Here is a 144,179-nt window from a genome sequence, read left to right as displayed (position 1 = left end):
CCAAATCCCACAAGGCAACAGTGCCAACCAACAGGGCACCATGCCGCCCATTTTATTTTATTATTCATCCCGCCCAAACCCATGTGATCACCCGGGGAAAAAAAACCGAGTTGCCAATTGAGGAGAAAAAATCTGGAAAATTCCTCTCCGACCCATCCAGGCTATCGAAAACTGTTCCAGGAGATCACATGGCTGATCTAAACCTAGCCTCATGTCCACTTACCTGCTCGCTCACCGTATCCCCTAATGCCATTTTTATCCAGGAAAATGTCTATCTCTGTTTTGAATTTATTGAGTGTAGTAGCTTCCACAGCTCTCTGGGGCAGTAAATTCCACAGCTCCACTACCCTCTGAGTGAAGAAATTTCTCCGCATCTCAGTCCTGGAACGGCATCCCCTTATTTTAAGATTATGTCCCCTAGTCCTAGTTTCACCCATCATTGGGAACATTCTCCCCGCATCCACCCGATCAAGCCCCTTCACAATCTTATATGTTTCAATAAGATCGCCTCTCATTCTTCGAAACTCCAATGAGTAGAGTCCCAATCTACTCAACCTCTCATCATACATCAACCCACCCATCCCCGGAATTAACCTAGTGAACCTTCTCTGCCTCGAGAGCCAGTATGTCCTTTCTTAAATATGGACACCAGAACTGCACGCAATACTCCAGGTGTGGTCTCACCAATACCCGGTACAACTGCAATAAGACCTCCCTGTTCTTATACTCCATCCCCCTAGCAATAAAAGCCAGCATTCCATTGGCCTTCTTGACCACCTGCTGTACTTGCATACTAACTTTTTGTGTTTCCTGCACCAGGACCCCCAGATCCCTTTGCACAGAAGCACTTTCCAGTTTCTCTCCATTTAGATAATAACTTGCTCTATTATTTTTCCTGCCAAAGTGCAAGACCTCACACTTGTCAGTATTATATTTCATCTGCCAAATGTCTGCCCAATCACTCAGCCTATCTATGTCCCCCTGCAGGGTTTCAATGTCCTCCGCACTCATTACACTCCCTCCCATCTTTGTGTCATCAGCAAACTTCGATACATTGCACTTAGTCCCTTTCTCCAAATCATTAATATAGATTGTAAAGAGTTGGGGTCCCAACACCGACCCCTGCGGAACACCACTAGTCACCAACTGCCAGTCTGAGAATAAACTATTTATCCCAACTCTCTGTTTTCTGTTAGAAAGCCAATCCTCCACCCATGCCAGAATATTATCCCCAATCCCATGATTTTTTACTTTAAGTAATAATCTTTGGTGTGGCACCTTGTCAAATGCCTTTTGGAAGTCCAAATACACCACATCCACTGGTTCCCCTTTATCTACCCTATATGTTATGTCCTCAAAGAACTCCAACAAATTTGTCAAACATGACTTCCCTTTTGTAAAGCCATGCTGACTTTGTCCTATTAAGCTATGTTTATCCAAATGCCCTGTTACTGTTTCCTTAATTATCGATTCCAACATTTTGCCAACCACAGATGTTAGGCTAACTGGCCTATAATTCCCAGTCTTCTGTCTATTGCCCTTTTTAAATAAAGGAGTTACATTAGCATTTTTCCAATCTGCCGGGACCATTGCCGAGTCCAGCGAGTTTTGAAAAATTATCACTAATGCATCCACAATCCCGACCGCCACTTCCCTTAAGACCCTAGGATGCAAGCCATCCGGTCCAGGGGATTTATCCACCTTCAGTCCCATTAATTTATCAAGTACCATTTCCTTGGTGATTTGAATCGTAGTTAGCTTCTCTCCCCCTAGAGCCCCCTGTTTATCCAGTGTTGGGATATTTTGAGTGTCCTCTACTGTAAAAACTGATACAAAATATTTGTTCAGCGTTTCCGCCATCTCCATGTCCCCTACCATTAATTTCCCGGTCTCATCTTCTAGGGGACCAACATTTACTTTAGCCACCCTTTTTCTTTTTACGCAACTATAAAAACTCTTACTATCTGTTTTTATGTTTTTCGCCAATTTACTTTCATAATCTATCTTCCCCTTCTTAATCAATCTTTTTGTTATTTGCTGCTGATCTTTAAAAGCTTCTCGATCTTCAATCTTCCCACTAGATTTAGCTACCTTATATAACTTTCTTTTTAGTCGTATACTTTGCTTTATTTCTTTACTTAGCCACGGATAACTATTTTTTCTTTTACACCCTTTTTTCTTCAATGGAATATATTTTTCTTGATAGTTGTAAAATAACTCCTTAAATATACACCACTGATCAAGTACCGATCTACCCTTTAATCTATTTTCCCAATCCATCTTAAGCAATTCCGCTCTCATACCATCATAGTCTCCTTTATTTAAGCTCAGTACGCTTGTTTGGGATCCACCCCTCTCATCCTCTAATTGAATATGGAATTCGACCATGTTATGGTCACTCATTCCAAGGGGATCCTTTACTAGGACATTTTTTATTAGTCCTGTCTCATTACACAGGACCAGATCTAAGACTGCTTGCCCCCTTGTCGGCTCAGTAATGTATTGTTCAAGGAACCCATCCCGAATACACTCAATAAACTCTTCTTCAAGGCTGCCGTGTCCGACTTGATTAGTCCAGTCAATATGAAAGTTAAAATCCCCCATAATTATAGCTGTTCCCTGAATACAAGCCCCAACTATTTCCTGATTTATGCTCCGACCAACTGAGTTACAGCTGTTTGGAGGCCTATAGACTACTCCCACCACTGCTTTTTTCCCTTTACTATTTCTTATTTCTACCCAAATTGTTTTGTTATCCTGATCCTTTGAGCCAATATCATTTCGCTTTATTGCAGTGATTTCTTGCTTTATTAACATAGCCACCCCATCTCCTTTTCCTTCTTGCCTGTCTCTCCTAATTGTCGAATACCCTTGTATGTTTAATTCCCAGTCCTGGTCACCCTGCAGCCATGTTTCCGTAATTGCCACAATATCATAACCATACGTAATTATTTGTACCGTCAACTCATCAATTTTATTCCTAATACTATGTGCATTCAAATAAAGGACTTTCAAATATGTTTGACACTTATTTCCTACCTTTTCCTTTTGTACAACTTTACGCTTATCTCCGTACATTCTTTCCCTTCCTGACACACTCTGTCTTTTTATTCCTCCACTTTTACCTACATCCATTACCTTTTCCATTGTCTTTTTAATTATTTGCTCTCTAGAATCCTCCCCCCCCACTAGTTAGTTTAAAGACCTCTCTGCAGCCCTAGTTATATCATTCGCCAGGACACTAACCCCAGCCCGGTTCAGGTGAAGCCCGTCCCTCCGGAACAGTTCTCTCCTGTCCCAGTACTGGTGCCAGTGTCCCAAGAAGCAAAACCCACTTCTCCCACACCAGTCTTTGAGCCACGCGTTTAACTCCTTAATTTTATTTAACCTAGCCAAATTTGCTCATGGCTCAGGTAATAATCCAGAGATTATTACCCTTGAGGTTCTGTTTTTTAATTTGACCCCTAGCTGCTCATATTCCTGTAACAGAACCTTCTTCCTTGTCCTATCTATGTCATTAGTACCAACGTGTACTAAGACAACTGGATCCTCCCCCTCCCACTGCAAGTTTCTCTCCAGCCCAGAAGAGATGTCCTTAACCCTGGCACCAGGCAGGCAACATAGCCTTCGGGACTCTCGCTCTCGGTTGCAGAGAACCCTATCTATCCCCCTGACGATACTGTCCCCTATTACTACAACATTTCTATTGACTCCCCCCTCTGGAATGGCCCCCCACTCCACGGTGCTATGGGCAGGTTGCTCATCCTCCCCACAGTCCCCGCTCCTGCCCTCACAGGGAGTTAAAGCCTCGAATCTGTTGGACAAGAGCAAGGCCTGCATCTCCTCCAGCCCTACCTCCTGGATTCCCCTACTTGCCTCACTCATAGCCACACCATCCTGTGCTTGACTGCAATCTACATTAGTTAATCTATTAGGTGTGGCTATCTCCTGGTACACAGAGTCCAGGTAACTCTCCCCCTCCCTGATGTGTCGCAGTGTCTGAAGCTCGGACTGCAGCTCATCAATATGAAGCTGGAGTTCCTCGAGCAACAAACACTTGCTGCAAATGTAGTCGCCGTGTCCCTCAATGGGGTCTACCAGTTCCCACAACTCGCAGCAGTAACACATCACCTGCTCCATGCTATATAGTTAATTTAATGTACTAGTATTAGTTATGCATGAACCCTTTGCCCCAATACAGCTAACTATCACACAATTTAACAATACTTTTAAAGTTATAAGTGTAAAAGGAAGCAGGACTACTTACCAATACTTACCAAGCAACTAGCTGTGAGAGCTCTGCAGCTCCGGTCTTCCTCACCTCGCCTCGCCCGGTTCCGCCAAAGCCCTTAGGCCTCCACTCTACTCCCGGCTCACTCCACTGCCCGCAACGACGCTGCCCGCTGTATCGGGCTGTGTTCCTTTTAAATCTCCCGCACTTCACTGCCCGACGTCACACGCCTGCGCAGTCCCGCCTCTCTCAACTCCGATGAAAACCGGTAAAATTCAAAATGGCTTCCGCCTCACTCTTGCTCCGATTCGCAGAAGTCCTTCTCCGAAATAAACCCGAATCAGGATTTTCTGACCTTTTAAATCTCCCGCACTTCACTGCCCGACGTCACACGCCTGCGCAGTCCCAGAGAGAGGGAAGGAATTGTCGACGTTCAGGTTTTGGGTTGAACGCCTGCTTCTGCTGCAGACAAGATGAGTTCATAGAACAAATGAAAGGAAATAAGGGAGAAACCAGAGGAAAATGTCAGTGTGGGATTCGAATCTGGGGACAAGGGGAACAGTTGGACCTGCCAGTTGTGGAATGGAAAGAAAGTGTCGAAAGCATTAAAAAAAAGATTTCATTTAGAGTAACAATTATGCTTCTTGTTGGAGGGAAAGTGGAGGACTTGGTGGAACAAAGTGTTTATGGATAGGGTTTATAGTAGAATAAAGAAATTGCATTTGTAAGAAGATCGTGTTTGCATGAATGATTTTGGAAAGGTGAGTTGCATGGCAGGGGTTTTCCTCTTGCCTGAGATTCCTGCTGCTGGTGATCCAGGACTCAGATGCTTATGGGAGCGCATGTACTCTAGACCATAGGATCTGTGCCAGGTCTGTGGTCTTGATCTTTAAACACCCTTTTCCTCAATCACCCAATGGTTGTGCTGGGACATTGAAGTTTCATTGTTGTTTGCCTTTACTGAAAGGCAGCTCTCAAGTTGTGGGCAGTGGTCCATGTTTTACAGATCTTGTCATGAGTCTTGTTTGTCTGAGGTCAATGTAGTGCAGAAGTGATGGGTTGGCTGAGGTCTTTCGGCTTGAGGGCCCGTCTTCTCATATACTTCATTGAGAATGTAACCCAGTCTCTGAGATTGTGCAAAAACGAGCTTTATCTACAACTTGCATTTCTCTTACTGAGGACTGAGTAACCCTAGTGTTGTCTGGTAGTTGCTGTAGGTCGAACTGTTTCCCATCAACTCCAAGGTACAATGTTGGGAGAAGAAAGATTAAGAAATATAATGGGGAATGATGCAGGCATTTTAACCATGTTTTTCATTGGGATTGGCTGTGTTAAGATCAGTTATTTAGCAAATTTAAGCTGGAATCCGTTTTCTGGAGGGAGATGAATTGGAGGAGAATGTTCCGCAGTTGCTTTCAACTGCTGGAGTCATGTCGAGAAGGACTTGTGATGCTCCCTGTATTTTTCTTGGAGTTGAAGTGTGATGAAGATCATGTCCACTGAGCCTCTAGATGGGTGAGATCCACACTGCATGTTGCAAAGCAGCTGTCTGGCTATTGAATGGACGTTGTCCAGATAGATCCCGGTAATCACCTTCCTTGTGGCAGAGAACAGAGAGGGACCAATAATGTACTCCTCTCTCTTCTTGACAACAGTCATGGTTACGGCATCTCAAAGTTCTCCTGGTTTATCATCTCTACTCTGATGCGGATAGGAGATTGTGGATTTATGGCGAAAGCTCATCACAATTTCGGATTGCATGGGCACATTGTCTGTTTCCATGGCCTTTCCCATATAGTTTGAGTTTGCTTATCTCAACTTCTTGTTATCCAGGATTGTTGGCAAGTAGCAGAGAGAAGGGTTACTAGACTAACGGCAGGAATGGACAGGTCTGCCGAGGAAGCATCAGACAGGGTAGGATTGAAGTCCAGCGTTCGGAATAATGAGAGGGGCTATCAGTGAATAGTATAAGATCCTGAAGGGTCTTGATAGAGTAGATGTGAGGAAGACAGTTTCTTTTAAGGCGGAACTTAGAACCAGAACTCACTGAGAGACACCCATTTAAGAAATAAGAGATGTAGTTGAGTACTTAAGGCACAAGTGGCTCACTTCCAGAAACTATCTTTAAGATATATGTAGAGCAGGTTGGAGTGAATGTACTGGGAGAGACATTGTACAATGTGCAACATATTTTTTGAGATTTCTTTATGCAGAGTTCCTGCACAGGAGCATACTTACTTGTTGCAGTGTCGGGAGGCATTGATTGAAGTCCCCCTTTTGTTGCTTTCTTTGTCTTTGCTCCATTTGGAAAAAGGGGATCAAGTGTGTGCGGTTTTTCTGCTGTGTGCATTCCTTCAGGTTTTTCCACAATACAGTATGCTTGCCTGCTGTGGGCACTTGTCTCAGCTCTACTCAAATCTATATTTTCAGAGGGTGTTCAATTTCTAGCCCAGCAGTTCTAACAAGTAGATCTGGTGCTGGTATACCTCAGTTTGAACTAAATAGAACCTCAGAGGCTCCTGCACTGAAGGTAGTGTGTCTACCTGCTGGAAAAACCCAATAGTGAATATTGTTAAAACTGCCTCCAAAACCAGCACTGTTCTTCTTATTGTAAATATTTTTAAGAACTGCCTTTTGCCTTGGGCTGATAACTATCTTCAGTGAAGGAAAACTTTAAAAAAAATTAATTGAACAAAGCAAATGATGCAGCTTTTTCTTCAGGGCCACTATCAAGAGATAACAATGAACAGAAATATCCTGGAGGTTTACTGAAATAAAATCAACATCACTATGTTTGATGTACTCTTTCTATTTACTGTGCTTGACTTCTGAAAAATACATGATCTTCCAATTTTTTTTTGTAAAAAACAAAAAAAAATCAATCCAAATAAAATTTTGAAATTCAACATGAAAAAAAATGCCATGCTGGAATGTCTCACAGGAGAGTTTCCCCAAGGTCTAGCCTGAAGGTTAGCAGTAGCATGCAGCCTTGCACAGTCTTCACACTACATCAGACACAGGAGTTGTGTGTAAGGTGTGCAACCTTTTAATGGAGCTGTTGATATTGTTTCACTGAACCTTTTAATGATGTGCAGTGTTCCCAGTTACTCCTGCCATCTGGTTTTCAAGTCAGTTCTGGGGTTTTATAGCTCCTGAATTGTACTTTTCAGTCATGAATTGAACAGATTGTGTGGAGCACCGACACCAGCAATAATCAAATGAGGCAAAAGATCCATTTTAGTGCTGTAAATTCCACATGACTTTTCTGTATGAATATGAAGTATTATGCAATGCTTGGGTAATATTTATGCATTGTCCTCATTCGAATCCTTTAAGGGTTTGGAATAAATCTTTATTTTCTTCATTTAAATGGTAATCTAATGGAGTGGATTGTCCGGCTGATTTTCATTCCATTTAACTCTATAATGAGCATGCAATCTGCCTTGCCAGCCTGCTTATTGAAGACGAACGCTTCCCCCCCACCCCTTTCTACTTGTAGCTGTATCCACTCAACTCAGCTGTGTTATTTATTGTCATTATATTACATCCAAACTCACTACCTAAAGTATCAAGTACTCATTTAATACATATACTGGATATAATTCTCAAACTACACACTGTTTAGCAGAATTATGATTTGATAATACTCATAATTCTCTTGAATCCCTCATTCTATTTTAATTGATTCCATCTTTGGCATTTGGAGATGATATGGTATAGAAATTAAGTGGATTTCTTTAAATGAACTCATACTTATTAATAAGACATAATTAAACTAATGAAATCATGAAATGCTTTTGCTTAATCACTCAACCGACTACTGATTTAGAGCACCTTGGTCTGTCAGCGTAGAAATTATCCAAAGATAATTTCATTGTTATCACTTAGGTTAAAAATATGCAACAATTAGCAGAGAGGAACAAAACATGTAACTGGTTTAGCTATGTTAGTAGTTTAGTTACTCAGTGGCTCTATAGTGAAACTGTCTCTTTAATATGTTCCTTGCTAACTGATTTGGCACGACAAAATTCCATTTGTCATGTTAGCATTTTAAAATAAGGTGCATCTTGTGAGGATGGTGGATGAGTGCAATATTGCTCATTAGGAACGGTGAAGCACCACATTTATTTTGTGGAGGGTGAACTGATTCATGGGAGATGAACTTGTGAGCTTGTTATTGAAGCACTTTTCTCCTGAGTATTATAAACAGTTTTCCACATATCCCTATTTAGTCTTATTTTATGTCACCCATTTATCAGTTCAAAACTGCCACAGTAATTTGAAATATAATACCTATCTTTTGTTTTAAGACTTATTTACAGCTTTAAGGGCTCTGTAACAATTTTTATTAGACCGCATAAGTTATTTCTTTCGGAAATAAATTTGCACCACCTTGTTTGTGCAACAGAAACGCGGGAGAAAGTTAAAGGAATTGCATGATTCAGTCTTAAAGATGAGCATGATTTTAATTCCACTGCAGAACATAACAAAAACTATGGAGTAATGAAGCTGTAGGAAGCTTATACAAGCAGTTCAAACTTATGGCACTGAGTTGTGGGTCACGCACCAGCTGATCTGCAGAGAGGATTGAACAGTATTTTGTGGTTCATGCAATTTACACAGGGTCCGTGAAGCCACTCATTAACTTATAGACACTCAGTTTGAAGTTTTGTGCATCTGCAAATCATAGCCAGTCAGCTGGTGACCAGATAAAGGTGCATTATTCATCACTTTTTGAGTCCCAATATGGTCTTTGATTGTGCAAAAATTGATTCTACTTTCATCGAAAGAGGACTTACACCTTAATAGTCAAGTATGAGTTCAAAGCCTCAAGGAGAGAAAAATGCCACCAACAGTTTCATTTATAGGGGGTCGGTAACTCCATAGTCATTGTGCCTGGAGTTGGGGTGTATACAATTTTGTGGGAGTACAAATCTGCATGAGAAGGAATGTAAGGAAAGACAAGAAAACCTGCAGATGCTGGAAATCCAAAGAACTCAGCAGGTCAGGCAGCATCAATGGAAAAGGGTAAATAGTCGATGTTTCGGGCCAAGACCTTTCTTCAGGACTGAGAAAGAAGGGGGAAGATGCCAGAATAAAAAAGGCAGAGCTTCACCAATCACCTTCCAGCTAGCCTCTTTCCTCTATCTCCTTTTATTTCTGGCATCTTCCCCCTTCCTTCTCAGTCCTGAAGAAGGGTCTTGGCCCAAAATGTCGACTGTCTGCTCTTTTCCATAGATGCTGCCTGACCTGCTGAGTTCTGTTGCTAAGGAATATGAGCAATTAATAAGTGATAAAGTAAGAAGTTGCTGTATTGGAGGGGAGAAAATTTTTTTTTTTGTAATTTATTTTTTATTGAAGTTCATCATCAAACAAACATTTCCATAAGATGTATTTCAGACATTGTACATATATATCATATAATCACATATATCACAAATCTCCACAAAGTATCTATCTGAGATATACACTTATAGAAAACAGTGGAAAGAAAAAACAAGCAAAAGGAAAGAACTATGTACAAGTAGGGAGTGATCTTTTTTTACATCAGATTCATTGATTTGTGAGAATAAAATCAGGCCTATGAGGCATTATGTAGTTAAACCATTTTTCCCAGTATGAATCAAATTGTTCCAGCTTATGATTAACAGATACTGTTATCTTCTCCATTTTGTAAATGTCCATTGTAATTTCCATCCATGTATTTAAAGTTGGGCTCTCCTGTGATAACCATTTCCTAGTAAGAGTCTTTTTACCAGCCACCAACAGTATATTCATTAAATATTTATCTCTTTTCAACCATTCTTGAGGTATATATCCAAAATATATGGTCTTACTTTCTAAGGGTATTTCACATTTAAAGATGTCTTGTAGGGCATTGTGTATCCCCCTCCAATAGTTTTTAATAACAGGACAGTCCCAAAAAAATATGATAATGATTTGCAATTTGATTTCCACAATTTCTCCAGCAAACAGGGAGGTTACTATCATAATGGGATTTCTGAGAGGGTGTAATAAAATATCTTATCAAGTTTTTCCATCCAAACTCGAGGGGAGAAAATCTTACAGACTATGAAGTGCTTAAGGCAACTCACCCAATTAGTGCTGTTTGCCTGAGTTCAGAGGAAATCCCATAAGAAGTAATTGGCTTGCATGGGTGTGAAAGAGCTTTAATATGCAAGGTAGGTCTCTGCAAAGACTGAACTATTCATTGCTCTGAACTGGAGATTATATTGCATGAGATGGAAGGAAGATAACAATTCACCCTGAGCATCTGGAGCATGCCTGGATTAATGGTGACCAGCTGTGCTAATCCAATTTATTTTGAAAGAGACTAGAAAATTGGGTCCAATCTACTGTTGCTGGTGAATATGAAATATTCCACAGTATAGTTCAAAGAGGAGTGGGTCAGTTCTTCAAGAGTCCAAACCAATATTTGACAGGTAACCCACAACACTTGAACACATTGTCTGATCATCTATATTATCATGGAACACTGCTGTGGACAAACTGGCATCCTGTTTTGCAACATCAAATGATGAATGTCCTTCCAACGAAACTTAACTGGCAATGAAGCATCTTTGGGATATCCTGAGATTATGATAAATGTCTGAGTAAACCTAGGGTTTATTCTTGTGTTTCAAGAAGATACTTAGCTGGAGAAATGCTCATTTTAATGAGCTGAAAAGAAAACGGTCCAGGTATAATTGCAAAGGAAGGCTTTCAGAGGGATGGGGAAGTGGGTAAAGGGAACAATGGTTTGATTTGGCTGTCAGAGAATGGGAACTGTGGGACGGATAGGCAATCATTGGAGGCCATTGGGAGTCAGTGGTTGGTGGGTGGGATGAAGTTTGTTGTTCCCTGTTGGGGTATTCAGTAGAACCTGGTGATTGGGGGAATGGGAGAGTTGGGGTCAGCAGCATTAGTGGGGTAAAGGCCAAGAGATTCAATGTCAAAGTCAAACTTACTTTTGTATGTGTGCACAGGTACAATGAGAAACATACTTGCAGCAGCATCACAGGCACAGGGCATGTAAGTAACATTCACAAGAGAAATAATAATTAAACCGTCTTTACAGGAAAGAACACAATTAGGAAAAAATCAACAAATTTTATTTTAGTGAAAATGATCAAAGTAATCATAGTGTTGCTAAACTGTAGTGATTAGGGTTGTGCTGATCGGCTCAAAATTGAAAATGACAGAAGGGAAGTAACTGTTTTGAGCCTGTTGGTGTAAAACTTCAGGATTCTATCTCACCTGTGCCACCTTTTTGAAATTGTCCTGCTGTACCCCACGACCATCTTGTTAACCGAGAGGTTTTTTATAATGTTGTTTCCAAGTCAACAATAACCAGGCTGCATAAAGCAATTTACTTCAAACAGCAACTGTTTAAATGATTGATAATGAAGTATTACCCTGACTGCTGGACACACTCAAAGTGCTGGAGGAACCACCTCCAGCATGTTGGAGGGCACCACCGTAGCATAGGGGTTGGCGTTTCACTATTACAGCTCAAGGGTTCAGAGTTCAATCCCAGCATCCTCTGTTAGGAGTTTGCACATCCTCCCCGTTAAATGTGAGAGTTTTCTGCTGGTGCTCCAGTTTTCTCCCACAGTCCAAAGACGATTCATTGCAAATAGTCCTGTGAATAGGCTAGGGTTAAATCAGGAGTTGCTGGGTGGCAGGGCCCAAATTCCCACTAATCTTCCTCCTGCCACTTATCCTTGCAAGCAGAAGAAGTGATTTACCTGCCATTCACCTCCTCCCTCAGCTCCATTCAGGGCTCTAAACATGCCTTCCAGGTGAGGCAATACTTTATCTGTGAATTCTTTTGGGGTCATCTACTATATCTGGTGCTCCCATTGTGGCCTTCTTTACATTGGTGAGACCCAACGTAGACTGTGGGAGCACTTTGTCGATCATCTTTGCTCCATCTGCACAAAACAGGATTTCCTGGTGGCCTACTATTTTAATTCTAATTCCATTCCCATTCTGACATGTTGGTCCATGGCCACCTCTACTGCCAAGATGAGATTACTGTCAGGTTTGAGAAGCAACACCTTATATTGTACCTGGGTGGCCCCAATCTGATGGCATGAACGTCTATTTCTCCAACTTCCAGTAAGTTTTCCCCTTCCCATTTCTCTTCTTCAATTCCCCATTCTCGCCTCCCTCTTACCTCTACTCAACAGTCTATCACATCCCCTTGGTGCCCCTCATCCTTTCCTTTCTCCCATGGTCCACTCTCCTTTCTGATCAGATTCCTTCTTCTCCAGCCCTTTATCTTGTTCAATTATCACCTTACAGATTCTTACTTCTTCACCTACTCCCGCCCATCTTCTTGCTTGTACTCCTTCCTCTCTTCTCATCTTCTTATTCTGGCTTCTTCCCCCTTCCTTTCCAGTCCTGATGAAGGGCCTTGGCCCAAAAGCATCGACTGTTTATTCCTACTGCATTCCTCCAGCATTTTGTGTCTGTTGCTCTGGATTTCTACCTCGTGTGTTTATGGATTTCTTCTTATGCTCTGTTTTTAATCATGAAGGGTAACTCACATCACTCAAAGAGGCAAACACTTCCTGAAGGAGGTCTGCAATGGTGCAACATTCCTACAATAGTGCACCTCATTATCAGCCCACCGTACTATGTGGAGCTTTAAATTAAACCTACAGACTTAAAGTCAACACTACCAAATGAACCAAGCCAACACAACATTTAAAATTTCCCTCTAGTCTTCCCTTTTTCAAATCCATTTCCCATTTGATTCTCCTGGAAATTGTTTTCCTGAGATTTGTCATTTAAATGTTTGTGCATTTGGACTATTTTGGGGTTTAATCATTATTTCATTATCAAATCTGACTGTGCTATGATGACATTTCAAAACTAATAATCATTTCTGGCATATTAAATCTAACGTCTAACATCTGGTTCTGCTATCTGCTTCATGTATTGTACTTCACAATACAACCCTATTATCTCTTTAAAATTGCTTATGGATTCACCCCTCCCATTTGGTTGTCCCTGATCTGTTAGTTTGCCTCCAGGGAATTTAAATCTATGCTTATCATATTACAATCCCTTTATCATCTTTTACTTGTCTAAACAATTCACTATCTTTCATTTCACCTTGAACTTGTGTTATGATAACAGTTACTAATGACTTCTTTGTCGCCCTTATCATCACTAATTTTGACCCAAGTTACTTCCATCTTCCTTTCTGAGAAATACCCTTTTTTGCCAGTTGTTTTACTGTTCCTTCCCAATAATTCCTTTTATTAGTTTAAGAGGTCAGTCTTTGTAACAACTTCCGCATTGTGTTTGTGATCTGATACCAATCTCCAACTAATAACATGATTGTTTGATGCCTGTATTAACGACCTTTGCTGCTGTCTGATTACACGCCCGGTATTCCAATAGTTAATTCCCAGCGCTCTTTGAATTAGTACAAAGACAGTCGCTACAATCTTCACAAAAATTCTTAACCATTTTAAATCCTTCTTGGAATATCATGGTTGCCTCATTATAAGAAGGATGTAGAAGCTTTAGAGAGGTGGTGGTGGTGGTTGTCTGACGGTGACAGGAAGCCTGTGCGGTAAAGTTTTTGAAGTGGAAAAGCCGATGAATAGGGGCAGCTCCACTCTCTCGACCTCAGAAGTCCAGGTCCAGTGGTACGAACAAGCATCACAAGCTGGGGTCTTCCCTGATGCAGTGGATGACCATAACGTCTTCTGTGCCTCGTCATGCCCTTCGCTCTCTACGGAGCGTTGCAGTACCGCCTTCCTGGCCGTTGGATCTCACTGCAGGTCTCATCCGCCCAGTCCGCTGGAGCTGCCTTCGCATGCTGCGACAGGCATGTTCCTAATTCACCGGAATATGAGGCCACCGGCTCCCCTCACCTGGTTTAGCCTGTCGACGCGGTGTGGCCGCTGTCTAGCCACAGGTGAGAGCCGAGTGTCTGGCGGGGACCAAAGCTGAGTGAGCAGCCCAGAATGGACATGACAGGTCTCTTCACCAGAGGTTTTACCCTTCCCTGGACATCCCATACACTCCAGTAGAAAGGGTGAAAAGGAGACTTACCAGGATACTGCCTGGACTAGAGGGCATGCCTTATGAAGAAAGTGAATAAACTTTGGGATGAAGGAAGATGAGAAATGTACAAGACTATAGAAAGCACAGATTGAGTGGATAGACTGAGACTTCTTTTCCAGGGGTGAATATGGCTAATCCAATGAGGCATAATTTGGGCCACATGCCTAATGTAGGAGCACTTAAGAAACTGGTAGATAGGCACACCGATGATATAAAAGGCGGAAGGCTATATACCATAAGAAGGAAGGGTTAGATTAATCTTAGAGTAGGTTAAAAGGTCAGCATAACATTGTGGGCCGAAGGGCCTGTACTGCGCTGTAGTGTTCAATGTTCTATTAAACATGTGAAATACTCCATCATTTTCTGCATTCTACAGCTATTGCCATATTAATTCATTTGTATCATATTTTAGTTTTCCCATGTAATTCCATTTATTGGAGGGTAAAGGTGCTGAAGCTGGAAAGCAGTTATACTCAGGAGGAACCTGCGGTCAGTCGTCGGCCAAACTGTATCAAGCTGCCTCCTCCAAGTATAGACTGGTATGAGGCAAGGCTGTGTCACTGCACCAGTGCAGTGCTGCATCTCACATCAATCTTGCTTCTCCTTGTAATTTAGAAAGTAGAACATTACAGCACAGTACAGGCTCTATGGCTCATAATGATGTGTCGACCTTTTAACATACTCCGAGATCAATCTAACACTTTTCTCCCATGTACGCCTCCATTTTTTTCTCTCGTCCATGTACCTATATAAGAGTCTCTTAAATGTACCTGATATATCTGCCCCTAGCACCACTGCTGGCAGTGTGTTCCATACACTCACCACTCTGTGTAGAACGCCAACCTCTGATATGCCCTCCAGCCTTTCCTCCAATCACCTTAAAATTATGCTCTCTTGTTTTAGACATTTCCACCTTGGGGAAAAGTTGTTGCTATCCACTCCATCAATAACTCTTGCCATCTTATTCACCTCTCTCAAGACCTTTTCACGCTCTCTAAAGCTTCCCTATCCTTCCTATAATGAGGCGACCAGAACTGAACACAATATTCCCGCCTGATGGCATGAACATTGATTTCTCTAACTTCTAGTAATTTTTTTCCTTCCCCCTTCTCTCTTCTTCCATTCTCCTCTCTGGCACCCCTCTTATCTGTTCTCACCTTCTCCTGATTCCCTTCATTCTTTCCTTTTTCCCATGGTTCATTCTCTTCCCCTTCAGCCCTTTACCTTTTCCACTTATCACCTTCCAATTTCTCACTTTATCCTCTTTCCCCCACCCACTACCTCCCACCTCACCTGGTTTCACCTATCACCGTTTAGTATGTAGTCCTTCTCCCCACACCCCACCAACCCACCATCTTCTTCCTCTTTCCTTTCCAGCTGCAATGAAGGGTCTTGGCCTGAAACTTTGACTGTTTATTCACTTCCATTGAGCTGACCCGCTGAGTTCCTGTGTTGGTGCAATACTCCAAGGGTGGTCTGACTAAAGTTATTTAGAGCTGCAACATTACCTCCCAGCTCTTGAACTCAATCCTCTGACTAATGAAGACTAACACACCATATACCTTCTTAACAAATCTGTCAACTTGCACAGTAACTTTGTGGGCTTTATGGACATGGACCCTAAGACCCCTCTGTTCCTCCACACAGCTGAAAATCCTGCCTTTAATCCTGTGCTCTGCCTTCACGTTCAACCTCCTGAAGTGTATCGCTTCAAACTTTTCCAGATTGAACTCCATCAGCACAGCTCTGCATCCTATCAATGTCCTTTTCTAACCTGTGACAGCTTTTTACTCTATCCACAACTTCACCAACCATCGTGTCACCTGCAAACTTACCAACCCACCCTTCCATTTCCTCGCGCGAGTCATTTATAAAAATCACAAAGAGCGCAGTGGAGTTAACCTACAGGGCAAATGACAAACTGTTTGATTTACTCCTGAACCTGGTGTCAAAAACCTCAGTGATTAAGCCCGTGTATGCATATGTTTGGAGGTTGTATTCCAGGTCATCATTGACACTGTCACTGCAGCAAAGGAGAGAAGGAGTTGTAGACTTACAGGATAAAGGTTCTCTAGCTACGCTCAGTGGCCACTTTATTCAGTACCTCCCGTATTTAATAAATGGCCACTGAGTGTATGTTCATGTTCTTCTGCTGCTGCAGCCCATCCACTTCAAGGTTTGATATGTTGTGCATTCAGAGATGCTCGTCTGCACACCACTGGTGTAACACACGGTTATTTGAGTGTTGCCTTCCTGTCAGCTTAAACCAGTCTGTCTATTTTCACTCACAACAGATTCCCTCCTTCTCCAGCCCTGTAGGTCTTTCATCAACCAACTTCCCAGCTCTTTACTTCACCACTCCCCACCTCCTTCCTGGTTTCACCTATCACCTTGTGTTTCTTCCTCCCCTCTCCCACCTTCTAACTCTAACTCCTCATCTTTTGTTCTCCAGTCCTGATAAAGGGTCTTGACCCGAAATATCGACTATACACTTTTTCACAGATGCTGCCTGCCCTGCTGAGTTCCTCCAGCATTTTATGGGTGTCGCTTGGATTTCTAGCATCTGCAGATTTTCGCTTGTTTGTGACCATTTTTCTCTCACTTCTCTCATTTCGCCCACAGAGCTGCCACCCACTGGATTGTTTTGTTCTCTCTTACCATTCTCTAGAGACTGTTGTGAGTGAACATCCCAGGAGATCAGCAGTTTCTGAGATACTCAAACCACCCCGTCTGGCACCAACAATCATTCTATGTCTTCATGCTTTTATGCATTGTGTTTCTTCATGATTAGCTGATTAGATATATGCATTAATGAGCAGGAGTAGAGGTGTAACTAATAAAGTAGCCAATGAGTATATTTACCCCCACCTGTATAACTTTGCCCCTCAGCAATAAAGATCCATGAGGAAACTCCACTTCCTGTATATCACCTTCCACTTCTCAATGAAATTGGTGATGAATATCAGCAACACTTTTGGTGTGGTGGTACAACCTTTGTCCACCTGGAGGAAAGTATGTTTGAAGTTTAAGACACCAATTCCAGCATAAATCTTGTGGTTTACTGGGCAGCAGTGATCCACAGCTTTTCTATAAATTTCTGAGATGTGGATTTATCAAAGCAGGCTCCACAATACCCTGGAGGTGTACCGACAATATTAAATACAAAATATTCAGAGTTGGGTTTAGATTCATTTATTTATCACATGTACATCAAAATGTGCAGTGAAATGCGTCAGTTGTGTTAACAACCAGCACAGCCTAAGGATGTGCTGGAGGCAGCCCGCAACTATTGCCACATGTTCCGGCACGCCACATAACGTGCTCACAGTGCTCACAGAACACAACAAGCAACAAAACCTCAACAGCAAATCAAACCCCTTTCCTGGTGCCCACCCATCCACCCACTCAGATGACAGTTCTTCAACCCTAGGACAGGCCTCTAGTCTCCAGGCCTCAGGCTTTGATTTCCAAACTTCTGATCAACCTTTGGACTTCAACCTTTGGTATTGAGTCCTAGATTAGCTGATGACAGGACCCTGAACTCCAGATTCTTATACCCCCTCCGTGCATGGACATTCGAATTCCAGACAATTGACCTAGAATTGTCACCATCATGGATTCTGTTGTGGGGTTCGACCATCATGCTCGTGAGCTTGTAAGTTGTAACCAATTAGCAGTATTTAACATCCTTGCTCTTGACTTGACCAAAATCAGATCAACGTCCTGCTTACTGTTTTCCTGGCTCTGGGAAAGAAGATTACTGTTTGGGCTGACGCTGTTATTTATTTAGTATTAAGCTACTATTGCCAAGCCACAGTATTAAAAGCTATTAGTTTGAAAGTTCTAGTTAAAGGCCCTAGCATTTATTGTTTTCCCTTTATTCCTGCACAGTTCCCATTAAAAATCAGTGGATTATTGATTGACTTCAGTGTGTGTGTCTCTCTCTCTCTCTCGGCACTTGGGCCATAACCACACATTCTTGTCAGCAAGTCTCAACCAAAGAAAATGGATCCAGCAGAAAAAGAACAGCTGATTTTTGCGCTGAGCTTCATTAGCCAAATAGCAGAGAAGTTACAGTCAGTTGAAACAGCAATGGGAGAGGTGACTGTGGCGGTGCGATACATACTCTCTGAATGACAGGCCCAGTCCAGACCGAAGTTCGTGGAAGAGAAACTAAAATCAGTAGAAGCTGGACTGGCCAAAGTTTCTCATGCAGTGTGACAGGCACTTTCAGAGTGCTGAGCCCAGTCCCAGCTGGTAAAGCAGAAGTCAGCCCTTGCAGCGATGTTTTGGCAACTCACTGCAGACAGCTGGAATCAAGTGGCAGCGATTTCTGCTCTCATGGTTGTGGTTCAGCAGCTTTCTGCCGACAGCCAGAATCAGATGACAACCACTACTGTTCTTGCTGTCGCAATTCAGCAGCCTTTAGCCATATCAAGTGTCCCAGTGTCTCCCAGATCCTCCTGTTCAACATTCTCATCAACATGGGCTACTAATGCCCCAACTCCTGTAACCACCTCCCAACTGGAATCCCTCACCAGACAGATAGTCCAGTTCTTCCTGCAAGCACTTCCCCTCATTATGTATGGCATGCTCATCTACTGTCTGGATCCAGCTCGAGCCCCTGACAGCGAATCTCCTCCTGTGTCAACTGCAAGTGTAGACCTGTCTGGCATACCAGCTGACTATGCTGACCTTTTTGAGGTCTTCAGTTAAAAAAAAAAAGACCATCTCCCCACCTGAAAGCCAGCCATTGACCTCTTACCCAGTACTAGCCCTCCCTGGGGCTGGCACTTTTCCTCTGTCATCCCAAAATAGCGGCCATGGAACAGTACAACAAGGAGGCATTGGCCTTTGGGTTTATCCATCCATCAGCCTTCACTAGAAGGGACGGGCTTCTTTTTTGAGTGAGAAGGATAGCAAGCTCTGTTCCTGCAATGATTACTGGCCTCTCAACAACATCCCAGTGAAAAACCAATACCCACTTCCCATGCTTGCCTCTGTTTGAACATCTCCAGGCAGCAGCCATATTTACCAAGATACTGTGCCCAGGACAAGGTGTTATGCTAGCTAGCGCCTGTGGGTCTGCTATGTCCACTGCCTGTGGATCACCAGCTCTGGTCCCACCTCTCAGTGGATTTCATCACTGGCCTGCCTCCATCAAATGGACACACTGCCATGCTCTTGGTTGTGGACGGAATCTCCAAGGCTGTCCACTTTATTGCCCACCCTAAGTTCCAGTTGGCTCGTGAGGGTGCCACCCTCATAGTTCAACACATGTTCAGGCTTCATGGCTTCCCTCAAGACATGGTGTCTGAATGAGGACCTGAGTTTACTTTCTGCTCTCTCGCCTCGTTTCCATCCTCAATCTAATGGCCCGATTGAGAGAGTGAATCAGGAGTTGAAGACTACCCTGTGCTGCCTTGTTTCTTCCAACCTCACATCCTGGAGCTCCTAACTGGTTCAGACAGAGATTGCTCATAATAACCTCCAGTCATCCTCCGCTAGTATGTCTCCCCTTTCAGTACCAGAAGGGCTTACAGCCACTGCTCTTCCCTGACCACATACTACAAGCTTCTCTGTTGACCACTCGGAAACAACGTGCCCAACAGGCTGATTGGCTCCCCTAACAGGTGAGGCCTCTCAAGCCAGGGGAGAAAGCCTGGATGGCCTCTAAGGATCTTCTGGTGAAAGTTGAGAACCTCAAGTTGTGGAGAAGACTATCGACAAGGTCTCTTATAAAATGTGTCTACCATCATCAAATGAGATTCACCATGTGGTCTGCGTTTCCCATCTGAAATGGTGACTACCTCCCTCCTTGCTCCAGTTACCATTCCCCCCCCCCCCCCAGATTGGGATGGGATTTTGGTCTATTTGGTATGGCACCTCAAGGCATCTCACCAGGTGCCAGGCAAGGTCCAGATTTTGTAGATTGGGAGGGGTTATGGCCGTGAGGAACATTCTTGGGTTTCACATCCTTGTCAGGGATGGCCTGACATCTTTAGATGTCTTTCATCACATGCCAAGTCGCTGGATTTTAAGCATGGAATGGAGGGCTGGAATTTCGATGTCCTTCATCACCCATCTGCACCACTGGCCTTCAAATGTGGAATGTAGAGTGAAGCCTTAGACTCTTGCACAACCTCTAACATACCTCCTAATCTGACCTCTAACTCCCCCACATCATTGTCCCGAAATCTCTGAATCTATTAGTAGGATTAATAATCCAACATCAGCATGCTCTCCCAAGTTAACATCCTCTGCACCGAGCCCCTAATTTCACTCAGCCAGCCCTGATGTATACATCACAACATTGCATGCCTGACATTGTGGAACCAATACCCTATGCCAATCTCCTTCAAGGCAAGATCTTAACAGAAAATGATTCAGACGTTTTCTCAAAGCTTCATTGAAGAAGGATAGCTTTGCCCAATGACTCCTGGGAATCCTTTGCTAAAAACTACTCAGAACAGAGAAGCAGGGAGGCATTGAGAACCTTGCTCCCTTTGTTGGGAGCCCAGTACAAACAGCAGAAGGAGGGCACCACCTCATCAATTCTCCACCAGCTCCCCACCCCTGACAACCCCCTCCTGCCCTGCCTGTGGCTGAATCCATATAGGTGACCTCAGTCACCTGAGGACCCCATGGACTGAAATGGAGGCAACTCCTGCAGAAGGATGAAGCACATCCATTTTCTGAATTACATTGTTACTGCAATCCTAGTTTACCTCGCTTATATTAACATTGTACAGCAAACTCCTAATTATCTGATATTCATACATTCAGAATTCTCAGGCAACTGGCAATAATTTGTTTTTATGAAAATACACTCAGTGAATTTTATGTAAAGGAGTTTGGAAAAGACATTTTTAGTTTATTTACATTTACACGCAAGGGCAGTGCGGCTGTATGCTGATTAGCAGCAGCATCCTCTTTGAAGATTTGGCACTTTGTGTGATGGTGAGTACAGTTATTCATTTGATTTATGTTTGTTGCATTTCACATCAGTTCTCTTTGGCTTAAAATATAGAATTGCAGTGTAAAACATTGTTATTTGAAGGGGAAGATGATGACATTGTTCAGCAATTTATTTGAAGATCTTTGCATAGAGCACTAGAGTGCGAGGTACAGATTTTGTTTTAAACAACTCACATGCACCAGGCATATCCATGCAATCACCCTCCTTCCACCATTCCCTCTGGAGACCAGACAACTACAAGTATACTGCATATATTTAGAGTTAGAGTGAAGTTAGAAGATCAAGGTGCTTCAGGCTGGAGGAATGGCACTTGTTTTGCCGTTGTTACTTCATTGCTTGGTACGTTCTGTTTTGTTGCATTCTATGTTTTGCCGAACGTTGTGGGCCTGATGTGTTGACACTGGAACATGTGGTGACATTTGAGGGTTAGCCCCCCCCCCCCCCCCACCACCAGCACATCCTTGGTTTATGTTGGCTGTTAAGGCAAACATTGCATTTTGCTGAATGTTTCATGTGATTAATGAATCTGCATCTGAATCTGAAATTGGAAAACTGTTAAACTCAGAAAGAACCTGTGTTATACAGTTAGCCATAGTGAATCCACCTAATTCCATTGAATTAACAGCAAATAACCCGAATTAGGATCCTCCAAATACAGGACTGCGTTAGTACTGATGATTTTTAGGAAACAACGGCTACAGAGTGCTTTACAGTGTACTTAATGCAGCAAGTACAAACTCGAGAAATTCTGCAGATTCTTGAAATCCAGAGCAAAATGCTGGAGGAACTCAACAAGTCAAGCAGCAACTGTGGGTTGATGCTTCAGGACTGAAGAATGTATGAAGCAAGTACTGCACAGCAGTGTAGTCACCTCCAACTTGAGTTGATGTCAGATAAGTTGATATTAAGTCAAATCATCAAAAACATGGTCAATGAGTATCCTAAAGGAAAAAGAAGCCAAAGAAGTTGGGGAAGAAATTGTAAAGTATATGACTTGTCTAATGACATAGATTTGGATGTAATCAAGAGCCAAGAACTGGAGAAGTGTAGATAACAGTGTAGATAAGGCTAAGGGATTTTACAGACTTGGGGAAGAGCAGACCATAGAAGGTTTGGAAACAAAGTTGAGGAATTAATTATGATCTATTTCTCATATATCTGCTCTTATCTCATCTCCTGGACTGATAAAAATGGATTTCCTCTAGTCCTTATCTTCCATGTTCATTCATTCCCCTTACCGAAGCTGCATGACCTGCTGAGCTTCTCCAGCATTTTGTGGGTGTTACAGTGGCTCATCTATTGCAATTTATGACAGCTCTATCTAGAATCCACCATCTGACACATAGAAACTTTCCATTTATGGATTTCAAAGGGATTGTACCCTTCATGAGGAATATTCAAGGATTTTTCCTTGATCCACTCTTCTATCCCAACCACCAATTCCGTACCTCCTATCCACCCAATTTATGGCACTTCCTCACACAATCACAGGTCATACAACACCTGTCAATGGATAACCTCTTGAGGGACACCAATAATAATGAACTGGTAGAACAGTTAACTCATATTTCCTTATGATCTAGGTGGCCCTTTAAGCTTATACCAGTTCACATATCAACCCAATTCCCCAAATATATTTCCTGTAACCTATTCTCCCTTCACTTCTATCAGCTCCAATGTGCTTCTATCATTCACCCACATGCTGGGGGAAAATTGCTGTGGCCAATTACGCTGCCAGATAGCAATTGACCATCTGCTTTAGGACAGTGTTTTTAAAGCTGTCCAATAAATGGGCAGCTATTCTGAACAGTAGTAGCCATTGACTTTTAAATTTAATTCTAAATTTTGCAAATATTATGCATTTCTCTAAATGTCACAGTTCTTCCTTTAATACTTGGCTCATTATAATATTGTTATGAGTAGTGGTATATAATTAAAATATATTGTTGATCATATGCTTCCTATCTATAAACTTAATTTCTGGTTGCCATGGTAATTGGTCATACTTTCCTTTCAGTGTTTTCCACTGTAGTCTGCCATGTTATGATATCCCATCCAATATCCCTGTTACCTGTGATGGTGTAGCTGCTGTTTCTGGCACAGAACGGCTCAGTAGCATATGCCTTTGCTGTTCTTCTCTCCCAGCTGTTGTCATTTTGTATATATAAAAACAAATCTTGTACTCATCAATTCATTGTGAATAACATCACAAGCAATCTATTAGCATTTTAAAAGTCTTGGCCACAAAATTCTGTCATTTTTTGATGTGCCTTTACTGTGAAATTTGGAGTAGCAGCTGTTTACAACAGCTTTCCAGCCCAAAATCGAGCACTGATTTTCAAAATGAATGTTCTTTGTGCCATCTGCCTGTACCCACTAATTTAAATTTATGTAAATCAATGGCAGTAGAGTGGCAGCTCTTTATTCTACTTTTACCGTACTTGTATTTAAATGAATTGTGACAAGAATCATACTTTAGTTTGTGGACTACCTGTAGTTTAAGTTCATTGTTCGAATCCCATTCAGCGATCTCCTTATATAAATAACTCATTGTGATAATCCTAAATTAACATCCAACCCACCTGAAATTTAAAGTGCAAAAGTTCAAAGTTGTAAGTTATATGTCACCGTGTACAACTCTGAGATTCGTTTTGTTGCAGGCATTTACAGTAGAACAAAGAACTGCAATAGAATCAATGAAAAACTACATGCAAAGACGAATAAGTAACCAATGTGCAAAGGAAGACAAGCTGGACAAACTGTGCAAATGCAAAAAAAAAGTACATAAATCATACTGAGAACAGTCCTAGAGTCTTTCAAAGTGAGTCCATAGGCTGTGGAATCATTCAGTGATGAGATAAATGAAGTTATTCACTTGTTATCCATGCTGGTATAGGAGCCTGAAGTGTAGTAACTGTTCCTGAACCCAGTGGTGTGGGAACGAAAGCCCCTGTACCTCCTAAATATAAGAGGTTTTGCAGATGCTGGAAATCCACAGAAAATGCAGCATCTATGGAAAGGAATAAAGAGTTGACGTTTCAGGCCGGGACCCTTCATCAGGAATGGAAAGGAAGGGGAAGGAAGTCAGAATATGAAGGTGGGTGGGGTGAGGGGGTGGTGGAGAAGGGAGTGGAAGGAGCACAAGCTGGAGGGTGCCAGCTGAAACTGGGTGAGGAGGAAGGTAGGCGGCTGCATCTATTGAGAGGAATAAAGAGCTGATATTTTGTATGTGTTGTCCTGTACTTCCTTCCTGATGACAGCAGTGAGAAGAGAGCATGGCCTGGATGGTGAATTTACGAATTTATATATTTCCTTACAGCATAGAAAAAGGCCATTTCATTACATTGAAACTATCCCTATTATTCAGTACAGAACAATCCTAAATGTCACTCATTTTCATTGTAACCCATTTTCCCCTTATTCTTATTAAACTCCGCCCTCCAGATTCAACCATCCACCTATGCCAGGGGAAATTGAGAGTGGGCAATTAGCCTAATTAACCTCCCAAACCACATGTCCTTGTGATGTGGCAGAAAACCAGAGCAGATGGAGGAAATCCCACAAAGTCACAGGGGAAGCAAATTCCACACAGACAGCACCTGAGATCAGAATTGAACCTAGATCACTGGCACTGTGAGGGATCAACTCTACTTTTTGCCCCGCTGTGCTTCCCCTACATCATTCAACACTTTTCTTATGTGAATGTTTTCATGAGTATGGCATTGGGAAATTAATCTGGCAGGTGACCGATCCTTCAGTTGGAGAATATTTAGGAAATTCCATAAATTTGAAGATAAGTATGAATATGGATAAGTACAGACCTTATGCAAGAGAACTAAATAGGGGCAGGGCAAGTTAGGCAGGAACTAGGGAGAGTTAACTAGGCATAGCCAATTTTTTGTCAAGTTTACATCTGACACGTGGGCATGGCTAAAGATCAACTACACAGAGTAAGGAGGAATGACAAGATAAGGAAATCTTAGTTTATTAAAGAGGTGGTGAATTTTTTCAGGAAGAAAGAGGAAGCGTGTAAAAGGTTTAGGAAACTAATATCAAGCAGAATAAATATTCTAGAAAAGAACTCAGGAAGAGAATTAAGAAAGCCAGAAGGAGCCAAGAAGTCTTCTGCAAGTAGGTTTATAGAAATCTTAAGGCATTCTATAATGCAATAAGAGCAAGAGGATAATTAAGCAGAGGGCTAGACTACTCAGTAAACATGTGCTTAGGGGCTGGGAATGTTGGTGAGCTCCTAAATGAGTACCTCAGTCAATATTTACTAAGGAGAATGACCTACAGTGTGGAGTATGCTAATACACTAGGGCTACAGTATTATTTTGAGATTAAGGAAGATGTAGTGTTACAAATTTCTACAGATAAATGGTGGAGAGTATTCTGACCGGTTGCATCACAGCCTAGTGCCGAGCCTCCAATGCACAGGATTGCAAGAGGCTACACAGGGTTGTAGATTCAACCAGTTCCATTAAGGGCACATCTCTCCCCACCATCAAAGACATCTTCAAAAGATGGTGCCTTGTGAAAGCAGCATCCACCATTAAAGACCCCATCATCCGGGATGTGCCCCCTTCACGTTACTACCATTGGAGAGGTGATGCAGGAGCCTGAAGACCCACACGCAGTGTTTTAGGAACAGCTTTTTCCCTCCACCATCCGATTTCTGAGGAGTCCATGAATCTATGAACACCGCCTCATTATTCATCTTTTGCACTTTCTTAATTTTTGTAACTTTCAGGAATTTTCATGCCTCGTGTGCTGCCACAGATCAACACATTTCATGATGTATATAAATGATAATAAACCTGATGTACAGAGGTATCTTAGGGTCCAAGTCCGTAACTCCCTGACTGTGGCTGCAGAGGACGGTTCAATGGCATGCTTGCCTTCCTTAGTGCAAGCTGACATCAATTATATCTCAGCTTCATAAAAGTCTGGTTTTGCTACATTTGAAGTATTGAAATCAGTTCTGGTCACCCATCATGGAAAGGATGTGAAGGCTTTGGACAGCTGATGTCTTTTTTTCAGGGTTGAAATGTATAGTACTTGATGGCATGCATTTAAGATGAGAGGGAGCAAGTTCAAACGAGATGTGTGTGCCATGATTTTACACAGAGAATGCTGGGTGCCAGGGGAGGTGGTCGAGACAAATATCACAGATACTTTTAAAAAATGCTAGATAAGCACATGAGTGTGTAGAGAATGGAGGAATATGGACATTGTGTAGATAGGTGGGATTAGTTTAGTTAGACATTTAATTACTAGTTTATTAAGCTTAGCACAACATTGTGGGTCAAAAGCACTGTTCCTGTGCTGTGCCATTTTACAATGGTTACGAAGTGAATCCTATATTAATCTCATGTAGAGTCCAGATTTCCACTATGGAATGTTGAACAGGACTCAAGATCCACAGTGAATGTGACCAGATTTACTCCAAAGCTCATCCCCACTGACTCCACTAGACTCTATATAAACATCTACTATGTAGCAACTCAGTGAACAGCCCATTGACTGACCCTGTCTTTAAAAGGCAGGAAAATTAAAACAGTAATTAACCTTCAACAAACAACACCATACATATATACTGCTAAATGGATTCTCACGCTTTCTGAAGAAAATTTATTTATAGCACCTTTTTATTCCATCCTTACTGTTAATAATTTTCCATCTTTGAAACTATCCTAACAGCCTAGCTAAAGTGCATTTCTATCCAAACTAATTTAATTCCAATATCATCTTTAGATTGTTCAATCCCATAGTTTTATTACTATGTGGATTTCTTTACTTGACTGCTGACAAATCATTACTTTATTTGAATTCACACAATTCCTTAAGTCTGCTGGTTTCTATTTTAGTTCAAATTGCTACAATATCCTAATTCTAAGTAATTTATTAAATAATTCTAATGAGGTGATTTATTTTTCATAAACCTGACTGAAGTAAGTTCCCTTAACCATTTCAGTAAATGTTGCCACATTCTGTTCATGAATTGAAACATGGCTTAAAATTTTAAATGACATCCAATCCATCTTCAATCAAGATTAAACATAAATAAATGGAATATCCCAAAATTATTTTCCAACCTTTAATTTCCAAACTATCTTAGGTATATCACACATTCATAGTGGACTATAAGTATTTATAACAATGGTTCTTGTTCATCCACCTGAAGTTCTTGTGCGTCTTTCTATCCTTCCATTGGGACATGGGACACAGTAAACAGTGTACAGAGGTAGGTATTGCAGACAAGTCACTATTCACCACTCTATCCCACCCCAAACTCATGGAATATCTTTGACTGATTGTAAGGAGGCTGTTGCTTTAGCACACGTGCCTTCCCAGGTACTGTGAATCCTAATCTGTTGCAGCTGCATAAAGAACCACTCTCTGAGTAGCCGTTGTAACAAACAGTTAGTAGCTTCAGAATCGGAATCAGGTTTAATATCACTGGTATATGTTGTGAAATTTGTTATCTTTGCAGCAGCAGTACAATGCAAAACGCGATAAATTTAGAAATAAATAAATTAAATACAGTAAGTATATGTGTATATTAAATAACTACATTTAAAATAGTAGTGCAAAAACAGAAACAATAAAAAATAGGGAGGTAGTGTTCATAGGTTCAATGTCCATTTAGAAATCAAATGGCAGAGGGGAAGAAGCTGTTCCTGAATCGCTGAGTGTGTACCTTCAAGCTTCTGTACCTCCTACCTGATGGTAACAGTGAGAAAAGGGCATGTCCTGGGTGCTTGCTTGGAGGTCCTTAATAATGGATGCTGCCTTTCTGAGCCACTGCTCTTTGAAGATACCCTGGGTATTTTGTATAGTGCCCAAGATGGAGCCAACTAAATTGAAAACCCTCTGCAGCTTCTTTCGGTCCTGTGCAGTAGCCCACCCCCTTCCCCCATACCAGACAGTGATGCGGCCTGTCAGAATGCTCTCCATGGCACATCTATAGAAGTTTTTGAGTGTATTTGTTGACATACCAAATCTCTTCAAACTCCTAATAAACTATAGCTGCTGTCTTGCCTTCTTTATAACTGCATCAGTATGTTGGGACCAGGTTAGATCCTCAGAGATCTTGACACCCAGGAACTTGAAGCTGCTTACTCTCTCCACTTCTGGTCCCTCTATGAAGATTGGTATGTGTTCCTTTGTCTTACCCTTCCTGAAGTTCACAATCAGCTCTTTCGTCTTACTGATGTTGAGTGCCAGGTTGTTGCTGCAGCACCGCTCCACTAGTTGGCTTATCTCGCTCCTGTACACCCTCTCGTCACCACCTGAGATTTTACCAACAATGGTTGTATCATCAGCAATTTAATAGATGGTATTTGAGCTATGCCTAGCCACACAGTCATGTGTATACAGAGAGTAGAGCAGTGGGCTAAGCACACACCCCTGAGGTGCACCAGTGTTGATCATCAGCGGGAAGGAGGTGTTATCACCAATCTGCACAGATTGTGGTGTCCCGGTTAGGAAGTTGAAGATTCAATTGCAGAGGGAGGTACTGAGGCCCAGGTTCTGTAACTTCTCAATCAGGATTGTGGGAATGATGGTATTAAATGCTGAGCTATAGTCGATGAGCAGCATCCTGACGTAGGTGTTTGTGTTGTCCAGGTGGTCTAAAGCCATGTGGAGAGCCATTGAGATTGCATCTGCCATCGATCTATTGTGGCGATAGACAAATTGCAGTGGGTCCAGGTCCTTGCTGAGGCAAGAGTTCGGTCTAGTCATGACCAACTTTTCAAAGCATTTCATCACTGTAGGTGTGTGCGCTACTGGGTGATAGACATTTAGGCAGCTCACGTTATTCTTCTCAGGTATTGGCATAATTGTTGCCTTTTTGAAGCAAGTGGGAACTTCCACCCAGAGCAGTGAGAGGTTGAAAATGTCCTTGAATACTCCTGCCAGTTGGTTGGCACAGGTTTTCAGAGCCTTACCAGGTACTCCACTGGGACCTTCCACCTTGCGAGGATTCACTCCCTTTAAAGACAGCCTAACATTGGCCTCTGAGTTGCCTGAACTGTGTGAGAACCGGGACAGAGCACATCAATCTCCTGCTACATACAGAAATCCGGTGGTTTAGCTAAGGAAGAGTTCTCAACAAGGTGTTTGAGCTGAAAGGTGAATTGCAGGAGTACTTTCAACAAAATAGTAGGCCAGATTTTGCTGAGTGCTTTGAAGATGAAGAATGACTGCAGAAACTAGCTTACTTCGCAGACATTTTTCATCATATGAACCAGTTGAACAAGTCTTTGCAAGGCCTTGAGAAAATGGTTTGACTTCAAGAGACAAGATTCTTGGATTTAAAACGAAATGGAAACTTTGGAAAAATCATGTCACAAAAGGAAATCTTGAAATGTTTCCACTGCTGCTTGGGTTTGAGGCTGAAGAAGGATATCAGAAAGTCTCGAGTCTTATTGAAAGGAGAAACTTATTATGTTTGCCTTATGAGTTTCTTAAATTGATGAAAGGGGAAGAAAGATTAATTTCAAGAAAGGTAAGCTAAGCTTAGCTACCCATTTTTCTTTCAACAAAAGTTGGCTAAAAATCCATTCTGTACTCAAAAGAGCATTGATAATTATTTTTGGATTAGTTATATCTACAACTTACCTATCACGTTAATGTACCATGAGCTGTAGATGGAATAATTTTTCTGTGGGGTTTCCTTGAGACTGGAAAATGATTTCAAGGGTTCCTTCAGGGAAAAAAGGCTGAAAAAGGCATATTCTAGACCCTAAACTAACAACAAGGATGGGATACTACATGAATTTTGGATAAGAGAGGGTAAATCTAGAGTGTTACCCAAAAGCCTGATTCTTTAGTGAACAGATTCAGAAGCTGTATATATAAAGAAAGTTTGTACAAAATGGCAGGCCAAACTGAGTGGAGAACTACACAAGTATGGAAGTACCAAACAAGTTTAACACTTACCTATAAAAAAGTACTTTCAGGACAATTTTATACTGAAATAGTGGGAGAGAATGCTGAGGAATAAAATGCATCAATCTGTGAGTGTGACACTGCCTTGTAAATGTCAATTCGACATCCCTGGTAAATCTTGCTCTACGGCTGTGAAGCAGCTGTTGTATTTCTTTTCATGAAAATCAAAATAATTTGCAGGTACTGAAAATCTGAAGTAAAGAGAGAAAATGCTGGGAAAACTGGATTACACAGGAAAGCAGGCAGCATCTGTGGGAAGAGGAGAAATTAATGTTTCTGATCTGAGCTTGTCCCAGGTAAGTCATTCCCCCCCCCCCCCCCAACAGTATCCAAATCGGTATACTTGTTTTTGAGGGGAATGGCCACAGGGGAGCCCTGCTCTGCCTGCCCTTTCCCCTACCCTCGCCTGACGGTAACCCAATTACCTGTGCCCTGCTCCTTTGGCATAACTACCTCCCTGTAGCTACTATCTATAAACTCCTCATTCTCCCGAATGATCCGGAGGTCATCCAGCTCCTGCCCCAGTTCCCTAATGCGGTTTGTTAGGAGCTGCAGCTGGATGCACTTCCTGCTGGTGTCATTGTCAGGGACACCAGAGGTCTCCCTGAGTTCCCACACCCTGCAAGGGGAGCATTCCAACATCCTGCCTGGCATTCTCTCTACTCTAAACGAACAAAATAAAACTTACTGGAACCTACCTTTGCCTCTGCCTGTTCACGCTGAAGCCTGTTGAGCCAAAGCCATCCCACTCTGCCTCAGTCCACTCTGACAATGGCCACTCCGACGATGCCCGCTGTATGTGGCGGTTTTTAAAAAAACCTTTGGCACGCTACGTCACGCAACTGCACAGTTTAGCCTCTTTTCCCCGATCAGTTAAAAAAAAGGCTTCTCTCCGAGTTGCCTTTACTTCTTCACTCTCCGACTCTTGCTTCAAAAATATGTATGTTGTAAATAAATGTAAATACATATGTAAGAACTAATTATTGTGTCATTTATGATACATTGTTGTACTGGACATTGGTGCTACCTTCAGTAAAGGCTCAACCTCTATTACTTCCTTTTCATAAACTACTAAGGAACCATTGGTGATGAGCTTCAGACACTGCTGTATGAAGGAGCAATGATAATGGAAAGCTCTGGACATGATGAAGCTCAAAAAGTATGAGTGGACTTTTTTGTCCTGTGTGGGAAACAAGTAGAAATGTTCTTCAAGATGAAGAATATGGTTAAAGGAATATAGAGAATGGAGATGTGCAATGATATGTGAGAAAAAGAAATACTCTTGCCTCTGTCATTCAGGATGTTGTTCAGCCTACAAGTACCACAAAGGTTGGAAAAAATCTCAGATGAGGGCACAGTAAAAATCTTCAGGGGAGGTTTTAATCCATTGCAAATGCTGAGATTCAATAGCTACAAATTTGTCATCTGCATCTTGGAACCAGAGGGAATGGGTGGTGAACAAATGGTCAGATTAAAAGATGCAATTCCTAGACATTGGGCTGGGCATTGGAGAATTTAAATGAGAGAATTTAGGCAAAACCATTAGATATTGTGGATGGTGCTGGAGGGACTTTGTAGAATAGTCACCAACAATAAGAAGTACTTATCATCTAGGGCAGTTTTACTCAGAGCATGATTTGGGCACAAGGTGTGATTGTGGGAGAATTCCACAGAGATGAGAATAGTGACATAGCCTTTTTCTTCATGGCCAAATCATATGGAAGTTATGAGGGGGTAGTACAAGAAACTGGTTGGTTTCATGGGTGACCGAATGAAGGCCTTCAGATTTCCGAGGCATATGCGACTGTCAAGGTTAGATTGTGGAGTCAATGCAGAGATGTGGGGGATTTGCAGAAATTACACGGTTTAGGTCAACCGCAGATAGCGGGAAGCTCATGTGGGCCACCTATCGTCCAGTCATAGTGTCAGGGAGGATGGAGTTCTCAGCACTCAGAAATCTGGGTATTGGATGGTCATTGCTTCAACACACTGAATTTGGCACGCTTTGTTGAGCCGAATGGCTTGATCTTGACAAAAACTTTCTAATGTTCCAATTGTATATGGGGAGAAAGACAAAAAAACACACACAAAATGCTGGAGAAACTCAGTAGGTCAGGCAGCATCTAGGGAAAGAAATAAGGAATTGACTTTCTGATGAAGGGTCTTGGCCCAAACATCGACTCTTTATTCCTTTCTGTAGATGCTGCCTGACCTGTTGAGCTCTTTCAGTGTTTTGTGTGCGTTTTCTGGATTTCCAGCATCTGCAGAATCTCTTGTGTTAAAGACAAAGAAATATCATGGACAGTCCTAGGAAAGATAAACAACCATCACTTTGAACAGATGCAAGAATGAACTACGCCAGCGATGTGCATGAGTGAGACAGCAAGTTCTGAGATGCAGATAAAAATGGTTGTTTTTCTCACTGCATAAAATGTTCCTTTTTTTTGTTTTTAAGCAGGTGATCATCAGGGTATAAGGCTATAGCAGGTAACAGCAGGGTAAGCAGAGTATATGTTGCTTTAAGGCTGCAGCCATTCTACATTTATTACAATAGCTACTCTGCAGTCTGTCCAAATCCAGTCAGGACCTACCTCAGCCCCACTTTGCTCCCACTTTAATCCCATTACCCCAATCTAGATTTAAGATCATGCCAGTGAGCGAGGGGCTTATGTTAGGAGAATCCTGGAGCTATGAATGAGGTCTATTGAGAAATCTGAGCACTCTGCCTACCAACCTCACACCCCATACGTACAAGCTGGATGAACTCAGCAGGTCGGGCAACATCTGTTCAAATGAGCAGCCAACATTTTGGGCCGAGACCCTTCGTCAGGACTGCCTTTTATATGTAGCCCAACTTGAGTGTCTGCACTTGTCTGGAACCCAGAGATGAAGACTGAAACAGAATGTGGTTAAGCATTTAAAAGGCTGCCGTTGCTTTCATCTTGGCGGATAAGAGAAAAAGATGTGATGTTACTACACAATATGTTTCACTAAATAATATCTGTATGGCTTGTTTATTTGCCCATTTGTGGTTTTGTCAAAAAAATGTATAAGACTTACAAATGTAGCTTGATATAGATTGTCTGGAATAGTAATTTGAATCATATACCAGTGCATGAGTACATAGTAATAGGACTGAGTCAGTAGGAGCCTCTACATTTCCTTTCCACATTTCAATACTGTACATCTGATAGAAGTGTGGAACACAAGTGACAGAGAACTGTTATTGGTTCTTCTACTTCAATTACCTTCATCTGAGTGAGGCCTCTGCCCATCAGGGTCAACCATGGATGTTGTGATCTAGCTGACTCGATACGTAAGCCTGGGCAGTACGATATGGAGAGCAAGCTGTTGCCCATGTAGCACACTCCCCCTCTCCATACATCTGATGAACCCAAAGGAATGGCAAAGACCACTATAGTTTGGTATCACCAGTGTTGTAAACATTGAACTCAACATAGGACTGCCTTAGGGACTCCAGTTCCAGATTTTTCCCTCAGGGTTTACTCCCGAAGCCTTCGCATGAGTGGGTATAGCTACAAGTCAGTAGAGATTTGAGATCAGAGTTTTTCTTCTCCTAGAAGAGCTGCCAACCACAGCTGATGAGCCCCATCTGCACGAAGTGAGTGGTTTTAAGGTGCTAGTAGCCCACTTTTGCCCCTTCTCCTATCAGTAGAAGTGGTTCTGCTGGGCTTATTAGCTAAAGCAACACATGAAGGCCAGGAGCTAGACTTGGTTGTCAGAGGCTATTTGAGGCACATGCCATTGGGAGCATTTAATAGATAGTGGGATCTTGTCCCCATTACAACACTTGGCTATAACAACCTTAACATCTAAACCAGGAAAAAGTACATAGCTGAAATCTTTGTGAATTATAATAGGAACAAGAGTATGGCATCTGGCTCTTCAAACCTGCTCTGCCATTTATTAAGGTTATGGCTAGACTTCTACACCAGTGCCGTTCTCTCAAATCCCTTCAAGTACAGAAATCTATGAGTCTCTCTTTGAAATGAACACAACCACAGAGCCTCCACAGCCCTTCTGGGTAGAGAATTCCAAAGACTTGCCGCTCTCTCAGTGAAGAGATTTCTGTCCATCTCAGTCCTAACCAGAACTCTCTGTTCCTGAGCTTCTCACCCTGGGGAAGAAGAACTTATCTTCATCTGGTTGGTCAAACTATTGAAGAATTACATAGTCTTCATTGAGATCTCTCCTTCCTCTAAACTCCATTGATGGTAGTTCCAATCTACTCATGAGTCTTTACTATGCTTTCTATATGGCAAATATTAGGTAAAGAGATCAAAACTGTGCACAATAGTCCTGGTGATTTCTCACTAGAACCTTAATAATAGCAATAAAAATTCAAATTATCTTTTAATTAGGCTATAGGAAAGCTAATAACCTTCCTAATTGGTTATGTTTTGTCTTTGAGCACCAACAATACGGAATCTCTAACTTTTAACAGATGCATATTTGCTTTTCTGTGTACAGAAGTGATAACCTCACATTTTTGCATTGACAATGTTCTTGCTCATTCAGTTTGTCTACTTCCACTTGAAGCTCCTTTACATCCTATGCTTCAGTCTTACAACGTTGGTCCACTGATGTAGATTGAGGAAAGGCTGGATCTGAGTGCTGTCTCACTCGTCACATGCTGCCTAACTTGAGAAGGCTCCATTTATTGTCATTCCACTTTCTTGCCGATTACTACTGCTTACCCCAGTCATGCTTGATCAGTCTGGATCACTATGAATAATGGAATATCCAAGAGGCTTTAATGTCCCACTGAAATTCTCTTGGATAGTCCACTATTATAATAGCAGGTTACACTCACCAGTGCTAACTCTCTATTGGGTTACTTATTTGCTAACTCTGCAATTGGAGCCCACACTCCCATTGCCACTGTTAACCAAGAGCCAAAGATAGAGCACTGGACCAACCCTTCAGACCATGCTATTTATTGTCCACCCATTTACAATAACCTTACATTAATCCCCTTTTCATCCCCCCTACATTCTTACCAATTTCACCCAGCTTCTTCCACTCACCCTCACATTAGAGGCAATTTACACCGACCAATTAACCCCTCGGCCTGAGTGTCTTGGCAAACTTATGCATCTTGAGGAAACCCACACGATCCCACAGTAAGAACACAGATAGCAGCCAAGGTCAGGATTGACTTGGTCTCTGGTGCTGCAGAACAGGGGCCATACAGGCTCTGAACACCAATGATGTGTTCAAACAAGCTTCCGTGGCAAGGAAGACAAAACAGCAGCTGGAAATCCTTTTGCATTTGTACAGAGCCCTGGTGAGACCACACCTGGAGTATTGTGTACAGTTTTGGTCTCCAGGATTAAGGAAGGACATCCTGGCTGTAGAGGAAGTGCAGCGTAGATTCACGAGGTTAATTCCTGGGATGTCCGGACTGTCTTACGCAGAGAGGTTAGAGAGACTGGGCTTGTACACGCTGGAATTAAGGAGATTGAGAGGGGATCTGATTGCAACATATAAGGTTATTAAGGGATTGGACAAGATAGAGGCAGGAAATATGTTCCAGATGCTGGGAGAGTCCAGTACCAGAGGGCATGGTTTGAGAATAAGGGGTAGGTCATTTAGGACAGAGTTAAGGAAAAACTTCTTCTCCCAGAGAGTTGTGGGTGTCTGGAATGCACTGCTTCGGAAGGCAGTGGAGGCCAATTCTCTGGATGCTTTCAAGAAGGAGCTAGATAGGTATCTTATGGATAGGGGAATCAAGGGATATGGGGACAAGGCAGGAACAGGGTATTGATAGTAGATGATCAGCCATGATCTCAGAATGGTGGTGCAGGCTTGAAGGGCCGAATGGTCTACTTCTGCACCTATTGTCTATTGTCTAAACACTGACAGATCAAGCAGCGTCTGTAGGAAAAGAAACAAGTTCATGTTTCAGATCAAAGACCATTTCTGACCCAAAATATTAACTGCTTTGCTTTCCACGTATGCTACCTTGTCCTGAGCATTTCCAGCATTTTGTTTGTACTTCATGGGAAGGCCTTGTACAAAGTTTGGGTGGGGATGGGGGTTCTGGCAGGTAGGGGTGGTGGAAAGCACATCTTTCTCACAATGCTGAAAGAAGTGAATCAGGTATGCTGAGTTGGTTGATTAAATTGGCCATCAAAGAACTTCGAGACATCTAGATACATTCAACAACAGCAATCAAACAATTCTTGGAGAGATCCAACAGCAAAGCTTTACAGATGAAGTTCCAGGTGCAAATGCTGAGGGATTGCCCCATCAGAGCTAATAAAAAATGGTGTTATACTATTGCCCCAGGAGGCTTGATGCATGAATATTTGCAAACAGTAAACCTCCAATAATCTGCTACTCATCCATTCAAAAATCCCCATTGTTCAATATCATGCTCCTGAAACTTATCAGCGTCTATGGCCCATCAAGGCTTTTGGGTGCTTTGTGCTTGTGCCCCCACGACCTGCCACTAACTTGTTCCCTAGTTCCTGTTATTTCCTGCATCTTACTGGCTCCCTGGAAGGCTCGGGAATAATGCGCGTCATGTGTGTCATGTCTAAAAACTCATTGTGTTGGAGTATTATTATGAATAATATTTAATAGTCCAGAAAATCCGGCAGACCAAGACCAGTGTGTGCTGGATTATCAGTTGTAGCGCACATAGGAATCCCAAAGTTTGAGGGAACATGCAGTAGAAACATATCAGACAGTACGTCTCTATAAAATCTGGGCCATTGTCACTGGAGGCTGAATTGTGTATCCTTTTATTCTTCATAATTGGATTCATAGGAAGCGTAGATTTATTTCAGATGTGTTACCCAAAAGAAACATTGCCCATTACTTTGACATACAGGATTGTGCAACCCTGGCCCTAATCAGCAACTTCTTATCTACAGTTAGTACATAGGCAACCTGACCCTGAATTGTCAGTCAGGAATAGATAAGTGTTAACATGCATCGGGCCAAGCTAAAGATGTTGCAGCCAAAAAATGTTTTGTAAGTGTAACAAAAATCTTACTGAAGCAACAAAAATACAAACCCACATCGAATTCCAAAAAGAAAAAGGCAGTTTTTATTTTTAATGGAACTGGGTGATGAATAGTGCTTGAATGATTCCCACCTCCCCCCACCAGTAACCCTTGACCTTAGCATATTTTTTGTTCTGGGTAATAGTTCCTCCAGATGTGTAACCCAGCACTCTACTAGTATGAGCTCTGTGCTAAGCTTAGTTCACTCATCCTTCAGTCCAAATCTCTGGAGAGTGATTGAAGGATGGGACAGGGTGGAGGGGTATCAGAGGAAGGTCTTTTTTAAGAAGACAGCACAGAGTGGTGGGTGTGTGGAACACACTGCCAGGGTTGGTGGTAGAGGCAGATATGTTAGGGAGATTTTAGAGGCTCGGATTGGTACATGGATGGAAAAAAAGTGGGAGGCTCTGGGGAGGGAAGCATTAGATTGATCTTGGAGGAGATTAAAAGGTTGGTACAACATTATAGGCTGAAGGGCCTGTACTGTGCTGTGCTGTTTGACGAAGAGATACTGAAGTTCGTTCCCCCCTCATCCTTACTTCCATTGCATTGTTGTGGCTTGGTGGCTTCACCATTAACCAGATCAGGTGTTATTTAGAACTTTCTCAATAGTTCAGCAGGAATTAAACATTTTATAATAAGGCTTCACGGCTTTACTACTTGGCCCAGGAACCAGTGACTCACTTCCATTCCCCCCCCATCACTGAGTCTCCAAGGTAGCAGATACGCTCAAACTTCTTGTAATTGAGGGGCACATTTTAACCACTTGACCGAGAGTAAAATAATATTTTCATAGCTGAAATAGCACAGGCTAGCTTTCAATTAGACCAATCCAAAGCCTTTGCTACATTTTCATTTTATACACCTGCCTCTCCCAGTCCCCAGCAAAAATACAACCACACTTATTCTAAGTAGTTTGCATCAAATGGAAACATTAAGGACTCCATCTGTTTGTAAGACATATTTACAAAACAGGTAATTTATATGAAATATTTTCTGAAAGTACTAATTAGTGGAAGACCACAAAGTTTACACACTGCAGTGCGTACAGAGTTCCAAAAGTAGCCTGGAGCTAATTTAGATTTCAATGGTATTTAGGATTTTAGATGTTGGTAGGTGGTCCCTCCCAATTAAATTCAATTCCATCCACAATTAGTAATGAAACAATCAAAACTCAATTTAAATGTGCAACCAATACCAGAAGTTGTTTTTTTAATATCACCCCATACTCGGTTTAGTGAATGTAAACTGCAGTTCAGATGCATGAACATTTGGCATGCTTCAAATTTAAGGATCGTAGATTTTTAAAATCTATAATCTACAATGAGCTGTTTCTGCAGGTTAATTTGTTTTGTGTGATATATACCTTTTCAAAAGTGCTCATTTGCAGTTAGATTCAAGATTTGCCTTATCAGAAAAGCAGAAAAAAGTTGACTAATGCTTCAGAACCATTTACTGCCTGTTAAAGGCTGCCTAATTGCAGATAACAGCCAGTCATTCAGCTGCTAGTCATTACTAGGGTACATCAAACGACTCAAAAAACATACAAAAAGAAAGTACAAGCTTCCATTCTTCAAACCCTTTAGGCTAGAGTGGTTCTGAGCACACTAATTTATCAGAAATATGCTCTCGTTAGATCTATATTTGGAATGTCTGGGTGACACGATTTAAAACGTGCAAGTATATGAAAGTGAACCAATTCCACTTTTGTAGAAGGAAAAACAATAACAAGTCCATGTTCCACAAGATGTTCCACAAAACCATGGTGTAAAATTGTTTATTGGACAAACTTGATTTCTCATCTGCTAGACAAAGCAATTGTATCAGAGTTGCTGGCAAAATCGCTGTTATTTTCTGATGCCAACTCAGGTGTGAGGAAGTTAAATATTTGGCTACTCCTAGGCTTCAAAGGTCTTAAACACATTGTACTGGCAGACAAATTAAAGTGCATAGAATTGCGGTTTTGATTATTTTAATAGAAAGTGACAGCTCAGTTAAAATAGTTAATAGAATACAGAAAGCATAATTAATTATACAATAAATTTGAACACTGATTGTACTAAATGCAACAGTACCAGGAAACAAAGAATTAAACACAAATGTTAACACAATAAAACTGTATTACATTTGTGCTTCAAATATTACAATATAGTATGTACAAGAGTCATCCAAAATAAACATCTCATGCCAAATGAAAAAAAATTATAAACTGTAAGCAGCAAAGAATAAAAGGGTTTGCTCTCCCTCATGACAAAAGCTCAATATATACAGTAGGTCTAAGACATTCAACTTAGAACAGGAACAAAATTACTATGTACTGTTTTCTTCCACCCTTGATTCCAAACATGGCCACCAGCTCTGGATACTGTGTGTCTATTCTATTAGTTCCTGTTTTAATTCATATTTACATGTTAAGTAAACGATACAGAAGTTAGTGCTTATAACTAATTCGACTGAAGTGCCTGTCGAGGTCAGCGAACTTGGGACGCGTAGCCTTCTTTCATCAAACCTTCCTCATAGTCCGTCTGGCACAGAATCATATTGTTCTTGAGGAAAAATTTATCTCCAACACAAAACCTGAACACAGAAGGGGGAGAGAGGGGAAAATATTAAAGGTGTTAAATGTATGGGACAGGCAAGTATATAGACTCCTTAAATAGAAATAAAATCTATTAGTGGGTAATGCACCTGTACATTTCTATTATACATTGAGAGCTACTTCACCTAGTCAGACATTTGGCTCATTTGTTAGGTGTGGGTTCCAATTTGCTGATGGAAAGCAACATTTGTCTAATATGTATACATGACAAGTATGCACAAATAGTTCTTAACTGTAGGCTTTTAAGCAAATTACAGTGCTTTTTGGATTTAACCTTCAGAGGCTCTTATGCCTACTCCACCAAATCCAGTAAAACGGTGCATAATTACACAGATCAACCCAGGTGACCCTTGATAGCAGGCTTTGTTGTTTGGATAGCTGTTTACTGATGATGTTCCAATGTACTGACAGAAATCCCTTTGGTAATAATGTTAAACAGATTAGATTTAATATTGAAAGCAACACAATGTTCTGTGATTCTCAAGTGCGGAATTAGAAGCTTTTCACAGATATTAATTCCAGACAAATTGCGTGCCTCCTCCTCTCTCTCAACCGAGTAGATTTCCTTCAGAACTGCTGCATTGATTATGCAGGTTGAAAGAAATGATTATCTTTTTGAAAAGGCAGGAGGTTAAAATTTTGCCACAGGTGCTACACTTGCATATGGAGAAAGTTAACAAAGTTTAAAACAAGATGGAGAGACTTGTCAGTTGAGCATTCATTGTAAATGACCACGGAAAAAAAAGTCATCTTTTTCTTTGTAACATGTAACTTCTCATTTTTTTTGTACATTGTAGACATTTGAATAATCCAGGAGAGGTATATTAACTATTGAGTTAAGTGTTTCTTGCCTTCTTCATTGGATTAGTGTGTACCTCACAGTTTAGCTCCTGTATTAAATGTACATGTACGTAAGCTAGAGTATATTTCTACAAACCATATGCTTATGCTAATGATCAGATCTGAGAGCAATTAATCATACCACATGATGCTGAATTAGCAGTATATCACAATCATTGTTCACCACAATTTATAAAAATACTTAATTTCTTCTCGGAGACAAAGTGTTCATGAATTCACTGAATAAAGAGTAATATTTTCTACTGCGAGGATTAAAGTGGTTTACTAATGATGAAAGTTGTAAATGTTATTAAATCATACATTGTGATTACTAACTCAGGTAGTTCACAGAATACTCTGGACAAGACTGCATTGTTGAACAAAGATTCAAGAGAAGAAACTGCACAGACAAGAGCTTCAGATTTAAAATGAGCAATGGAAACATGGCCATTCTTTTCCTTACTGCACACTCTACAGCAAAGCCAAAGCACGGATCCAAAAATAGACTCAACTCCTTTTATGATTGCAGGTCACCCCGAAGTATATCAATAATCAATAAGTTGCTTTTCTCCTGTGGTCAATGTTGGAATGTGGAAAGCCATGCTTACCAGTTTGCACACTTCCCACAAAAAGAAATATGACATAGACCAAATAATCAGTTTGTGATGTTGATTGAGAGCTATTGGGGGTTGTGTAGCACAGTGATTAAGAATCCAGAGTCATGGAGTATTGATTCGAAAAGATTAGTTTCTCCGAGACATCAGCTGCGAACTTTAAATTCAAGCAAAAGAAACAACTCAAATTGAAAAAGGTGGCTTCACCATAGGCAGCTGTGAAGAGCACCAGATATCCATCCTTACCTGATCCGGATTATGTGTGACTCCAGCCCGAACAAATTCCTCTTCAACTCAGGGTATTCAGAGATGAACTTAAAACCAGCACGCTGGCATTGACAGTGATGTCCACATTGAATGAACAGATAAAAAGAGCAAATATAGGTTGGCTCAATGAGGAACAGATCCCTGATGAAGATGGCGGAGTTTGTTATCAAAAAGTCAGTTAAAATCGAAACCTATACCTGGCAGGAAGCCCAAGAAGAATTTATTCGTCATATACACCAGAAAAGCACTAAATCCTTTTTCAGATCCCTACTCTTCTTCAAAATGCTGCAATAGAATGTTTTCATGTTCACTTGAAGGGACAGAGGAAGTCACAGTTTATTACCTCATCTGAAAGGTGGTACCTGTGACAGAACAGCATCTCTCTCTCTCGCCACAGTCCAAATTGCTCTTCATGTCAAGTAGGACTTGAACCCACAACTTTCTGACAAAGATAAGCCGTACCATCAGCTAAAGGAGCTTTGGCTATTTCCTCATGTATCTTCAAAAGTTTTCTCTTTATTTCTACCCTCTCCACACAGACCTCTTTATTCCCCGTGACGGCTCTCTCATCTCTCCATGAGAGCTTTTTTTTCTGGTATCCATGCAGGACTTGCACTGACAAGAACAAGAGAAAATCCGAGCAACACGCACAAAATGCTGGAGGAACTTAGCGGGCCAGGCAACATCTATGGAAAAGAGTAGAAAGGGTCTGCCGAAGGGTCTGAGAACATTGACTACTTTTTTTGTCCATTGATGCTGCCTGGCCTGCTGAGTTCCTCCAGGACTAGCACTGCTCCGAGTTTGAGGGAGCCATGTGACTACAACTGAGCCCTACTCATACTTTCCTCACTCATGAGGTTACATTACCTCAGAACCATGTGCTGGCGACACTACAGATGGAGGACAATTTCCCAAGCTCAGTAATTTGCGAAATCATGAGAATGTATCTTACGTCTGCAATAGTAGCAGTACCCAGGGGAGTCCTTGCAGTTTAGGAATGTTAATTGACCTGATAAATATCTCAGTGCAAAGTAGTTCAGTTTGCAGATGATGCCAAACCTAGCGGTATGGGAGGCAGGAGGCAGAGCTAATGGCCATTGCTTGGGATGACTAGAAGGAGTCTGAATGTGAATAGCAAAGTGGGAGATGAATTACTTGCTTATCTGGTATTTATGCAACTGGAATTCTCATGTAACTGACAAGAATGTTAAGAATAATTAGCTGTTAACTTACAAAAGTTCCATTGTACCTGATGAAGTGCTATTAGAATATCTGGAACGTGGTGAAGAAATTGCAGTGGCCTTTTGCGAGTTAGAATTAAAACAATAAATAAGAGGGGACTCTGCAGATGTGGAAAATATCGAGCAACACATGCAAAGTGTTGCAGGAACTCAACAGGCCAGGCAGCATCTATGGAGGGAAGCGAACAATTGACGTTTCAGAGACCCTTTAACAGGAATGGAAAGGAAGGGCAACAAAACCAAAAGATGTAGGCAAGGGGAGTGGAATGAGTGCAACCTGGCAGGTGATAGGTGAAACCAGGTGAGGGGGAAGGTGGGTAGGTGGGGGAAGGGGGATGAAGTAGAAGCTGAGAGGTGATAGGTGGAAGGCTGAAGAAGGAGGAATCTGAATGGAGAATATGGTACACCATGGAAGAAAGGGAAGGAGATGGGCACTACAGGGAGGTGATGGGCAGGTGAGGAGAAGAGAAGGAGTGAGAGGGGATCCGGAATGGGGAATGGAAAAAGAGAGAAGGGGGAGAGGAGAGAAAGTACCCGATGTTTGAGAAATCAAATTTCATCCCATCAGGTTGGAGGCTACACAGACAGAAAATAAGGTGTTGCTCCTCCAAATTGAGCATGCCTCACTGAGGCTGTAGAAATAAATGACTTTAGTATAAGTAGTAGTCTCATCCAGGCTGTGTGTAAAAGTCCATAAGACAAAGGAGCAGAATTAGGCTGTTTGACCCATTGAGTCTGCTCCGCCATTCAATCATGGCTGATCCTTTTTTCCCCTCCTCAGCCTTCTTCCCGTAACCGTTGATGCCGTGCCCAATCAAGAACCTATCAATCTTTGTCTTAAGTACCCCCAACGACCTGGCCTCCACAGCTGATTGTGGCAACAAATTCCACAAATTCACCACTCTCTGGCTGAAGAAATTTATCTGTATCTCTGCTTTAAATGGATGCCCCTCTATCCTGAGGCTGTGCCCTCTTGTCCTAGACTCCCCCACCATGGGAAACATCCTTTCCACATCTACTCTGTCTAGGCCTTTCAATATTTGAAAAATTTCAGTGAGATCCCCCTCATCTTTCTAAATTTCAGTAGGTACAGACACAGAGCTATCAAATGTTCTTTGTATGATAACCCTTTCATTCCCAGAATAATCCTTGTGAACCTCCTTTGAACCCTCTCCAATGCCAGCACAAATTTTCTTAGATGAGGAGCCCAAAACTGTTCCCAATACTCAAGGTGAGGCCTGACCAGTGCCTTATAAAGCCTCAGCATCACATCCCTGCTCTTGTATTCAGGACCTCCTGAAATGGATGCTAACATTGCATTTGCCTTCCTCACCACCAACTCAACCTGCAAGTTAACCTTTAGGGTGTTTTGTACAAGGATTTCCAAGTCCCTTTGCATCTCATATTTTTGGACTTTCTCCTCATTTAGAAAATAGTCTACACATTTATTTCTACTACAGAAGTGCATGATCATGCATTTTCCAACATAGTATTTCATTTGCCACTTCCTTGCCCATTCTCTTTTTGCATTCCACCTGTTTCCTCACCACTACCTGCCTCTGCACCAATCTTTGTATCATCTGCCAACTTGGCAACAAAGCCATCTATTCCATCAACTAGGTCATTGATATACAACATAAAAAGAAGTGGTCCCAGCAACGACCCCTGTGGAACACCTCTAATCACTGGTAGCCATCCAGAAGAGGATCCTTTAATTCTCACTTGCAATCTTCTGCCAATCAGCCAATCCTCTAACCATGCCAATAACTTTCTTGTAATACCATGGGCTCTAGACTTGGTAAGCAGCCTTATGTTGGCACCTTGTCAAAGGCCTTCCAAAAATCCAAATATACAACATCCACTACATCCTCTTTATCTATCCTACTTATAATCTCCTCAAAGAATTCCAACAGGTTCATCAGGCAAGGTTTTCTCTTAAGGAAATCATGTTGACTTTGTCCTATCTTTTCCTGTGTCACCAAGTACTCTATAACCTCATCCAACATCCAGTTGACTCCAATATTTTCCCAACCACTGAGGTCAAGCTAATTGATCTATAATTTCCTTCCTGTTGCCTTCCTCCTTTCTTAAAGAATGGGGTGATATTTGCAATTTTCCAGTCCTCTGGCACCATGTTAGAGTCCAATGATTTTTGAAAGATCATTACTAATGCCTTCATAATCTCTACTGCTACCACTTTCAGAATCCTAGGGTACTGTTCATCTGGCCCCGGTGACTTAGGTCTTTCAGCTTTTTGAGCACCTTCTCCCTTATAATAGTACCTGTACTCACTTCTCTTCAACCCCTTCAACATCTGGCACACTGCTAGTGAAGACTGATGCAAAATACTCATTTAGTTCATCTTCCATCTCCTCATCCCTCGTTATTATTTCTCTGGCTTCATTTTCTAGTGGTCCTATATCCACTCTTCTTTCTTTAATTTTTACGTACTTGAGAAAGCTTTTACTATCCTCTTTGATATTATTTGCTTGCTTGCTTTCATATTTCAACTTTTCCCTTATAGTGATTCTTTTATTTGCTTTCTGTAGGTTTTAAAAGCTTCCCAATCCACTTATTCCCACTAATTTTTACTTTGTTGCATACCCTCTCTTTTGCTTTTACATTGGCTTTGATTTCCTTGTCAGCCATGGTTGTACTATTTTGTCATTTGAGTATTCCTTTGTTTTAGGAATACATCTAACTTGCACATTTTTCCCAGAAACTCACATCATTGCTGCTCTGCAATTATCTCTACCAGCATCTCTTTCTAATTTACTTTGGCCAACTCCCCTCTCATTACACTGTAATTTTCTTTACTCCACTGAAATACTATTACAACAGACTTTACTTCCTCCCTATCAAATTTCAAGCTGAACTCAGTCATAATGTGATCACTGCCTCCTGAGAGATCCTTTACCTTAAGCTCCCTAATTGCCTCCGGCTCATTACAAAAAAAAAATCAAATTTATTAGAGTGGATCCCCTCACAGGCTCAATGACAAACTGCTCTAAAAAGCTGTCATGTAGGCATTTTACAAACTCACCCTCTTGAGATCCGTTGCCAACCTTATTTTCCTAACTGACCTGCAGGTTAAAATCTTCCATGACTATCACAACATTGCCCATATGACATGCCTTTTCTATTTCCCATTGTAATGTGTGATCTACATACCAGCTACTGTTGGGAGGCCTTGTATAACAAAGGGTCCTTTTACCCTTGCAGTTTCTTAAGTCAGTCCAACAAGGATTCAACATCTTCTGATCCTGTGCCACATCTTTCTGCTGATTTGGTGCCTTTCTTTACCAGCAAAGCCATGCCACCCCTTTGTTTACCTTCCTATCCCTCCAATACAACATGTAATCTTGGACATTCAGCTCCCAACTACAACCATCCTTCAGCCATGATTCAATGATGGCCACAGGTTGTCAGGTATGATGTTGTAAAAGTGCCACAAGTTCATCCACCTTGTTTGTGATACTCTGTGCATTGAGATATAACACTTTGAGTGCTATATTTGCTACTGCTTTTGATTCTGCATCCCTAATACACTGATACTCACCCTGATAGCTGCAATTTTGTCCTATTATCTGCCTACCTTTCCTGACAGTCTAACTGCATGCTATCCTTGCTTTTTCACCACTGTCCTATCCTGAGTCCCTTCACTCTAGTTCCCACACCTCCGCCAAATTAGTTTAAACACTCCCCTATAGCTCTAACTATCCCGCCTGCGAAAATATTGATCCCACTCGGGTTCAGGTGCAACTGGTCGCTTTTCTACAGATCATACCTCCCCCAGAAGAGAAGCCTCTGATCCAAGAACCTGAAACCCTGCCCACTGCACCAGCTTCTCGGCCAAATCATCCTGTTTCTTCCCTCATTGGTGCATGGCACAGGTAGCATTCCAGAAATTACTACCCGGAAGGACCTGCTTCTTAGCTTTATGCCTAAATTTTATCTTCAGGACCGCTTTAATTTTTCTTCCTATGTCATTGGCACCAATATGTACAAAGACATCTGGCTACCCTCTCTCCCCCTCTCAAATGCTGTGGACGTGATCCAAAGTGCCCCTGACTCTTTCACGTGGGAGGCAACATACCATCCAGGTGTCCTGTTCATGTCCACAGAATCTCCTGTCTGTTCCTCTGACTACCCTGTCACTTCTGCTCCCCTCTTCTCTCTCTTTCCCTTCTGCACCATGGACCCAGGCTCAGAGCCAGTAACCTAGTCTCCGTGGCATTCCCTTGGGAGGTCATCCCCCACAACAGCATCCAAAACGGTATACTTATTATTGAGAGGAATGGCCACAGGGGTGCTCTGTGTTAATTGCCTATTCACATTTCCATTTCTCCTGACAGTCCCCCAGCTACTCGCCTCCTGCAATATAGGGGTGACTACTTCCCTGTAAACCTGATTGATTATCTCCTTACTCCCCCGTACAAGCCAAAGGTCATCCAGTTGCTGCCCCAGATCCCCAACACAGTCTTCAAGGTGCTGCAGCTGGATGTACTTCATGCAGATGTAGTTCTCTGGGAGACTCTGGGTCTCCCAGGACTCCAACATCCAGCATGAAGAGCACACACAGCTATTGACTACACTGGGCACAGTAAATGAGAAAAAGGGGAAACCTTAACAGAAACTTACCCTCAGCCAACGCCTGTTCCAAGTCGAAGCATCCTTTGAGCCAAAGCCTGACATTCCCACTCTCACCACTGGTCTACCCCCAACAATGGCCACCCCGCTTATCCCTTCTGTACTTTTATTTATTTCGCTGTGCTCTGCTCCTGCCGCTGATTGGGCTTCTGGAATGTCTGAACACCCACGGAGCTCTCTTGTTAAGCAAGCATCGCCAACCTGCGAGAAATCTCAATGCTGTGCTCTGCTCCCGCTGCTGACCGGGCCGCCAGAAATCAATGCATATTCGGCGCAGGATTCGTTTTTTAAATAAGCTGAAAAGTCTACTTATTTCAAGTGTTATGTAAGAAGAATAAAAAATACTTTGTGTGTTTTAATGTAAGGGCAGTACAGTTGTATGCTGATCGGTTGTGGCACCTTCTTTGAAGATTTGGCACTTTGTGTGATGGTGAGTGTTCTCATGATTAACTTTTGCTGTATTTTAAATTAGTACTGCTTAGATTTAAAATACAGAATTGTAGTGCAATGCACTGTTACTTACAAGCGTAAAGAGATCACAAGCAACAAAAAGTCTGTAGGTACTGAAAATCCAAGCAACACACAGAAAATGCTGGAGGAACGCAGCAGGTCGGGCAGCTTCTATGGAAAAAAGTACAGTCGACGCTTTGGGCCGACACCCTTCAGCAGGACTGGAGAGAAAAAGATGAGGAGTAGATTTGAAAGGTGGAAGGAGGGGAGAGAGAAACACAAGGTGATAGGTGAAACCTGAAGGGGGAGGAATGAAGTAAAGAGCTGGGAAGTTGATTGGTGAAAGTAATACAGGGCTGGAGAAGGTGGAGTCTGTTAGGAGAGGACAGAAGACCATAGAAGAAAGAAAAAGGGGAAGGAGCACCAGAGGGAGGTAATGGGCAGGTAAGGAGATAAGGTGAGAAAGGGAAAAGGGGATGGGGAATGGAGAAGTGGGGAGACATTACCGGGAGTTTAAGAAATCGATGTTTATGCCATTGTATTGGAGGCTACTCAGATGGAATACAAGGTGAAATTTCTCCAACCTGAGTGTGGCCTCATCGCGACAGTAGAGGAGGCCATGGATGGACATATTGGAATGGGAATCAGAGGTGGAATTAAAATGGGTGGCCACTGGGCAATCTCGCTTCTTCTACCAGACAGAGCATATGTGCTTGGCGAAGCAGCCTCCCAATTGACTTCAGGTATCCCCAATATACTGGGGGCCACACTGGGAGCACCAGACACAGTAGATGTTCCCAAGAGACTGACAGGTGAAGTGTCGCCTCACCTGGAAGGACTGTTTGGGGCCCTGAATGGTAGTGAGGGAGGAGGTGTAGGGATAGGGGTAGCACTTATTCCACTTGCAAGGATAAGTGCCAGGAGGGATATCAGTGGGGAGGAATAAGTGGACAAGGGAGTCGCGTAGGGAGTGATTCCTGTGGAAAGCAGGAAGTGAGGGTGGTTGGAGGGTGGTGTGTTTGGTGAGGGTGGTTGGAATGTGCTTGGTGGTGGGATCCCGTTGGAGATGGTGGAAGTTCCAGAGAATTGTGTTCTGGATGTGGAGGCTGGTGGGGTGGTAGGTGACGACAAGAGCACCATATCGCTGATAGGGTGGTGGGAGGATGGGGTAAGAGCAGACGTGTGTGAACTGGAAGAGATGTGGTTGAGGGCAGCATTGATGCCAGCAGAATTTATAAAAAATATATCCATAAATAAAGACAGACAAACAACCAGCTCTTTCTTTGAAAAATGAGGACATCTCCTTCATACTGGAATGAAAAGCCTCATCCTGAGAGCAGATGCAGTGGAGATGGAGGAAATGAGAGAAGGGGATGGTGTTTTACTTTCACAGGTAACAGGGTATAGTCCAGGTAGCTGTGAGAGTCCGTGGGTTTATAATAGATGTAAGTAGATAAGCTGTCTCTAGAGAAATCAAGAAAGGGGGGGGATGTGTCAGAAATGGACCAGGTAAATGTGAGGGCAGGGTGGAAGTTGGAAGCAAAGTTGATGAAGTAAACAAGCTCTGCAGGAAGCAGCCCCAATGCAGTCATTGATATAGCTCAGGAAGAGTGGGGGATGGATACCAGTGTAGGCTTGGAACATAGACTGTTTCACGAGGCCGACAAAAAGGCAAGCATAGCTGGGACCCATGCGAGTGCCCATGGCTACACCTTTTGTTTGAAGGAAGTGGGAGGAGCCAAAGGAAAAATTATTTGGAGTGAGGACAAGTTCTGCTAGACGGAGGAGAGTGGTGGTGGAGGGGAACTGGTTGGGTGTGGTGTCCAGAAAGAAATAGAGAGCTTTCCTGGTGGATTTGGAGGTATATAGGGACTGGACATCCACAGTGAAAATAAGATGATGGGAGCCAGGGAACTTGAAATTATTGAAAAGGTCAAAAGCGTGTAACATGTCATGGATGTAGGTAGGAAGGAACTGAACTAGGGGGGAATGAAACAGAGTCGAGATTTGCAGGTATGAGTTCAGTGGGTCAAGAACAAGCTGAAACAATGGGTCTACCTGGACAAGTGTGTTTGTGGATCTTGGGTAGGAGGTAGAAATGGTAAATATGGGGTGCTACAACTATGAGATTAGTTTCAGTGGATGGGAGATTCCTAGAGCTAATAAGGTTGATGATGGTGTGGGAGATAACGCCCTGGTGCTCGAGATAACGCCCTGGTGCTCCTTAGTGGGATCCTGTTCGAGGGGTAAGTAAGAGGAGGTGTCCGAGAGTTGTCGCTGGTCCTCAGCAAAGTAGAGGTGAGTCTGCCAGGTTACTACAGCTCCCCCTTTCTCTGTGGGTTTGACGGTGAGGTTAGGATTAGTGTGGAGGGAGTGGAGAGTAAAGTGGTCAGTAGGGGTGATGTTGGAATTGGAGAGACGTGTGTTGAAGTCGAGATGGTTGATGTCCCGTTGGCAGTTGGCAATGAAAAGGTCCAGAGCAGCAGAACACCAGGGTCGGATGTCCAGGAAAATGAGGAGGGTTGAAGGTGGTCATTGGTGTGGGGTGGAGAGCCTTTGCCAGAGAAGTTGGCCCGGAGATGGAGGTGGTGGAAGAACTCAGCATCATGGCGGGTGCAGACCTCGCTGACGGGTGGGCGCAGGGGGACAAAGGTAAACCCCTTACCGAGGACAGAACGTTCTGCCTCAGAGAGAAGGTCAGAGGGAATGGTGAAGACCCGGCACGGATGATAACTGGGATCGGAGGGGGGAAGGAGGATGGTAGTGTCTGAGGAGAGGGGAAATTCGGAGTGGTTCAGGTGCTGGTGGAGTCTCCAAGCACCCTACAGCTGGTGCTGGGACCTGAGGGAGACAGGATTGCAGAGTGGTGGGGGAGGAAGGGGAGCCATGGGTTCCAGCGGCAGTGCAAGAAGACCCGGCCTGGAGCTCAAGGCTGGAGTTGAAGATTGCAGATAACAGTTTAGCAGTTGCAGCAGATGAAGGAATCAAAAGCAATAAATAATCTGCTGAAGGAACTCAGTGAATCAGGGAGCAGGCATTGGGGGAAAGGATTGTTAACTTTTCAAGTTGAAACTCTGCATCAGGACCCTCTCTTCCTGTTCCCCTTCTGTAGATTCCATTCCTCTCCAGCTCTTTGACTACGTAGTTTGGCAACTTATTTAAAGGTTGATGCATAGACCACTAGTATGTGCTGAACAGAAATATTTTACCAGAGAAATTCTCATGCAGTGACATATACATGTATATACATATACATATATATCATTGGGCCCCCTCCCATCCCCATTCACCATGGCATTACAAGTTGGTTAAACAAGCTTAAATTGTGTAGAAAGAGTTAGAGTGGAAGTTGAACATAATCTGAGAGCTTCTTGGGACTCATCAGTTAGCTTGGCAAAAGCTCGAAGGGAACACAGTAAAGCAGTGTGCTTGCAGACCAGCAGGGCGTTTCCCAAAACAGAGCTGTGTAAGGTCTTGGTTGGAGAAACAAATGGAAAAATTGCAACTTCAAGAGAGCTGGTCCTGCTAACAAGGTTACATTGATGGAAACTTTGAAAGACTCAGAATAGAAGCTGACAGAAACAAACGCAGAACGTTAAACCCAAAGAATAAATTCACTGAAGCAGAACTGAAGAACCAGGATAAGTAGGCTGGATAACTGCAAATCTAGGCATGAAGAGTATTCTTCACAAAGGAATTCTCATTATTGTGGGTAAAAAGTGAGCTAAACATTCAGCACCCTCCGAACAATGAGAATGTAGGAAAGATGGCAAACAAGCTTTGCACAACAATGGCCACGCAAAACTGCCCCAAGGGATTGGCTAATTTGTTTTAGTGATGCTTGTTGAGTGATAAAATGCTGGACTAACTCGTATGCTCATTAAAAATGGAGAGTTGGGATATTTCTTTTATTTAGAGTTACAGTGTGGGGCGGGCCCTTCTATTTAATGAGTAGCACTGCCCAACACTTGTCCTAATCACAGGACAATTTACAATGACCTATTAACTGGTACGCCTTTGGACTGTGGGAGAAAACTGGAGCATCCTCAGGAAACCCACGTGGTCACGGGGAGAACAGATGAAATCCTTGCAGATGGTACCGGAATTGAACTCTGAACTCTGGAACACCCCGAGCTGTAATAGCATCGTGCTAACCGCTAAGCTACAGTGGCACCTAATAGTGTAGGTAGACACCATCAGTGTAGAATATTGAAGGTAGTGCTTTGTTGTAGGTTGATCTGGAATATGGGGTCCCACACAAATTGCTAAAGTTATGGGTTCAGTCGTGGATAGGTATTAAGGCAAGAACTGGTGTTGAGCCAAGTAAGTGAAAACACTGCAATACTCCTGATTTTGATGGTGAAGTTACAACAGATCACAACTCTCTGCACACAATGTAATTAACAGGTTTGCCAGAAGACCAACCAATTCTAAGTTTCAAGCTACTGAGCCATTAAATTAGTAAAAGTTAAAATGTTGTTCCTTCTGCTGCTGTAGGCACACAGCAGCTCAGACAGTAATACCTGTTCAACTGGGATGGGAGGTCAGTCGAACAAAGTACAAAACATGACAATAAAACAAAGTGGTAAAGCAAAAGGAGGAAGGTATTGAAGTGTTTGTAGTGTCCTTGCAAAAGTGTGGCTCAAAGAGGAATGAAAACCATAGCATTCAGCTGCCCTCTGTGAGTTGGATGTGTAAAGGAATGCAAAACACCCAGGAATCATTATCAGGTTTATTATCTCTGACATATTACCACTGAAATTTGTTGTTTTGCGGCATGTCATGGGACAAAAGAGCCGGTACTCTTCTTCCTCCAATAGGTGTTTTACTTATGGGAGAGGGAAACCCTACCTAACAACTCTTTTGTTAACACTGCAGTCTTGTTGCAACATTTCCACCTGTCTTCCCTCTAATGAGAGGTTGGTTTGTAATCAAATGATACTGAAATAAACGGTGTGTGTCGTTGTCACCCATCATTATCACTTTACTCTGTAGCTATCAGACATCCAGTAATCCTAAATCCACTGTGGTTACTTAAATCATCTCAATGTGTGGAAACAGCCAATGATGTGTTCCCAGGTGACAATCAGAGGACAAAGCCCAATACAAGCCTTTCAGCCCATAATGTCTTTGCCAATCTACTCCAAGATCAATTTAACACTTCCCTCCCATATAACCCTAAATTTTTCTTTTATCTATGGGCCTATCTAAGTTTCTCCTAAGTCTTCCTCGTATATCCCCTCTACCATCACCCCTGGCGGTGTTGCATTGCTAACTGCATCAGGTGCTTCTTGGAAAGGATACCACCAACTCCTACTCTTTCCAGCTGATGCAGATGTTCAAGGCCAACTGCCGCCAGGCTCCTGTAGCCCTTACCCGTTTGCAATCCCCCCAACAAAGTTCAAAATTCAAAGTAAATTCATTGTCAAAGTATATATATGTCACTATATACAACCCTCTTGTGGGCATTCAAAGTAAATCCAAGAAACACAATATAATCAATGAAAGGCCGCACCAAACAGGATGGGCAAACACCCAGTGTGCAAAAGACAACGAACTGTGCAAATACAAAATGAAAGAAAAAAATAATAATAAATAAGCAATAAATATCGAGAATATGAGAACGAAGAGTTCCTGAGTCCATAGGTTGTGGGAACAGTACAGTGACAGGGCAAGTGAAATTTGAGTGAAGTTATCACCTTTTGTTTAAGAGCATGATGCTTGAAGGGTAATAACTATTCCTGACCCTGGTGCTGTGGGTCCTGCGGCTCCATTATCTTCTTCTTGATGGCAGCAGTGAGAAGAGAGCATGACTTGGATGGTGAGGCTCCTTGATGATGGATGCTGCTTTTCTGTGACATTGCTTCGTGTAGATGAGCTCAGTGGTGGGTAGGGCTTTACCGGTGGTGGACTAGGCTATATCCATTCATTTTGTAGGCAATTCTGTTCAAGGGCATTGGTGTTTCCATAGCACAACCAGTGATGCTCTCCGCAGCACATCTACAGAAATTTGCCAAAGTTTTAGATGAAATGCAAATCTTTGCAAATTACTAAGAAAGTAGAGTCACTGCCATGCTTTCTTTGTAATGGCACTTATATGCTGGACCCAGGATATTTTTTCTGAAATGTTAGCACCGAGGAATTTAAAGTTGCTGACCCTCTCCATCTCTGACTACCGGACAATGGTCATTCAGGCAGTTTACCACATTCTTCTAAGGCAACGGTATAATTGAAGCTTTCAGACTGCTGAAGTGAGAAGTCCCGTCTGGGCTGAATGCTCTCACGTTGGCCTCAGAGACTGAAATCACAGAGTTATTGGGGACTGTGGAAGTTTGTGAAGTTGCCTCAATGATTTGACGGTCAAAGTGAGCACAAAAGGCATTGAGTTCATCTGGGAGTGAAACCTTGTTGTCACCTATTTTTCTATGTAAGAGGTGATAGCATTCAAGCACTGCCACAGCTGTGAAACATCCTTCAGTGATTCAAGCTTGGTCCGGAGTTGCAACATTGGCTTTCTGAAATAATTCCTGGACATCTTGTATTTTACTTGGTTGCCAGACCTGAATGCCCCTGACCTTGCCCTCATTAGATTGTGAATCTCACGGTTCATCCATGGATTCGGGTTGGGGAAGACTCTGAATGATTTTGAGGGGACACACTCGTGTTTATAACTGATTTATAAAGTTCATTACAACTGTGGTGTATTCATTCAGTTCCTCTGATGAGTCCTTGAACATGGCCCAGTCCTCCGACTCAAAACAACCCCTGCCTTCCATGACCACCTCCTTGTTGTCCTTACTTCTGGAGCTTTAATCTTTAGCCTCTGCCTGTATGTAGATAGGCAGGGGACAGCCAACAGATCAGATTTCCTGATATTCAGTCTAGGTATGGAGCAGTAGGCATTCCTAATCATAGTATAGCAGTGGTCGAGTGTGTTGGGACCCCTGGTGCTGCAGGTGATTTGTTGATGAAATTGGGCGGAGATTTCTTCAATCAAGCCTGATTGAAGTCCCCAATAATGATATGAATGGTGTCGTGGTAGGCTGTTTCTTGTTTGCGAAGTTTTGAGGCTCCTTAACATCAGCTTTTGGCCTTATGTCAACTACGGTCAGGATCAAGGAGGAGAACTCTCTTCATAAATAGAATGGATGGCACTTAATTATTAGATGTTCTAGGTTGGGGGAACACAGTGTGATAAGACTGCTGCATCCAAGGACCACAACGAGTTTATTATGAAACACAGACCCCCCCCCCCCACCCCCCGCAACCTTTTGCCTTTCTGAATTAGCAGTCTGGTCTACCCTGTGTATCCAGAAGCCCTTGGATCTGATTACCAAATATGGCATGTTCAGAGTGAGCCACATCCTGCCGAAACACAGAACGTAGCAATTCCTCATTTCCCTCTGATACAGCAATCTTACCCTTAGGTCCTCAGTCTTGTTCTCCAGCAAGTGTACATTTGCTAATAAGATACTGGGTAGAGGAAGCTTCATATCTCATCATTTTAGTCTGGCTTGGAGCCCTCCCCTCCACCCTCTTTCAGCTATGGCGATACATCTTTGTTCGCTTAAAGATGCCGTAACTGCATGATTGAGAGCCTTTCAGAAGATTTTGTAATTGTTACTTCATTAAGATGGTTCAAAAGTACATTACCTAAAGTGAAATTACAGGCTGTAGATTGCAATGAGAATAGTTCAGAAGATATATTTGGCGGTTTTGTAAGCTGCCCGCAATGCATTTCCTTGAGTTATCTTTGGTAGAACTGGTAGTCCTGGTCTCTTCGGCCTGCTTATTCTGGTTGTAGTCTCAAATGCTCCTTTCTACATATCTTTTATCCCCCTATTTATCAAAAAACTACTTGTCCTAAAAAAAAAGTCAAAGACTTCCTTCCTCTAAGGAAACAAAGTTTGAAACACTCATCACTTCCAGAGAGAAAAAAAATCCACATTCTTTAACTGAGTGAATTGTTATTTGGTAACAGTGACCCATTGTCCTAAACCCCTCCAAATTATTAAACATCCTCCCCACATCCATTTCAACAGGGATCGTGTGCATTTCAATCAACTCCTCTCTCATTCTTCAAAACTCTAGAAAATACAAACCTATCCCATACACCCATTCCTCATAAAACAACTCCCTCATTCCAGATATCACTAGATGCATTTATATCTTTCCTTAATTAAAGCCAGTACTGTACGCAGTAGTCCACACGCGGTCTCATTGTTGGGAGCATTGCTTGGATTGTATATTGCACTTCACATAAAGGAAAGCTCTACCATTTCCACCCAATACCTCTCCACCTAAACCACAACCAATACAGAGGAACACATTGCAGCATGACAAACGGGGCTATAAAGGGGAAAACTGATCCTGGCAAGTTCAATGACTGGTAGATACAATATCAATAATAATCCATGAGCATTGTAATAGTGCACAACCCTTAGGGATATTTTAAAACAAAATAAACTTCATTCATAATAAAGAATCTCCTGCAAGAATAAACTATGCAATGCCTTTTCATTTTTAAATTCATAGACAACGCGTTAAGTGGTGTTCTATTACATTTCTAAAATCAATAGCACTGTTGCCACTTGTGTGGGCCCCAGCATTGTGCACTACTGCAATAATTGAGGGACTTCCTCACCCAACCTGGCCCCTTCTTGTCCCGAAGCAGAAGAAACCTTTACTGTGGTCCTTCCCCACTGAGCCCTTGCAGTGGCTGTGCCAAACTTCAGTATGTCCCTCAGCACATATTCTTGCAACCCCCTGGGATTTTATATGAGCACTTAATAGTTTACTTAATGATAACATTGATGTCAGATGGCTACATGTTTTATACAATGTACCATCTATTCTCCCTGTCAGATCAAGGAGAGTCTGTAGATTGAAGTGTGATGACCACATAGAGGTGCCATATGCAAAGAAATGTTATTTCTCAGTGAAGCACAAAGTGTATCGGGTACCATGTAAGCACGTACCAGTAAGAAGAAAACATAAGCATCATGTGCTGGAGAATGAAGTAAAGTTAATCAAATATGGGAGTAGGAGGGAAATGAGGAATTGCTGCAGTCTGAGGTTTCATGGAAACATGGCTCACTCTGGATATGCCGGACTTCTAACATCCTCCAGACATATATATTTTTGACAACACTCCTTCTAAGTATTTTAGTCCTATCTTCTTCATTCAGGAGAAATAAGCTTAACATGTCCACCCTTTCAATTCCACTTAATATCTTCAAATTCAATCTTTCCTTGTGTAAGAAGAGCGATGGAGTACACTTTACATGTTGTCTTAGTCTTGGAAAGTTTGCTGATAAACATCCTACTCTTGTGTTCTGGTGGTTAGTACATGACGATATAGAGTATTAGCTTCATTTTTATAATTTCATGGAGGTAAAAGAAAACTTTCACCATTTGCACCCGATGCCTCCACAGAAAATAAAGCTGCAGGTTGTATAATCTCTCCTCATAATTTACCCCTTCAAGTTCAGATATCATTCCTATAAATCTATGCGGCATTTCTTGCAAAACTAAAGGATCTCCCCTAAAAATGGAAATCCAGAATGGCACGCATTGCTACTTGGTATTACAGAGATTTACAACTATGTACAGTATCAGGAAGAATGTGCGCTGTTATTTATTACTGTAAATAATTTAAAAACAAATCAAATTTAGTGAATTCTGACCTTTTCTGTAGGTCCTTGCATTTGTTTCTGCAGATATCTATAAGTTACCAAGACCAACTCCCACCATTATTGTCATTCCAACAGTCTTTTATGTTGTACCTGCTCCTGACTGAAACCCACAGGGTAGCATGTCCCCAGTAAACCACATCATGTAACATACTTGTAGCTCAGCTAACATTCTCTCAGTTGTTACAGCTAATTCAGGCATCTGAAACGTTCATTCAGCATTTCAAATATTAGCATTAAGAATTCCAGTTCAGCCATGTACATTGCAGCATGCTGTGTATATCAGGGATAAACAGTTCAGGTCTTCTTCTGCATAATGGCTTAGCCAGGAAGTGTATCAATTCAATTCTTGATGTACAGTACTAGGCAAAAGTCTTAGGCACCCTTAAGGCATTTGTTTAGCTTTATTACATTTTCGCTTTAGTAATTCATTTGTAATTATTTTCTAGTTAAAGTTAAGGTCGTTGAAAGTAAATTCACTGTCTGTGATGTAACGCGGCATGTGATGACGTCACACCCGGTTTCACCGCATCTTGTGGGAAATACTGGTTTGGAGAAATGGGGAGGAGGGGGCTTGTGTGTGCAGAATCAGTGTGAGAAAAGTTCCATTTCTACGCACTAAGAAACATCATAGAAGCAACGCCGTAAGTTCATAAGACAATCCATCTGTTGAAGTAAAAAATGTTAACGCTGATTCTGTTAAAAGTAATGACAGTTGATGAAGTTTATTTTCTTGTGCTATTGAAAGCGTTACTGGATAGTTTGTGTAAAGTGTATTTAAAGCCAGTTGATGGCGTAGGTAGATTCTGACTGTATGTTGTACTTTAATGTAATATAGTTTGTTGTAGTTTTACTTTTACAAGTATTTATGATGTAAATGTGATGCCAAGAAGGAGACAAATACTGTATATATTTTGTATTGTTTTATCAACAGTTTTCACCATACGTTAATGTGGAAGAGTGAACAGTAAACAGTTAATCTTACTGCGATTGTGCCCTCATTGACTACGGTTTATAGTTGGTGTTTAGTTCAGAGTTCTTACACCTGTACGAGAACACTACAACCCTATGTTTTTTATATAGTTTCAGCTGGTATGGCCTACACAGAGCCCTGATCATCAAAGCTGTTTTGGATTACCTGGAGAGACAGCCAGAGTCTAGGGAAAGTTCTCCAAGTTCTCCAAGATGCTTGAAGCAACCTACCAACGAAGTTTCATATAAAACTGCACAACAGTGTACCTAAGAGAACTGATGTAATTTTAAAGGCAAAGGTGGTCACACCAGATATTAACTTGATTTAGTTATTTTTTACTGTTTACTGCTCTTTATAATAAATCTTCTGATATTGAGAAACTTATCATTTCATTATTTTTGAATCTTTGCTTTACAAATATTTTCATATGCGCACACATATAGATAGATAAATAGAAGATATTGTGCAGTAACAGGTTAGCCTTGGAGATCCTTCTCTCCCACAAAAGTCAAATCCACCACATCAATCTGCTTTGATCCATCATTCAAAGAGGGTTGGTTTAGGATGTTCATAATGCATTTGTGTCTTCTGCTGCCCTGGGTCAGACAGTGCCTTGTATTCAAAGATGGTTACGAACAGCTACCGCACCCATATTATGGGACTACATTTGCCTCCAAGCTAAAATAAAGGGTTTGTTTAAATAGTTATTCCATTTTGCTGTAACTTTATGACTGTAAAGCTCATTAAGCAACCCCACTACAACCCTTCCTGAGTTATTCTCTCTTAACATTGCGAAAATGGAATACCGGACCTGCAGAAGTAATGCACAAGGTTTTGGGTTAGTTTCTGTTGCTACTTTACAGTTATTTAAGAAAGTTAAAGCCGGGCGATTTATTCTCTCCTGAATACAATTTTTTTCCACCAGAATCCGATACATGCTTTCATTAATTTTCTAAAATATTAAATTTAATATACACACACCTCAGCCACAAGCTAATGAACAAACATTGCACAATGTATCATTTTTATATTAGATCCTACATATTTATAGACTTCAACACAATTATTACCCTCAGGGGATTGGAGTTGGCAGGAAGGCCCCCAAAGGCTGTAGAAACGTTAATGAATTTTCCTATTAATGTGCAGAGCCGGCTTCTTGGCAAGTACTAGTATCTCCATCACTATTTAAACATGCTTTACTATTAATTTGTTTAACCCTATGAATGCTATTGGTTAATCAAAACTTCAACACTGTAAGAATCAGAAGCTGACACATTTTCAATTAATAGTTTATGGTGTTAATTCCAGAATATTAAGTTGCCTGAAGAATGCTCACTGCATTTTCTTGAAGTAGGGGAACATTATACAGTCAAGCCAGACTTTGTGGTGATTAATGGGTAGCATTTTCTATAGTCAAAAATCTAATATAAAGCAGATGGGTTTCTGAAAAATGATTTGAATTTACAGTGAGTACCAGATGTTACATTCTTTTAACTAATTGGGTTTCTGCGTGCACTGCTGGCAATGAGGACTTCTGATCAAAAAAAAACTTTACCTCTGATTGCAGAGCTGACAGGCAAAGCAGTCCAGGTGATAAACATTGTCCTTGGCTCTCATGACCATCTCAAATGCAGGAATCAGCTTGCTGCATGCGGCACAATTCCCCGTCACACCAAACAACCTGCAAGACAAGGAAGACCAACAAACTCATCACTAGTTGTGGATCCATTTATTTACTTATTTATTTACAGAGATGCAGTGCATAGTAGTAGGACCCTTCTGGCCCTTTGAGACATGGTACCCAACAAACCCCAACTTAACCCAGCCTAATCACACGACTATTTACAACGACCAGTTAACCTACCAACTGGTATGTCTTTGGACTGTGGAGAAAACTGGAGCACCTGGAGAGAACTCCTGTGGTCACTCGGAGACCTTACAGATGGTGGTGGGAATTGAACCTGGGTCACTGGTACCGTAAAGCATTGTGCTAACCACTACATTACCATGCCACCCCAGGTAGCCCTCACTGGCTCAGCATTTATTTACCTTCCCACACCTCTGCTGGGATGGCTCTTATGCTCCCAACTCAACTTTAGCCTAAGGCCTTGAGAACCCTAATTCAAGCTTTCAGTTCATGCATGGTTAACGTTAGATGTGAGGGATCTCAAGTTGTGCAGAAGAGGTCAAAGGGTTCATCATCAGAGCAGTGAAACATCAGGAGACATTTCTACATCACAGGAGGAACCAAGGTTAAAAGCAGCAAATGATTCCATTAAAAGGGGAGTGCAGAAGGATGAGGGAGCAGTTGTCATTGAAACTTACTGAATATGGAGAGGCCTGGATAGAGTGGGCATGGAACTACCTGTGCGAGAGTCTGGGATCCGGGGACATCCCTTCAGGAGTGAGATGAAGAGGAGTTTCTTCAGCCAGAACGTGGTGAGTCTGTGGAATTTGTTGCCACAGAGGGCTGTGGAAGTCAAGTCACTGGGTGTATTCAAGGCTGTGATTGATAGTTTCTTTATTAATAAGGGGCTTATTAGTTACAGGGAGAAAGGTTTGAAAAGAAAATAATCAGCTGTCTTCAAATAAACAGCTGTAGACAATTTGATGGGCTAAATAGCCTAATTCTTCTCCTATGATCTTATGGTAATCATAGATCACCTTTAGCAGAAAATCACTTGCATGAGGACCAGAAAGTAGATGGAGAGTTCTAAAAAATATAAACATACGAGAATGATAATTAGTAATATTCTTGGTAAAAAGTACCAGAATTGGACAGCATTTATATCTTTTTGAAAGTGAATTTGATAAATATTTCAAGAAATAATTTGCAGGGCACTTAGGAAAGAGCAACAGGGTGCAAATAATTTGGTAGCTCTTCCACAAAATAAATCCATTGGGCCAAGTGTCCCCTTTTCACAGCAGAATGATATGTAACGGATTTCACAGCAACACAGAACACATTGTTAAAAATCAATTGAAAGTTCACAGAGTTAACTGTTAACTCATCATCTCGAAAGAGGGGCAGATCTGAGCGGAAAAAGGTGTAATGAGGATCTCTATACAAAACAGCATCAATTACAGACCTTAAAAATCTGAACGCGAATGACAATGCGTCAGATAGTTAACGGTGCTTCCTACATAGTACGAGGCTCCCTACTCTCCCTTCGCAAGACTGTATGAATAGTCCTTACTTTCCTATGCCAAACAGGAAACATGAGAGCTCTTATTACACTGTTGTAAAACAGCAACACCTCAAAAATACAGTGCACTTGGGAAACAAACTTATCTTTATCTGAAACACGGAGGCTTACCAATTCAAAGATGTACATGCTTTTCTTGGTGATTTTCTGCTTTAAACATTCTATTTTTCCTGGGGTCAGGCAGTGAGTATTAACTCTGCAAAATGACACACTGAATTCAGACATTCGGAACAAGACATCAAGAGTCCTGATGTAGGGTCTGAAGCTGAAATGTGGACCCACACCCTTTGTCTCACAGATGTTGCTTCGACCCACTGAGCTCTCCCAGTGACCTGTGCCAGCATCAAGCACTAACTAATCATCTGGAATCTGCAATGGAACAATGCCTGCAGATCACCTCAAAGCGTCTTGACCACAGCTTGCCGAGAAGCACCACCTAAATACAACTAAGACGAAGATGATTCAGCCAGTTTGGAAAACGAATGCTCTTTAAAATGGACATTTTGGAACACCACTGTTGTATATTAAATGCATAATAAAACCAGAACGCTAGAAATGCTCAGCAGTTTCAAACACAAATAGCTAATGTTTCAAGTCAATAAGCAACCTAAAATATTAACTCTGCTTCTCTCACCTCAGATGCTGAGCATTTCCAGCATTTTGATTCTAATTCTAATGTAATGAATCTGCAGGTTTTTTCTTTTCTAAACCAGATTTTCATCTCCAATCAAGCCACTCTTTATTGCCACTGCTCCTGTTCCATGTTGTAGGATCATAATCAACATCCATGCTGACCATCAAATACCTTTCTACATTATCACTAATCAGGTCCTTGCTTGAATCCCCATCAACTCCACCCGCCTCTTCACTTTATTCATCTGGCCCACCAGCTACACCTGGGGCAACTTACAGAAGCCAAATAACCAACCAGGCACCATGCCTTTGGCGTTTGGGAGGAAACATGCCTGATAGGTTGAGCTACAGTTTTTCTCTTTGGAGCCAAGGAGGATGGGAGGCGAGTTGATAGAAGTGTACAAGATGATAAGAAGCACAGATCGAGTGGACAGAGACTTTTTTCCAGGGTGAAAAAGTTGAATATGGTGGGGGGGGGGGGGCATAATCGAAGGTAAATGGAGGAAAGTAGAGGGGAGGTGTCAGAAGTACTTTTTTTTTTACAGAGAGACTGGTGTGTGTTTAACACACTGCCAGGAGTGGTAGCAGAGGCAATGCATTTGAGGCATTTAAGAAACTCTGAGATAGGCACATGGATGTCAGAAAAAAATGGAGGGCGCTGTTGGACGGAAAGGTTAGATTGATCTTACAGTAGGTTAAAAGGACGGCACAACATTGTGGGCCGAAGGGCCTGCACTGTGCTGTAATGTTATATGTTCACTAAAATGGAGCACATGTGGGAAACCCATGTGGGCAGGGGGAAAAAAAGATACAAACTGACACAGTTAGGACCCAAGGTCAGGATTAAAGCCATCTGTGTTTCTGGAGCTGTTGAGACAGGAGTGCCAATTACTGCACCACTCTGCTGCCTGCTGTGTTATTTGACTCTTCTTTTGCAATAGTCAGTTAGATGTCACTACACCAGCTGAAGATGGTTTCCTTTGCAGGAGGAGATTGTGACCATCATCAATATAACACTGCCTTCCAGTGGTGGAGACCAGAAAATCACTGGAACCATTCAACGTAACACCTTCTGAGCAGGAAGTTAGATTCAGATGTGCGTTGTCCGAATGACTACAGGCACCTAGTCGAAAGAGTTAAGAAGTTAACTCGGACCGAAGTTGGGCCGCAGTTAAAAATTTCTGTTTAGCCATTAAACACAAAAACAGCTGTGATCCTTGTAAAGAGATTCACAGTTTTATTTTAAGAGTCAATATCCAAAATTCTGAAGGTAGCATTAATCTTCACCTAATTTGGAAATGTATCCAAAGCTATCAACCATCAGTGCACATCAGACATATTCCACATTTTTTCCAGCAATCATCTCCAAAACTCCCCCCTGAAACATTACCACAGGAGAGATTATTGTTTATTTGCATTAAGTTGTGGATTAACTTTAATTCTACCAGTGACAGGGCTGGTGGAATCGTTAACATTCTGCGGCACTATCCTGGAGTTAATCAAAACTTCTGGTGCAGTCTGGTATTTCTTGCTCTCTGAGTGGGGATGTTGCTCTGGTTTCCTCCCACATTCCAGAGATGGGCATCAGATAGGATTTACTTGCCACTGGAAAATGTCCCTGGTGCATAGGAGAATGGTAGAATCGTTTGGGAAGAGATGGGAATGTGTAGCAAGTTAGAAGGAATACTGTAGGTGACTATATATGGATACTTGATGGTCAGCATGGATGTGATGGGCCAAAGGGCCTATTTCTACACTATAATGACTATGACAATCCTGCTTGGCCACAAATTATTTAGCGTTCTCAAACCCTCTGGTTCACCTGACCAGTCTCTGTGAAACTTAATGGCCCTCAGGTCCAAATTCAAACCAATTCCTTTCACCCCTCTTTACCCTACCTTCTTAAGCCCATCACTTCCATTAAATTTTGCACTATAAACATTGTTGGAAATTTCTTAACAGTGAATTTAATTTATATTATTGACAGGCATCCCCCACAGGAGAAACAGCCATCCGATAACAGAATATTAAGCCATTGAGTTTTGGATAATAAAAATAATGAACAGAAAACTACAGTTGCAATTTTCATTTCTTGTTAAGTACCTCTGTGGCTTAGCTCCAAACTAAGAACATAGGTGGAATATTTAACCTATGATTGCACAATGAGGGATATAAAAGCAATTTTTTTGAAATGCAGATTAATTTTTGTAATGTAATTGCACATTAACTTTTCTCATTGAATTTCCTGAACCTGAGTTAGTATAAACTCAGTTTTATGATTTCATCTAGGACTCATAAAGCTTTCATTAGACAACAAGACTAATGTGGACATAGATTCAAAGTAAATAATATTTCTGTAGAAAGCAAAATTGCGTACACAGTTGAAGCTATGTCAAATAATTTTGTTGCAATCAATAAGCAACTCAGAGTTTGTAACTCAAGAGTAGAAGGATTATAGGAATTGGCTGTTAAAACTAATTCTTATAATCCTACATAGTATTAATAAGAAATAACTTGAAATTGGTTGATGGTCTAATTGGTATAGTATGTTAAAATTTACTGAATAATATTTGAAAACTGTTCAAAAAGCTCCTTTGCTTTTTTCTGAACTCCCGATGTTACAAACAAGCAATGCCCTTTATTCCCAATCATTTTCAATGCAATATTGCATTTCGCCTCCAATGAGTTACCATGGGAATGGAGCTAATCTACAAGTCAAATGGGAAACTGCTCAACTTCTCTCAACTTCACTCGAGAACCAAATTCATTTGACCCAATGCTTTAACAAAGCATGTGTAAGCGGTTGTTCGAAAATCAAGTCTCACCTTATTTTCCATCTGGATCAACCTGAACATGAATTCTCAAACTTCCAGTAATTCCTCCTCTCCCCTTCTGTCTTTCATCACTCCTCATTCTGGTTCCCTGCTTATCCTTTCACTTCCCCTCATCTGCCCATCACCACCCTCCTTCCCTTTCTCCCACGATCCACATTCCTCTCATATCAGAGTCCTTTTCTTCCCCCTTTTACCTTTTTCACCTATTAGCTCCCAGCTTCTCACTTCATTTCCCCCTCCTCACCCAGTTACCCCCCCCCCTTTACCTGGTTTCACTTATCAACTCTCAGCTTGATCGCCTTCCCCTCTCCCACCACCTTATTCTGTCTTCTTTCCCCTACCCTTCCAGTTCTGAAGTGTCTTGGCCCAAAACATCGACTATTTATCCATCTCTGTAGAAGTTGTCTAACCTGCTGAGTGCTTCAGCATTTTGTATGCAATGCTCCGACTCATTGTTAAATTGTTGAATGAAGCCCACAAAAAATATCTGGAAACTAAACATTCACTAAAGAAAGGTCCTCTGCAATCGGCACTGCTATGTGACTCTACCCTTGGCAAGAGGTAGAGCTCTGCCTACAACTCAGGTGCCACTCCTCAAAAGAGGCAGGCATTCAGGGAATTCATCTCATCTTTTAATGTGTCAAAATGGCTGAGCCAAAGTGTGGTTGAAGATTAAGATAACAAACCCAGCATAAAGTTCAAGGACCTGCTGAGCTGCTATGATCGCCACCTTCCTGTAAACATCAAGGACATCGATGATCCAGAGTAGCTATCAAAATACTGGAGAGATACTACTGATGCTTTATGCAGGCTCTCGACCTGGATTACTGGCAATTTCTTTCCCTCGCAGATGCTGTTACAACTGCTGAGCTCCTCAGTCGTTTGTCTTCTGCTCCATCTTTAGTGGTAGGATTAGCACGCCAGCGTCAATGAGCTCTCTCCAGGCCAACATCTCTTAACTCTGAGGCTCTAATTACTCTCAGCAACCCATAATGTCCACATGCCTGAAAAGATTCTTGAACCTTCCTGCCCTCCAAAATAAAAGGCACTCTTCTCAAAGTTGTCATATCAAGAGGTTTTCAGAAGGACTGTGAAAGTATTTCAAGAACATTCATAACACCTTATTCTAAGTATGTGACATTCTCAGCAACCAACAGGAATGCCTGGGCTGTGACCAAGCAAGTAGAAGATGAACATTCAGTTTGGCAATGGGAATTCACGGTCCCTTCATGGGAGCAGCAGAAAAGGCACACCCCAGCAAACATCTCCTTCCCACTGCCACCAGGTCCTGCATTAACCTCCACCATCACAGAATCCACAGTCAAAACAAATCCCATTTGTACAGGTTGCTTTACAAGGGCATCTTAATTGGAATTTGAATATTTTTGCCATATGTGCTGAGTTACAGTGAAACTCTTGTTTTGCATCTTTACGTACAGATTTGATCATTACCCAGTGCACTGAGGTAGTACATAGTGAAGCAATAACAGAATGTAGAATAAAGTGGAACAGCTACAGAGAAAGTGCAGTGCAGGCAGACAATAAGATCCAAGATCGTAATGAGGTAGAGAGAGAGCTCAAGAGCTCACTTTATCATACTGGGGCAGGGGTTCCCAACCTGGGGTCCATGGACCTCTTGCTTAATGGTATTGGTTCATGGCATTAAAAAGGTTTTGTACTAGGGAAACATTCAATAGTCTTCTAACAGCTGTGCAAGTACTACGTGCTTTCAGGCTTTTCTATCTTATGACCAATGAGAGAGGGGGTAAGGGAGAATGTCCAAGATGTGTGAGGTCTTTGATTATGCTCCTGCTGTACTGAGTACGTATAGACAAAGTCCATTGAGGGAAGTTTGGTTTCCATGATGTGCTGGGCTCTGTCCACAACTCCCTGAAGTGTTGGATTTTAGGAGAGTGTGATGGGACCTGATTCAAACACGCTACAGGTCTTGACAGAGTGAATGTTTCCTCCAGTTGGGAACACGAGAACTGTCTAAAGGCAAGGGGCGGCCTATTTAAAATGGAGGAGGATGGAAATTTTCTCTTGAAAGCTGTGAATCCTTCAAGCACTTTTCCTTAACGAGCAATGAAACCAGTGTTTGAATACTGTTTGTGAAAAAAAGACATATAGGTAGATTCTTAATAAAAGAGGGCGTGAAGGGTTACTGCAGGTAGATGGGACTGTGAAGTTCAAGTTGCTTCAAAGCAGCCATTAAGTGGCAGAATAGAAGAGGAACTGAGTGATGTACTCCTCTCAACGTTTGTGTGCACAAGTAAATTCCTTAAGGGGTATACTGGTAGACTCCAGCATTAAGTTGGTTATGAGACTGGGGAACACACACAAAAATGCTGGAGAAACTCAGCAGGTCAGGCAATCTATGGAAGGAAATAAAAAGACAACATTTCTGGCCAAGGCTCTACGTCAGGACTGGAAATGAAGGAGACAGGAGCCAGAATAAAAAGATAGGGAGAGGGGGAGGAGTATAAGCTGGCAGGTGTTAGGTGAGGGGGGGGATGTAGTGCGTGGGGGAAGAGGGGATGTTGTAAGGAGTTGGGAGGTGATAAGTGGAAAATGTAAAGGGCTGAAGAAGGAGTCCAATAGTGGACAGTAGACCAAGGAATAAAGGGAAGGACAGAGGAAACTGGAGGGTGGTTATGGGCAAGTCGTGAGGGTGGGGGAAAGAGAAGGGGTGAGAAGGTAACCAGAATAGAGAATAGAAAAGGAGAGGAGGGTGGGGGGGGGGGGGCAGAAGAAAAAAAAAGTTGGGGGGGGGGGGGAGAAGAGATTACCGGAAGTTAGAAAAATCTATGTTCATGCCATCAGGTTGGAGGTTACCCAGACAAAATATGAGGCATGGCTGCTCCAAAGTGAATTTGGTCTCATCGTTAGCTACCAAGTTCCTCCAACATTTTGAGGTGTTGCTCAAGATTTGCAGCATCTGCAGTCTTGCTTCTGTTTATGAGACTGAGGTTTGGCTTTTGGAAAAATAAAACAAGGGCTACAGGGAGAGGTTCAACATTTGAGGCCATTTCCACTCTGCACAGGGAGGCAATGCAACACAATGGCTGCATACTTCTTAATTACACTGATTAGACTTCTGCTGGAGAGGAACTTACAGAGCACTGAACAGCTTTCTAATATCTATGAGATGCAATACTTGATTTGACCAAAAACAAATGGCCCTATTAGGTTTTAATGCGCATATTTCATGGCAAAAGAGATTGGAGGGTCTAACTGAATGGTTGTGGCAATCCTGCAGCTGTCCTGTTCTTGCTGGGATAATAGTAAATCATAGAACAAGCAATGTTACACTGGGGAGCAATGCAGTTTAAAATGGGCCACAGCAGCACCTCCTGTCTTGCGAAACATATGGTGGATATACTGCAGAATATAATGAGTTACTGATATTAGCTGTTTGCATTTAGATTGTGAAGCCCAACTGCCAACACATAATAAAAAAAGGAAAGAAGTCTATTTGCAATACTTCTGCATATACCATTAGCAATTTGATTATTTTATATAAAGCATCATTAAGAAAAATGAACTCAGCCATTTCACCTGTCAAGACAGCAATTTCACTGCTCTACCAACTGGACAGCAGTACTGGGACCACAAATTAGTTCCCAAGCTAAAATGAAATAATGGGGTATTTAAAGCACTCAGGCATGTATATCTTTGAACATGAAATATGTTGAACAAAGCCGAGATGCAATTTAAAATGGAAGCAACGATTTGTTTTTGATTTGTGCAAATTCAACACAGATCAATTCAAATTCTGAACTAATAAGTTTGGCTCCTTTATCTGAATAGATATTAAAACAAATGCGGACCCAGTAGAATCTAATAAATACACTCAATGGCCACTTTATTAGGTACATCTGTTCACCTGCTCGTTAATACAAGTATCTAATCAGCTAATCATGTGGCAGCAACTCAATGCACAAAAGCATGCAGACATGGTCAAGAGGCTCAGTTGTTGTTTCAACCAAAGATCAGAATGGGAAGAAATATGATCTAATGACTTGGACAGTGACTGTTGGTGACAGACAGGGTGGTTTGAGTATCTCAGAAACTATTGATCTGGGATTTTCGTGCACACCAGTCTCTAGAGTTTACAGAGAATGGTGCAACAAACAAAAAAAAGTCCAGTGAGCGACAGTTCTGCAGGGGAAAACATATTATTAATGAAAGAAGTCAGAGGAGAATGGCCAGACTGATTCAAGCTTGAGGGGAAGATGACAGTAACTCAAATAACCATGTGCTGGAACAGTATTGTGCAGAAGAGCATCTCTGAATGCACAACAGATTGAACACTGAAGTGGATGGGCTACAGCAGCAGAAGACCATGAATATACAATCAATGGCCACTTTATTAGGTACAGGAGCTACCTATTAAAGTGGCCACTGAATGCATCTTACAGCAAGCAACACTTTCAATCTCCCAAACCTAATTGTTTCCTTCCAGTTTACATTTGATTTGGTACAGTTCAAATGATACACCATGTACACCATATTTGCAAAATAAGTAGAGCTGCAGGTACTGGAATCTGAAACAAAAAACAGAAATGCTGGAAGAATTCAGCCAGTCAGCAGTACCTATGGAAAAGAAACCAGTTAATGCTTCAAGTCAGTGACTCAGCCAGCTCCATCGCAGACACAAGCCTCCCCACTATTGAGGACATCTTTAGTAGGTGATGCCTCAAGAAGGTGACATTCATCATCAAGAATAATGATATCCCGGAGATGTCAGATTCTAATTGCTACCATCAGGGGGAGGTACAGGAGCCTGAAGACGAATACTCAATGTTTCAGGAGCAACTGTTTATACTCTGTCCTCAGATTTCTGAACGGTTCATGAACACTACTTTACTATTCCTCTTTTGCATTATTTAAATTTGTTTATTGCAACTGATAATAATTAATTATTTCAATTGTACTGATGTGACAAAACAACAAATTTCATTGACATTGATAACAAACTTGAATCTGGTTTCAAATGTGTACTGATCATTGAGGCACCATTATCCAGTAGGGTATTCTTTACTTAATGTTTTTTTTAGAAATTTAGAACCACAGTTACTTGCTTGCAAATGAGTTGTAAAAATCTTTGCCCGTTTTTCATCTCCCAGACCCAAAGTAGCTGAGATCAGTAACTGAGCTTTAAAATGGGCATTCGTCAGGAGACAAGCCTGGGACTTTTCTGGCAATGCTTAAATTTGGTATTTAGCAGAAAAGCCCGTGCATTTGAGCAAATCCAAAGCTTACACTATAAATTATTATATCAAAGGTTTTTAAAAAAATAATTTAAAATATTTGCAATGTACTTAAATATTCCCTAGAAAATTTCATTCAAGATTAATTAAACCATATTTCTTTCCTAAAAAAATGTTTTAATTTGATCTATCTCAAAGCAAAATTCAAATTGGGGGCAGACTGGAACAATGGAAGATCTTTAATAACATGGCTCTTTTTTAATCTATTACAAAGTGAAAGAAAATTTGGCCATTATACGTAGAAACTATGTGCCTTAATGGAATGAGTTTTCCAAAAGAGATGCAAATGGTGTTAAAAATCAGCAGTAATGGTTATCGCATTCACTATCTGTGAACTGACCTGGTCTTCTGAGAATTACAACTATGTCGACTACAATTCCTTTAGGTTACTGAATAATATTAACTGACCTTTCATTTCTGCACCTATTCTCATCTGGAGAAGTTGGTCACTTTGCAAAATCTTCCTATCATTTATATTTATGTTAATTTAGTATGTTGAACATACTACGTTCCCTTGCTCATTTTTCCAGCCATCTCCTGCATTGTCTTGAGAATGATGATTGCAGAATAGAACTACACTGATGCACTTCAAGGGGTGCAACATCATGAAACCCAATATCCAAGCTTCAGCCTCATAAACCTGCTGAAATATATTGTACAATTCCACCCACAACATATTTTAACATTAATGCATCTGAAATGTTTCTGTCCAATTACTAGCTCTTGGTTATTTCAATCCCATTAGATCGTCAACCAAACTTTGAAGAAAAATGGAGGATAATATATAGTCAGATGGTACCATTGGGAGAAATCCATTTTCATTGTGCTTGAAGTTGAAACAGCATACTGGAAATATTGCCAAAGTGCATTTAGTTCCAGACCAGGCAGCAATTGTATTTCATCTGGAAACAAGATGGGAGTCTATGAATTTGACAAGCCTGTGCTTGAGGGTGGTTCTGCAGGGATTTTCAACCATTCTAGCTACGTGACCAATAACAGTGACAGCTTCATGTTTTTCTGGTACTTTGCAGGAGCCTTCAGAAAACAATTGGTCAGAAGTTCTCCAAGGAGGATTGCATCACCTTTGCACAACACAGACAATAAAATGTATCATCCATCCCGATACCTTCAGAGCCAATCACTTACAATGGTTGTACCTGAAGAGGAGCAGTCATAATTCAAACCAACACAAAGGGTCAGCACCATGATACCTGGCTCTAGAGGATCGTAGGGAAATGAGAGAATATGGATGTTTTATTCTTGTGATGACAATGATTCAAATATCTATGTCACTGCTGCGTGGCACAACACATGGGACAGATACTCTTTTCAAGTACTATTTACCATGCAATCATGGAGTTAGATGCAGGAATATGCCTGGGAGGTGGCCTAAAAGAATATTTCACAGAAGTTTGACAAAGTTAAAATACTGCAGAATACATACAGAGATGAAACGACATGAAAAAGCATTTCAGACAGGGATATGGGTCTGAGAAGAGCTGGCTGTTTGCCAGACCTAGTGGGTTTAGAACATGGGCAGCATTATCATGCACTAAATACATCGGCAACTATGAAGCTCCTGATGAAAGTCTTGGCCCAAAATGTCTACAATTTATTCCTCTCCATAGATGCTGCTCAACCTGCAGAGTTTCTCTAGTATTTTGTTTAAGTACCATGAAACTATTTACCTTATTGCTCTCATTCTGCATTTTTTATATATACTGTAAACAAAATTAGTTAATGATGTAAAGTTAGCTGCTGAATAACCCAAATGTAAAATGTCTTCAATTCAAACAATTTCACAGCTCCCAATAGAGAGCTCTAGTTTTGCCTGTGCTACATTATTTCATGCCTGTTCTCTTTATTTATTCAGCGATGTAGTGTGCAGTATATCCCTATATCGTTCTGGCCCTTTGAGCAACACTGCCAAAGCAATTCCTTTGACAAACCCAATTAACCCTAACCTAATCATGGGACAATTTACAATGACCAGTTCAAAATGGACAGCAGGATAATATTGTGAATTCCTTGCAATGTCAATTGACGTGTGACCACTAATATTGTCCTCAGTACAACGGTACATTGAACCGCTAGCCTTCCTTGGGCATTCACATACCTGCACATTGGCGTATGTGGATCTTTAATTGTGGCTTGGTTGTAGTTTCGATTTCAAAAGGAGGCATTAAGTGAGTGACACAAAAGATCCTGCAGATGCTGGAGCACACACTAGATGCAGGGGGAGTTCAGCAGGTTATGGCTACTATCACCTCCAACTCCGCTTCTGTGCATCCTGCATGTCACTTTGAATTCTCCCCATGAATTTGCTTCACTAACTCACATCTTCACCCACCTTGCAGCAGAAGTCTCCTTTTCGTTCAGAGCCTCAAACACACATTAGTAGACAAAATACTAATTAGCTCGTGCCTTCAGACCCTTATACACAAAGCCTGCTACTCGTGATTTCTGCACAGGGGCCCAAGCACTGATTGAGTCAGCTCTTCTCATGAGTGTAACTGTTCCATTGGCTAGCTCTCAATCAATTCTCTGTCCCTTTGCGACCCTGAATGTGGTCTCGTCCACCGTCCTAGAAAGCTCTGTGCAAACTCGGCACATCTTTCAACTGGACTGCAGCCCGTCACACTAAATATTGAGTAACACGCATCAAGTGCTGGAGGAACTCAGCAGGTCAAACAGCACCTGTGGAGAGGAATACACAGTTGACATTTTGGGATGAGACCCTTCATCAGAATTCATTCAACATTGAGCTCCATAACTTCAGCTACCAACTCAACTGATTCTATTTCCACCTCCCCTAGAGCAGGGGTTTCAACTTTCTTAGTGCCATGGACCCCTACAACTAACCAAGGGGTCTGTGAGCCCTGGTTGGGAACCTGTTCCCGAGTCTCACCAGCCCCATTGTCACCTCACCATTCCAAATGCAATTTCAATCCTTTTGCACATACTTCCCCTTTTGGATTTCATTTTACCCTTTCTGCAGTATATCTTGAAAACTTTCTACTTCTGATCAATAGCCTGAAATCATAGTTCTGCTCCCCTGCTGAGGATTTCCAGGAATATTTTATATCATTCGCTGTGAAGTAATGGGTGGCAAGATCTGTCCTAGAAAATATCAGACTGTACAAGGTAAGAAGAATGCATCTGTCTGTGCCAAATCCTGCACTCTCATTATGTACATGTAGAACAATACAGAAATCAGGCCTGAACTGTTCTTCACCAATCAACTTCCCAGCTCTTTACTTCACCCCCCTCTCCCAGTTTCATCTATCACCTACCTCCTTGCATTTCTTTCCCCTCTCCCCCACTTCTCATCAGAACTTTGACCTGCTGAGTTCCACCAGCATTTTGTGTTGCTTTGGACTTCCAACATCTGCAGTATTTCTCATGTTGAAGGAGAGTATGTGGCCTGGATGGTGAGGGTCCTTGATGATGGATGCTGCTTTCTTGTAGCAGTGGTCTCTGTAAATATGGTCGATGGTGCAGACAGCTTTGCCTGTGATGTACTGGGCTATATCCATCACTTTCCGCTGACTTTTCCATTCCTGGCCATTGGTGTTTCCATACCAGGTCATGATACAAATAGTTAAAATACTCCCCACTGTGCATCTATAGAAGTTTGGTGACATGCTGAAATCTATGCAAACTTCAAAGCAAGTAGAAGTTTGTGTAGTCCTGCCTTCTATATAATGGTACTTACATGCTGATCCCCATCAGGTTGTCCAATAGGACTTTTGGTTACATTTCTTTGCTTACTATTGAAGGTACTGGCTGACACAACATGTTAAATGTTGGTCTTTCAATTCTAGGTTAAATATCAGCTTTGATGGATGCCGTAAGTATTCCTTACACTGAATGTGAAATTATTATTGGACTTATTTAAATTTCTAATGGAACTGCACCCTCAGGACTCAAGTGCCCTAAATTCAGCACTAAGATTTGGAAGAGTGGCTACCCAACGGGGGTGAAGCACTCAGTGGAGATGTAGTCACATGTATTCTTTGAGTCCAGTGTACCTGACTAATTCAGGGGTCCTCAAAAGGGAGTTTCCGGCTTCCATCTCATTCCTAAACCTCTTATCCTGAGCAGTAGCATAAGAAACTATCTCTCTGTACAATTCTATCCACATATTATTTTGCAGTTGTATTAATAACTTACTCCCACTCCTTTTCTCACTCCTTGGAGTTCAAGAAAACAATCTGAATTACAACAGCATCCTTGAATGGCTGGAAGAGATTGTTTTTTTGCACGTTAAGAGGCTCATTGGCTTTGAGGTGCATGACAGTAATTCTAGAGGCAATGGGTTGTTACTTCTAGTGAAACCATTTAATAACCAAACTTTTATAGATGTCCCACAAGCTTTAATTGTAGAAAACACATTTCTCAACAAAATAGATGTGTAAGCTTGCGCATATCAGTTAACCCTTTACAGAGCTTCTTTGTAAGCAAACCGTGCATTATTGTGCTTCAAGCCCTGTTGCAATGCTCCCACACAGAAGATCCTGATTTATGGCTCTGGAGTGTTTTCAGAGGTGGGCCCTGCTCACGGTCCAGTCATTCATGCATGAGTCTGAACAATGTGTATCAGAGCCGATCTCAGTCCTATTCACACTTCTATTTGCTAGTCAATCAGAAGCAAATCTAATCATCCTCTCAATACAAGATTACTGCAGCATATAATGGAGACTAATAAATTCTATACAAAGCATGGCCCCATGTAGTCTGTATTGTGCGGCCAGATTTCTTTAAACTCTATCCAAAGACAGAAAGTTATTTAGGATTTATAATAACACATTTCCAAGTGGCAAACTTCAAGGCTAAATGCCCTCACTCTTGCCTTAGACATTCCACTCTAGGACTCAATCACAAGATAAACACAAGAAAGTCTGCAGAAGCTGGAAATACAAAGAAACACAAACAAAATGCTGGAGGAACTCAGCAGGTCAGGCAGCATCGATGAAAGTGAATGAAGTCGATGTTTTGGGCCGAGACCATGCTGATTGACCTGAGTTCCTCCTGCAGTTTGAGTCTCTGTGTTGCTCGATCACAATTCATTTTTGGGAAAGTACAACTTTGCCACCTTGCAGACACTAAAGGCTACAGTTGCTGTAATCTAGAGCAGAAAAGAAACTGCTAGAGGAACTCAACAGGTCTGGCAGCATCTGAAGAGGTGGAGAAATGGTCAATATTTTGGATCGATTCCTGACGCAGGGTCTCGACTTGAAATGTCCACCATCCCTTTGACTCCATTGATGTGCTAAAACTTCTACCATCCCTTTGTCTCCATTGACACAGACTAACCCACTAAAATCTTCACCATCCCTTTGCTCCTGTTGATACGGTTTGTCCCATTGAAGCGTCCACCATCCTTCTGCCTCCATTAATAATGTTTGACCGCTGAGTTCCTTTAGTAGTTTGTGTTTTATTGCCACCTTGCAAATTGATTAAAGGAATCTTTCTGCTGAATACAAGGGGTTGATGATCTTCTGACTAATTCAAGAGAGCAGAAATGTTCCTCCAGCGTCTATACCTAGCAACTGACCACTGACCTGATGACAGTTTGTGGAACGCTGCTTTGCCAAAGTGAAAAATAACTTGACTATTAACCACCAAGGCATAGCAAGGGGATTCAATGTTATTCCTAAACATTAACTTTGTCTTTTACAGATGGTACAAAGATATTCCACCAAAATGCTAGGTTTACATCTCTAACAAAAACACAAGTTGCTACACTAAACACGAGGAAATCTGCTGATGCTGGAAATTCAAACAACAACACACACAAAATGCTGGTGGAACACAGCAGGCCAGGCAGCATCTATAGGGAGAAGCGTTGTCGATGTTTCGGGCCAAGACCCTTCGTCAGGACTATTTGCTGCACTATTTAATTTCCATCCATCTGGACTTCAAAACAAAAGCTGAACTAATCTGATGGGACAGTTAAAATGCCTTTGACACCCAGCCCAATCAAAAGAAAATTGAGCAGCAAGTGCAAGTATAAAATGCTTAAACTGACAGCTTTTAATTTGAACTTTACAACAGGCAACTGAGGAAAGATTTTAGAGTTGGCAGGATTAGCCTTTCCAGCAAGGACTGTACCAGTGTGGATGTGAAACCATCATCCAATTAACAGTGCCTCAACAACTTCCATTTCAAAAGCAAAGTCAATTTAAATACACTAATGGATGGCACTGTGTTCTCATTCTTTGGCGTTGGATTGGACTGGACATTCCACTTACTAAAAGTAAGTTTAGCATACAGTACACAGGAATACAAAGGACAAAGGGTGCTTTGTGAGTCAGAGTCAGCTTTATTATCACTGAAATATGTCATGAATTTTGTTATTTTGTGTGTGTGTGTGTGTGTGCGCGTGTACATATGCGTTTGTGTGCGTATACATGTCTGTGTGTGTGCGCGCACATGCTCATGCTTTTGTGTGTGTGTGCATTTTTATATGTGTGTGCGTGTGTGTGCGTGTGTGTGTGTGTGTGTGTGTGCGTGTGTGTGCGTGTGTGTGTGTGTGTGTGCGTGCGTGCGTGTGTGTGTGTGTGTGTGTGTCTGTGTCTGTGTCTGTGTCTGTGTGTGTGTGTGTGTGTGTGTGTGTGTGTGTGTGTGTGTGTGTGTGCGTGTGTGTGCGTGTGTGTGTGTGTGTGTGTGTGTGTTTGAGAGATTTGCAAAATCCAAGCAGAAGTTTTTCTGTGTTAGAAAATCACTGGAAGAATGACCAATGGACAAGATTTTCAATTAGTCAAGGGGAGATGAAAGTGGAGGTAAGTACAAGGTCTCAAAGCTTGAGACATCCAACTACAAGCGTAAGGCACCTATACTGGTCAATGATAGGGATTAGTTTTAAAACACATCCAATGTCAAAGGTGAGAGGTCAGCAGCCATGCCAGGAGGCCCTGATTCATTGCCCAGCAACAACTGAGAGGAACAGCTCCCACTGGTTTTAGGAGTTACACAAAGCAAGCTTTGTGTAGACCATGTAAAAGTGGATGTTGCAAATCAAATCAGAAAATGCTGGTAACACTCAACAGATAAGGCAGCATCTGTGGAAAGAGAAACAGTCTTTCCAGTTATTTTAGATTTTGTTTGAAATGTGAGCACACATTGACACAAATATCCTGTTTCACCACAGAACTTTGCATTTCCCAGCATGGAGTTATTGATTATGGCCATTTCTCAATTGCACTGACACTTGTTGACTTTCATACATACACAGTGATTCAATGTCATACTTCCAACCACATTTATTTCTGGGATGCGTCTAATTACTTGGAGAAATATTTATAAAGCACACAGCGTAAGTTATGGCTGGGTCTGTGACACCGGGAACTTGCATTGCAAAAGTGCAAAAACAAAACCAAAATACACCAGAGGAACTCAATGGGTCGGGCAGATTCTGTAAAGGGAAATGGACAGTTGGTATTTCTTGACAAGACCCTTCCCCATGTCCTTCCTCAGTATTCATCTTCTCTGCCATCTTATCTGCCTGTTTTCAGGCCCTCTCTCACAGCGGTATAGCATCACTAACAGGCAGTTGGTGAAACCTGCTGAATTTGAAATCACAGTGTGCAAGGGAGAGAAAACTCAGTTTGACGATTGCAATTAGTTATAAATGCATCCAGTTTAACAAGTGTGCTGTTTATTCCATTGTCTGGATGTCAAGCATGGATTAGTTTTTAATATTGAGTCTTGGTAGGCTGCATTTCATCTCTTAGTATTGAAAAGTCATTGTTCTATTCACTCCTGTAGCTAAATTAGTAAAGGGAACAATGTTTTGTGGTTTGATTACAATCAGTAAGGCCATTAGCTTCAAGGTCTACAGAATGGACCATTAACTCAGAGATGAAAATGAATACAGAGATAAGAAAAATCCGAGTACCATCTATGCCTGAACATGAACGTACCACCAATATAAAATCGGCTGGGACAAAATCTGGTGCAAGTCCCCGATTGCTAGGTGTAACTGTAGGGGTTTGGCCACTTGCTGTACAAGTCCGAGGTGGAGATGCAACGGGACACATTGAACGCGAGTCACGAGCCTACTCAATGACAGGGTGATGCGGCAAGTGGAATGGAGCTCCCCCAGCTCCAGCAAACCCAAGTTCAGTCTTGGGCTGGAGTCTGCCTGGAACTTGCACGTTCTTCCTGTGGCTGTACGACTACCACCCACATCCCAAAGGCAACCCGGCTGGAAAGAGAATTGGCCACTGTAAACTACCCCTTGCGTGCTGATGAGGGATGGAAATTTGGGAAATGGGGAATTGATAGGAAGAAGACACAGGCAAACAGTGAAGGAATGGGAGATGGCAGAGTCTCGATGGGCCGAATCGGCCTTCCAAATCATACAGAAATACGGACTCACAATCAGAGTAATGCCACTTGCAATTGTTGTGCATGTTACTGATTATATTATACCTTAATTAAGTGAAATATATATAAAAATAAGTTTAATTTCTATTCCACACCCCATTAAAAAGAGCCCAAAAAGGGAAATGGAATAAGGCAATAATCCATATGCAATCAGAATCGAGCTCCAAAACAGGACTGCTAACAGTGTTTCTAATGTGTTTTAATGCACGTATGGTTGGAACCCGTGTTCAAAGTACAACAAGGAACAAGCGGCTTTTATTCAGGGTCTACTGCTTCAACGACTGGTCACCTCCAGTATAGAAAAGAGCCACTTTGGGCATGTCAACTTGATATCAATCATTCTTGCCACCGAAGATTATTGGCTCACAACATAGTTCACAAACTAAGCATCAATTCTCTTGCTACTACCATTGGGCTGCAGGTAAAGGAGTCGAAATCACAGACGGCCAGGTTCGGGAACGGTTGTTATCCTACAGCCTCCAGGCTCCTAAAGCAGTGCGGATAACTTCGTTCATCTCAACTCTAAACTGATTTCACCACCTGTAGACTTCACTTTCAAGGACTCTACATATTTTTCCCCATTTGCACAATTTATCTTTTTTTGCACATTGGTTGATTGTCATTGCCTGTTTATGTACAGCTTTCATAAAATCTACTGTATTTCTTCATTTTCCTGTAAATGCCTGCAAGAAAATGAAGCTCAGGGTAATATGTGGTGATCCATACATACTTCAATACTAAGTTTACTTTGACTCTGACCTTGACTAAGCTTTTGGCCAACTTGTAGCTTGGTCAGCTCTTGCTGCCTTGTGCTCCAGTGATCTTGTGCAGTTTACTCTCAAAACACACTAAGATTTTATAACGGCAGTGAATGGCTTGAAATTGCACCATGGGAATGTGTGATAAGTAACAGAAATTTAATCATATATGAAAATGTGGAACAGGTCATCAATAAGCGTCAGCAGTAAATGAAAATCAAACCTATAGCAGAGCCAACAACCTGTCTTTGAACAGGAACGAAACAAAAGAGACGGTTGTTGACTTCAGGAGGGCACGGAGCGACCACTCTCCGCTGAACATTGACAGCTCATCTGTTGAGATCATTAAGAGCACCAAATTTCTTGGTGTTCTCCTGGCAGAGAATCTCACCTGGTCCCTCAACATCAGCTCCATAGCAAAGAAAGCCCAGTGTCTCTACTTTCTGCGAAGGCTGAGGAAAGTCTGTCTCCCACCCCCCATCCTCACCACATTCTACAGAGGATGTATCGAGAGCATCCTGAGCAGCTGCATCACTGCCTGGTTTAGAAATTGTACCATCTCGGATTGCAAGACCCTGCAGCGGATAGCGAGGTCAGCTGAGAAGATCATTGGGGTCTCTCTTCCCGCCATCACGGACATTTACACCACAAGCTGCACCCGCAAAGCTAACAATATTGTGAAGGACCCCACGCACCCCCACACAAACTCTTTTCCCTCCTGCCACCTGGCAAAAGGTACCGAAGCATTCGGGCTCTCACGACCAGACCGTGCAATAGTTTCTTCCCCCAAGCCATCAGACTCCTCAATACTCAGATTCTAGACTGACATCTACATCATTTATTATTACTTTATATTGTAATTTGTCCTCTACTGTACCTATTGTCTTGTTTATTAATTATTGTACTGCCCTGCACTGTTTTGTGCACTTTATGTAGTCCTGTGCAGGTCTGTAGTCTAGTGCAGTTTTTATGTTTTTTTTGCATAGTCTAGTGTAGCCTTGTGCTGTCTCACAGTCTAGTGTAGTTTTGTGTTGTTTCATGTTGCACCAGGGTCCTGGAGGAACGTTGTTTCGTTTTTATTGTATACTGTACCAGCAGATTATGGTTGAAATGACAATAAACTTAACTTGACTTGAGATACTGAAAGTCTGCAAAATAAATAAAACCAAATGGTGGAAAACACCCAGTGCATTTGTCGGCATCTGTCTAGGAGGAAACAATGGTGAGGTTTCGTGTCAAATTGTAATAAATGTTAGCAGGTTGACCACTCATTAAGTGGCACTGCAAGTAGCTCTATCTTGTAGCCTTGTGTTATGCTGGGTATCTTTGCTGCTCAAGTCATGTAGGTTGTGAACATGTCACCATCTACCATGTCCAGGGTTCCTAGAGTTCCAAAATACACATTAGACAGTAGCATTGCTTGCTTATTACCCAAAATTTCACTTCTGCTAGTTATTGCCAGCCTCATCTTCACATTTACAACACCAGCTATTCTGGCTGAAAAAGCCACTGAGACTTTACAGAAGTCAACTGCAGCCTTGTTAGGTTACATTAACCACTCCAAATGCTTTTAAAATGTGATGAGACTCATTGTTCCTGTCTTTCAACAGGTACTGGCGACACAAGAAATTCTGCGAATGCTGGAAGCTTTGAGCAACACGCACAAAATGCTGGGGGCGGGGGCAGGGTGGTCTCAGCAAGTCAGGCAACATCTATGGAGGAAATAAATAATTAGTGTTTCAGACCAAGACCCATCATCAGGACCCTTCAACAAGTTCCAAAATCATTGTACCTTTCTAATTGTTCTAATTGGTCCTTTAAATATATTGCTTGCTGCTAAACTTCCTGATAGAGGGAATCAGATCCTTCCCATTCATCTCTCTGTGGTCTTGCAGATTTATACACATGGCAGGATCTCTTTAAGTGACAACATTTTAACTTTCAGGACAAAAAAAAGGCAAAATTTCCCAACTGCACCCAAGGTCAGGTCAAATCCAAAGCAGGAGCTTGACGTACATAAATCCTCCAAGTGAGAACCTGGGTCTAAATGCATTGAACTTCAGATCGGAATCCGAATCAGAGCTTCAATTGCAAAATCTGAAGTCAACAGTTTCACGTGTTTCAGCCACCAAAATATAATTTTAACTTGGAAATAAATGTTGGCTTCTTCAAGGTAAGAATGCATAAAGTCACCATGGCACCAATGATTAAAGCAGCCAATAGCTATAAGATCACTAGATAGCTCTTTGACCAAGGGAAGGTGGGTGGTACATGGTCAAAGTAAGGAGAAGGATAAAGTGTATGTCATTTTATCAGTCTTACATTGTTCCAACCCCAAGATCAGACTTTACTGGCACACAACACCAGTTTAGAAGATACCTTAAAAAGAAGCAGCTTGATTCTTCCACATGAAAACCATGAGTTTCCGGGTGTACAAGCTAGTTATAGGATCAGTGAAGCTGGCCAGATAGGCAGTGTCCGAACTTACATCATGTTGCCTTGACCAGTGACGTGGAAGCACAGAAAATACAGCAACTTTGATAAAAGAGTGAACTGTAGTCAAATCGAACACACAAAGAGTGGGACCACAAAAAGGTTGGAGGAGGTTCAATTGTCCCCTTTCAGAGCTCAAGAGCTAGTAGCATTGCCAGAATTTAAAACTCTGCAATTGCTGGAAATATGAAATAAGAACAGGGACAATTAATATTTCAGGTTGATAACCTTTCCTTGGATCAAAGATTATTGACCTGACACGTTAATTGTTTCTTTCTTCAGAATGTTTCCCGTTAGTATTTGGTTACAGGAATAAATCCAAATGAGGAACCCTATGCTGTTTGGCGTTTGCTCCCTCTTTGCGATGTTTAATTCATATATACAGAGCATTTTTGCCACTCGGAAAGATTAATGGTAAACGTTTGCTTTTACGAAACTAACAACTAAGCGAGACAAAAACATTCAGCAATTTGTGACAGTTCCCAACCCACGAGGGTCATCTCTTTCTCACTACAAATTGCTGGGTCATTTACACACTAGTAATCGGTTGACCATTAAACACCATTATTTCCCTGCAAATCCTGAGCCAATGCATTAATAAGCCGTGAAACTGTAAATTATTTGCCAAAATACTTATTAAAATGACCCTCTAGCCTCTTAAGAGAATGTGGCCATCAATAAAAGTTACTGTCTGCAGAATCAAGTGTCTGATCAGCACAGGTCAGGAAACAAAATATTACTTTAGCTTTAAAAATGCAATGCAAACGAGCCCTGTAGTTTGAAGAACAGGAAAAAATGATGCAACAACTTTGTTTCCGTAAAATTATTTGGAGCATGGAATTTTAATTTTGCTTCAAAATAAAAGATGAATTTCATTATTAAATTTCAGTATCTGCAGTCCCGTTTTCCCTGATCCAACCCATTTAAATTGCTCTGGTTCCCCAAGCATTTATCAGCTACCTGATTAGAATTTGTTTCCACACAAACCATTGATCATCAGCCTATTACTAGGCAAATGACAGTTAATTACCCACTACATTAACCACTGGGACCTGAGACCTGCTCCTCTTGCCATCAGTCAACATGATAAATGTGGCAAGTTCAGTAATGCATGGCCAGCCCTGAGCTGCCTGCTATAGTGTGAACAACCCTCAATCTAACTTCCAGGACGAGGAAAATCTATGGCAATCTGCATAATTACAAGCTCTGGGTTAATAACAGACAAATGATTTGTTGCATCTAAACAAAGTCCTTGGAATAAGCCTGGTCTCTCGTGGCCGTTCTGCCAGCAGTGTGATTTTCACTGCACTGCATACAGCCCACCTCTGCCAGGCTGTTTTATCAAGCTCCATCCTTCCAATATGTTGCCCTCCAATTTATGGATTCTGCATATGTGATTTTTAATCATTAAAGAACTCTTGAAGCAATATTATCTTAATTATACACTGCTGCAGCCAGGGAATTGTACTTCAGATAAAATTTTCTTCCTTCTTGCACATTCCAGGCCTCACTGGAGGCTCCATCAGTTTTCATCTACACCTGGACTCTGATATCCTAATGATGAATTATTGCCCCTTTTGCCAAGAGGGCAAACCTTACAAGGATACATTTTACTGAACTGTCAGCTCTGAAACTTGGGTGCAGAGATGCAGAAACTTGATTTAATTAACTGCGAGTCAATGCTCTTGTTCAGTCATTTTTTCAATCCAGCCCGAGCTGTGCTTGTTTTTCCCCCCTCTCCCTCCCACTTCCATTTACGACTGACAAACTTTTGAAGCTGCCAAAACATAAAGGCTCTCCAGCCCCCAAATCTTGCATAATGTACAGTTGTTTCCATTTATCTTCAAGCACTTTAACTGAGACATTTTCACAAAAGACACTAGCAGTTTCTTTTGTTTGTGTGGCGAGGCATTTCAGTAATCACTCACAGAGCTCTATTAATGAGTATTTAGGCAATAAATTGTACCACAGCTCGAAAATTAGTATGCAGTAGTTTCAGTCACAACATATTGTAATTACAAAATGATTTAAATAGTTCCACAATCAAAGCTTTTCAGAATTAGCACAATGCCTGCATTTAAGGATGATAGACTGCTCTAAAGGGTGCATGACTTTAATCAGATGTGGGAGTCACTGGTTTTAACCAGTAAATTATTAAATTTTATAATTTGGTAGGCAGTTTTAACAAAACACTTGATTGGTAAATTGATTCAATTTGAAGAAAATAATAAAATGATAATCCCCCCCCCCCAAAACCCCTTCATTATAATTGTCCTTGTCCCCCACCTCAAAAGCTGTAATAATTTTAATTCCAAAAGCCTAGTGGCTTTTTGGAGTAATTTGAAAACACTGCATTTACATATTAATTCATCAGTAAGGATTATTGCAATGTAGAATATTGAGACATTTTACAAAACAAAATCGTGCAGGTTGCTAGATTAACTGGCCAGTGTAAATTGGCCTGGTTTGCAGTTGAGTGAAAGAATATGGCTGGAACTGGTGGAATTGGAAATGGGCTATGGAAAGGTTAGAGTGAAAGGGTGCGGAATAGTCAGTGCTGACTTGGTGGCTGAAGGGCTTGGCTTCTGTGCTGTCGCTATGATTCTGCGTTGGTGTGCTTTACGACAAATTTACACACCATTTGGAATGCCTCTCTGGGGCAATGCATTGCATCCCAAAAAAAAATCTTCAACTAGTCCTAAGGGAGTATCTTTCATCTTTATTCATAAATCTTTGTTGACTTTATATTGGCAGACTGCAACCACAGTGGTCAATTTTTTATACTAACATGCAAATGTTAAGCATTTCAACTCAAGAATCTTGTGAAGTATCATCTTTGGTTGCAGCACTGAATATATATTAAAATCTATGTATGATTTTCTTAAAATATATATTCCTTAATGAAAGAAACAGTTCATAAACAGTACAATCTATTAAGTAAAAAGTAGTCAAATTCCATGACTGGAAGGGTCAACTTTACAAATATATTTTTATCATCACCCTCTTGAAACAGGGTTAGAAAACATGCATGTTAAATGCAAAATTAACATTAAGCACGGCAAGAGTGGAGATGTCAGTTTAGCATGTGTCTCTGGGAAACGCCCAAGAAGACTGTAGACTTCCTTGGGGAAATTTGAAGAGGCAGAAAGGTTTGTGTGTAGTGGACTCGGGATAGGAACTTCTTAATTTTGATTGATTATTCCCAACAAACGATATGGGTACTAGATAGCTGATGTATATACAACTAAGCACTTAAGTTTTGGAGGAACACCACTCATTTCTCTGTCTCTTCTCATGATCCATTCTTAAAGCATCAGTTTCCTGCAAGCAAATCTTCAAAAAAAAAGCAAATTTGCATTTAACTTTCCAGTAGAGAACATTGGGCATTAAACAACTTTATGCACAAGTACTTAGTTTGATTTTCAACATCTGGTCATGCCTGGTCAGGAGGAGTCAAATGAAACATGAGCCACACTTTCCTGGGAGCTGGTGATCATTAAGATGACCAAAAGAACCCCACTTTTATATTTTCAGGAGGAATAGCGGGTTCTCTCAGTTACAATAAACACCTGAAGTGAAGTCAATTTCAAATTGTGTGTGTGTGTGTGTGTTTGTTTTCCTCCGGGTGTGCCCGTTTCCTCCCACAGTCCAAAGACGTTCCAGTTGGTAGGTTAATTGGTCATTGGAAAGTGTCCTGTGATTGGGCTAGGATTAAATCAGTGTGTTGCTGGGCGGTGCAGTTCAGGGGCCTGGAAATTACTGTTTGACGCTGTATCTTCAAATAAATAAAATTAAGTAAATCCCTCTCACCTCCAAAATGTTCAATCTGTTTCTCTCTTGCTCAGTAACTTGAAGCCTGGCTAACAACTGAATAACTGCAGGTAATTAGTTCCACAGATTTTTACTCGTCTCAGTAATTTACTGACGCAGCACAATACACACATCTTATTGAATCGAATATTAAAGGTGTTGGCAGTTCACAGTGCAAGTGCTGAGAACTGGGTTTGATTCCGACATTAAGCTCACTTGGTTACAGTCTTGCTGGTTTTAGCATATAATGGATCTGAGTTCTACTCAAAGACTTAAGCCAATAATCCAGGCTTTTATCAGCGCACTACTGAAGGAGTCGTATGAAATGGGAACTTTCTGGACAGCAACTCCCAGCCACATGTTCAGGTTAACAATTATGTTAGAGTCCTTCAGCAAGGACAAGAGTCCTTTGGCTCAGTACATCTATTTTAAACCCCATTTTTCCCAGCAGTAAACCTATCCCCATACCAACACTTACTTCTTTGTCAAAGTCTGACTAGTTTATTGTCATACACACATGTATGCACAAGCGTAATAAAAATCTTACTTAAAGCAGCTTCACAGGCCCATAGCATCAGATAAGCAGTATTCACGGTATCCCAGTCCCTCTGATTAATTCATGGAGCCTCCATACAAATTCTCCTGCACCCACACATTATGGGCAATTTGTAACCATCTATTAACCTACGGTACAGTGCAAAAGTCTATATCAGTGCCTACGATTTTTGCACAGTACTGTAGTAATTTTATGTATTGTACAGTATTGCAGCAGTAAAAAAAATCAAATTTCATAAAATATGTAAGTCATGGTAAACCTGATTCTGATATCGGTCTCTGTTGTGGATGGAGAGAGGGAAGTGGGCAGGGAGAGGGCTGTGAAAAGGGGAAGGGAGAGGGGAGGGAGCGGGAAGCACCAGAGAGACATTCTGGTTCAATTGTTTGGAATCAAATGAACTTGCCTGGTGTCTCAGGGCTGGGTGTGTCTGCGACTGCACCACGCCACTCCCGCAATACTCAACTCTTGTAATTTCCAACCTCCTTTGCTCCCGCCAGGTTTACAAACCTGGTCTCCGTTTCACGTTGACAAATACAGCACTGTGTAAAAAGTCATAGGCACTCTAGGGGTGCGTGTGTGCGTACACACGCGCATACACACCCAATTCTTTTGCACAGTACTGTACCTGCAAATGTTTGGGATGTGGGAGAAAATCAGACCACCCAGGGGAGGTCACAGTGTAAACTCCCCACAGAGAACTCCCAAGTCCAAGTTCAAACCCAGGTTGTGGGAACTATGAAGTAGCAGCTTTGGCTACATCAATGTGCAGGCCAAGGGGTATAACAAAGTTCAATGTAAATTTATTCTCAAAGTACATATATATCACCATATTCTACCCTGAGATTCATTTTCTTACAGGCATTCACAGTAGAACAAAGAAGTTCAAATCGAATCAATAAATATGCAGGCACAGACAAAGACTGACAAACAACCAGAGCACCAGCGAAGACAAACCATGCAAGTACATACACGTAGCCGAATAATACTGAGAACACGAATTGTAGAGTACGTGGGAGTGAGCCGATAGGTTGTAGAATCAGTTCGAATTGAGGTGAGTGAAGTTATCCACACTGGCTCAGAAGCCTCATGGTTGAAGGGCCATAACTGTTGCTGAACCTGGCTCCCGTACCTCACTCCTGATGGCAGCAGCGAGAAGAGAGCATGGTGTGGATGGTGGGGGTCCTTGTTAATGGGTGCTGCTCTCTTGAGCCAGTGCTCCACATAGATGTGCTCAGTGGTGGGAAGGGCTTTCCCATGATGGGCTGGGCTGAACCCACATCTTTTAGTCGTTCTTGGTCTTTGGTGTTTTCATACCAGGCTCTGATGCAACCAGTCAGGACATTCCCACTGAGCATTGTTCTCAAAGTTTTAGATGGCATGCCAAATCTACACAAACTTCTAAGAAAGTAGAGGTGCAAGCAAGTTCTCCTAGGATCCAAATTAACTGTAGTATTTACTGAGAGACACCATTGATGGTATGTGCTTTCGGTGCTCTGTATCTTCTAGCTGATAGGAGAGGGAAGAAGAGAGAATGTCAGGGGTGGCAGTAGGCCTTTGATTCTGAACAGGCTGCAAAAATATATAGAGAAGAGGTTGGTCCTCATGATGCGCAGAGCTGGGTTCACAACTCTCCCTACATTTCTTGTTTTTAGGCCTAAAGGACAGACATTTTCAGTGCTAAGGGACTAACTTTTCTTCATTGGTGACAAACATTAAAAAGGTAGTAAATTGGTGCAGCTTTAGGGGCCATCGCCAGGCTGTGTCAGCAATGCAGGTTGGACTGCAACTTCTGCGACTGTTTCAGTTCTCTTTTGTGTCAACTGGGACAGTTTCTCCCCCGAAGCAAGCACCGAGTTATTTTGCCGGCTCTGTAAGCTTGCTGAAACCAACCAGTGCTATTTGTTGTCTGCGCTTCATAAAGGGCAAGTAACAGCGAGAGTGGGTAGTCAGCTGACACAACTCGTGGAGTTGGGGAACAGAGAAACAGTGGCTCCATTACTCTCAGTGCAAAGATCTCAAATGTTCTCCTGGTTGTTTGAAACTGCAGAAAAATTCTGTCCGTTTACTGTTTCAACATACACCCGTAAAAAAAATGTCTATCAATTGCAGAAGGCCTATCAGGTGAATGAATGTTATATCAGACACTAACCTTTCACCCTGTTCTCTAAAAGCAGTTAGAAATTGTATCACTACTTTCCCGTGGCAGTATAACAGCAATGTGGATCACCCTAATTCCATTTGTGAAAGAGACATAGAAAGATCAAAGTTCTCGATTGCAATTTCATAGAATAACACTGGCAGTTCTTTTCTGTATAACTCCGCACTAAAAGTGCATTAGCACGCCCTATTGATCTATATCGCTGATCTTCCTCCCGGCAAGTGTCACAAGTGCTGCACTTGCCCCTTCACCTCCACTCTCACCACCATTCAGGGCCCAAAAGGGTCCTTCTCGGTGAGGCAACACTACACCTTTGAGCCTGCCGGGGTCATCCAGTGTTCCCAGTGCAGCTTCCTCTTTGCCGGCGAAACAAGACGTAGACTGGGGATGGGGAGAGAGAAGAAGAATCAGTGGGGAACGTTGTCAAGCTGCTTCACCTGCTGAGTTCCTCCAGCACTTTGTGTGCGTTATTTCCTACATCTAGGTTTGTGTACTCCCAGTGGTCGAACCTTAAAAGAGACATGTCACAATCCAATCCGCTGTTCCAGCTACAATGAGGTATTGCTCCTGAGTGAATGGATGATTTCGGCAGGGTGGGGTGGGGGGGAGGTTGTGCTGGTGAGAGAATGCTCCCAAGGAGTAAGAGGCACCTGGAGACTCTGGTGGGCAATTGTGTCTGCAGGGGGCATGTTCCTTGTGGAAAGGGACTAACTGTGACCTTGCAAGATGTTGCCAAGAATGCGAGCACAACCTCCCCCTGTGCTTTGGAGAGGATTGTTTTGAGGACAAATCCTTCCTGATCCCATGGGATAAAGTTGCTTTGAGGATGAGCTTGAGTGATTTTCAGCAGTGCAGTGAGCAGCGAGCTGTGAGGTGTGGAGGTGGCGAGCGGTGAATCATCTGTACAGATCCCACTGCTCAGGCTTGAATGACTGAGATCTTGACCTTCACATCCGAGCACGTGTGTGGTTGTACTTGAGGCTCCAAGATGTCAGTGGAGATCAAAGAATGCAGTTTTAGTTTGAAGGATTAAAAGATTAGCTTTATTTGTCATCTATACGTCAAAACATACAGTGAATTGCATTGTTTTGCATTAAACCAAATCAGCGTAGATTGTGCTGGGCAGCACACATGTGTCACCACGCTTCTAGTGCCAACATAGCATGCTCATATCTCACCAATGCATCTTTGGAATGTGGGAGGAAACCCACACAGTCACAGGGAGAAGGTACAACCTCCTTACAGACAGCGACTGGAATTGAACCCTGATCTTAGAGCTGAGACCCTTAAGTAGCATGGTTTTAGGACAAATTGGGCAAGTGAAATAGGCTTAACAAGCAATCTGCTGGAGGAAATCAATGGGTCAGGTAGCACCTGTGGGCGGGCTGAAACTGTCAACGTTTTGGGTCAAAACCCTGCATTAGGACAGCAAAACAGACTTCTTGTGTCAACAACTAAGAACCGCTATTCTTCAAACCAGCAAGCTCGAATATCTTGGGAGAACTTTGCAACGTGCACCACTGTTGAAGTATAACAACTTTGTTAAGTAACAGCTGCTGAGGAGAACGAAAAGACTGTGGAGCAAGAAAACCAAGCACTGACTTTCTCAACACATGCTGTGAAGCTTAGTAATGTGCGCAAAAAATGAAAAGGGGAAAAGAAATGAGAAAAGTGAAAAAATCTGAAGTCATGCAGAAAGCTCAGCCTTAAAGAGGGCAACACAGGGAGGAAACAGAGAAAAAGAGTTATGAATCCTGTAATACAAACGTGGGAGTGGTTGGATATGCCCAGGCACCTGATGAAGGTGGTAGAGCTTGGTGTCAAAATGTTGGTTATAATTGATACCTGTACCTGGAGTGAAGTCCAAGAAGAGTCAATTCATGATTGCTTATGCTCATCTAAAGCACCAGATGCTTGAGCCATTGAAACAAGACCCGACATACAACAGAGCACTGCATCACCATTTGCCCTGCTATCTTTCGAGTGAGATTTAGATCTGAAACCCTCAGGTTCATAAGATGAGTGCCACAGCCAAACTGAAGTTTTGCAGGAGCTTTCACATCAGTGCTGTAAAAATTGTAAACAATGACTTCCGTAGCAATGAAAATGATCAACTATGACTTTATTCGGACAAATAAAACAAAAAGTAAAACTTATCCACAGCTGGGGCAAGATCAGTTCCTGCTCATTCCTAACTGCACCTCTGTTCAAAGTGTCCCTTCCCCGGATCTAAACAACCATGGCAATGAACCCAGTTGGGATCAACCTGATTCAGCATGTTACTGTGTGGTGACGACTATGACTTGTGAAGACTGTGACGAACTAATTGGCTGTTCAAAAGTTACACCCAATATGGGTGGGTAGTTGGAAAACTGGAGGGGGGTGGTGGGGAAGTGGAAGGAGGAGATGGTGGGTAAGTGAGAAAAAATACATTACAGAGATGGTGGGTTAGGGTTAGGGTCACCATGTGACAGTGAGAGTAGGAATGGAATGAGGTGGAGGATAAATGCGTGGCTGAGGGACTGGAGCAGGGGTCAGGGATTCAAGTTTCTGGATCATTGGGACCTCTTTTGGGGCAGGTGTGACCTGTACAAAAAGGACAGGTTACACTTGAATCCTAGGGGGACCAATATCCTGGCGGGAAGGTTTAATAGAGCTGTTAGGGAGGGTTTAAGCTAATTTGGCAGGGGGGTGGGAACCGGAATGATGGAGCGGAGGAGAGGGAAAACAGAAATAGATCGAAGGTAGTGAGCAGCAAGGATGTCAGGAAGGACAGGCAGGTGATGGAGCAAATTTGCAGCCATTGGGATGAGTTGCAGTTCAAGCAATGCAAAATGTACCAAATACTGGACTTAAGGTGTTATACTTCAATGCACGCAGCATAAGGAATAAGGTGGATGATCTTGTTGTACAGTTACAGATTGGCAGGTATGATATTGTGGCCATCACTGAGACGTGGCTAAAGGATGCATGTCTCTGGGAGCTGAATGTCCAAGGATACACGGTGTATCGGAAGGATAGGCAGGTAGGTAGAGGGGGTGGCATGGCTATAATGATAAGATATTAAATCATTAGAAAGAGTTGACATAGGATCGGAAGGTACAGAATCTTTATGGGTTGAGCTAAGAAATCGCAGGGGTAAAAGGACCCTGATGGCAGTTATCTACAGGCCTCCAAACAGCTGCAGTGATGTGAACTACAAATTACACCAGGAAATAGAAAAGGCTTGCCAGAAGGGCAGTGTTATGATAATTGTAGGGGATTTTAACATGCGAGTGGATTGGGAAAATGAGGTCGGCACTGGATCTCAAGAGAGAGAATTTGTAGAATGTCTACGAGATGGCTTTTTAGAAAAGCTTGTTGTTGAGCCCACCAGGGGATTGGCTGTACTGTATTGTGTAATGAACCAGAGGTGATTAGAGAGATGGAAGTGAAGGAACCCTTAGGAGGCAGTGATCACAACATGATTGAGTTCACTGTGAAATTTGAGAAAGAGAAGCCAAAATCCAATGTGTTGGTATTTCAGTGGAGTAAAGGAAATTACAGTGGCATGAGAGAGGAACTAGCCGAGGTTGACTGGAAAGGGACACTAGTGGGAAGGACAGCAGAGCAGCAGTGGCTGGAGTTTATGCAAGAAGTGAGGAAGGTGCAAGACAGATATATTCCAAAGAAGAAGAAATTTTCAAATGGAAAATGAATGCAACCGTGGCTGACAAGAGAAGTCAAAGCCGAAGTAAAAGCAAAGCAGAGGGCATACAAGGAAGCAAAAATTAGTGGGAAGACAGAGGATTGGGAAGTTTTTAAAAGCTTACAAAAGGAAACTAAGAAGGTCATTAAGAGGGAAAAGATGAACTATGAAAGGAAGCTAGCAAATAATATCAAAGAGGATACTAAAAGCTTTTTCAAGTATATAAAAAGTAAAAGACAGGTGAGAGTAGATATAGGGCCGATAGAAAATGATGCTGGAGAAATTGTAATGGGAGATAAGGAGATGGCGGAGGAACTGAACAGGTATTTTGCATCAGTCTTCACTGAGGAAGACATCAGCAATATACCGGAAATTCAGGGGTGTCAGGGAAGAGAAATATGCGCAGTCACAATTACGACAGAGAAAGCACTCAAGAAGCTGAATAGTCTAAGGGTAGAGAAATCTCCTGGACCAGATGGAATGCACCCTCGTGTTCTGAAGGAAGTAGCAGTGGAGATTGCAGAGGCATTAGCAATGATCTTCCAAGAGTCGATAGATTCTGGCCTGGTTCCGGAGGATGGAAGATTGCAAATGTCACTCAGCTATTTAAGAAGGGGGCAAGGAAGCAAAAAGGAAATTATAGACATGTTAGCTTGACATTGGTGGTTGGGAAGTTGTTGGAGTTGATTGTCAGGGATGAGGTTACGGAGTACCTGGAGGCATATGACAAGATAGGCAGAACTCAGCATGGTTTCCTTAAAGGAAAATCCTGCCTGACAAACCTAGTGCAATTTTTTGAGGAAATTACAAGTAGGATAGACAAGGGAGATGCAGTGGATGTTGTGTATTTGAATTTTCAGAAGGCCTTTGACAAGGTGCCGCACATGAGGCTGCTAAACAAGATAAGAGCCATGGAATTACAGGAAAGTTACATACGTGGATAGAGCATTGGTTGATTGGCAGGAAACAGAGAGTGGGAATAAAGGGATCCCATTCTGGTTGGCTGCCGGTTACCAGTGGTGTTCTGCAAGGGTCCGTGTTGGGGCCACTTCTTTTTACGTTGTATATTAACGATTTGGATTATGAAATAGATGGCTTTATGGTTAAGTTTGCTGATGATACAAAGATAGGTGGAGGGGCCGGTAGTGCTGAGGAAACAGAGAGTTTGCAGAGAGACTTGGATAGATTGGGGGAATGGGCAAAGAAGTGGCAAAGGAATTACAATGTCGGAAAGTGTACGGTCATGCACTTTGGTAGAAAAAATAAACAGGCAGACTATTATTTAAATGGGGAGAGAATTCAAAGTTCTGAGATACAACGGGACTTGGGAGTCCTCGTGCAGGATACCCTTAAGGTTAACCTCCAGGTTGAGTCAGTGGTGAAGAAGGCGAATGCAATGTTGGCATTCATTTCTAGAGGAATAGAGTATAGGAGCAGGGATGTGATGTTGAGGCTCTATAAGGCACTGTTAAGACCTCACTTGGAATACTGTGTGCAGTTTTGGACTCCTTATTTAAGAAAGGATGTGCTGACATTGGACAGGGTTCAGAGAAGATTCACTAGAATGATTCTGGGAATGAGAGGGTTAACATATGAGGAACATCTGACCGCTCTTGGACTGTACTCCTTGGAGTTTAGAAGAATGGGGGGGGAACCTCATAGAAACATTTTAAATGTTGAAAGGCATGGACAAGTGGATGTGGCAAAGTTGTTTCCCATGGTGGGGGAGTCTAGTACGAGAGGACATGACTTGAGGATTGCAGGGTGCCCATTCAGAACAGAGATGCGAAAAAAAATTTTTAGCCAGAGGGTGGTGAATCTATGGAATTTGTTGCCATGGACAGCAGTGGAGACCAAGTCATTGGGTGTATTTAAGGCAGAGATTGATAGGTATCTGAGTAGTCAGGGCATCAAAGGTTATGGTGAGAAGGTGGGAGAATGGGACTAAAGGGGAGATTGGATCAGCTCATGATGAAATGGTGGAGCAGACTCGATGGGCTGAATGGCCAAATTCTGCTCCTTTGTCTTATGGTCTTATGGAGAAATAGTGGGGAATATTTGCTTTTGGAACCAGTATAGACCATTTGGCCCATTGAGCCTTTTATAAGAAAATATGAAAGTTATGAAAATATGAAATTACTGGCATTGCTTGTAATTCATCTCTTGATCAATCCGTACCTGTGGATAACTAATGCATCCAAGCAATTTAATTACACTACCCCCATGTCATTAAACTAAATGGTTTACGTTCATTTTACTGCAAGGCCTTTTTTTCTCTGAGCTATTTGACTATGTTACCATTGTTCCTTTGCCAGACCACAGCAGACCCACAGCATAGTCCTGTTGGAATCTTCTTGGAAGAGACCAGCTTCTTGCAACCTCGGTCATATATGAAAATCTTTTGCCCCACTCTCAGTTTAGGAGTCACAAAAAGATTGGCATTTTTTGTGTTGCAGATGAAACGAAGGAAACTAATTTCTCTGCAAATGTTTTATGAAGAATACTTGGTGAGAGTTCATTACAAGGCAGAAGAGAAATCATAGGTTTCTACAAGGCAAAATACTTCTGTGTGTTGGAAAAATTATGTGACTTACCCAGTCCCATTCTGACTGGTTGTGCCACAAGGATACTTGAAGAAGTTGCACATGTTCTTGTTAGAAGATGAGCATTACTGTCATGTGATCCATTACTTCCATACGATCTATGGAAGGCTATCGTAAGAATGAAAAATCAATTTCAATTAAGGTAAGAGATGGAATCGGATGCACGTCAGCTCTGGCAGTGGTTTGCAGGCCATTACTTCCTACCAGGTGAAACCTAAAATCATGAATGGCTGTAATGCTTCACTCCCAGATGAGCTCAACGTCTTTCATGCATGCGCTGAAAGGGGAAATGAAGCTACGTCTATGCAAATCCACGCAGCATCCAGTGACACTGTGGTCTCTGTCTCAACATCTTTCAAGGGGGCGAACCCTCAAGAGGCATCAGGCCCTGATGGTGTACTGGGTAGGGCTCTGAAAACCCGTGCCACCCACTGGCGGCAGTGCTCATGTGCTGCCGCAGTCGGAGGTCCACACCTGCTTCTGAAGGGCAGGGTGAGCTGACTCAATGGCCATCACCCAGCGGCATTCACACCTACTGCGATGAAGTGCTTTGAGAGGTTGTCCAGAGCTGGAATCAGCCTCTGCCTGAGCAAGGTTCTGGAACTGGTGCAATTTGCCTATCACCACAATAGTTCTACAGAGGAGGCAATCTCACTGGCTCTCCACTTGGCCTTGGATCACCTGGAAAATAGTAATATTTATATCAGGCTGCTGTTTATTGACCACAGCTCAGCGTTGTCAACAAAATCATACCCTCAGTTCTAATCAAAAATCTCCAAAAGCTGGCCCTCTGCAACTGGAACCTTGACTTCCTCAGCAGGAAAATAGAGTGTGTGGATTGGAAATACCATCTCCTCCTCACTGACAATCAATGCTGGTGCACCTCAAGAATGTGTCTGAGCTCAATGCTCTACTCTCTCTACACCCACAAATGTGTGGCCAGGCACAGCTCAAGCACCATCAATAAATTTGCCAACAACAGTCGTATTGTCGGCAGAATTTCAGATGGTGACAAGGAGGCATACAGGAGTGAGATAGGTCAGCTGGTTAAACGAGTGCAAGACTGTTGCTGAAACACCAAGACCAAGGAACTGATGGTGGACTTCAGGAAGGTAAGTCAAGGGAACAGACGCCAGTCCTCATTGAGGGACCAGCGATGGAAAGGGAGCGCAGTTTCAAGTTCCTGGCTGTCAACATCTCTGAGGATCTGTTCTGGACCCAACATATTGATGCAATCACAAAGAAGGCCTGGCAGTACCTATACTTCACTCGGAGTTTGAGGAGAATTGGTATGCCACAAAAGACACTCACAGATTTCTATAGATGTACCATGGAGAGCATCCAAACTGGATGCATCTTCATCTGGTATGGGGGTGGGTGCCCTCCATAGCATTGAAAAAGCTGCAGAAAGTTGTAAACTCAGCTATGAACATCCAGGACACCTTCAAAAGGTAATGCCTCATAAAGGCAGTATCCATCATTAAGGACCCCCATCACTCGGCGCACGCCCTCTTCTCATAGCTACCATCACAGAGGTGGTACAAGAGTCTGAAGACACATACTCAATGATTCAGGAACAGCTTCTTCCTCTGTACCATCAGATTCCTGAATAGATAATGAACCCATGAACACTCCTTCAGTATTTTTCTTTCTCTTTTGCACTATATGTGTACTTTTATTGTAATTCATAGTTTTTATTACTATGGACAGTATTGCAATGCACTGCTGATGCAAAACAGCAAAATTCACGACAGATGCCGGTGATATTAAACCTGATTGTGATCACTGATTAGTAGACAAATCTCAATGCCTTATCATAGAAGCATGCAGAAACAGCACAGACTTTGTAGAAGGTAATTTGAAATCAGGTGATTTTCAGACCAAAATTATAAAATCTCCGAATCAGGTTTAATATCACCAGCATATGTCGTGAAATTTATTAACTTTATGGAAGCAATACATAAGCAATACATAAAATCTGTAAAATTTTATGTATTACAGCCAAATTTTATGTATATACTACTATAGTTAAATAAGTAGTGTAAAAATAGAGAAAACAAGGTACTGAGGTAGTGTTCATGGGTTCAATGTCTGAAATCTGATGGCAGAGGGGAAGAAGCTGTTTCTGAATCGTTCACAAACTACGGGTATAATAAGAAGAAAATTATGGGTAAGTTTCAATTTAGCATGTTCTCAGCAAGAGTAACTGTGGACCAGAGAGAAATAATCTACCCACAGCAGACTTATTGGCTAAAAGTGTGTACGTTAGAACTCACAACTTGTGGACTGAGATATGAAATAATGTGGAATAATAACTAGACATATTGAAACCTGCTGTACGGGGGTGGGGAAGGTGGAGAACTCCTGTAGTGGAAGAATGTGAATGCTTTAAAAAGGTAATCAATGATTCAGAAGGGCAGAGTAACAGACCAGAAAGTGGTGAAAATAGAACCTTATTTCCCCCCAAATACTTTTTTTTCCATGTCTGCTTTTGAATGAGCCAGTCTTAGTATTGACATATTCACTACATCAGTGCAAAGCCACTACATTTTCCCCACTAACTTGATTCTAAGAAGCTGTGCATTATTGCTGAAACTGGCTGAGGTGATATGGAAAGGAATTCATATACACAGCACCTTTTGCTAACTGAGGCTGCTCCCTTTCACAGCTGTTGAAGTGGTATGAGATTTCCCCCTCCAGGGCAGGGAATTTAGTTTGCATTTCCACAACTTGCGTTGTGAAACCACTTCAGGTGACAAAATTGTAAAGTGAGAAACAGTTTGAGTAAATCTGTTTATAAAGACTTCGCTCATGCACCGGTATTCTTCCAGACCAGGGGCTCCCACCCTGGGGTCCACTGACCTCTCAGTTAATGGTAGAGGTCATAGAAAAGGTTGGGAACCCCTGTTCCAGACAGAACAAGTTTCTGGAACATTCCCACCAAGACCTTTTAAAATGTTAACAACAATATTGCAATTCTCAAAGTTCAAAATAAATTTATTGTCAAAGTGCATGTAAATCACCATATATTGACCTGAGATTTATTTTCTAGCAGCAATTCACAATAGAATAATGAAGCCTAATAGAATAAGTGGAAAAACTACACAGAAACAATAACAATGTGCACAAAGACAACAAAACTGTGCAAATACAGTGTGAGTCCATAGGATGTGGAATCAGTTTAGAGTTGAGGTGACTGAAGCTATCCACACTTGTTTAGGAGCCTGATGGTTGAGGTGTAATAAATGTTCCTTAACCAATAAATTCTTGAAGCACTTAGTTCAGATGAAGTTGAATTTCAGTTAATTGATTTGTTTCCTGAAATAAGAAATTCTTTCTTAGTGTGCTTTACAAAACCACCGAGGGTGCAGGGAAACCTCACCAAACTCTCTCGGTTGTGCTGCAGTTTGCTCACAGGTCTCCCATCCACCCCACCCCCACATTAATGACCCCCGAAGGAGCCCTCAGGGATTGAGGAACAGGGCTGTTACACAAGGCAGCTCACTAATTGAGAAGTTGATCAGGGGTTGAGAAATCCTGCTTTACCACGTTAAGTGTCGAAATCAACCATGACTGGATTGACATCCTGAAATCACTGCCTAGAGGCCGTTCCAAGTCAGAAGCAGCAGTGCTTTTCACACCTCATGGGCCCCTACTCCATCTACATCAAGTCACATTAAAAAGGGAACATTTTAGAGCACAGGCCAAGCCTTCGGAGTAATTTGCTTGGCAGTCAAATTACTCGCAAGGACCCATTTTCTGCAACAGTCATGTTAGGAAACAAAAAAGAGCCACTTACAAAAGAGTTATTTCAATTTGAATTGGAACACTGACTTTAATTTAAAGAGGAATAAGTTAATAAAAGTTCATATTTTGTGCAGAGATTGTGTAAATCCCAGTTTCTCAGGTTTTGCATGTAGCATTATAATCTCTTGGTGGTTATTGGGAGATATCACCTACCCTATTACCATGAGTTAACCACACTTATTGTGTGATTACTTGTCTTACATAATCAGTGGTGATGAGAGAAAAAAAAATCACAGGAATTATTAGAAATTTCAAGGTAAATTTTATTATCAAAGCACATATATGTCACCATATACAGTCCTGAGATTCGCTTCCCTGTGGGCATATTCAGCAAATTTATAGAATAGCCACTATAACAGGAGTGCAGAAGACAGCAACCTGTGCAAATGCAAATATAAATAAACAACGAGCAAATGAGATAATAAGATAAAGTCCTTAAAGTGAGATCATTGGTTGTAGGAGCATTTCAATGATGGGGCAAGTGAGTGTAGTTATCCCCTTTTGTTCCAGCAGAGCCTGATGGCTGAGGGGTAGCAACTGTTTTGGAACCTGGTGCTGTGAGTCCTGAGGCTCTTCTACCTGATGTCACAACTAGAAAATTATAGAATAAAACCAAATGAGTAAATTCAGATCTTGCTTTAACTTCACATCAGAATGGGCACCATACTGTGATCTGAACATGTTGCCATTGGGGTGCTGACACAATCCTTTAAGATGCTTGTTAAATAATAGTTACATCAAAGCGGGTATCACTTACTGTGTTGTGTATTTTTTCTTGCTTGTTGTAAGACTCAAAGGCAGCGTTTCAAAGATTTGTTTTATTTCTCAAAAAGGGAAGGTTTGAGAGTTCGCAGATCATCTCTTTCCTGGGACACCTTCCACAACAGGTTGGATATTAGAAACCCTCAGTCACACACAGGGAAAAATGGATATTGAAAGCACAATTTCAGATCGAGTCATCTTTCAGATATTTTGAAAAAGGCTAGAAGTTTGAAAGCTTGTGTTTAAGCATGTGCGAAATGTTATGCAAGCCTTTGGCGGCAGAACCTTAGCATTTCATAGACAAAGTAGGCAGATTTAAGTTTGTCCTTTGACTTTGACCAAAATTATGTTAAAAAGTTCATTTTAAGGAGTTTGCACATTCTCCCCATGACCATCCTTTGAGTGCTCCGGTTTCCTCCCACAGGTCAAATATACACCGGCCGGTAGGTTAATTGGTCATTGTAAATTGTCCAGTGACTAGGCAAGGATTAAATTGGTGGTTGCTGGGCAGCACAGCTTGAAGGGCCACAATAAATTAATTACATGGTGGAGTGATGTGACCAAAAATGCTTTGTTTATCTTGTTCTGTACAAGTACTTGGAAGCCAATGTGATCTACTTTATTAAGATGCTGGAAAAGCAGGATGTAAATGCATCTTGTGGACTCAAAAATATCAGGCAAGCACGACTTCTGGGCTCCACTTGGAATAGCTCGAGGAAAAGAATTATTTGTATATGCACTTTAACAGCATGGTCCAGAAAGAAAGGCTGGCAGCGTGATTACTGACATTTTCCTGTGAGCAGAACACTAGTACTTTCCTGTGACACTTAAAGTGGTTTAATATTACAAGTGAAGCTACCGCAAATGGTGATTAAAGCCACTTTATTCCATTCACCCTTGTTCCACCATACCATCAAAATCTCTAAGAGGTACTTCACACATTTGAGCATTCATAGGCATACTCATTTTTGTGAAGATTGCAAGGGTTTATTCCTTTCTTTGAGTTGAAGCATCCTCATCATCATGTGTCAGAAATCCAGGACAAGAGCAGTTTATAATGCGCATATGTAACTTGAAATCAATACCCCAAGAGTCCCCATCAATACTCAAAGTTTAATTCAAGATGTTTAATGTCATTTCCTGTACAGAAGTGTAAGGAGAATGAAATAATTGTTACTCTAGATCCGATGCAATACAAAAAAAACACACAAAAGATGAAGAATAATAATAATAATCAAAAAACCACACTAAATGTAAGTACGTTGAGATAGATCGATTGTCTATTATGTGATACTAGGCTGTACCTAAGGTGAGTGACAGGAAATATAGTAATGGTGGTGGTGTTGATCAGCCTTGCTGCTTGGGGAAAGTTACTGATTTTGAGGCTGGTGATCCTGGTGCAGAGGCTGGAGGACCAGGGATTCTGTGTAGCCTCCTTCCTGATGGGAGTGGGACAACAGCCCTTAGCAGAGCGGGTGTGACTCTTCATGACATTACCGGCCTTTTTCCACCCACTTTCAGTATACATGACCTTGACGGCAGGTGGGCTGGTGCCAGTGATGCTTGAGCAGTTTCGACAACCCATTGTGGAGCCTTCCTGTACATTGCAGTGCAGTTTCCGTAGCAAACAGCTTGTTAGGATGCTCTCTACTGTGCATCTGTAGAATGATACCAGTCTGGATGTGCAAATGCTGGTTATATAAGACCTTAGTTAGACTCCACTTGGAGTGTGGTCCTGTCACTCACCTTAGGTACAGCCTAGTATCACATAATAGACAATCAATCTATCTCAACGTACTTACATTTAGTGTGGTTTTTTGATTATCATTATTCTTCATCTTTTGCGTGTTTTGTTGTATTGCATCGGATCTAGAGTAACAATTATTTCATTCTCCTTACACATCAGAAGATGTGGTTACTATAGAGAGAGCGCAGAGGAGATTTACAAGGATGTTGCCTGGATTGGACAGTGTGCTTTATGAGAATAGGTTGAGTGAACTTGGCCTTTTCTCCTTGGAGTGACCGAGTATGAGAGGTGACCTGATCGAGGTGTATAAAATGATATGAGGCACTGATTGTGTGGATAACCAGAGGTTTTATCCCAGGGCTGAAATAGCTAACAGGAGGGGGCATAATTTTAAGGTGATTGTAAGTAGGTATGGGGGGGGGGGATGTCAGAGGCAAGTTTTTCACACAGAGAGTGGTGGGTGCTTGGAATGCACCGTTAGCGAAAGTGGTAGAGGTGGATACAACAGGGTCTTAAGAGATGCTTAGACAGGTACATGGAGCCTAGAAAAATAGGTTATGCACTAGGGTAATTCCAGAGGAGGTTACATGGTCGGCACAACATTGTGGGCCGAACTGCCTGTAATGTGCTGTAGATTTCTATGTTCCATGTTCTGTCTGCTCAATGACAGAGCGTAAAATAAAGGTCGCTTGTTGATCACTCCAACTAATTGCTGGAACCTGTGCCTTTATAGTTTTTTTTTGAAGAAGTCAACTCCAAGAAATGATGTAGAAAATTGCATTGTGAAATGTGGTTGTCAAGGAACGTGAATTTACATTCTAGTAAATTAAAAAGAAAGGAGGCTCACGTGTAAGGTATATTCCACACTGCAGTCTGAATATAACCCAAAAAGCAACTCTTGCTGATTTACAGACTGTCATTGTATTACAGGTGGTAGAAAATTAAACTTCATGTTCTCTAGATGGCAAAAATCAGCATTTAGAAGCATGGGCTTTTCAATTCTGTCACTGATTTGTTAAGATCCATAACCCACAAACAATACCTCACTATTCTTCTTTAGTATTATTTATTTAAACTTTATTGTAACTTAGTTGTTTTATGTCATATAACAATGGAATAACTTCACTCACTTCAGCACACTGACCTGACTCCATAATCTATGGATTCACTGTCAAGGTCTCTGCAACTCATGTTCTCAGTATTATTTATTGACTTATTAATTTAATAGTTTTTTTGCTTTTGCACGATTTGCCTTCTTTTACATATTGGTCGTTTGTCAGCCTTCTGTTTTTGTGTAGTTTTTCATTGATTCTTTTGTATTTCTTTTATCTACTGTGAATGCCTGTGAGAAAATGAATCATGGTGACATGTATGGTAAGTACTTTGATTTTGAAAAAGGAATTCATTGCGATTGAGAGATTGTTATTGGTGGAAATTAGTTGAAAAATTCCCGTAGGTGGCATGAAACTGCATTTAGAAACAGGTTTTTCAAGGACCATTGCAGATTTGTTAAGAGCCATGGACACTATATCTTTGGCATTATTTTATTTATTCTTTATTTCCATTTATAGTAATTTTTTATTTCTTGCACTGTCCTGCACCACAAAACACCGTGTGCTCTCCTCTGATTGTTAAGTGCCTTGCTAAAACTCATGCGGACCCATGTGGCATGTGTATCATGCAGAAGCCTATAGAATGCTAGAAAGAGTGGCACATTTGAAGATTGGTTCAACTGGGAGAAAGAGGACTATGAGGGAGTTATGTGACTGGACTCCAGAGGGTTTGACACTAAGAACATTTTTTTTGAGGAAGATGGTACAGGAGCCTCAGGACTCACACTACAAGATTGAAGGCCAGTCATTATCCTTCACCAACAGGCTCTTGAACCAGTGGGGATAACTCCACTCATCCCATCAGTGAACTGTTTCCACAACTTATAGGCTCACTTTCAAAGACTCATCTCATGTTTTCAATATTTATTGTTCATTTATTTATTTATTATTTCTTCTTTTGTATCTACACAGTTTGTTGTCATTTGCACATTAGTTGTTTGTCATCTTGTTGGGTGTGGTCTTTCATTGTTTCTATTATAGTTGTCGGATTTATTGGGGATGCCTGCAAGAAAATGAATCACAGGGTAGTATATGGTGACATATGTGCACTTTGAACTTTGTTTTCCCGTGGTGCACATAAAAGAATTGGACTTAGTGACCCCTACATTAAGTTGACCTAAAATGCTGAAACTGGCCATACGGTTGATAGTGAGGAAGTGCCTAGCTGCAGGAAGGTATCAGTGGACACAAACATGCTGGATGGAAGACTGATAAGAATAGCACGCAGCACTGCCTGTGGGCAGGGCAAATACAAGAGGGCATCAAAGGTCAAAAGGAAGTTATCAAAGTATATGTATATATCACCATATTCTACTTTGAGATTCATTTTCTTACAGGCATTCAAAAGTAATGAATCTTAAAAGTGGTAGGATACTAAATGTGTAGAGGCACAGAGAAACATGTGGACACAACCCTGAAACACTAAAACAGGACATAGAATGGAAAACCCATACCCAGTGTCAAACAAGAAAATCAAGAGGAGGACATTCTGGACAGAACTTCACACACCAGCACTGGTCACTACACTACAGATGAGAGTACAAGAGGATCCAAGAGTTTTTAAATCAAGATGTTGCCAGGGATGATGTTTGATTATGAGGGAAGATGGACTAGATTTTAAAATGTAGAAGTCAGAGGGGAGATTTAATTAATGTCAACAGGGGCTCCTTGATTATGGGCAACCTAACTTACAGAGATCTGACATCGCACAACATCAGACATTTTTAAATGCATTCTAAGTTCATAATATAAAAATGCTTCAAGTTTTTCCATTAATGACTGGATACAGTATATATTCCATTAATTTAATTATTGGTGGTATTATTCAATGAAATAAAATTATAGCAAGTATATGTAGAGCAAAATGGTGTGGATTACTATAGAATAAGCATTTCTGACTAAGTGCTGAATAGACAATTTTTGAGGACGGAACCTAGGGACTGGCTTTGTTTGTAGTGATCTCCTTTGCTTACTGGAAACATAGAAACATAGAAAATAGGTGCAGGAATAGGCCATTCAGCCCTTCGAGCCTGTACCGCCATTGAGTATGATCATGGCTGATCATCCAACTCAGAACCCTGTACCTGCTTTCTCTCCATACCCCGATCCCTTTAGCTACAAGGGCCATATCTAACTTCCTCTTAAATATAGCCAATGAACTGGCCTCAACTGTTTCCTGTGGCAAAGAATTCCACAGATTCACCACTGTCTGTGTGAAGAAGTTTTTCCTCATCTCCGTCCTAAAAGGCTTCCCCTTTATCCTTAAACTGTGACCCCTTGTTCTGGACTTCTCCAACATCGGAAGCAATCTTCCTGCATCTAGCCTGTCCAATCCCCTTAGAATTTTATATGTTTCAATAAGATCCCCCCTCAATCTTCTAAATTCCAGTGAGTATAAGCCTAGATGATCCAGTCTTTCTTCATATGAAAGTCCTGCCATCCCAGGAATCAATCTGGTGAACCTTCTCTGTACTCCCTCTATGGCAAGAATGTCATTCCTCAGATTAGGGGACCAAAACTGCACACAATACTCTAGGTGCGGTCTCACCAAGGCCTTGTACAACTGCAGCAGAACCTCCCTGCTCCTGTACTCAAATCCTTTTGCTATGATTGCCAAATGGAAATAATTGCAAGTGGAGGGAATAGATGTGTTCATTGGTTGGATTTGAGGAGCTTGTCCCACACGATGTGGGTGGGAGTCGGGACCACACTGACTGAAAGAGTGGTGCAAGCAAGAACCTCAGAACACTTCACACACCCCTCTCGATCACTCGAAGACCCATGACCTGCAGGTCATCTCTGGTCTATGAATTGGTAAGCATTGAAACCATTGATGCCTGGATGAACTCAGCAGGTCGGGCAGCATCCATTGAAGTGAGCAGTCAATGCTTCGGGCTGAGTTCAACGGATGCTGCCTGACCTGCTGAGTTAATCCAGCTTGTTTGTATGTGTTGATTTGACCACAGCATCTGCAGTATACTTTGTGTTTATGAAACTAACGAGCTTCTCCAATGCTCGAAATTTCTATGATGACCAGGACTGTTGGCCCAACATTGCCACACCCTCACTGGAAATCAGACTGCCTTCAGAACAATATCCTCTACCCCCAACGCCCCCATCACTTTTTTTATACTGGCCATCTCTATCTATTGTCCAGTCCAGAAGGGTCTCAACGTGAAACATTGGCTGTCTATTTACCTCTACAAGGGGCTGCCTGATCCATTGAGTTCCTCCAGCAGTTTATCCATCACTTCAGATTCCAATATCTACAGTCCCATGTCTCCTTCCCCGCCCCCCCACACCCTGTAGAAGCCTCTACAAGATCAACCCATTGAATCTGCGTGCCAGCTAACTGCACTGCAGAGGAATCACTGGTCACATCTTATCAATCCAAGACCCTGACCAATACCCTCAGTATGGCCATCTGCCACACAACCAGTTTCCTCATCTGTAGTTTCTCTTCAGTTCCATAAGCACCTACTTAAATTAATTGATGACATTAGCTGAAATTTTGGGAAGTCTATTATAGGTATGCTGCTACCTGCAAGTGTAGTCATAAGCAAAATTAAAGAGGCAAATTCAGAAAATTCAAAATTAAAACAGAAACAAGAGGTCAGACAGCATCCACAGAGAAACACCTGATGCTTCAGGCGAATGAGCTGTTGTCAGAAGTAAACATTCTAAAGGAAGATCATCAACTTGACACCATCTCTGTACAGATGAGGCCCAGCCACCGAATATTTCCAGCTTGCTTTCCACTCTTTTGCCATTGTCACATCTTCAAAGAGCTTAATGGTTGTCAGACATGGCATACCCTTTATAAATCCATACCAGAGAAGGGATTTGAATTTCCCAGTAATAGAATGTTCCAGAAAAAAAAGAGGAGCTGGGCAGCACACTCAATTTTCCATTCTACAAGAACACGAGTGGAAAGAAATCAGGGTATGTGCAATACTCTCGTCTAGCCTGAAGGATCTATCTCTATTGATGCTACCATTTTCTTGTTGTCAGGTCATTCCTGATTCAATACCAGTTTTGTTGGAAGTCCTGCATGCTCTTCCAAAATTGACATTTCTGGCAGTGCTGCTGCTTCGTGGCTCAAATGAGTGGCTTTGATCCTGATTGCCACTGCTGTTTAAAGATCATGCCACCTTCTCTAGTGTGGTATTGGTGTTCCAGCTTCCTCCCACATCCCAAAGATGTGCTTCTCAGGCAGTTCACAGGCCCCTTGAAGTTACTTCTAGGGTAGGTATAGGTGGCTGGTAGGACAAATCGGAGGAACATTGATGGACTGGTGAAGGAATAGGGGGATGGAATTGCTCAGAATTGTCATCGACGATGGACTGAATGACCTTTGTCATAAGGAAGTATAAATAATGATGCACAGGGATTTCTCATCTATCACTTACCTTCTGTTTACAATCAGTGCTCATTTTAGGTGGGTAATGAACAGTCTGATAGTCCTTCCAGGTTGGTCGACAGTGTTCACAGTTTCAATAGGTTAAAGGGTTGCCGTCTGACTCATTTTCATCTCCCTTTCCTTTATTTCTTCTCATCACCTGAAGGTGGAGAGGTTTGTTTGCCCTGCATTATTTTGGCTGCCCTTGAATTTATTTTTGAAGAGTGAAACCCTATGCTATTCTAGAAGGTACAAGTCCAAAACACTGGAAGTAATGATTCGGCCCATTGTTATTTCCATTTCCCATTGTGTACTTTTCTCACCTTTGAATCTTTTTGCCGTTCACCTACAGTTATTACGGCCAATTAACCTGTCCAGCCCATCTTTAGGATGTGGGAGGAAAACAGGGTGCTAGTTGGAAACTCACCTGATCACAGGGAGACCACGCAAACTCCACCCACAGGTAGCATTCAGGGTCAGGATTGAACTCGGGTTACCGGAGGTGTGAGACTGCAGTACCAGTTTGTTCAGCATTCGAGTCCTGATGAAGGGTCTTGGCCAACAACATCAACTACTTACTGCCTGACCTGCTGAGCATTTTGTGTGTTTTGCATCTGCAGATTTTCTTGTTTGATGTTCAGCATCTTCACAGAATTGACTTCTGATCTTGTCATTGTTCTCAATTAAAAAGCTAAACCCAAAGATTGTAAAGCAAAATAACATTTGGAATGCTTACATGAAACCCTGACAGCCAAATGTATCTGAAATTTCCCCACCTCTAATGATAGATCATTGACTTGAAATGTTAAGTTGCCTTCGCAGATGCTGTCTAAACCACTGAGTATATCTGGCATTTTGTTTGATTTCAGATTGGGAACATTTGCATTTGATACAAATGTTTTATTATTTAATTGAGGATAAAAAGGAAACAAAAAGATAGAGGGAAAACAGGCTGACAAGATCATACAGGAAAAGATGCCAAAGAACATATCCTAATGTTGACTGGGATTTGTCCAACTGGTCACAGAAGTTAAACAGATAACTTTGCAGGAAAGATTAATCAGTTCAATTTGAGGAAAGGGACCATGACTTTCAGCTGTGCATGGACAAAAACGTTCAAGAGGCTCGGGATTATTTTTTTTGTTCGCTGATATTTTCAGCAATCCATATAAACTAATGGAGGTTGTCTGTGATATCAACATTAAACCTACTAGTTTGAGCACTGCTTTGTCACGGGCAGTAGGCTTCTCAGCATGAAAGAGGGCTTTCACAATGGGAGACAAATAGCGAAGCATATTACTTATGGAAAACAGTGCTGTCATGGTGCTCATGCCTTTTCAGGATTCATCTGTCTAGCTTTCATTTTAGCAGACTGAAAAAGGGCTACTTTCCATGTAACTTTTTTTATTTATTGTTTGCCAAAGGCAATAAAGCTTTAGTGTCAACATCATACTGTCACATTTCAGTTGAATCAAGGCTTAATTGAACATCTATAAAAAATGGAGGCATAGGATCATTTGCTGCTAAAATGATAAAAAAAAACAGCCAAAACACTTGCTTGGTAACCATGGGAACTGTGGCCTCAATTTTAATTGAAAAAAAATTAAAATTGAAGTAATGTTTATTCTGAGACTGCATATGATTTTTCTCCGAAATAATTTTGATCGGAGGTCAGAAAAAAAACAATGGAAACTCAACCAAGAGCATTGGTATCCAAATTTAAAAGTCAAGCTAAATGGTCTAAAGGAGTGAGATGAATATTTCAGTATACCGTTGTCCTTGTGTAACTTTAATATTCTATTTCAAGAGCCAGATTTCTTTTGTCAGGAATACTGACAGATACAGGAGAGTCTGCAATTGTGAGCATAACTAAAAGGATCCCAGGGTGCCAATTGTGCTTTCTGGTTAGTGACACTACCTGGGAGGATGTTAATGGAGTGTGACACAGGCACAGAAGATTGCATTGATTTGAGCAGCTAATTAACAAATGGCTGTAGTGCATTTTTTTTGCATCATTTCAAACATTGTCATTTATCCCACTTAACACCTTTTCCTTTTTTTTAAATAAAAAAGAAAAGTAGTCATCTCATTTAGCAGTGCACACATATGATTAGTTTTCACTAGGCAAAACTTTTAATTTTCTTTATTTATTGAGATACGGCACAGAGTAGGCGCTTCGAGCCACAGTGCCCAGCAATCCCCTGACTTAATCGTAGCCTAATCACGGGACAATTTTACATTGACCAATTAACCTACCAATCGGCATGTCTTTGGACTGTGGGATGAAACTGCAGCACGTGGAGTAAACCCATGCGGTCACGAGGAGAACGTACAAACCCCTTACAGGCAGCAGTGGGAACTGAACCCGTGTCGCCTGTACTGTAAAACGCTGTTCTAACCACCATGCTACTGTGCTGCCATATGTATCACACATTAGGGAAATAGAATTACAATTACAGATCTGACTATTTTTTTCTCTTTTAAATGGACAGGTGTTGAAATATTGGCCCTTTTTTTGTAAATCTTATAAACTTTGAACTATTTATTTTGCATGCTATTTTAATTATCCTGCACTGGGCACCTAAGGTGGGAATTTAACCTTCTAAAAATGCTTGCAAAAAAAACTAGAGAAAAAAATTGGAATCCAATATTAAGATTATCACAGGGAAAGAATTTAAACTGTCATCACCTTGAGTACCAATGTGTGGTTAGTTTCATATGAATATAAGCCATCTGCTTAAATTCTTAATACTCTAAGGAGTATCTCTTAGCAAATAAGTGCTAAATATTTTCTATTAAAAAGGCACGATGGCATTTCAAGGATTTTAATTTACGTTTCCGGCATACTTAACATTTGTTTTGGCTGATACAGTGCATACTGTACAAACAGTATGTTACACTATTTATTCAAATTTATAAATGCCTTCTTGGCCAATATGCAGGTCAAGAACTGAAACTCATTGTGCAGATGCGCACTAAAAATCCACAAGCTGTGTTATTTGGCAGGAGCACATTTAAAATCATGGACTAAAATATTAAACAAAACATTGCATTATATCAAAGTTAAGCATGCAACTGAATGAATACCAAGCAAATTCTGCTGCCGATAAACATTTGGGAATATGAAAATAACATTTTTCATTTGAATTTGTATCTACAGGGCAGGGGACAGAATTAATAATTGCTATGACAAAATCACCACGTATCAAGGTTTACTTTGTTTAAACAATTTTACCCTAATATCAGGTCAGAAAGGTCTTCAGAGTTATGTACTGCAAGTAAATTGCAGAAAAGTACTGTGCACAAACTATCTGCACCAGGGCATTCTTGACTCACAGTTACGAAGTTTCTTGAACAAATATCTGTGACTAAAAGACTTCAAAAACTCTTCCTCAAATTACTCTCTTCCCAGTCTCAATACCTGCATGGGCATTACACTTGCTCAGTTTTTCCACTCTCATCGTAAGAGTCCGATTTCATGGATTCAAGTTCCATTCACAGCCTGAGAGCATAATCAGGACCAGGACTTCAAAGCATTGTACCATCGTTCAGAAGGAACGTGTGTTCCCAGACTCATGCCAAAGAACACGTGGGCACATGTGAATACATGCTAACCAACATTCTGGTCTGATGTCCAATCTTGAAGTTATTTTGGAAAAGTGAAAATACACAAGTCTCGTGGCTATCTTTTAACCAAACACCAGGTTGTTTATCTTGGATTTTCAAGAACTCCCACCATCCAGGCCATGGTCTCTTCTCACTACTACCATCGGGCAGGAGGTATGAGAGCCATAGGCCCCACACTACCAAGTTCAGGAACAGTTACTACCTGACAAGCGTTAGGCTCCTAAGCCAGCATGGATAACTTCACTCACCTCAACTCTGAGCAGATTCCACAACCTACAGATTCACTTAAAACTCATGTTCGTAGTATTATTTATTATTTTTACAGATGTTATCTTCATTTGCAAATTGGTTATTTGTCTGTATACGTACAGTTTTTCATAAACTATTTACTTTCTTGTAAATACCTGCAAAAGAATGAATCTCAGTGTGGCATATTATGACTTTGATAATAAATTTGCTTTGACTGTTGTTTACAGGACCTTGCTGGGCCCCAATTGGCTGCCAGCCTCTCCTAAAACAGTCACTACCTATGAAAAACTACACCACTGACCCTGGAGCTTTGGGTTGTTGAAAGCAATTAAAAAGTTACTCAAAGTCCATGCTATTCCATTTAAAATATTTCTGCAGGGATTAAACATTTTATTTCTCTTCTGAAATCATTGGCGCAGGATGTGGCTTCACAGATGCAAACAAATCAACTTGTCAGCATTCACCAACAGAACGTGACATGAAGTCCCAACCAAACCACCACAGCTCTTTACCCAAACTGCAGGCTGCCTTATCATGAACCACAAGCAAAAATTAAATTCGTCCAGTCTAGGGGGAAGCTTGCTCTTCATGCATTCTTTCTTTGAGATCAGAAAATTCTCCAAGCAAGCTCCTCGCAACTTGCTGAGCATAAAATACATAAGTGGCACATCACTGTAAAGCGAAATTTACCGTCTCGCCGTAAGAGGCATAGATCAAACTGATAGCCAGAGACTATCCCAGGGCAGAAATGTCTAATAAAAGTGGCCACAATTTTAAGGTAATTGGAGGAAAGTGTAGGAGGGATGTTGGAGGTAAATTTTTCACACAGAGTGGTGGGTGCACCTTGCCAGGCATGGTGGTAGAGTCAGATACATAGGGGCATTTAAGAAACTCTTAGATAGGCACATGGGTGATTGAAAAATTGAGGTCTGTGTAGGAGAAGGGTTAGGTTGATCTTAAAGTAAGTCAAAATGTTGGCACAACATCGTGGATTGAAGGGTATGTGGTGTAATAATCTATGTCATATGTTCGATTATGTTTAAACAATATTCGAGCAAAAATTTAATTTTGCAAAAGTAGCACGCTATTATCGATGTAATGAGCTAGTGGCAAGAGCATAATATTTTGCTAAATGTTCTTTTAACAAGCGAGTGTATCTGTCAGGAGTTACTGCTGCTTTAGCACTCAACTGATTTCACAAGGTACGAGCAACTGGGCACAAGACTATTATGGCATAGGAGCAGAATTAGGCCATTTGGCTCATCGACTCTGCTCCACTATTCAATCTTGCCTGATTTATTTATTATCCCTCCCAACCCCATTCTCTTGCCTCTTCCCTGTAACGTTTGATGCCTTTACTAATCAAGAGCAAATCAACCTCTGCTTTAAATATACCCAATGGCTTAACCTCCACAGCCGTTTGGGCAATGAATTCCACAATTCACCACCCTCTGACTAAAGAAATTCTTCCCTGTCTCTGTTCAAAAGGGATATCCTTGTATTCTGAGGCACTGCCCTCTGGTCCTAGTCTCCCCCACTATAGGAAGCATCCTCTTCATGTTCACTCGACATGCATTGGGTCTACACAAAAGACATATTTAGCATCAGGCAATACCAGCTTATTTACTTTTGTACAGGCTCCATTTCAGGAAGAAACCAAACATTAAAAGCATTCTTCCTCATCCCCTTTGAGTTAAAAAAACAAATAAATTCTGTTGAACTTGGAAGGTATAAAGCACTTTATCCTGAAAAGCAGAGCAAAGTTCTCGTTTCTTTCCAGGCTAGTCTCTAATTTCTACTCAATATGAAAAGGTTCAGCAACTAGAACTATTTGATAATGTTAATTAAATTTTGTTGATTTTAAGATTAATCTCCCTGCTGTAAATCTGTTAATTGACCAACTCTTGGACCTTGAGGCACATTCATTCTTGTCATTCCCACCCAGAAAATAAGTGGTAACATTTAGTGAACATTTGTATGGAATGTTGAACAGATGAGGATCTTCTCTGTCTCCATTGTGGTGCTGGACAACAGTGGGGAAAGGATTCAGCAGGGCTAGCATGGGGGGTGTGGCATAATTTGACCAGGAGGGCCAGAAGTGGACTTCAAGGCTCATTTGATTTGTTTAACAAGTTCTTGGTTACAGTTGCACTTTAACATTTAGTGTGCTTATTGCCAAAGCCAGGCCAGTTGCAGGCCATTTAACCAAGTACTACTGCTAACCAGCAAAGGGGTCATGGAAGGGGGCTCACGATGAGAGCCAGGTGTGGAACAATGATTGACTCACAACTTTACAGCCTGGGTGCCAAAGCTCAAAAGTTGACAGCAGATATTTAATCACAACCAAATGAGAGACCTGATTTTCGAGAGCACTCGCACCCACCAAGTTGCAGAATCAAGCAAGTTTTTCTTAAACGTACAATATTCATTTTAGGTAGTTGCCTAAAAGAATGCAGTCGAGGCTAATTTTCAGTTGAAGCATTTAAGAAAAACACACCTGGGAGAAATTCAATTTCCACCTCAGTGGAGATGAGTTGACTATTCCTTTGCAACTATGATGCTGCATACCAGAAAAAGAAACATTTACCCTTTAGAGAAAAATATCCCAAAGAAAATGTACAGCAAGAAGAGGATTGGTGAAAAGACTACAGGCAGTTTGTAAGAAAGCCCATATTGAAAGTGAAATAAGAGATTTCAGAAAGGAATTGCAGATCACTAGAACTTAACTCAATGCCAATGCATGCAAAAATTCAAAGCTCTGCGCAAGGTGAAAGGGAAGGGCCAAGTAATCTAAACAGAAGATGCAAATTGGTGCTTCTTTCCCCCCACTTTCCCTCAATGTAACATAGATCAGCAAGGACAGGCACGTATGATGAGCAGAATTGGCTGCATGTTAGGCAGAACATTGGTGGAGCTGAAATATTCACTGGACTGGATGGCTGAACATGGAAAGTTTTTGATTGGACAGACAACAAGTATGTTGGAATGGAGCAATGTTAACAGAGCAGAAAACAGAGGGGCAGAGGGTTGAAAATGCTAATTTTTGCTTTACCAAAACACAGCCAAGGAGAGAGATCCCCAGACAGTATACAAAGGCAGGTCTGCAACAAGCCCCCGTCAACTCTGTAATAGCCTGGCAAACATCTTGACAACAAGCATCTTTCCTTTGGAGAAGCGACAGCTTGTTTAACAAAGTAGCAACACCCAGATGAACTTTTACCCCACTGCTGGCCTTCTGTGCGAGAGTGCTGCATAACCATTGCACAGTGTTCATCTCCTCAAATGTATATGAAGGTAGAGTTCCGATGGCTAGTGGTGTTCCTCAGGGGTCGGTATTGGGACCACTGCTTTTCAAATTGTTCGTCAATGATTTAGGTAATGGAATTGATGACTTCCTGACAAAGTTTGTGGATGATACGAAGATAGGCGGAGGGGTAGGTAGTGCTGAGGAAGCAATACAATTGCAGCAGGACTTAGACAAATTGGAAGAATGGGCAAAAGATGGGCAGATGGAATACAGTGCTGGGAAATGTATGATAATGCATTTTGGTAAAAGGAACAATAGTGCAGACTGTTATCTAATTGGGGAGAAGATTCAAACATCAGAGGTGCAGAGGGTCTGAGGAGTCCCTTGTGCAAGACTCCCAGAAGGTTAATTTACAGCTTGAGTCTTTGGTAAAGAAGGCAAATGCAATGTCCGCATTTATTTCAAGGGGAATAGAATATAAAAGGAGATAATGCTGAGCCTTTTTAAGATACTAGTCAGGCCGCACAAGGAGTATTATCAGCAGTTTTGGGCCCTATATCTCAGTAAGGATGCGTTGTCGTTGCAGAGAGTCCAGAGGAGGTTCATGAAGATGATTCTGGGAATGAAGGGGTTAATATGAGGAGTATTTAGCAGCTTTGGGTCTGTACACTGCAATTTAGAAGGATGCGGGGGGGGGGGTGCGGGGGAGAATCTCATTGAAACCTACTGAGTGTTGAAAGGATTAGATAGGGTGGATGTGGAGAGGATGTTTCTTATGGTGGGGGTATCCAGAATTAGAGGGCACAGCCTCAGAATTGAAGGGCAAGCCTTTAGAAGAAGGATATTTTTTAGCCAGAGAGTAGTAAATCTGTAGAATGCTCTGCCATAGATGGTGGTGGAAGCCAAGCGTGTGTGTGTATTTAAGGCGGAAGTCGATAGTTTCTTCATCAGTCAGGACATTAAAGGATATGGCAAAAAGGCAGGTGTATGGGTTGAGTGGGATCCAGGATCAGCCAAGATGGAACAGACTCGATGGGCTAAGTGGCCTAATTCTGCTCCTATGTCTATGGTACGTAGTCTGCGGCAGGTGTCAAAGAAAGGAGCTTCCTAACTGTCTAGGTAAAGTTCAGAAGAGGATGGGAATGGGGTGCTGCAGATCGGCAGAGTTGACAAAAGCTGCAGAGTTCTTTTAGGTTATACTCTACCTGTCATTAAGGGTAGAAACAACCAACATGTCCTACTGTGCTTCATAATACAGGTGTTGGAAGAGCAGGATTGTGATGAAAGGTAGAAAATATATGCTGGTCACATGCAAAAGATCCCACTTGTGCTTTGAGTTCTGTTTCAGCACCGCAGCAGGGATGGAAGCCAGGTGCAGAAATTCAAAACACAATTTTTTTTAGGGGTAACATTTAAAGACTCACAGGGAGGTGGGCTGTTAGTCTGAAATGCCACAGTTAGTAGGTGGAAGCAAAGCATTGAAGATTCAAAATAACAGCAATGGGCAGTACGTTTTCAACCCACCATGCTTGGGCCAGTGGCAATTCTTAAACTATTTTGACCCTTGTCCTTCCATGTTTGTCATCAGAGAAAAGCAGGAAATAAGCAATGCCCAAGGAGAATAATTACATTTCTGTTCATATGGGATTTTTAAAATCTAGAACAATAGTCAACATGCAGACTGTTTTTATTTTGCTTTTTCTGAGGCATATGGTAAACATCAATTTAACAGTCAACAAACATAAACCAGCCTCAGATTGCCTTCCATTGAAAGGCAATGAAAAGAAATAAATTTAATTTATTTCTGCACATAAATATCACTCTGCGGCAAGAAGTCAATTCATTTGATTTAATGTGATGCATGTGGGTAAATGGGTTTAGGTGGGGAAGATGATACAGGCATCAGGACAGATAAATGGAAATGGGTTGTTAACATAAAAAAAAGGCTCAGCCAATTTGGGAATGAGAAAATTCTACTTTATGCAGTCTCATCCTGAAAGCTTCAAAAAGTACAGATTTAGAAGATCTTTACTCTCGTTTACTTTCTAGATGATGATACAGGGGAGCTTCAAAACCAGGGATGATCAGACTCTAACATAGCTTCTTTCCCCACTGTTGCCAGGCACCTGGACCAGTCAAGTGTTTCACACCCTCTTCCCAGTGGTCCTGCCATGTTCTTGAACCCTTCACTCTACTTCTTCCATGATTGCCACTTTCAGATTCAGGTTCACTTACACGCAGTGAAATGCAACATTAGCGTTAACAATGAGCACGCCCAAGTATATTCTAAGGGCAGCCTGCAAGTGTTGCCACGTACTCTGAAGATAACGTAGCATGCCCATCGTGCTTCGCGGCACAACACAGAGCACAAAATACAACATACCAAGCGACAAAGCAACCACAGCAAAACAAGCCCTGTTCCAACCTTCCACCACCCACCCTGGCACTTGCACGGTCCACTACAGATAATTTTAGTATTTCTTTTGCATTTCCTCAATTATACTTTGCACCAATGCATTGTTATTGCACTCACTGCATTGCCCTGTTGAAACTTCTTGGGAGCAACAAATTTCACTGAATGACAATAAACTAATCTCAGTCTTTTACTTAACAGTTTCATATTACAGTAATTCACTAGTTCAAAAATATTAGAAAGTAGCAGAATCAGGTTTAAAATCACAGGCGTATGTTATCTTAGAGGCAGCAGTACAATAAGAAATGAACTACATTATATATGTACAGTATATTAAATAGTTAAATTAAAAATAATAGTGCAAAAACAGAAATAATAGAAGTGAGGTAGTGTTCATGGGTTCAATGTTAATTTAGAAATAGGATGGCAGAGGGGAAGAAGCTGGTCCTGAATCACTGAGTGCGTGCCTTCGGGCTTCGGTATCTCCTTCCTGATGGTGACAATGAGAAGAGGACATGTCCTGGGTGATTGAGCTCCTTAATTATGGATGCCAACTTTCTAAGTCACCACTCCTTGAAGATGTCTTGGATACTACGGAGGCTAGTACCCATGATGGAGCTGAATAATTTTACAACTTTCTGTAACTTATTTTGATTCTGTGCTGTAGCCCCTTTCCCATACCAGAAGGTGATGCAGCCTGTCAGAATGCTCTCCACAGCACATCTGCAGAAGTTTGAGTGTTTTAGGTGACAAACCAAATCTCCTCAAACTCCTAATGAAATATAGCCACTGTCTTGCCTCCTCTATAGCTGCATTGATATGATGGGACCAGGTTAAATCCTCAAAGATATTGACAATCAGGAACTTGAAGTTGCTCACTCTCTCCACTTCTGATCCCTCCACGAGGATCGGTTCGTGTTCCCTCATCTTACCCTGTCTGATGTTGACAATACACCCTTTCATCACCATCTGAGATTCTGCCAGAATGGTTGTATCACCAGTAAGTTTATAGATGACATTTGAGCTATGCATAGCCACAGTAATAGGTATACAGAAAGTGCTTCATTATGGCCGATCCTTCACCTTTGCACCACTTTTCTGTATTAAGTTAGTATCAATGGGTTCCCTTAGTAGCTAAAAATCCATGTGCAATCAAACTCCAATCTGTTCCTATACATTGCTTTTAATTTATTTGCAGTGGCTAACAAATGGGCTGAGTGTGCCATGCTATATTCACACTGTCCATCTAACTGTTCAGATTTACATTGTATTAAACATGTTAAAATACACTTTGCTTTATATGAATACAACATTGCAAGACTGGAATGAGTTAACTATTGGATTCTGTCAAAACATTTGTTCCTTTGTAAAGTAACTAATGCTTCAAAACTTAGAGCACATTGAAATAAGTGGGCTGAGTGAAGAGTTACTAAATATCAATATACAGTAAAAAGTGAAGACCTAAAGATGGTGAAATTCAGTCCGAGTCAGAAAATTCAGAATCTAAATGAAATCCCACTCAAATGATCTTTTATCTTAATACTATTTAAAAGGTGATCAATTAAAAAAAGGTTTTAAAATCAGGTGGAGCAGAATGGGACAGCCCGTGAATAATTTGTGAACATTTTCAGCTCATTTTTCAAATCTTACGCTAAGCATTTCGAATAGTTCATCGCAGAACATTTCCAATGCATCTCAATTTTAAATTCAGCATATTAGACAGTATTTCTGCAGAATAACTTACAAGTTGTAAGTATTTGTTTTTTTTTGTTCTGAGTTTGCGTTCTTTGCAATTATATAACAATATGAGACAGCACAAAGGCAAGTTCAGTGAAACAGTTGCTGCACAGTGAAGTACTGGTCTTAATAATAATTTACTTAAATTACAATTTTAAAATTTGTTTGGTATTTGCACTCCAAATGCATTATAAAAATACTTGCTCTGCACAACTTACATAGCCAAATATAATTTTCATTCTTGTCAAATATCCAGCAGGTATCTTAATGACTAAAGCTAAACCAAATCCACCACTAGCTGAAGTAACTTGAAATAAGTCAGTTCTAGTTCATTTATTTAATTTTGACTACAAATTGTGCTGTTTGCGACCCTTCTAAAGAGCAAGCAATATGCCTCAAAGATTTGCACACAGCTGTAGGTGATTGTTGTCAAATGTTTTAATGCTTTTTTTGCGAAAAGAAAATAGAAACAGGCACTATTAGGGCATGTGGAATATCCAATTTGTTTCTCAAATCACAATTCTACCTGTCACAGGCACACAGGGACTTAAAGGGTATCAGGTATGAAACATTCCAAAAATGATGCATTCCTCCCCACCCCGGCTTATTTCATGCATCCAGCAAAACAAGGTTAATTTTGAAAATGAACACAAATTAAGGATTACTAAGGATTCCAAAATTGGTTAATAGAGGAGAATTCCACAACTTAAACACATCTATAGCGAAGGTGATATCCAATCAATACGCAACCTTGAAACGTGAGTGATTGTTCTGATACATCAAAGAAGCTTCAGTTTGATTGAAAAGCTCAGTTAACATATGGTTGCGGCAATGTAATTGTTCCCGAGGTACTCTCAGTGCAAAAACAGGTCCTACTCAGTTATTTAACCATTGTCCACCTTACTTCTCATTATGATATTAGTATTTCAGCAAATCAGAAAGCAACAAGGAGTCTGAGAGTTAATAAAATGTATTTACCACACTACAGTAGTATCCTGCCACCCAAGATGGCAGCCTTGGTGTTTTGGCATCTCATTCTAAGTTTGTTTTATTGTTCAATAATAGTGTCTGGCGATCCTTTCCCGATTCCATATTCATGGGCTGTGCTCTTGTACATTTGATGTAGTTATGCACATTTTATTCTATATCTGTACTTTAACCTCTAACTTCATTTATATATAATTCTTTATAATTGTTGAATGGTGCTTTTTGTTGCATGCCATTACATGACCAATACTCCAGAGAAAATCCTGATTTTATATATATATAGTGAATAAAGTTGATCCTTAAAAGATTCTTGATATTTTAAGTGAAGCAAGTAACTTTATCAAGGAGCAAGTGGACAGTTTACAATTTATAAGCAACTTCAGTTGAACTAGGCAATAGGGCACAACACCAGCATCTGCTGGAAATGATTCAAAGCAATAGGCACAAGTCCCCTCAACACCAAATCTCAATTTCTCCCCTGCAAATGAGCTGCTCACTAGCTCTTTTGCTGTGGTTCTGCTCAAATTTACAGCCGAAGACATGTTAAAATAATCTGAACCCGTGGCTTGGCTAATGATTGTGACATGAGGAATAAAAGCTGTTTTGTCAAGGTGGCCCTGTTCTTTGAACTACATTGAATGGTAGCCTCTAGCTACTCTGGGATGTGTTGGACACTTGTCCCGGCAGGTTAGGTAAGAAGGGTCCAGTTAACTGCAGAAGCAATATCAAAATAGATGCAGTAAGAACATTGCAGTATGGATGAATTGCTGTTTAATTAAGATACATAAATCTACAAAGATGCATTCGCTTGAAAGCAGATTCATCCTGATACGTTTTAAATTAATAGCATTGCATTATAAAGAGTGCAATGACACTGGGGGAAATTGCTGAAACAATTTCATACTTAAATATGAGCTTTTAAAAATCAACTTCTTTTAGAAGGGAAACGGAGATCATTCTGCACAATTCTACCTTCAAAATGTTGCTTTTGAACATGACATGTAACAGCCAAATGCCACATTATAAAGTGCGTAATATACAGTTAATTCTATACACCCACTCTTTCCCTCGCTCCTCTCCTCCTCCACCCTAATCTCAAGAAAAATAGCAGCCTGTACTATAATATGTCAAGCACCAGGAGAATATAGCAAGAACACAAATACTGGCCCTCTGGTAAATAATGACCCAACTCAAATACATTTTCATGTTGTCGGTTTCCTTCCAGAAGGTCCTCTAGAGGGCGGTGCAGCAGCTTGCGGGCTAGAGTTACCAGCCGTGCTCTGATGCAGAATTTTTGTGGTGGTTTAGAAAAAAATCAATTAAAAAGTTCCGAGTGGCCAAGGTTACTTTGTGGGGGGAAAAAAACTAAACACGAGACTGCGTGCATCGAGCCTTGAAAGAAGCAGTGACCTAGAATTTTTTTTAAAAAAAACTATCTCAAAACATGTATTGCTCACACTCTGTTCCAAGGTTGATTTTTTTTTAAAAAAATCTTCCCCTGCCGGATGTTGTAGCGACTGAGGACAGCGTTTCCCTTAAGACCCATCACTTTAAAGAAGTTCTGGGCGAGATTCGCGTATTGCAAACGGTCTAATTTATTTTTTTCCTGAATGAGTCAAAAAGGTCTTAAGTCAGCAAAGGGAGAATGAGAGCGACATCGGTTTCATTAGTCATGCAGGTTTAATTTCAAGGGAAAAAAAATGCCCAAAGCAAATCAATACCATTTCTTCTTCACTTTTCCACGTAATTTGCAGGACTACGCTGACGATTACTGGGAAATAAATGTTCTACTGCGATATGACCACAACACTCTAAAGCAAACTTCATTAAATAATCCTCCACTTTAAAAGTCCATCTATAATCACTCGCGATTTGTTTTGTTTTAAATGGTGGGAATGTTCCCCCTTCTGTCGCAAGTTAACAAAGTGGTACCTCAGGTAGTCTCTGCGGCAAAGGATGAGGTTGGCCTTAGTGTAGAGCGTTGAGCCCACCTCGCCCAGGCGACAATCACAACACGCACATTTTAGGCAGTCTTCATGCCAGTACTTATCCAACGCCTTGAGGAGATAGCGGTCTTTAATCTTCCGGTTGCAGCCAGCACAACCCTTCGGCTTGGTGTCTGGCTGGGCTGAGAGCATTTGTATACCTGGAGAGGGGGATAAAAAAACCAACAGGCATAGAACAGACCAGTTACTGGCGGAACCTTCAGTGTGTTCTACACTGCAGCAGATTACACTGCTAGCTTTGAGCTAATCAATTGAATATTCAATTTCCAGCTAAAATTAAATGTTCTGTGTGAAGTGGAGGACATTAAAACGAAATACTGCTTCATCTGCCGGCCGCTCTCACTCCTATATCCCGAGCTCTGGAGGAAGTGCTCTACTTAAGAGGCACGGACTTCATAAGCAGCAGCGCTGTGACCGCCTGGAAGGAGGCAGATTCAAGGGGGGCGCTGGACGATGACGAGGTGCCACCGTACCTTCCTGGCAAGGGGCAGCTTCCTGTAGAACCCTATACATGTTGAGCTGCTCCAGTCCCTCAATCTGTGCGGACCGATATTGGAAACCCTCCACTCCCCGCACCACCGTGTCGCTCGCTCACGCTCCCCCACATTCACATCCCTCACCCCAGTGTTATTAACAGAAACAAGAATGCGGCTTCGCATTGAGCACCGGGGTAGCGCGCTATGCCACAATTATTCCGGTCAGTGGATTTCGAAGCTTTTTTTTTGAGATTTGATGATTCAATGGACTAACCGCCCGCCTCGACAGAAAGTGCCCGTCCCTCTCTCATTTCGAAATATTACGGGCGTACTATAGAGAGGACTATTATACTGTAGGGGAAAAAAAAACTCTAAAGGACTCATTAGTAAGGAGAATTTCCTGATCAAAACTGCAATTACAACACAGTGCTTCTTCCACTGAATCGCTCCGCTCACAACCATTTGACAGAAACCACATTTATAAATAGAAGGGTTAGACAGGGCCCGCACAGCGCTACATTTAGCGGCGGTTAGAACCACTTTATTCCATTTAAACTGTGGTCACTGTTAAATTGCCTGGGTTCTATTGTGAGCAGACACCACGGTTGATTTCCTCCATTCTCTCCTCTTATCCCAATACCATTGAAGCACACAACCAGCGGTTAACGACAGACGGAGAGAGAAAGCGCGCCGAAACTCATTACCAGCGGCCCGATAGCAAGTTTCAATTCCACAGAATGTGCTGTTTTAGATTTTAAAAATTGTCCCCGAGCCGATGGTTAAATCTTAAAGCCGGGGACACGGGGGTAGGTGGGTAGATTTGATGAATTGGGAGTATGGGTCCCATACCCAAGAACACGCGGAAGCAAATTTAAAAAAAAGGATTTTGCCAACAGTCATCGGATCATTGAGAATTGACAAACAAAAGATTTTTTTAAGGAAATTGAAAGCTGGTGGGAAGATTGAAAAGAAACGTTCCGCTCTTTTTCAGTGGCTTAGCGTCCCCGTGGGCACACACCAGCGGACTCCAATGCAAACAAACGTCCCTGTTTCTCCAGGATCGGAGAGGCTTTTTAGCGACGGAGCTGAGAAACCGATTTTATTCTCTTTCCTCTCAGACGCAGCTGCGAGGCTCGGAGATACTGACATTTTTCCACTCTTATCAGTTTAATTACAGTTTCCATGGCAGCAAAGTGCTAGCGCTTGGCAAAGGCCAATCAGAGATTTGCAATAGCAGACCCAATTTCTGATGCAGCCAGCATACATACACACACACACACACATACAAAGCAGCCCACTTTCCCTGTTAGCACGCTCGCTCTAGGTACTAATGCCTCTGCCTCTTACCCCACCCCCTCTCCTTGAAGAATCAGAGTGAAGATTGCGAAGATTTCCATTTAAACCCGGCACCATTAAGTGACAGGGAAGGGCATCCTTCACAAAGCAATTAATGGCAGTGACAGCGAGCGTCATACTGTTAAAACACACAGAACGCTGCAGACTTGAAAAGCTCCCAAGAACTCCTCCAGGTCTGATCTTCAGGAATTAAAAAAAAAATGCCTTTGACAAACCAGATTTGCCTTACCAAAAAAAAAACTTTCTAGCATTGGCGTGACTGCGATCTCACTCCAGCCGTGTACATCTTCGCCAGAAGGATCAAGTGGCCGCTGTAGATGAAACACCAATCCCGAATCCGGCCGCAAAAGCACAAGGCACAGCGTGCGCTGCAGTCTCAAAGAGCAGCCGCGGCAATCGGGGGCGAAGCGTTAGTGCATGCGATCAGCGGCCAGACTGACGGAACCACATTAAAAAAAAACTCCGCTACTGTAATGCGCTCTCCTCCCGGCGCTGCTCTGTGGTGGAAAGATCTCCTGTGTAACTTTAACAGGGGAAGATCACTTAAACAATATGGCATCAACTTACCAGGGGACGCGAGTTGCCGATGATCAACTTATGATAAGCAGTACTGCGGGGCAATTTGTACAATAAAGAGGCCCCAGTTTTCACTTATAAATGTACAGAGCAGAAACTAAAATTGACAGAATACTTATTCACTCACCGTCCTTATTAAGGATGAAAAAAGAAAGCTCATTCAAAGACTCGGAAGGCAGCATGTACTTGCTTCCAGAGCAAGGTCAAAAGCAAGGCCGAAATACACGTCTCATAAAGTTTAAAATAATGAGGTCCTTAAGGAGCCACCAGTAATTGAGTTTGATCGCAACTCAGCTACAGGTGTTCTGTCCGGGTATCTGCGGCGTAACCTTTCCCCGCGCAGACTGGTCCAGGACAACTTACCGATCAGCTTATCAGAATTGTCCAAAACCCATTCAGCTTCATCACCTAGGAATTCAATTCTTCGCCAGCTTGATTATTAGCGAGGTAGCGCGGCTGAGAACACACACACACACAGACAAGCCCGACAAACCGGTAGCAGCGCTCTTATTACTTTGGGATATTTACCACACGAACTCACTGACCACTCGACGCTCGTGGAGCAGCAGTTTATGGGACAGATCATTCCTCAATTTCCCCCATGGTGAAATTTACAACTAGCCGCGAGCTTTGGCTGTGGTCAACCACACGCTAGTCTCTCTCTCTCTCTCTCACACACACACACACAGACAGTTCCCTCACAGAAAGGCAAAGCAACCAGAACCAACCTCTTGAGTGCGTCCAGAACCAGAGACTGTGGGATTAATGAAACCTTTCCTATTGATTTAACCGTTTTACAAAAGTGTAGCAGAGCGGAGTTGTCCTTTCCCGGTTCTCGACAGTAAAAAAAAAGCCCTCTCACCCGTTCACCACTGTTTTGAAATATCACTGTCTTTGTTAACCAATACACAGAGGCAGGGACGGGATGGAAGAAATAAGAGAAAGGAAATAAAATCAAAACAAATGGAACAGCTAATGAGGACAATTAAATTAATTATGTTCAAGGAGATGAGATTTTTTTTCAAAGCTGTATGATCTGCTATCCCTCTCTTGCCGTGACTGCTCTGTAATTTACGGGAACTGATTAGTGCATCTATGCAAATCTTTGTTTAAATCATTCAACTAATTAAATGATAGGATTATTCTTCTGCCTACAGTGACATCATTTCCCAGTAATTAGTACTCTATTTAGACCGTGGCAATAGATTCCTAATAACGCTGGCGAGCTCAAGACTCTTAACCACTTTCTCAAGCTTCTGACAAACTGCCCAAACCCGGATTATACATTGTTCTTTAACAATCTCGGAGAAGATTTGAATAAATAATATGCTATAACTACATTTGAAAAGGGGGGGGGGGGGAGAAGGATATCAATAGTTAACAGTCAGCTCAACGCCATTCATTTTCCCCTCTCCCCACCGCCAAAATGTAATGATAATGAGATGGGTCATAAAATGCTCATCTTTTCATTATGACTGAAGAAATGCATTAAAGCTGACAAGGTATTACCTGACAGTAATTAGGTTTTGTCATGAATTAAATTATTTGAATGCAGACTATCTTCCCAATCATGCAATTTTCAGGGTTTTTTTTGTTAAAAAGAGACAAAATAGCATTTCTCCCCTCTTCATAATCATATGAATTATTCACAGAAATCATCACCAAACCACACAGTTGAAGAGGCCCATCACTTGGTGCACTATACAGATGTGATCAGTGATTTACCTGCAATGAAGTACTAGTACACACAAAGTGATTTGGTGAACAAGAGATGGAATTTAATCATCAGCTGGTATTCTCTAGAAATAATAAAGAATCATACTCTCCAACCTCCACCCCCACCGCTCCACTATATCACTTTAAAAAATGTGCATTTACTCTCTGTATCAAGCTGAAAGATTGGTTTGCAACAAAGGCAAACATTTTCTTTCATCGTGGATAAATTAAGTGCTTAATTGAAGTCTTTCAAGAAAACCCCTTGAAAAGAAATAAAGAAGGCGATTGCTTCCTACTTTCAATAGCCGAATCTTCCCTGCACCAGGCAGCTTAATGAATCCACCTATTTCATTAAGCATATCTTAAACTTGAATTCGCCGCACACAACAATTAGTGAACTCACCTTAGATTAAAATCTCTGCCGAAAGGGTTAACAAAACAACACCCGTCAAGTTTTCACTTCTTTCTGCTGCACACTAATATGTTGTGTTGTCTTCCCTTTTCTCAACAAAATAAAGCAATCAGGATTTTTCGTAGGCACAAATAATAAACGGGGCGAGGCAAAAATTAAGTAAGGATTCTTCCCTTTCTTTAGAATAAAACTCAGTTTCCAAAGAAGACAGAAGGAGAGCAAATTTCTTTTCATGGGAATGACAGCAGAACCAGTTACTTTTCCCTTCTAACCGTGACAGCCAGGATGAAAGGGCCACCTGTCTCTCTTCTCTAGCTGAGCACAGAACCTGAGTGGGCCCGTTCCTTTTCCTCCAGTATTTAAGCACCTCACCAGGTCCCTAGTTAGCAGCTTCCTTCAGCTCATCCAAGAAGCTGACAAGTACTGTTAGAGGAGGCTGTACATGTTGCTCTAATGGACCTCATTAAGTTCTACTTACAGATGTTCTCTTAACATAATTGATCTGTGGTGAGTTGAGAGGACTGCAACTTATTCCCCAGCCCCCAATTACGGTTGGGTAATTAGATCCCCAACCTCCAATTTTTCACATTCACCCTTCTAACATTCCAAAATATCAAAGTATCTCTTTCTCACAAAGCCCACCCCCTCCCCCCTCCTTTTTCTGGACTGCACTCGCTCATAGTATTGACAGTTAGATCTGCTAACCTTTGTAGTGACGCCAGTTTTAATAGCACATTCAATTCACTGACAGAGCTCCATCTTTTCTTCTTCTCCTCTTTAACTTCCTTTTTATTCCACCACCATAACAAAGAGAAAAGGGAAACTAACTTTGTATAGTTTGTACTTTCTGATGAAAGCAACTGATGATAAGCCTTGGCAGGGAAAGTTCTGTTTTAATGTCTTTTTTAAAAATCTGTTTTAATTCCTCGGTTGGAAACTTTAAGGAGTAATGAAGGAGAGAGGTGCTGATCTGAAACTGTGAGAGAAAGAAATAATACTTCACACCTGGGACAGATGAAGCCAAACTAATGCTTTTATAATGCCAATCAGCCCGGCTGTTATCATCCCACTAATTAGGAAAGCAGCCTTAAACAGAAAGCACTTTGGGAAATGGTAATGCTATGATTTTGCACTTAAAAGAGGAGAAATTTCCTTTACTGTAAGAATCCTGGATTGGCATTGACAATCCTTTAACTAATAGATAAGATTTACAATGTACTTTCTTTTTTAAACAAAAAAAATGTGCCAAGGAATTTACCTAGGTACCCACAAGGGAGTCAAAGGTCACTGCACTTCAGGAAAACGGAGAGTCTTATTTTCGGCACAAGGGAAACAAAGTCACACGTGGTAAGGTCTGACGAGTGTTAGCGGCCGGTTGTCCGTTTTCACTGCTGGTCTCAGGGTCCGTGCTTTTTTCAAAAATAGATTCTTGAACCTTAAAGAGAAGAAATGGTTCTGCTTGCTAAGGGCTCAATAAGGTCATTAAAGATGACCTTGCAGCATTATGCTGCTGTGCAGGATAATCAGAGTGGATATTATTGTCTCGATTGCAGTGAGCAGAATAAAGAGTAATGTTTGAAAGTCTTATCCACTGTAATGGGGAGAAATTAATTTTACAGAGGCATATGAGCCACAGGTAGGAATGGTGTAAGGAGAAAGGCTGTGCGTTCTAGAAGCAGAGAAGCAGAGGATGTGTGCAGCCCACAACAAGAAAATCAACTGCCGGCATATACATGATCTCAATGAGGTTTGAGCGTCCACACAGGGCTGCAAATGACTTATGCCATCAGCTCCAAGAAATGTGGTATTGATTTGCAATCCCCTGTCCCGCCAACATTTGTTGAAGGTCAGCGTGGCCCAAAATCGTTATGACTTTGGGATAATACAGGCATTTGCAAGCAAGATCTTCCTGTGCAGTTCTCTGTCAAAGTGGGGGACTGGAACCTTAAAACTAGTGACATATGTCGCCCACAGCAAAGACAATACATGAGATATGCATATACACGGTGGCTCTCTCCCATTAGAATCAGAATCAGGCTTATTATCACTGGTATGTGTTGTGAAATTTCTTAATATTAAGTTATAAATGACCCCAATATTCTTTGGGGAAGTGGGGTGGAGAAAGGTATTCTCATCCATGTACCATATTTTAAGATCATTTTGTGCATTTTAATAGGCTTTATCTAGCACCTGCCTAACTATGCCTGGATCACATCTATAGCTACATAGAAAACTATAGATTAGATTAAATTTAGATACATTTATCACATGAGCATCAACACATACAGTGAAATGAGTCATTTGCGTTAACAACCAACACACCCAAGGACATGCTGGGGGCAACCTGCAAGTGTGGCCACACATTCTGGCACCAACGTGGCATGTCCATCGTGCTCGACAGAATTAGATTAGCAGTGGGTTAATGTGGGTTCCTTACAGACTGAGATAGCAGAAAGCTTACTGGAATCAACAAAGTGGCATCAAAGTAAACAACTATTTTTTGTTTGTCTTCATAGAAGATGGGAAGGATAACCTCCCAGACATTGCTTTTAGAGGACAAAGGCAAGATTAAGGGGCAGTAAGTGAAAGACAGGGAACTGAGGCAAGGAGATCCGTGGCTTGGGGTTGTCGGAAGCGGCAGTGATTGGTGAATGCAGAAAACCTTTTACTAAGAGTAGTTCTGATTACAGAGGGGAGAACAGGTCTTTGGTGATGGGGTGTTTGTGGAACAACTCTTGTAGCTCCTGGGCCTCATGGAGCAAAGCTGTGGTAGAAAGCACCCATCCTTACTTCAGGATTTTCCAATCTGCTTTCAAGGTATGAACGTAATTTAAGAATATCGACACTTCTGTGCTGTAATAAATAATGATGATGATTTGTGTAGGGCAGGTGACTGGAAAAGGCAGCTTGGGTTTAAATGGAGATATTGGTCAGGGTGTAGTTGGATGTTATGGGGCCCGTTTTCCATGCTGGATGACTCCATTTCAGCCAATTCTCTTCAAGTGCATTGCAAAAATGACCAGATGATCTGTCTTGAACTCTAAACTTTGGCCAGGTCACTGGGGATAACATTGTACTTCTTTTCAAAAATATCACCAATGGATCTTTCCTGGGGTCTTAGAGAGCTGGCGAGGCCTTGATTTCTCTCATTGGTGAATTGATACCACTAGCAGTGAAGAACTCTGTAACTACTACTTTCATATCTTGTTTTATATTTTACATCTCACCCAACACAAAGCTACCCATCTTGGAGGTTAAAATTATCCCAGGCATATTTGAATGTGCAGGTCCTGGGGATATATACAATACTTTCACACTGAGGCTATCAAGTGAAATACATCTCTTTGAAAGTAAAAGAGAGGTTGATTCCTTGGAGATGTGGACTACCTGCTGACACTTCAATATAATCTTCATACCCAAGCAGAGAAAAAAACAGAATAAAAATATAGAATAAAAAAAAATCAAATCAGTAGACTTTAGAGGTGCTAACATAATCTTTAGAAGCTTGGATCAATCAATAAAATAAAGAATATGAATCAGCGGAGATCTACGGTGTTTTACTGAAATGCTGCCTGCTGTTCTCCTTTATTCCTATATGTAGAGGCCTCAGAATGGAAGACAGGGAAAGCCAGGGGGCCTGGAGCAACTGCCAGCAACAGAATGGCCACTGTGGGCAGGGACCCAGATACGTGAGTCTATCTGCCCAGCCCTTGATGTGGTGCCTGGACAAAGGGACTGTAACATCCTGTTGGGTACGCAGCCACTAAACCGCTAGTTGTTTGTTCAGTGGACGGGGCACGTTTTGTTAGGTCACTGCAGGAGGATGCTGCCGCCTAATAGTCTCTGTGAGCTCACCCTCGTGTGGGATGAATTCCTTCTGCTTGGGTGGCTTCCAACCCAACGGCGTGAGCACTGAGCTTTCCTGTTTCAGGTAAGCCACTCCCCCAGTCTCTTCCCTCCACACTGCAGTCACCAGTCCCCCTTTCTCACGGCACACCAGAGGTTAGCGCACACTAAGCACTGGAGTAACGCAGCAGTGTCCACGGGACGGAAGAAAGAGTCGATGTTTCGGGCAGAGACCCTCCATCGGGACTCACGAAGTGAGATATAGTGAAAAGTTTTCCTTGCATGTCATCATTTCACACATATGTTCATTCAGGTAGTAGAAAGGAAAACTATACGATGTATGACATTAGACTTCTCCTTTAAGGTAGGATATTAAGACCTTGAAAGCAGTTTGTTAAACCATTACCTAGAATAGGCGGACTGTCTTTTGGGAAAAGGATGGACAGTCTAGGCTTACTTACGTAGGAGTTAGAAGAGTGAGAGGGGCTGATTAAAATATACCCTGAGGGATCTTGATGTGGTGAATACATTTCCCCTTATGGGAGAGTCTAAAACTAAGACTCATTATTTAAAGAAAATAAGGGATCACACATTAAAGATAGCCATAATTTTTTTTCTCTCTCCTTAACTACGGGAATCAAGAGGCCTTGCAGCTCTCTTTCTCATAGAGCAATGGAATCAGTACTTTGAATATTTATAAGGTGTTGGTACATAGAAACTGTTAAACTAGGGGGTGGAATGTTAATACTAGTAGGCTGAGGTGAGATTACAATCAGATCTGCTATGATCATATTAAATGTTAGAGCGTTCTTTGATGGGTTGGGTGACCTATGATTGCTTCTGATCTATATGGTTATGAGCACCGATCATGCATTGCTCTGCCTGTTGCATCAGTTTCTGTAGGTGGCAATTTAGGCAAGCGTTGTATAAAGCTTATGCTTATAGCTTGTAGCAATTACGGTTGTCAGAGAGTGCTTTTGCTTTGAGAATCAGCACACACGTAAGATTTAGGAATGGTGAAAAGGAAGTGGAGGAGTAATGGATCAGGCCAACTGAATGACCGTAAAACCACAAGCCATAGGAGCAGAATTAGGCCATTTGGCCCATTGAGACTGCGCCACCATTCAATGCTTCTTGTGCTATTCCCTGCTTGCCACAATAGGTGGCAACTGAAAATCTTCACAGATCCCTTTCGCTCATGGAAGGGAAATGACAGAGAGATCTTAGGATATCTTTGTTCTGTTTGTTCATTGACTTTCACCAAGCAGGGTGATGTCGGCCATGACAGGTTCTCGGAGTTACAACCTCAATAACGCAAACGGCCATAGGAATAGATTTAACCTCAGTAATGGCAACGGTCATAAGGAATGCTACTTGCTTTGTGAAAACCCTGCACAAACTGAGAGTCCATTCTCGCTGTCAAGGATATTGCTCCTTAACTACGGCAAAGCAGCTGTGCTGTTGAGCAGAGCTCATGTGGATATGGAGTTCCGATCTACGGAATCACCACATCATTATCTTGTCCAAGTCTCAGGTATTGCTTTGGGTTGATGCTGTTCCTATTGTGCTACTTTGAAAACAGGTCAATAATGTCCACATCCTTATGTAATATCATGAAGGATCCCTTCCACCCTGCTCATGAACTGTTTGTCTCACTCTCATCAGGGAAGAGGCTATGCAGCATCCATGCCAGGACCACCAGAGTCAAGAACAGTTATTTCCCTTGAGCTATCAGGCTGATCAACACATCCACTCATTAACCCACCACACCACACTAACCATTACTTTATCATTTCCTGTCAGTCATCTGATGTATAGATACTCCTGTACCTAATGTTATTTTATGTACATACAATCAGGTATATAAGCTATTGTTATGAATTTATATTTATTGTGTTTTTTTGTATTGTGTTAATTGTGCTTATCGTGTTATTTTTATGCTTTATCGGATCTGGAGTAACAATCATTTCATTCTCCTTTGCATCTGGGGACTGAAGAATGACAATCAACAATCTTGAATTCACGATGTGCTCTCAACATCACTGTTCCTTCTAAGGTGCACGGGTGCGCAGCCACGCGGTAACTCAAATGCTCCCGTGCACATAGCCTTTGTAGCCACCCGGCTGGAATTTTCTTTTGTATAATGTTAATATAATGTGCCGTGCTGTTTTCCGGCTATGCAAAAGTTTCCTGCTCAGAGCAATGGTTGGTCCACTCAGCTGTAAAATATTCCCAGGGAACATTGCTCAACATCCTTGACCTGCACTTAGTTCCATGTCCCTATCCATTCCTTGTCCCCATCCCTAAGATAAGTCTTCATATTCCTCTGCTGTGTGAAAAGCTGGTTTTCAGGCAAGTGTCCGGTTTAGTTGACACCAGTTTTAAGGAAGAAGACAATTGTAATATTATCTGTAAGTAGGCTTATTTGCCTGTATTTAACTATATTTACCTGTAATTACCTGCATCTGTTTGGTTGCTCTATTAACATTAAGTGCACACATCGACTACATATATGTGAACCATGCAGATCAAAGGTTACATGAACAAAAATAGAGCAAAGCTGTAGTTGTGTACAGCCTTCTGTTCATAATTTAAATAAATCAATTTAGAAATTGTATAACTTGCTCAAAAGCCAAAAAGCTGCAGATGATGGAACCTTGAGATAAAACAATAAGTGTTACTAACACTCAGCAGGTCAGGCAGTATCTATGGAGTGAGAAATAAAGTTAGTGATTCAGGTTGATGACCTTTCATCAGACCAGGGAACAGATGCATGTAAAATGAGCCTTTCTGGTGCAGGGAAGTGCTGGAGGTGAGGAGGTTAGTGGTGGAGATGTAAATAGGAGGAAAAATAAACAACAAGAAAGATTATTGAAAGGCAGCACAGATTATTTGATAAGCAGAAGCAAAAGAAAATCTGTAGATGCTGAAAATCAAAGTAATACACATGAAATTCAGGATGAACTCAGCAGGCCAACATCCATGGAAAAGAATAAACAGTTGACGTTTTGGGCCGAGACCCTTCTTTAGGACTTACCCGTGTAAGTGGAACAAGAGCCACACCTGCCCCTACACCTCCTCCCTCACTACCATTCAGGGCCCCAAACTGTCCTTCATGGTGAGGTGACACTTCACCTGTGAGTCTGTTGTGATCACGTATTGTAACTGGGGTTCCCAGTGTGGCCTCTGGTATATCGGTGAGACCTCGTATAGATTGGGAGACCGCTTCACTGTACACCAGAAAAATCAGGATCTCCTGGTGGCCATCCATTTCAATTCTGCTTCCTATTCCCATTCCAACATGTTGATCCATGGCCTCCTCTACTGCCGCGATGAGGCCACACTCAGGTTGGTGGAGCAAAACCCTATATTCTGTCTGGGTAGCCTCCAACCATATGGCATGTACATCAATTTCTCAAACTTCCGGTAATTGCCCAACGCCTTCTCTTTCACCATCCCTATTCCCATTTCCCTCTCTCACCCTCCCTCTTTACCTGCCCATCACCTCCCTCTGGTGCTCCACCCCCTTCTTTTTCTTCAATGGCCTTCTGTTCTCTCCTATCAAATTCCCCCTTCTCCATCCCTGTATCTCTTTCAACAGTCGACTTCCCAGTTCTTCACTTCACCCCCCTCAGTTTCACCTATCACCAACCATCTTGTGCTTCTTCCTCCGGTCCCCCACCTTCTTACTCTGTCTCCTCATCTCTTTCTTCTAGTCCTGATAAACGATCTCAGCCTGAGTTGTGAACTGTTTCCTCTTTTTCTTTGATGCTGCCTGGCCTGCTGAGTTACTCCAGCATTTTGTGTGTGTTAATTGACAAGCAGATTGATGAACTTCTGAATCTTTGAAGCACCCTCTGATTTAATTATTACTGGCTTTATCGTCATTATCCAGGTCGCGTTTTCCAGCATCGTGAGCAGTAATCAGGTTCTTGGGAATTTTGTCTTGCAATATTCTCTTTCCTTTCATGAGATGTACAACATCATTTATACTTGAATTTTATCAATCCTTTGTAATTAGCCTTGATGAAAAAGTACAACAATTTAAAACATAGACTACCTTCCCTGTGGCCAGGTATATTCCATGCTGCTATCTTACAGTTTCCCACATCTTTTCTTCATGTCCATCATATTCTGGAATTCTTTCCAGGCCTCTATTGGATTATTAACAACAGATTGTGTCCAGAATGGACATCATGATCGTATTATAATTGGAGTTATCAGGTCACAAGGTGCTGAACCAGATCCTTTGACCCACTGAGTCCACACTGACCATCAGGTATCTGCACCAAACCTTCTTGTATGACACTTCGATTCTCCCCACAATCTCCTCACCACCCATCAGATTCTACCACTCATCTTTATATTATGGACAAAGTGTGATGGCCAATTAATGTACTGACCCCTCATGTCTTTGGGATGTTAGAGGAATCCAGAACAACCCTGTGATCAGAGAGAGACCATGTAAATTCCATACTGTTAAAACCAGAGGTCAAGTTTGAACCCAGGTAGCTAGGGCTGTGTCAGGTAGCTGTATCAATGGTACCTTTGCAGTTAACCTTTGCCTACATGATCAGGAGTAGAAAACACTGAAATTTTCTGATACAGCGCTTTTGCATGAAGAAACTTGAGAGCTGTCTCCTCCTGATTGTGGAACCTGGTCAACTCCTTGCCTCCCACGGATGCTGCTTGACACACTGTGTTCCTCCAGCAGATTGTTTAGCGCTCAAATTCCACTGTGATGACACATACCGGCTAGTCATTGTGAGGGTGGAATTTCTTCCAGGTATGATACTTCTCTGAGATGACATCTAATATTAAACCATGCACCACAACCAGGCAAATACTTCTTGCAAAGCCAAATGCACACAATCCCTTCTATTAGGTGGAAAAGCATAATAGCATACATTCAATGCATTTTTGTTGTCGTCTTCTGCTGTAGCCTAAGCAATTCAAGATTTGACATACTGTGTGTTCAGAGATGCTTTCCTGAACATCACTATTGTAACGTGTGGTTATTTGATTTACTGTTGCCTTCCTGTCAGCTTGATCCAGACTGGCTATTCTCCTCTGACCTCTCATTGACAAGGCATTTTTTCCCTCGGAACTGCCACTCACTGGAAGATTTTTTGTTTTTTTGCACCATTCTTTGTAAACTTTAGAGACAGTTGTCTGTGAAAATCCCAATAGCTCAGCAGTTTTTGAGATACTCAGATTACCCCATCTGGCACCAATAGCCATTCCATGGCCAAAGTCACCTAGGTCACATTTCTTCCCCATTCTGATGTTTGGTTCGAAAAAACAACTGAACCTCTTGACCATGTCTACTTGCTTTTATGCATTGAGTTGCTCCTGCATGATTGGCTGATTAGATATTTGAATCAACAATCAGGTGTACAGGTGTACCTAGTAAAGTAGCCGTTGTGTGTATGTTTAGCTTTGCTGGAACAGAAATCATTCATGACTTACTTCATGTGAAACTATGAATATTCACATTCAAGTGCAAGCTCTCCTAATCCAGAATTCACGCAGGGGAATTGCTTCCCGAAACCCCAGGTGCCTGTGACTTTCTACAGAAAGCTCTTCTTCCTCTCATTTTCCAGTGGACTGCACTGCCTGCATATCCTATGTTTATTCTTTCAGTCATGTTTCAAGAGAAATGCCTTTTATTGAAAGGCTGAAGACAAAGACCTTTCATCACTTGGCTCACATTCATGGAAAACTAGCCAATTTAAGGAACAGCATTACTGAGCACTAGTTAAATCAAAGCAAAATTCATTAGGAGTCAATCAGCAATGAACTGCAAGTTCTTGATTACACCCATAAATAGCACAGGTAGGTGGTCTTTCCTGCTGAATGGTTGATCCCATGTGTCTGTTGAACACATCATGTTATGCATATCATTAAGCTTCAGCGTCACATTGCTGATGTCGACATCGCGTTGCACTCTGAATGTTATTAAGATCTCCCTGCTTCCAGTGGGTGTTGGCATGTCACATGCTAATATCCTTCCTAATAAATGATTGATGCCATATGTACAAAATAAGTGCCCATGCATTGGATGGTATATTAAAAACAATTGTATGCCATTCAGCAGAACATTGTGGCACAGGTTAATAGTTGGAGTGGGGTATTATATACACACATTGCCAAAGGGCCCAACTGAATAATTTTGCATTTGTTTTTTCTTGATGTAGAAGTCTGCTGTCAGTTTGTCTCAATTGTTAAGGCGATGACTTTGAGTCATAAGTTGAGTGTTCAAGCCTTTCCCTGAAATTCCCATGCTTAATCTAAATTAATACTTTGCTGTAGTATTGAAGGACTGTAAGACCATAAGACATAGGAGCCGAATTAGCCTACTCTGCCTGCTGATCGATCATGGCCGATTTATTTTCCTATTCAACCCAATGCTCCTGTCTTCTCCCTGTAACCTTTGATGCTCTTACTAATCAACAGCTTTAAATATACCCAATGACTTGGCCTCCACAAATGTCTGTGGCAATAAATTCCACTGATTCACCTCCCTCTAGTTAAAGAAATTCCTCCTATATGTTATCAATAAGTTTGTCTTTGAGATAAAATATTAAAATAATCCCAAATCTACTTCTTCAGATTGGTATTGCCTTGACTTGATTCAAAGAAGATCATGAAGTTTTCCTGAAATCCTAAAGGATGGAAAAGACCGATTCTACTTTTAGGGTTTTGTTGAATGTGAAGTAGTATAACATTAGTTTCCATCACAAGAGACTAATTCTCAACATTAGAAGTTGCTTACAAAGTGCTTAGCAGTCTTCTTATTCATCTACCTTATTCATCTAGTAAATGAATGAGTTCCTTCAAAATTACACAATTCATTGCAACTGAACTTTGTGACATTTACTTGGCTAAATGGCCTCAAAAACTGGTAAAGGATCAATGGGGATCTATTAATCAGATACTATTTTATCATCCATGTGAAAATAAAATAATTCCAAAGTCATAGAGTTATAGAACACTACAGCACAGATATAGGCCATTCGACCCATCTAATCTATGCTGAGCTATTATGCTGCCCAGTCCCATCAATCTGCTGCCATACCCCTCATACCCCTTCATACCCCTCCCATTCATGTACCTATCCAGATCAGCCATGATCTTATTGAATGGCGGGGCAGGCTCGACAGGCTAGATGGCCGATTCCTGCTCCTATTTCTTATGTTCTTATGGCATACAGGAGTAAGATAGACTGGCTGCTTGAATAATGTCACAAGAACAACCTTGCACTCAACGTCAGTAAGACCAGGGAATTAATTGTGGACTTCAGGAAGGGGAAGTTGAGGGAACACACACCAGTCCTCATTGAGGGATCTGCAGTGGAAAGAGTGAGCTGTTTCTAGTTCTGGGTGTCAACATCTCTGAAGCTTTATCCAGGATCCAAGATATTGATGAAATTACGAAGAAGGCACATCAGTGGCCATATTTTGTTAGGAGTTTGAGGAGGTTTGGTATGTCACCGAAGGCTCTAGCAACTTTCTACAAATGTAATGTGGAGAGCAGTCTAACTGGTTGCATCACCATCTGGTATGGAGGGGCCACTGCACAGGATTGGGAAAAGCTGCAGAAAGGTGTTAAGTCAGCCAGCACCATCATGAGCACTAGCCTCCCCAGCATTGAGGACATTTTCAAATGGTGATACCTCAAAAAGGAGGCATCCATCATTAAGGAGCCCCATCACCTGGACATGCACTCTTCTTATTGCTAACATCAGGGCAGAGGTACATGCGCCTGAAGACACACAGTCAACATTTTAGGAACAGCTTCTTCCCCTCTGCAATCAGATTTCTGAATAGAAAATAACCCAACCCAAGAACACTACTTCACTATTTTTGATCTCTTTTTGCCACCACTTATTTAACATAATTTAAAAGTATATTTCTTTTTGTAATTTTTAGTTTTTTTATGTATTGTACTGCACTACTCTTGCAAAACAACAAATCTCATGATGTATATCAGTGATATTATATTTAATTCTGATAGTTTTCTATTCAATAACTCCGTATGCTTCTATATCCAAAGGTATTCACAAAGGAAAGTGAGGTTCATTTCAAAAGTTTTGGATTAAGAACTAGAATTTAAGGAGTGCTAAATATAGAAAACATACTATCCCATGTGTGTGTTTTCATCACCTGAAAACCAAAGCCAAACTTTGAGATGACCAACCAACAGCAGGTGCTAATCAAATGCAATCACTCTACCCCCTCCACCACCACAGTCCCCTCCAAACTGTTAATATCTCTAGAGGATTAAATAATAAACGGAAAAAAGCAAGGAGATTTTGTTTCAGGCATCAGCATTACCTTTGTATCAAAAATAATCAGAGCGAGTGAATTTTTATAGAGTTGTAAATTTACTCAATTATTTTTTCTTTGGTGTTCATCTTCATTACCTTTTATTCTCTTCTGCAGCTCCTTGTGTGGCTCCAGTTATTTTTCCTTTGTATTAGGTTTAATTATCCATGTTTGATTTATCCAATTTACCAAAAGAAAATTCTACGGCGTTGGCCTGTCGATGCCTGAACTCACTTATCAGTTCCATTTCTGGTTAGTAATTAGAAGGAAGACTGACATGGCATGCCCAATGCAACAGTCTTGGCTGGAGAGAAGATGGGTGTCACCATGTCACTGTGCCTGAGAGAACCCTCTGATGCAATGATTGTTGCAGTAAGAAAGGTGTCCCCATGGCTGCAGCCGCCGTAGCACTTTTGTCTTCGAATTTTGAGTGAGACCACTTACACTAAGTTTCAAACTGCAAGAGGGCTGAACCCACAGAAAAGAAACAATGGATTTCTTTTATATCTTCATATCTCCTACACAACTGTGTATTGCATTATAAAAGAAAGGGAAAATGTAATCTTTATGTTTCATTGTAGTCAGGTAGTTTTATTGAATTATAATTATTATAATTAGGACTAATAGCCTCTGTAGGGGTGTGAGCTTGAACTCTTTCTAACGAGTTCATCTTTACATATGAAAAACCACCCCCCACCCCCACCTTCCAGGTTCCACCTGCACTTTTCACAGGAACAATTGTTAGTACTTTCTGTGTAAGAAAGAAGCATCATGATTTACTTCAGCTTGGCTTTCAGAGTAGTTTTATAACAGTATGTTCCATCCTGAGAATGATTTAGTGGCAGAGTAATATATATTGACTTACACAGTTTGACTAAATAGATATTGGGATGGATAAACTGTTGGATCAAAGTAAGCCCAATTTAAATTCTCCACTCACTACTTGAAAACCTGTTGCTAACAACCTTTCAAAATATTTAGTTCTGCTGCATCTTGAGATGAGATATAAAGTCCACCATTTTCATTCCCTTTAAAAGCACATTAATGAGGCACCAGATGTTTATTTCAAATGCTGTTAATACTTTGATCTTGTATGATAGATCCTCTAAAACATAGCATTAGTGTGTTTGTACAAGAGTAGTTAAGTAGGATTGGAGACAGAAGAGACTGCAGGTGGGAATCTGGAGCAGCAACCCCTATGCTGGAGGAACTCAATGGGTCAATCAGCATCTGTGGAAGGGAGAAGAATTGTCTACGTTTCAGATTGCATAAAGGCTGAGTGTGGAGAGGGAAGATAGCCAGAGAAGGGGAGTGGTGAATCAGAGGCCAGATTGTGAATGACGGATTGACGATGGGAGAAGGATGACGAGCAGTCACAAGAAAGCCGCATCTGTCATCAAGGACGTCTCCTATCCAGGCTGCTGCTGATCAATAATGCTAATTTATTTCAGATGGTAACATTGAAACAGCGAGCTGTTAGCCTTCCCTCTTGCTGTGGCAGGAGCGATATCTCTCTCTCCCTCGACAGTCAGAGAGAGGGCCTGGTGGAGATGACAAAGTGTTGGGATAAACAGTATTTTTGATGGACTCTAGATCATGGTCTTTGGGGGCTTGCTATTGCTTGCCTGGGGGTTTTGAGGGGGGTCTGATGCTTTTGCTGAAGCAGGTAGGGGGAGGGTTGATGGTTTTGCTGCTGCTTGTGTGTGGGGGGGGGAAGGAGGGGGCTTTGGGGTTCAGACATTTTTCTGTCATTCTTTGGGGCTCTTTTCTCTCTGTTTCATGGCTGTCTGGGAAGAGTAAGGATCTCAGGTTATATACTGTATACATTCTCTGATTTGAACCTCCAGCATAATTGAAATGATGGGGTCTGTAAAATGTAGATGTGGCAATGAGGGCAACGTGGCCTAAAAGTTTCAGATGGATTATTGATACATTGATGGACTATGGAGACACGCACATTGTAGAAAATAAGAATGGACTGTGTCCAAGTTATAGCAAATAGCTCTGCACATAACAGCAAATTGGAAAAATTGTCAGCATACTACAGTGTTTGAAATAAAAGTCACAGATGAGTGAATCTCGAAGTATTTTGTACTGGACAAGTTTGAATATAAATCATACAATCCATTTTCTATTTTTTTGTGATTTGAGCAATAGATGAAAATCAACATGAATCCAATCACCATAAACAGTTGAACAATTGTTGTAGTGCTTTATTTTCTTTTTAAGAAGACATCTGTCTACTTCTCTTTTATTTCCTATTTTTGATCATTTCTTTAGCTGCCTGACCTGAATACTTGCTGGCTCTGCCTGTTTGTTGACAGCTTTATCCACCGTTATCCATCCACTGTTACCTGAGTCAGGAGGTTTGAACCCCACTTTAGAGTTCAAAGTTCAATGTAAAATTTGGTAAGCTGCCTGAAAACCTTCGCTGCATATTGCACATCTTGAAGAAGACCACTTCAGAGACCTGAAACTACTGAGGGAAGCCTATATGATAAGGATAAATCAAAACTTTCTCACATTGGATATGAATATGCCATCACATTTTTTCAAAGTTCTAAGTTCAAAGTAAATTTTATTATCAAAGTACATATGCAATATGTTGTCATATACAAGTTTCATTTTCCTGTGGGTATAATCCACATATCTGTAGAATAGTAACTACAACAGGATCAATGAATGATTAACCAGAGTGCAGAAGACAACAAAATAGGCAAATGCAAATATAAATAAATAGCAATAAATAACAAGAGTATGAAATAACAAGATAAAGAGCTCTTAAAGGATGGTGCATTACTTCTGGTGACCTGGCTAATACTTTGGCTCTGTCAATATCTTTCGGTCATTGTCGCATTGTTGTTTGTGGAAACTTGCTGTGACTTTCATTGAAATTGTGACCACCCTTCAAAAGAACTTCACTGGGCGTCAAGCAAATTGAAGTGTTCTGAGCTCATGTGAGGTAATGTTAGAAATGCAAGCTCGCCCTTTGCTTCTTTCTTGATTGTCCCTTTGAGATTGTAAGTAATAAAACATAACTGAGTAATTCATAGCAATATAGTATCCATCTTTTAGACCTTAACATGCTACAGTAACTGTGTTTTGGAGCACAGATCCATTTTATGAATGCCAGAGTTACAGAATAATTACTTCTGCTTTGTTAAATCCAAAGTACTTCCAGTGTAAACCTTAAGGGACCAGCAGTGACCCTCTTGTGTTTGGGAAAACAAAATCAGAGCTTCTTTGTTGGGAACCTTTTTGGCAAATATGGCAGGCTAATATTAATAAGCTCCTTTACTGAGTAAATGTTAAAATGGCATTTGCCAGTACCAGCATTGTTGCAGATAATTGCTTTCGAACTTCCTACCACACCCACACCCAAAGCCAAGCAATGTTTCTAAGCACTGGTTAAACTTCATCAAATGGTAAGCTTGATCTATTTATCTATATATGGGATGGGATGGGATCGATGAAGGGGACTAATCAAATGAGCTGACAGAAAAGAAACACAGCTGCGGACTTTCAGCAGCCTCACCAATGTGGTGTTCAGCTACATGCATTTACTTTCCAAGAGACACGCTTTGTCTCCTGCTTCAAGCTACTGTTATTGGCGAGTCTTGGGTTGACACTGAAGTTCAAATTGTGAAGGTCGAAGTCTGAAGTCAGGGAGTTTGGAAGTCGAGGCCTGATGATCAAGGCCTCTGCGTCAGTGTGTCCAGAATTCAGAGGCCCAATGCCTGTGAGCCCATGAGTCCTGGCCAGTGATTGGAGGTTGGAGGTCCAGAAATGGATTGTCCTGGGGCGGGGGGGGGGGGGTGTATGTGTGTGAGAGAGAGAGAGAGAGAGAGAGAGAGAGAGAGAGAGAGAGAGAGAGAGAGAGAGAGAGAGGGAGAGATGCTTTTTGATGTTATTGTTGCTTGTGTTGTACTGCTGAACTTCGTGGTCACGTTGTCATGCTATGTTGGAGCCGGAACTTGTGGCGCCATCTGCAGGCTGCCCCAGCACATCAATGGCTATGTTGGTTATTAGAACGAATAACACATTTCACTGTATGTTTTGATGTACATCTAGTAAATAAATGAACTGTCATTCATTCTTTGGGGCACTCCTCTGTTTTCATGGATGTTTGCATAGAAAAGGAATTTCAGGATGTATATTGTATACATTTCTCTGACATTAAATGTACCTTTGAAACCCATTGAGTCTGAATCTGATCTGTCCTTTAATTTGCTCTGCATGTACAAATTCCATTGTCTATTCACATAGTTCTATTGATATTGAATCCTTGTCATTGTGTTCTCCAATTTAAGGAAGATATACTGTATGTCAGCAAAATCCTGGACCATAGAAAGCATTCAAGTGCAATGATTGCCTCAAATATTTGAAATGAAACGTGCATTGATATCTTGTGATTCCAATTGCCTACCTTTTTTTCCTTTTGTTTGTTAAAAGACTGCCTTCTGTTACAAGAAGAGTTGCTGAATAATCAAAATCAACTGGGTTTACATGACTGAAAATAAGTATTCACTCCTAGTAAAATCATAGTTCAGCCCCCACTTCCACCGCCCACTGTCTTCCAATGTGATGTTGCAATCTATGAGGGCTCACCCATGGTACCATTGGATCCTGATGGTTTTGTGATACAAAGGCTCTTCGGAAGTCAAGAATGAGGCATAAACCTTGATGCTTACAACCATTTTATTACGTGCAACAAGAGCGGATAATGAACAAAACAGAGGACTTGAAAGAACAATGAAGAAACAAAGGAAAAAGCAGTCGTGTTTGTTTAATACTCAGACTAAAGATACAAAAATTCCTATAACATAGCCAGATTTAAGAAGTCTAAGATCGATTGAAACCTAAGAAGTTTCTAGAGAAATATAGAAATGACTGTACCATAATTATTAGAAAATTAATTGAACAATTAAATGTATATAATAGATTATGTAAAAATACAAGCCAACATAAGAAAGTTAAACTCAAGAGAAGTAAAAATTCTACATCCTAATCCTGCACTACTATCAAATCCCATTTATTCAAGCTAGGAAGGCTAGAAGAATGCTGGCTTATTGACCATCTTGTTCAGAGAGAAATGAGTGAGTGAAACAGGGTGATGTAGTGGGTTTGTAACTTGCCTTTCTGTTCTGCTTGTTCATTTTAATTGAACCAAAGCCAATAATACTCTGTCTGGAAGGGACCTGTGTTGAATGGGTTAAGATAGCTTCAGTCTAGTTCTGGGTGAACACGTGTCAGGCAATATTGTCCTAATTCAGAAGTAATTGAAAATATTAATCAGGTGGTCTGTGAGATGTGAAAGCAAAAGATGGGAAAAATGTCACCTGGTAGTTAATAACTCATCCATGGTTTTGTGTGAGGTGAATTTTTAGCTTAGGGGAAAGCAGCTTAAATCTTTAAGTAGTGGTACTTAAAGCACCTAATGCCAACAAATAGATTTTGTCAAAGGTCCTTTACCTGTGTGCATTTCATTCTGCTTTACAACCAAAGAATACTTTTGAAGTGTAATAACTGTTCTGATGTAGGAAACCCAACCAGCAATTTGAACCCAATTCCGGGGTAACTATGGTTAGAAAAGACCTGGTTAGACGAGACTCGGGCATTTGCAATGTTGGAGGGGTAAGACTAGCAGAAATGATTCCTCCCAGATTGATTATGCAATCCATAATCTTCACTGCTGACTTCTGACTCCTTCTGCCATCTCTTACTCCCTCCCCATTTACCTTTCACCCCACACCAATGATTCGTCTCTCCACCTCACTTTGTGATCTCCCTATACCCCATTCTCTGCCACCCCCAAACTGCCTCTTACTTATATAGCAGTCAATTTCCCTCTCTAACAGACAGCCAACCAAACTTTCTGTCTCATTGGTGGGGTGGGGGGGGAGGATGATGAAAATTGTTGTGGAGACACCTGCAATTAATTTCTGTAGTTTGAAAGGAGACACAAAAATTACTTTTTCTCTCCTCCCTGCTTTCTTCAAACTCCTTTCAAACGCATAGCGTCGTGGTGCCGAAACGGTTAAGTGCAACACTATAACAGCTCGGGGCATTGGAAATCAGAGCTCTGTTCTGATGTTTCTCCCTGTGAACATGTGGGGTTTCTTCATATGCTCTGGTTTCCTCCCACATTCCAAATGCTTAGTATGTTAATTGGTCATTGTAAATTGTCCCATGGTTTGGCTAGGGTTAAGTAGCTGGGTTGCTGGGCGGTACGGCTCGTTGGGCTGGAAGGGCCTGTTTCGCGCTCTGTCTCTAAACACAATAAAATAAATAAAAAGAAGGGCTCTGATTTATCATCAGAATCAGGAAGTGTCAGTTTGATTCAGCTGGTTCATCTCCTGCTTC

General features: G+C 41.6%; 1 protein-coding gene across 8 annotated transcripts; it reads right to left on the bottom strand.

Moving 5' to 3' along the window:
- Window positions 1-39,240: 39,240 nt before the first annotated feature.
- Window positions 39,241-125,960, bottom strand: lmo3 (LIM domain only 3). Of its 8 annotated transcripts, none has more exons than XM_073066180.1 (4): window positions 125,635-125,960; window positions 121,034-121,247; window positions 60,167-60,292; window positions 39,241-39,862 (listed from the first exon to the last, which is right to left on the bottom strand). In XM_073066180.1, the coding sequence occupies exons 2-4, from the start codon at window positions 121,237-121,239 to the stop codon at window positions 39,757-39,759; spliced, it is 438 nt and encodes a 145-aa protein (XP_072922281.1). In that variant the 5' UTR covers window positions 121,240-121,247; window positions 125,635-125,960; the 3' UTR covers window positions 39,241-39,756. The 8 variants fall into 8 exon arrangements, with proteins under 8 accessions (XP_072922281.1, XP_072922282.1, XP_072922275.1 ...); XM_073066181.1 differs by lacking the exon at window positions 125,635-125,960 and adding an exon at window positions 124,244-124,512; XM_073066174.1 differs by lacking the exon at window positions 125,635-125,960 and adding an exon at window positions 124,044-124,163.
- Window positions 125,961-144,179: the final 18,219 nt, after the last annotated feature.

Source organism: Hemitrygon akajei, chromosome 14 (assembly GCF_048418815.1).
Source record: "Hemitrygon akajei chromosome 14, sHemAka1.3, whole genome shotgun sequence".
Taxonomy (NCBI): Eukaryota; Metazoa; Chordata; class Chondrichthyes; order Myliobatiformes; family Dasyatidae; genus Hemitrygon; species Hemitrygon akajei.
The sequence above is the reverse complement of the archived record's forward strand: the minus strand, read 5'-3'. Positions and strand labels throughout refer to the sequence as shown.

Coding starts and splice junctions, on each gene's coding strand:
- lmo3 (XM_073066174.1), bottom strand. CDS start 124,101: ATGATCTGTCCCATAAACTGCTGCTCCACGAGCGTCGAGTGGTCAGTG. Junction 121,248..124,043: donor GTGGTCAGTGAGTTCGTGTG/GTAAATATCCCA, acceptor CCCCCTCTCCAG/GTATACAAATGCTCTCAGCC. Junction 60,293..121,033: donor TGCCGCAGAGACTACCTGAG/GTACCACTTTGT, acceptor CTTGTCTTGCAG/GTTGTTTGGTGTGACGGGGA.